This window comes from Stigmatopora argus, chromosome 12 (genome assembly GCF_051989625.1).
Source record: "Stigmatopora argus isolate UIUO_Sarg chromosome 12, RoL_Sarg_1.0, whole genome shotgun sequence".
NCBI classification, from domain to species: Eukaryota; Metazoa; Chordata; class Actinopteri; order Syngnathiformes; family Syngnathidae; genus Stigmatopora; species Stigmatopora argus.
The window spans coordinates 15,143,909-15,286,151 of NC_135398.1; the positions used below are offsets into that span (position 1 = coordinate 15,143,909).

At 40.2% G+C, this 142,243-nt stretch overlaps 11 protein-coding genes across 13 annotated transcripts in view; 6 read left to right on the forward strand and 5 right to left on the reverse strand.

Moving 5' to 3' along the window:
* Window positions 1–3,145: 3,145 nt before the first annotated feature.
* Window positions 3,146–14,768, reverse strand: LOC144086057 (proteasome subunit beta type-5-like). Its single transcript, XM_077615825.1, has 3 exons — window positions 14,497–14,768; window positions 13,421–13,727; window positions 3,146–3,561 (listed from the first exon to the last, which is right to left on the reverse strand). The coding sequence occupies exons 1-3, from the start codon at window positions 14,710–14,712 to the stop codon at window positions 3,278–3,280; spliced, it is 807 nt and encodes a 268-aa protein (XP_077471951.1). The 5' UTR covers window positions 14,713–14,768; the 3' UTR covers window positions 3,146–3,277.
* A 1,245-nt stretch (window positions 14,769–16,013) lies between these two features.
* prmt5 (protein arginine methyltransferase 5) lies at window positions 16,014–26,917 on the forward strand. Its single transcript, XM_077616097.1, has 16 exons — window positions 16,014–16,214; window positions 16,410–16,528; window positions 18,205–18,290; window positions 18,406–18,540; window positions 18,616–18,728; window positions 18,833–18,882; window positions 18,974–19,137; window positions 19,293–19,454; window positions 21,009–21,086; window positions 21,563–21,621; window positions 22,765–22,887; window positions 22,989–23,164; window positions 25,811–26,014; window positions 26,091–26,201; window positions 26,274–26,338; window positions 26,419–26,917. The coding sequence occupies exons 1-16, from the start codon at window positions 16,117–16,119 to the stop codon at window positions 26,569–26,571; spliced, it is 1,896 nt and encodes a 631-aa protein (XP_077472223.1). The 5' UTR covers window positions 16,014–16,116; the 3' UTR covers window positions 26,572–26,917.
* Window positions 26,918–31,095: 4,178 nt separating this feature from the next.
* ap1g2 (adaptor related protein complex 1 subunit gamma 2) lies at window positions 31,096–57,510 on the forward strand. 2 transcript variants are annotated; one of them, XM_077614764.1, is made up of 23 exons: window positions 31,096–31,224; window positions 31,301–31,431; window positions 31,726–31,928; window positions 34,955–35,079; window positions 35,209–35,350; window positions 37,051–37,147; window positions 37,230–37,306; window positions 38,109–38,204; window positions 41,585–41,665; window positions 42,639–42,737; window positions 42,834–42,889; window positions 46,015–46,128; window positions 46,220–46,360; window positions 47,325–47,379; window positions 48,173–48,295; window positions 49,302–49,391; window positions 49,478–49,605; window positions 49,967–50,071; window positions 50,167–50,314; window positions 52,434–52,581; window positions 52,746–52,897; window positions 55,348–55,446; window positions 55,570–57,510. In XM_077614764.1, exons 3-23 carry the CDS (start codon window positions 31,728–31,730, stop codon window positions 55,663–55,665), a joined length of 2,373 nt encoding a protein of 790 aa, XP_077470890.1. In that variant the 5' UTR covers window positions 31,096–31,224; window positions 31,301–31,431; window positions 31,726–31,727; the 3' UTR covers window positions 55,666–57,510. The 2 variants fall into 2 exon arrangements, with proteins under 2 accessions (XP_077470890.1, XP_077470891.1); XM_077614765.1 differs by lacking the exon at window positions 31,726–31,928.
* Window positions 57,511–58,789: 1,279 nt separating this feature from the next.
* On the reverse strand, window positions 58,790–64,728 carry nedd8l (NEDD8 ubiquitin like modifier, like). The gene is made up of 4 exons (XM_077614766.1): window positions 64,567–64,728; window positions 62,340–62,387; window positions 62,167–62,249; window positions 58,790–59,170 (listed from the first exon to the last, which is right to left on the reverse strand). The coding sequence occupies exons 1-4, from the start codon at window positions 64,582–64,584 to the stop codon at window positions 59,050–59,052; spliced, it is 270 nt and encodes an 89-aa protein (XP_077470892.1). The 5' UTR covers window positions 64,585–64,728; the 3' UTR covers window positions 58,790–59,049.
* A 5,135-nt stretch (window positions 64,729–69,863) lies between these two features.
* LOC144085935 (zona pellucida sperm-binding protein 3-like) lies at window positions 69,864–71,511 on the forward strand. Its single transcript, XM_077615630.1, has 9 exons — window positions 69,864–70,004; window positions 70,073–70,260; window positions 70,325–70,428; window positions 70,490–70,581; window positions 70,659–70,839; window positions 70,905–71,007; window positions 71,063–71,151; window positions 71,219–71,307; window positions 71,389–71,511. The coding sequence occupies exons 1-9, from the start codon at window positions 69,932–69,934 to the stop codon at window positions 71,472–71,474; spliced, it is 1,005 nt and encodes a 334-aa protein (XP_077471756.1). The 5' UTR covers window positions 69,864–69,931; the 3' UTR covers window positions 71,475–71,511.
* Window positions 71,512–75,146: 3,635 nt separating this feature from the next.
* Window positions 75,147–77,383, forward strand: LOC144085910 (zona pellucida sperm-binding protein 3-like). The gene is made up of 10 exons (XM_077615593.1): window positions 75,147–75,250; window positions 75,342–75,505; window positions 75,581–75,681; window positions 76,281–76,369; window positions 76,441–76,618; window positions 76,709–76,814; window positions 76,871–76,956; window positions 77,026–77,117; window positions 77,181–77,233; window positions 77,308–77,383. Exons 1-10 carry the CDS (start codon window positions 75,184–75,186, stop codon window positions 77,320–77,322), a joined length of 951 nt encoding a protein of 316 aa, XP_077471719.1. The 5' UTR covers window positions 75,147–75,183; the 3' UTR covers window positions 77,323–77,383.
* A 1,882-nt stretch (window positions 77,384–79,265) lies between these two features.
* LOC144086104 (E3 ubiquitin-protein ligase RNF212B-like) lies at window positions 79,266–89,821 on the forward strand. Its single transcript, XM_077615904.1, has 13 exons — window positions 79,266–79,388; window positions 83,366–83,483; window positions 83,593–83,645; window positions 84,598–84,672; window positions 85,537–85,643; window positions 85,727–85,829; window positions 86,842–86,870; window positions 86,950–86,990; window positions 88,968–88,992; window positions 89,104–89,155; window positions 89,293–89,341; window positions 89,433–89,460; window positions 89,536–89,821. Exons 2-13 carry the CDS (start codon window positions 83,381–83,383, stop codon window positions 89,597–89,599), a joined length of 729 nt encoding a protein of 242 aa, XP_077472030.1. The 5' UTR covers window positions 79,266–79,388; window positions 83,366–83,380; the 3' UTR covers window positions 89,600–89,821.
* Window positions 89,822–90,756: 935 nt separating this feature from the next.
* Window positions 90,757–95,127, reverse strand: homeza (homeobox and leucine zipper encoding a). Its single transcript, XM_077616108.1, has 3 exons — window positions 94,632–95,127; window positions 93,718–93,808; window positions 90,757–93,363 (listed from the first exon to the last, which is right to left on the reverse strand). The coding sequence occupies exon 3, from the start codon at window positions 93,334–93,336 to the stop codon at window positions 91,381–91,383; it is 1,956 nt and encodes a 651-aa protein (XP_077472234.1). The 5' UTR covers window positions 93,337–93,363; window positions 93,718–93,808; window positions 94,632–95,127; the 3' UTR covers window positions 90,757–91,380.
* Window positions 95,128–97,741: 2,614 nt separating this feature from the next.
* Window positions 97,742–113,357, reverse strand: dhrs1 (dehydrogenase/reductase (SDR family) member 1). Its single transcript, XM_077615871.1, has 9 exons — window positions 113,208–113,357; window positions 110,596–110,746; window positions 106,345–106,488; window positions 103,606–103,685; window positions 100,317–100,449; window positions 100,108–100,251; window positions 99,090–99,159; window positions 98,917–98,997; window positions 97,742–98,837 (listed from the first exon to the last, which is right to left on the reverse strand). Exons 2-9 carry the CDS (start codon window positions 110,737–110,739, stop codon window positions 98,701–98,703), a joined length of 933 nt encoding a protein of 310 aa, XP_077471997.1. The 5' UTR covers window positions 110,740–110,746; window positions 113,208–113,357; the 3' UTR covers window positions 97,742–98,700.
* A 3,695-nt stretch (window positions 113,358–117,052) lies between these two features.
* c12h14orf119 (chromosome 12 C14orf119 homolog) lies at window positions 117,053–120,244 on the reverse strand. Of its 2 annotated transcripts, none has more exons than XM_077616271.1 (3): window positions 120,150–120,244; window positions 119,588–120,090; window positions 117,053–117,910 (listed from the first exon to the last, which is right to left on the reverse strand). In XM_077616271.1, exons 2-3 carry the CDS (start codon window positions 120,008–120,010, stop codon window positions 117,737–117,739), a joined length of 597 nt encoding a protein of 198 aa, XP_077472397.1. In that variant the 5' UTR covers window positions 120,011–120,090; window positions 120,150–120,244; the 3' UTR covers window positions 117,053–117,736. The 2 variants fall into 2 exon arrangements, with proteins under 2 accessions (XP_077472397.1, XP_077472398.1); XM_077616272.1 differs by having other exon boundaries at window positions 119,588–120,021; window positions 120,150–120,239.
* Window positions 120,245–121,477: 1,233 nt separating this feature from the next.
* acin1a (apoptotic chromatin condensation inducer 1a) overlaps window positions 121,478–142,243 on the forward strand; it is a 32,523-nt gene continuing 11,757 nt past the window's right edge. Inside the window, exons 1-7 of the mRNA XM_077614608.1 lie at window positions 121,478–121,652; window positions 129,130–129,195; window positions 131,230–131,341; window positions 131,422–131,477; window positions 131,633–135,016; window positions 135,605–135,685; window positions 135,861–135,940. Of these exons, the coding sequence (XP_077470734.1) occupies window positions 121,515–121,652; window positions 129,130–129,195; window positions 131,230–131,341; window positions 131,422–131,477; window positions 131,633–135,016; window positions 135,605–135,685; window positions 135,861–135,940 (3,917 nt within the window). The 5' untranslated portion in view covers window positions 121,478–121,514. The remainder of the gene's footprint in view (window positions 121,653–129,129; window positions 129,196–131,229; window positions 131,342–131,421; window positions 131,478–131,632; window positions 135,017–135,604; window positions 135,686–135,860; window positions 135,941–142,243) is intronic.

Here is a 142,243-nt window from a genome sequence, read left to right on the forward strand (position 1 = left end):
GGCCCTTGGAGGATAAGCGATTCAGAAAATGAATGCATTTGTTCAATAGCTCCCAGGCCATTTGGCCTATTGAGCCCAAATCCACACAGTTGATAGGTAATTACTCCCTGTTTACCGTACACATTTTGTTTTATCAATGACAAACTCCATTTCTTAATTATTAATTTATTACTGTTATTAGTATATCATTTATTCAATAGCTCCCAGGGCAATTGACCTAGGTTAGCGCGTCAGCGTCACAGCTCTGGGGTCCTGGGTTCAAATCTAGGTGGCGTTTGCATGTTCTCCCCGGGCCTGCGTGCGTTTCCTCCGGTTTCCTCCCACATTCCAAAAACATGCATGGTAGGCTGATTGGGCACTCTAAAATTGCCCTTAGGTATGGGTGTGAGTGTGCATGGTTGTCCTTTGTCTCCTTGTGTCCTGCGATCGTCTGGCCACCGATTCAGGGTGTCCCCTGCCTCTGGCCCGGAGTCAGCTGGGATAGGCTCCAGCAGCCCCCGCGACCCTAATGAGGATAAAGCGGTTCATAAAATGAGATGAGAATTGACCTATATAAGTGAATGAAATCTTTCAAATCTAAGAGGAGCTGCCAATTGATTAATCGAATAATTGTGGCAGCCTAGTTTGTAGGCATAATGGCCCTCTGAATAAAATTTTAATGACAACGATGATTTTGACACTGCTGTCATAGACCCGTTTTCCTTAAAGTCCCACTGTCACTACTTCTCTGAATTCCATAGATTGGACTTCACAAAAGTTTTTGTTTTGAGATCATTTTGGTTGTTTTTATTTCCAACAAATTTTTAATTAAATTAATATATTGGGTGGATATAGCAACGTTACTTAATATTTGCAACATTACAATTATATCAGTATGAGGGTGTATTGTACTTTTAACTTTGTGTCATTACTTAGCGAAACTAACAGTCATATTATCTGACTTCACCTCTACACACAGTCAGTCATATTTATTAAAGGCCTCTCCACTTTCTGAAAGTCTTTTAACATATCGTACACGAGCCTCTCATTTCCCTTTATCGAGATCCTGTCCTCATTCCATCTGCTAACTAGTCACCTGTGAAACTAGTTTTTAACCACGGTGTGATAGGATTTGGTTTTGAATTTATCTCATCCAGTTTATTTCCCACCATAAAAACCACTGAAGGGGCAAGCACTGGCATCGCAGGTCGTTATATTGTAAAACAACTTGGCAGGGTAGATTGCAGTTGTGTATTCAATAGTGTGTAGTGGGTGTGGAATTTAAATATACATCTCCCTTCCAATTAAACCATGTATTTGCGCAACATCAGTGGAGTAGAAGAATATTATCTTTGACGTAGGGAGAGCTTTGTAACAACTGCAGGGGCACAATTACTGCTGCTAGTGGTGTACAATTAAATGGCACGATTTATACTATATAACTTTGGCTAAAAAATGAGAAACAAAGATGGGACGTAGATGGCCTTTTTGTTTAATGGTAATAGCCAAAGATTACCACAAAGACAGCAAACAAATGACATTAATGACACATACATTTCTCTAATGGCAGTGGGGCCAGTGGTTAGCGCGTCGGGCTCACAGCTCTGGGGTCCTGGGCCCAAATCCAAGTCGGTTCAACTGTGTGGAGTTTGCATGTTCACCCTGGGCCTGCGTGGGTTTACTCCAGGTACTCTGGTTTCCTCCCACATTCCAAAACCGTGCATTGGACACTCTAAATTGCCCCCAAGTATAGGTGAGTGTGCATGGTTGTCCGTCTCCTTGTGCCCTGCAATCGGCTGGCCACCAATTCAGGGTGTCCCCCACCTCTGGCCCCGAGACAGCTGGGATAGGCTCCAGCACCCCCCACGACCCTGAGGATAAAGCAGTTCAGAAAATGAGATAATCTCTAATAAACTTTCTCAGTGAGATGAAATATCAAGTAGTCAAGGGATAGCTAATTGTTGCACAGATATTTAGTTTCGTCATTAACCTCCTAGGATCTGGCATCCACGTGTGGACATCACATTTTTGGTTGTCACAAGACTACAATATAAATTTTGGACTACAAGGGCCTGGGGTCCACTTATGATGTGGACATCATGTAAAAAGATAATTCTTCATTTTTACTCATTAGGTCCCAATTAGCCTGAATATCAAAGAGAAAATAAAAATGCTAGCCTTGCAAGAGTCTGGGTGTTAGGAGGTTAAATGTGCAGGACTGTTTACACGACAACGATCTTGAGCAAAAACGGCGTAATGCTGTTATTTTAATTCCATGTTTCCGTGGCTAATTTGAGTGGGAAAATCTGCACGCACACAGAAACCCAAGTGCTTGAAATTTCCAATAGTTTAGTTGAACATCTCAGCTACACCATCTTCTTCCATGTCTCCAATGCAAAAAAAACTTCAAGGATGTGGTGAATTGTTCTTCCCTGCACTAATTAACTCCTTAATGAGCATTAACAGTTGACTCGACTCATGTATAGCTTTGATCACAGTAAGGTCATGCATGTAGAAGGGTCCTACCTGAAGAAATGTTTTTAAACACTGGCAGAGAGCACTGATAACAGAATGTTGGCCCTGTTCTCTGACAGACATTGTACCATTATCACCACCTACTGTTCTGGAGTACGGAAGTCAGATGTCACCAAAAAACGCAAATTATGAAGTCAACCGATTATACAGTGACGACAGGGTAGTGCGTTGTCAAATTCCAGTTTTATCCAACTTTACGTCTTTTTCTTGAGTCTGTATCCGTTTTTGCTACCGCAACCAAGATGGCGCCGTTCAAGTGGCAGCCGGTGGCGGTAGCGCCGTCCATTCTTGTTCGTTTTGTGTTTTTGCTGCTTTTCTGTCTTAATGATTTGATTTGGTGATTCTTAATGATCCCATTTACTTTGCTTTGTTGTTCTGCGGCCTTTGCGACTACTGTCTGACTTGTAACTGTGTTTTTTGTTTTGTTTTCTGCATTCCCCCCTTCTTGCTACTGTCACAATGAAATTTCCCAAATACGGGATGAATAAAGTTATCCAATCCAAACCAATTTCCACTCTGGAAGAAGCTTTCATTAGTTACCCCCCTTCCGCAATACACACAAAGACACACACACACACACACACACACAAAACCCAGCTTTATAAGAAAGAAAAAGCTTTGAACAAATAAGTCAGTTTATGATTTATTAAACATTGATCAGACAGTAAACAAGTTTTTTTTTAATCTAATCAGATCTGCTTCACTTAAGGAAGCCAGATGTAAGCGTTTCACAAACCCTTCACCCCACCCAGAGCATTTAAAATCATGCCTGATCCTTGTATTTCTGGTGTAGCTCAAGAACATTTTCCTGGGAGACCCTGGTCCAGCCCTCGCTGTGAACATGGTACAGGTTGACTTGGCCACCACTGTAGGCATCGCGATACGTTGCCTGGTAGATAGCGCGCCGGCCTAGCTCGCAGGCCTCCTCCACAGACATATCGTGCCGAAGGCCGCTGTCCACCACACCATAGGCATACGACATACCGGAGCCCACCGCAAACAGGTCACCACAAACTCTGCTCCCTTCCGAGTTAACGTAGTAGAGCCCTGAGGAGAGAACAGATTAGTCAAAATTGTAGAAGAGCTCAAATCAAGTGAAATGGGAGAAATGTTTCATCTAGTGCTAATATGAGCATCTGTAAACTTTCTAAGTGAGCCAGCAGATAGAAGAGCTGCATCCACTTGAAGTAAAATGAAGCCGACCGCGTAACCCGCTGACGATGCGCGAGTCACATCGTTTTCCGCCCAGGGGTTCTGCTCAGGGCTTCATCGATCCCCGCAAACCTGCCAAAAATTAACTATCGACCTGCAGCCGAAGCTGTACAGTTAGCTGCACCTCTGGGGAGGACATCCTCTGCGAGCAAATGCAGAAGACATGTCACTTGTGCAGCTTTTCTACTGATGCAATTTCTAGCAGTGGAGATGTAAAGACCTGCATGTGTAGAAAAATGAGCAGTGCAAAGATGCCATTACAGAGAAAAGGATTGTCTCGTGTACAGTCAAAGGTGGATTCATCTCTTCGATGATTTGACTTTGCATGCTCTTCTCGTTAGTGATCCAATACTCGGTATCTATATCAATCCCGATACAGCTACTTTTCGATTTGGTCAAAAGATCCGATTCTAAGCAGTAGTCACGTGATCACAATGCCATCGCGTTTTCGGGTGTGCAAATGAAACCACTAGGCGAAAATGTCTGGTGAACAATGAGTCGCTCGTGTTTAATTCATATCCTATGGCAGTACCGTGACATGGCAAAAATTGCCTCCTTTTTGCAGCGAAGAGACAAATAGTGTACGTGTACATGCACATGCGAGCCTGTGTCACGGATGAAGAGAATAGGAATAAGTTCTATTTCTTTTCCGTTGCCTATCACTACAACCAATCGGCAATGGGTTTTGTTGATTGACAAATTACCTGTGAGGACACTGGCATGTCGGTGTGACACACTGTCAACAAAGAAGAGCGCACCATTTTAGCGATGTGAGACCAGCACATACTTTAATACTTCACGTCATGTTTTCCGGGAGAAAAATAAAGCAATGGGATAATACAATCGTTGGAATTTCACATTGAGTATGACCATCCTAGTTTATAAAATGGGGTGCATTGAGGGTCGTAAAAAAAAAATTAAAAAAAAGCTTCGGTTCATTTAAAATTCATCGCAAATGAGACAAGCTACCACACAGGAAGAGCACGGTGCCTGTGGTTGTCGCTTGCCGTGCAGTCGCGTCACGCCCCGCGTGTTCCATTTCAGGTCAAGGGCAAGGACTTCCGCATTAGAGATAAGATCTGACCCGGGCCGAACCCGAGGAATTAACTTGATTTGCAGGCCCAAGCCCAAAGCAAACTCGAAATTTCATATTGTTTTTGTGAGGACTCGGGACTCCCGACCTGAGTCGGGAGGAGGAGGGGTGATTTATGATAACAGATTAAAGCCTGTCTTTTGTAACAAAATCCAAGTTAAACAAGACTGTACACACATTTACATCTTTTATATAGTAATATAGATGTTTGACGATTTCAACTGTTTAAATGCCTGCTCAGCGTCGAGGTGCCAGTCTTTTGCTCTCGTATGAGAGCAAAGCGCCACACTGACTACATTCAGTGAAGCCAACGCAAGTTTCTCTAGCATATTCAAAAAGCAATTTGAAGCTTTCCCAAAACTCACTGTTACCGGTACCGGTGCGTGTTTCTCTTTTCCGTACTCCCGGCTTTAGTTTAACCTTAACTTCTTGCGGCGTTCGTAACGTGCACAGCGCACACTTTGGCTCTGCAGCTCCGCCTCCAATTGCAATTACATTACATAGACTTCTGTTTCATCCAAAATTCCAAATTATTTATTATAGTATTCTTTAGTTTAGCATACACATCGTTTTAGTAAACATTTTTAAAAACATTTTTTTCGTTTTAGTATAGTACGTACTGTTTTTTTCAGCGAGAGAGAAGCCCGGCTCAACCCGAAGTAATGATTGACATTTCAGGCCGACCGGGTTCAGGGTTGGGCTCAAGATCTTACCTCTATTCTGCATTTCGCCATCGCACATCGCCTATCGTTTGTTTTGCTCCTAAGACTACTGTGCTTTAGAAACAAATGCTCGTAATAGAGCATCGTGTAATAGTTGTAAACATAGCATATTTTGAGCCAGGACTAGCAGGGCTCGGTGGTCTAAAAAACTGGTATTGGATCGCTATTGGCAAAACATACGTTGAAGGAAAAAAATATGATCGGAAGTTTAAAAAAATAAAATAAATCAGCATACTCACTTCCTGTGCTGTATGTGTTTTCTCACACTGCATAAATATGCCTGTTCAGTTATCTATAGACACTAAAAGGCCAATCTTAAAGACTTAAGAACGATTCACAACTGCCTAAATCAAATCAAATGTTGGATAGACGAACACCAGTGTCCCTATAATCCTTAACCAAGGTACTGACCCAACGGTCAAATAGTTGACCTTTTGTAACCTAATTCTCTAAAAACAACTGTTCAGTAAAGACCTCTAATACAATTCAAACATCATTGAGCCAATAGCACTCCACAAATGTTATTTATGGGAAATGGCAAGATAAATGCTTTTTTTTTTAATGTCCAGTTTGTAGTTTGACAAAAGCTAACATGGGAGGGGTGGGTGTGAGTGATACAGCAAACGTCTGGAGTAACCTGCCCTGATAAATGAGACCAACATTGAAGTTGTTGGCCTGAATGCTAATGGCGCTACGTATGGTGGAAGACGAACAGTGAACGTGATCCTGAACACAACTGTGGGAATGCTTCTTTTCCCCCAAAAGCAGAGTAAAGTTGTTCAAGCTAAAAATGGATGGAGCCTCGTATGGGCAATCTCAGACAAAAAACAGCTAGAATCTGCAAAGCACTTAAGAGTCTAACGTTAGCCTTCAAGACAAAGCTAAACATAAACAGCGCTATTACACAGGGTAAACATGAAATGATATTTAAGTATATGAATGGAAAGGTGAAACCCAGGATTCAATCTTATTGAGAATGTGTGGCATGTTAAAATTACCTCTTATCTACTCTGCATTCCAATCAGACTGAGCTTCAGATACAATCCTTAGCAAAAAAAAATATGGAATTACCAGTCTTGAAGGACATGCAGTCAGCCTGGCGACAACTACGACTGATAAAGGCATAAACGTTGAATTTTTTTACTCAATCCGACATGTCTGCTACACTAATCTACCTCTTCGAATTGTTTTCATATTTTCTCCCAATGAACATTTTCTGTCGCCATAGAATTCTTGTTTGTTACCTTTAACAATAAAACCTCTTCATTTTGCCACACAAAGAAATCATTTGTTCGCTACAGTCTTTGTTCAGTGATTTCTCTGAAGTGCAGTGACCTCAAAAATTCCCGCCAGCGAATAATAAGCTTACAGTTTAGAGGTAAATTCCGTTAATGACAAGATATGAGGCTGTTACCTATGGCGCATCCCTAGTCTGCTCAAAAGTAGCTGTACCTTGAAAAACAGGGAAATAAATGCTATTTTAAATGTAATGTGGACAGTAGGATGTCTATTGCCACATATCTGCCAATACGATTTATATCACGATTAACAAGTCATGATTCAATGCCGATAAATCCCTATAATAATTAAGACAATTAGTGCAATTTTTGTATATCAGTTGGGGCAGGGATGAATCAAAATGGGCATAAGTCCATTTATATCAATTTATTTCTGAAACTTCATACAGTGCCAAAGTTAACATATTTTAAGTTTGAACAATATATGTATGGCCTTCATTGTATAATTTTCAGCTTTTAGTGCAGACCTGCTTTACTCCCCACCTTCTTAAATGTAAGATTGTAAATATGGAAAAACATCTTAATGTGGGCCTGGGCGATATGCCAATAATTGTTACCACGATTTAAAAAAAGCGGATGTCGATAAACAATTCTCGTTCAAATTTGAAAATTTGAACTGCTGGGAATAAGTAAATAAATTAATTTCCTAGTTATTTATTAACTTACTTATTACCTATCTATTTATGTCTAAAATGCCTTTTCTATTCCTGCATCCTCACCCTCTTGCAACTGTGACAACGAAATTTCCCGAATACGGGATGAATAAAGTTATCCAATTCATTTATGAAAGTAACAGTTAGCTTTAAAAAAAGAGAATATAGAATATGATTATTTAAAAAGTGTTTTGTTGTTCTGTTGTGCAATCAAGATATGTAAACTCCCTCTTTATATTATGAAAAGTAATAATAAAACCTGCTGAAATTTTGACAGGCATCTTGATTTTTATACATTTGCCCCCCAACTCAAAACTTGCTGTCCAATATGAAATAAATAAAAGAATAAACTGAAGACATCAACATTGGCAAGACTATTTTCAGCCTCACAAAGAATCAATGTAAATTTACTTCACATGACGCCATTTTCAGAAAATTTAAAGTTGGATGAAATTAACCGATTTCAACCAAAGTTAGGAAGTTTTAGATTTTTGCAACGTTTTCAAAACATTTGTATAAAATGGAGAAAGTAATTGAAATCCAGTAAGAAACGAATTACAAGCTGGCCTCAAATGAGAAGGAGTTAAAATGGGTTGGGAAATTTTCAATAAGGCCGCCGTTTGTATTTAAGGGGCATTTATAAAAGTTTAAATAAAAAGAAATCCCTTCCGATCCCTAGCCCGTCAGAATTTCTTATTTCTCCCATGACATCTTGTCCAATGTTATCCAATCAATAACATCTTCTGGGACATGCTGGATTCACATTAGAGAATTAAAACCGTGGACTGAAGTTCACTGAATCGTGTTTGATCTCAGTGTGCCTCACATGCAGTCATGAGTACAGATAAAGTACACAACAGGGAGACTTTACTTGGATCTTTTAGTGGCAAGGCGAAGCGTTGTCCTGCATCTCATAATCGTTCGTTTGGGCTATGTTACAATAATCCCTCGAATATCGCGGTAAATGTAGACCAGACATGACCACGATAATCAAAAAATCACTAAGTAGGGTCACCCCTATTATAACTAACTTTTTTTTCTTCAGTGTTGAGTCCTAGTGGCTTCCACTTACAGATTCCAGCGTGGATTTTCACATTTTTATGAACTTAAAAAAAAAAGGTAATTGATAGTAGAAAAAAATCACAAAGTAAAGTGAAGTCATGATAATCGAGGGAAGACTGCATAGACCTTGTGCTTTAATGCTCCGTGTGCGCTGCTCTATTGCTAACCATACTGAATGATTATTTACTTGCATGTAAGCCGCTTTTGTCGGCCAAAAAAGGATGACTGAATCGAGGGTACGGCTTACATGCGCATAAAAACACGACTTGCAAAAAAATGCAATTTGATGGTGCCATGACACAATGACGTGACATGACGTCACGAAAAACACGACGCCTAAGCGTGCGCCGTGACATCACGACGCAAGCGAATGCCGATACGGTCATTTATTTCAAAATAGAGAAACGATACAGATAAACCGCTAAACAAAATTTATTTTGACGTTTATGAATTCATGGAAAAAACGTATCTTGCATAAAACGCAAAACTTTGCCGTCACTGCTCGCTCGGGGCACGGCCATCTTAGTAAGATCGGGCGCAGCCATCTTAGCGAGGTCGGGGCACGGCCATCTTAGGGAGGTCGGGGCGCAGCCATCTTAGTGAGGTCAGGGCGCTGCCGTCTACATTTTTTTTCGCCAGACGCGAGTAGCCTTGATTTGGAAATAAAGCAAAATTCCATCTGGATTTTTTTTTGTTTTATTTCTTGTTCGAAAATGACAACTATTGGAGTAATATGAGGCATCGAAAGAATTGAGATATTTTGACATCAGAAGCAATATGGCTGGCACAACATCTTAAACTTCTGGTAAGAAATCTGTAATTTCTGTAATTTAGAAAGCATCAGGTTCTCATCAAGATAGACTTGTTTCCTTTTAAAAATTGAATATTTTGATATTTTGCATTTACAAAGACATGCATATTAACTTCCTTATGATATTGACCCTAACAATGTGCTTTTGATTCATACAGTGTTTCAGAAACACCACTGGTGTTGATTTTCATTATGATGTTCCCCTCAAAGTAACATTTGTACTCCCTAGCATGAATTTTTATGGTGAAGTTTATATTTAAAGTTTTTAATTATTGTTGACAAAAACTGAGGATAATTATCTTTATCGTTTCATTGCCCAGGTCTCTTAACAGATTTGTAGCACTCAAAATGGAATTTGATATGGATATATACTCGAGCTAGGAAACAGCTCCCTATTGTATTCAAGCATGATTAGAGGTCTAAATAATAGATGTCAGGGCAAGGCAGCTGACTGCTGCAGACTACTGGACATAGTGGAAGTGCAGCGACCTATAGCTAATTTTCACCAAAAACACAACGGTAACGATCGATTCAGACAGATTTTGAATTAATACGAGAATCATGCAATGTAATATCGTAATATATCACCAAATGCATTTTTCTTTAAAACGCGATTAGTGGACAGATGGAAAAATGTATCTGCCCTAGCGTAGAGAGGGGATGGGACGATACACTTGAACTCACAATATGCATTTCTAGGTACCAGGATCAGAATACGATATGCACGATACAATATTAAAAAATGCTAAGGCAATTTTCCATTAAATCGTGCAGGAAGTATATAAGTCAAGGTAAATTTGCCACTTTAATGTGATTGAGGAAGATACTAAATTCCTGAAAAATATGCAATACACCCCATAAGTTAAGAAGAAAAGGTGGCAGATCATTAACATGACAAAACTAGTCATAAATGCTGACTTTCTGGCTTTCGGAAACGAAAAGAAAACATGAAAAAAATGTTTGTAGTGAGTAAAGATTTGTTTTTCCTGATCAAGCACTCAATTCTGAGGGGGAACAAAATGGAAAACTCGATTCATGAAAAAAAATTATATGGTCAAGCAAACACACAACCAACACTTTGGAACACCACCTCTGTTTTATATGACATCTTATGACCTCTGAAGCATGGACTTAATTAGTGTAAAACATCAATATCGCTCCAACTTCAGCTGATGGAATGACAAAAGTTTTGTGTAACATCTAGGATTAGGTTTTTTTCCTACACAATCATATAACAGAGTAAACATCCAACGGGACAGGCGATCCAATAGTTTCTGCAAGGAGTTTGAGATGTGTGTTTGATTATTGTTTCCCCTCTGCTTTTTCAGAAAAAGTAATTCCATAATTTTTGACAGGAGTTGTAGTAACTACGCACATTTTGATCAGGCATCCAATTTTATTTCATATACTTTTCTCAATGTAGATTAAAATCAACAACACCTCAGATGATTGAAGCCAATCATTGAACTCTGAACTGAATTTTACACCATCACTCAAATTTCAAAAGGCCTAATTCAAATCAACGTACAAGTTTCACTCTGACCAAATGCCCCCATTTGCATGTGGAAAAAAGTACTTAACAGTACAAAAAGGCACAAGTGTTTCATGACTTTCCAAAGCAAAAACGTGAACTTTCTAGTCTGCTAAATATTCACTGGTGTTGGTTAAAAAAAACACTGAACAAAACATCACCAGATTGCACATTCACTGCTAAACTTGTGACAGACTATTAGCAATAAGAAGTGCCACTTGCTGTGTCGGGAAGGGGGGCTTGCTATTCATTTCAGCTGACAAATTGCAGCTTCCTAAGCATTTCCTTAGAACTTGCCCTGATAATCATCCACTGCCTATAGATGGGCTAAAATTGCCAGCCAGACACCTGCTTGATCCAATTGAAAATAGTTAGGAACTTGTTACAAACAATGGTGCAGGTGGACATTTAGAATAGCAGCCTCTTGTGTTGAGCACCAAATGACAGCAAATCAGAATACCCAAGAATATAATCAGAGAAGCAATCAAAAATGCTTCCTATATTATTTCCCTTCCAAATACTCCAGTGGTCTTTATAATGGTAAATGCACCACATGTTACTTGAAACCCAAACTGCACATAGTTACATTTATATGTCCAGACGAGCAAAAAGAAAAAGTTACATTGCGCTTTTTTAACACATTGTACTGCTGGAGGTTTTGTTGACAAGCTGTGCGGGACTGGCAAGGGTTAAAAGATAACAGGTGGACATCTCTTCCCATTGATTAAATAGGACTGTAGGGGAGTGGACAAATGCAGATTTATGAGAATTGCTGTACACACTATCAAAATCAAAGGGCCGAGTCTTCCATGACCTATGTGGATTTATAGTTAGATCACAAGTGCCTCACTTAATCATGGGATTAAGTTTGACAAGCCATCTACCTGACCCTTCAATATCGGACATTGGTGCTCCCATGGCAACTGGAAATATACAAGGAGCATTATGCTCTGTCAGGTTTCTGGGATTTTAAACCACGTCATTTACCTCGTTGGGCATAGAAGAAAAAAGTATGTGTGCACGCAGTGAAGTCTGCTTTCCAAACGAAGCTGACATCAATCTCACTGAATGTTCAAGCGATAAACTCCACAAATGTTGCAGGACCCAGAGGCTAATCGGTTCCTCTCTCTGGCCAGCAGACACAGATTTATGGATTAGCCATCAATATAGTGAACTCGTTATTTATATCTTCAGTTATGTACAGCAGCCTTATTCAGGAATTAAAAGCGTAGCTATTTCAAGGGGTTGCTCTTGAATTGGAAACAACAGAGGTTGCAGTGACATCTCGTGGCAGCCCTAATATACAAATGCCTTTTCTATATTAATGACCCCTGTGATTTCAACTCACATTAACATTGAATTCATAATAATTTCATAGTTAAGCAATGGGTCATACTTACTTGAAGAAAATACATATGCTAAAAATAAAAGTTGGCGGGTTATTTTATTTTCTGAATAAGTAATACTTCGATTTCTTCTCTTACTGATGAATTAATACTACCTCCCATTAGAGCAGTGGTTCTCAACCTGGGTTCGATCGAACCATAGGAGATCGGCAAGTTGGTCTCAGGGGATCGGTGGAACCTCTGCTGTGGAGGTCAAGACACATCAACTCATCATGTCTATTCACGATAACATGCCCCACTTGACCATCACTGGCTGCAGATGATCATGTGACATTGCTTGGCCAAACAGTGCTGCGAGGAATTTATATCTTGAATTTGGAAAAAAAACAAAAATAATTTTATTTTACACTCAAGTAGGGTTCAGTGAATGCGCATACTGGTGGAGTTCGGTAGCTCTAACAAGGTTAAGAACCACTGTGTTAGAGGTAAGATCGGGTCCAAAGCAAGCTGGTGCAATGAAGGGTAGTGCGAAGAAAAGGCGTATGATGACAAGCGATATTAAGCACAAAATAATCGAAAAACATGAGTAGTGTACGAGTGAATGAGCTGGCTCGCCAATACGTATGGAGAAGCAGGAAGTTCACCCCGAAGGCCGCGGCGGAATACATTAACCTCTTTGCCTTGGTTATTGCACAAGAAGGTTTAAATTTAGTGTAACATAAGAATAAAACTTTTTTTAAGTGTGTGTATAGTTCATTTAAGTTAAATTTAAAGTTTGTTATGTTACGAGCGCAACCCTAGTCTTTCTCTTTTCAAAAAAGAAAAATACAAGGCTGTTTCTTTAGCCATTAACATTCCATTGTCAAAGTGAGCAAGATATTACCAAAACTTTGTACTGATCAACAATTTGTAATTACAAAAGAATACAGGAATACCTTGCCACAGGTCATAGCACCTATTAATCCCGATAAATGAAATATTACTGTACCGATGTTGCAAAGGAGTACGTTTTTAGCTCTATTTTAACGGTTCAAACATTACACAAAAATTTGACAGGGGTGATTCTGACTCATGCCAGTAAAATGCAAAAAAACGAGATGCTAACAAATCATGGTGAAAATAAGCAATGTGAGGAGCCACTGAAGGCTGAATGCTAATATACTGAAACACATATTTACCTGGCCCTCTCTTGTCCCAGCCACAGACCATTGTTCCCATGCTGAGGCCCATGCCCTTGTACTGGTAGACCATGTTGGCGAGTAACTTGGATGCGGCGGCAACCGAGATGCGCTCTTTGTTACGGAGCTCGTAAATGCGGCACTGGCGGGCCAGCATTCGTTCCCAGAAGCTACAGTCTGCTGCTCCTCCAGCCATGGTTCCCAACAGGTAGGGATTAATCTCAATTACCTTTTTCACTGTCTGTGAGGCTATGTAGGAGCCCGCTGTAGCCCGAGAGTCCACAGCAACAATGACACCATGCTCGAACTGAGCGGACAACAGAAGAACAAGAACATAATATCAGGAAAATCAAGAGGCAGGTAAGATCACAAATAAACTTTAATAGTTTTCCACTCTCGAGACAATATATGCCTGTGATTAGGCCTGAGCGATATCACAAAAATTACCACGAAAAAAAATATATATATTGGAGGCGGCCCTTTGGTGCAAGTGGTTAGCGCGTCGGCCTGACAGCTCTGGGGTCCTGGGTTCACATCCAGGTCACGTCCACCTGTGTGGAGTTTGCATGTTCTCCCCGGGCCTGCGTGGGTTTCCTCCGGGTACTCCGGTTTCCTCCCACATTCCAAAACATGCATGGTAGGCTGATTGGACACTTTAAATTGCTCCTAGTATGAATGTGAGTGTGTATGGTTGTCCGTCTCCTTGTGCCCTGCAATCGGCTGGCCCGGAGTCAGCTGGGATAGGCTCCAGCACCCCCCGCGACCCTAATGAGGATAAAGCGGTTCAGAAATTGAGATGAGATTATATTGGAGATAGGCTCCAGCACCCGCCGCGACCCTAATGAGGATCAAGCGGTTCAGAAAATGAGATGAGATGACAAGCCGTGATGAAGCACTTTATGAGCAAGCTAACATGCTAACAGTGCCACAGCGTTTGTTTAGATTAGAAACTTCTGCCTGATTCAGCAATGCAACAATAATACGGCTTCCAACCCAATAAGGCAAATCTTGTAATAAAATTGTCATCATACATTTATTTTATTATTCTGCCACTATTACTGGAGTGAATAACTTACTTTAAATGCTAACGTAGTAGTTCCATGCAGAAACTCGATTTTCCTCTCGACGTCATCGTCGTTCGCCGCACAGAGGGGATTTTTGATGGCAAATGTTATGTCGTCTCCCTTTGGAGCGTCAAACCCCAGACCGGTTCCACAATCGAAAGCAGCCTTTTGACGACCGCCAAAGGGAAAATCAGCATGATCCGCGGTCAACACACTAGCGAGAGCCATTTTTGAAAATGCTCCTTTGGATGAGCAAGCAACTTCCGTGGTTTCTTATTTGCCGATGTTTGTGACGTAATAAACTTATACAGCGCCCTCTACAGTTACGGGTGTCCAAAAGAAGTGGCCAAAATGTTCTGCTCGGAAAACTTTACGACGTGAAATGAAATTATGTAAAGGCGGGTTTAGGTTCATGAAAAAATATATAATAAACAAAATAGAAAGAGAAAACGTAATAAAAATCAGGTTAACATGTGACAGCAGCTAAAGAATTAGCACACTTGAAAATGTTAATTGAGATGCAAATAGGTTTCTTCTCGAAATATTGATATTCATTTTTTATGAAGAATCATTTGATAGTTTAAAATTCAAGAACATACTTAGTGTCAAAACAGTAGATAATGTCAAAGATCAATACCTGTGCTTCAAAGTGATGCAAACTCAAAATTTATCATATTCTTCTAAATACCTGAAATCTGTTTGTGTCTTAGGCACTTATTTTCAAACATATATAATGTACTTAGAAGAAAATAAAAATAAAAAGATCTTACAGTATCTTTAACTGATTCATTAACAAAGACATACAATGTTGTTAAGATTTTCAGCGGCTCATAACTAAGAAAGAAACAAAATAGTAGAAAAAACTATTCTTATATTCTTACGAAAGGTGGGAATCTAGTATTGTATCCATTCAGTTTACATGCAAAAACAAAAATAGTTAAATCCAGTAATTTTAGAAACTTGCATATACTTGACTACATTGTTCACTAAGCTTTCACAACCATTTGTTCGTCCGTCCATCTGTTCATCCATCCATCCATCCATCCATTCATCCATTCATCCATCCATGCACCAAAATCCACCAACGCACCCACCCAATTTCATTTAATCTCACTAGGGGATTTTTTTTTATCCCCAACACAACAAGTCAAAATGAAAAGAAGCCGGTGTATGACAAAGATGGAAATTACAGTGTGCGCTTTTCTTTCCCGTTGTCACAAATTAATAGTCAGTGACTGTTTAAAAAACTATATTGTTGTATAGTACTTTGCGGCATTACAGTCGGTTCTTATTACTGTTAGACTATTATTCATATCGCTTGTATTTAAGTTGTTCTTTCTTCCATTCCTTAGACTACTCTTTTTTACACAGGTATTTTGTTTCTAAATACTTACAGTGAGCAGAATGTAGAGTTTGTACTATGTTTGCCCCATCTGTGTGAGTTTGCATAGGGGGGAAATGAATTACATCGCGATAATGCGCGAGATATGAAACTAACAATACTGTCGAAGCCATTTTGGCTCTTTTCCTCAGCCGACATTTACGTTTAGTTGTTCTCGGATCCAAAATGGCGTCGATTTTCTTCAAACCGGGACGGATGTGGTGGTCCTAGTTCACCCTGCATGCCAAGTCATGGCGGCCGTCAGCACGGGGAGCAGGGTGTCCTGCGGGAGAGATTTAAACTGTGTGCCAGAAGTAGCCGAGACATTAACAGCGGTCGCCAAACTAGGGTAAGAAGAGTGTTACAAATTGTTGAAATCGGAGGAGACGCGAAAATGTCATGGGTTAAGTCAATGGTGGATATCTGCTAAGCTAGCCGGCGAATTTCGAGCACGTGCCCCGTCCCGATATTGTTTATGCAAGTGTACAATGTATAATTAAATATTATATTGACTAAACAGTTTATCCCTAACTTAACCTTTCAGGTTTGACTTCGTATGCATGCCCCTGTTCCACCCAAGGTTCAGCAGGGAATTTGAATTGGAACCCGCAAAATCACGACCTGGTGCCCATACGCGGTCTGACCTGCTGCTGTGTGGAAGAGGTACGCGAATTTCGTGCATTTCACCCATAAATGTGCACAACGGTGGTTTAAAGGAAAACTACTTGAAAACCTTAAGCCTTTGGTCCCCATCCTGCTTTTGGGCCACCGACAAGTTTTATTTCAGTAGTTACAAAGACCGGTATTTAAGGTGTACACTACACAGACATTCATTCATTTTCTATCTTCACGAAGGTCGCTGAGGGTGCTGTAGCCCAGTGTTTCCCAACCTTTTTTCAGTTGCAGCACACTTTGCATTGAAAAAATCTCAGGGGACACCACCATCTGAAAATCTTTTATTTTAAAACTATGTCACCTATATTAACAATAGTCATTCTCATCATTATTAGCAGAAATCACATAAACTTCCAGAATCCAGTTTTTCACACTAACCTAATGTGTGCGAACCCTGAACAACTTCCGGTTCGAGTGATAGAAAAATATTTAATGTAATGTTGTTAAACTCACAATTGTATGACTTTTCTTCAAATATTATTTAAATCTCCTGATATTACGCAAAAAAATGTTGTGCTCACACAGACTTTACGTCGCCAAAAGTTGCTGCAGAAACCAAACAACTTCCGGTCCATGTTGGAGGCAAAATAAGCAACAAAATGCCTTTCACAATTTGAATCTTGTAATAGTATAATCTATAATTTAACGTTCATCAGGTTTTGATTTTAACCTTGTTATATTCATTAATTGTTCTCTCTAAATATTATATTGTATGACTTCTTGCAATTTCCCGCGGCACACCTGACCATTGCTCACGGCACACCAGTGTGCCGCGGCACTGGTTGGGAAACCCTGCTGTATCCTGTCCCAGCCAACTAGAGCAGTAGGCAGGAGACAAAATAAAACTGGAATTTTGCAAACGTAATGATGATGTCCTGTCATCAACAAATATCATGCTCTCCGTGCACTTGTAATTTTAGATATGGAGCCCCTCATTGATGACTTCTGAGCTTTCCATTCATCATCCCTTGCATGTTTCTCGAATTTTTGGTACAAAATTGAAACACTGATAATTTTTAAAGTGACTAGTTTTCTAAGGACCGTGGGACGAATAAGAGAATTTACATATAAAGTACTGCTCTACCTATGAAAAGTCCAAGTTATGAAATAAGTTCTCATCTCATTTTTTGAACCGCTTTATTGTCATTAGGGTGCGGGGGGTGCTGGAGCCAATCCCAGCTGTCTCTGGGCCAGAGACGGGGGACACCCTGAATCGGGGGCCAGCCGATCGCAGGGCACAAGGGGACGGGCAACCATGCACACGCACACCCATACCTAGGGGCAATTTAGAGTGTACAATCAGCATGCATGTTTTTGGAATGTGGGAGGAAACCGGAGTATCCGGAGGAAAGCCACGCAGGCCCGGGAAGAACATGCAAACTACACACAGATGGACATGACCTGGATTTGAACCCAGGATCCCAGAGCTGTGAGGCCGACGCGCTAACCACTCATGCCACCGGGCTGCCCCGAAACAAGTTCTGTAACGATTAAATTTCCTAAGTAGAGGTACCGCTGTAGTTGTCCAAAAGGCTTCATTTTCTCAATGGAGAACCGGTCCCTGAATATTATGCTGAGCCGGGTTGTATGTCGTCATTGTGATAACCCTTTATTTTAAGTACACTTGCACAAACATTGTTTTTATTTTTTTCCCTTTCATCTAGATTGGAATACTCTCATTGTTGGAAAGCAGTCTCCATGGATAGACACAGATTCAAAAATTGAAACAGTACGCAGAAGCTCCGAAGCTGTAAGTTATACTGAACACATTGATGTTGGGAATCTTTTCGTTCATTCTGTGCCATTTTCCCCCTTTTAAGTATTTGCCTCTTCTTTCCACCTTATATCTCCATGATGATTTTTAGGCTCTGTCACAGGAGTTGCATTTTTCAGCCTACTTGGGCCTGCCTGTCTTCATGATTCCCTTGAATGGACCTGATAGAGCTAACCTTGCACGTGTAGTGCTTAACCATATCCAGTCTGGACACCACACCACAAATGTAAGTCCTTAGACGTCTTATAGAATGAAAGACAGACCAAGAACTTGATACAGTCTGTCCACTTTGCGCAAACAGTTCTGGATTCGAGTCCCACTGATGGCACCGGAAGATACACGGGAAGACCTAATTGAAAATGAGCCAATCACATGTATTGATGAGACAACAATGGATGAGAAAACCTGGAACTGGTTGGTATACAAGCGCAGGGGCTCAGTCAATCAACTGTTTTCGGTTTTAAGGTTTGAACTTAATTATTGGTTTCTCAAACAATCTTTTGTGGCTGTACATTTAGGTGGCATTCATTCAGGACCCTTTGTGATTACAACAAGAGGATCTGTCTAGGTAAGAACATTGTGCCTAGATGATCCATTCGTAGTTTTTTCCAGATTTAAAAATTAATAATTTGCAATGAATGCTTTTTGTTCACGTGAAGCCATTGAAATTGGAGCAGACATGCCTTCAGAAACAGTGATTGATAAATGGCTTGGGGAACCAATCAAAGCAGCAATACTTCCGACAAATATCTTTCTTACCAATAAGAAGGGCTTTCCAGTTTTATCCAAAGCACACCAGCGAATTATTGTACGACTTTTCAAGGTAGGAAAAAAACCTATATTTAATATTCCCTTTTTTTACTGCGGCTATATGCATAATGTTCAGTTTTGAACTGTGGTAACATAGTTAACAACAAAGTCTGGGTATGAGATTTAAAGGTATTCTGTTGTGTATTAATAGTGTATATTCTTTCACAGTTGGAGGCCCAGTTCATCTTTACAGGTACAAACCGCCACACTGAGAAGGACTTTCGTTCATACCTGCAGTATCTAGAATACCTCAGTCAGAACCGACCAACACCTAACTCCTATGAGCTCTTTGCTAAGGGTTATGAAGACTACTTACAGTCTCCCCTACAGGTACAGAAATACTTCCGACTAATTCTGAAAACCATTTTTTGTGTCTATAAAACAGGCTTTGCTTTTGAATTGAGTCCACATTTATGATGTTGTCATGTACATAAACTAATTTTTTTATAATCTTTTTCGTTGCTGTTGTGTAGACAGGCAAGTTTTAAAAAAATTGTCGCACATGATGTTGGCAGGGAATTTGTATAACAGGTGCCAGCCCAAAATAATTTCTGTTTGAGAATTGAATCTTTGGCTTGCCATCCACTGGTCACAGCAAAAAGATTACACTTCCCTTGGAGAAGCATTAATCAGACAATTGTATGGAGCTGCACATGCTGGTGGACACATTTTGGCATTCATGAATGAATGTGATTTACATGGATATACCCACATGCTCGATTTTAAACATGCCTCTTTCTATTTTAAGTCACGAACTATAGCACAGGGATTTCCAGAGAACATATTCATCCCCAAAAATATTTTATATAGAGTAAGACCTTGACAAACGAGTGTCCCAGCATATGAGAAGTAGGGGATTAGGGGAGAGAGCAAGAGAGACCTTTTGCACGGCAACACGCTCGTAACATAAACAAATTTAAATCAACTTGAATTACAATACAAGCACTCAAAAATAAGCAGTCTAAAATTCTAATTTTGTTTTACATTTTTATACTGGCTCAATTTGCCCCGCCTCCACCCTGACTTTTAGCTGCAGCTAAAAGGAACCTATCGAGGGTTGTTTGCTTTTGTCTTCCCTTCAAAATATTCCAAAAATGAGGCACACAAATGTCCTTACAATAGGATAAAGCACGACCACTTGCCACCTTGTCGTATTGGCAAGCAAGTTCCACCATTCTGCACTGACTAAGGAGGGGGAAAAAACTAAAAAATCCAACGCTCCTCCGACGGAGGGAGTTGTGACGGGAAAGACAGTGCCCATGTTGTTCTCAAAAGCAGACTCTCGCGTTGGCCACACCTGGCTGTATGCTCATATATCAAAATTTGTCTTGTATCTCAAGGTAAATATTTGCTCGAAATTTTACTCTTATCTCAAATTGCTCGTACGTCGAGACACTTATGTCAAGGTATTACTGTAATAGAAAAACATGAGACTGGTGTACGCGTGACTGAGCTGGCTCGCCAACGTAAGATTAAAACTTATTTTTAAGTGTGTATAGTAATCCACGTTCATTTAAGTTAAACTTAAGGTTTGTTACGCGCGTGTTGCCGTCATGTCTCTCCTGCCCTTTCCTTGCCGCTACCGTCTGTCTGTACAGAATAATGTCACATTTTAGTATTGAAGATCATAACCACTAGATTAGTATTTGTTACTTTGCAAGTAGGTGGTGAATTACAACAAATTAAAATGTTTTTCCATTGTAATATCCTGTGGGAACGGATTGATTTGAGATACAAGTGATTTGACACACGAGCTCAGGTCCCAGAACGCATTAAGCTCGTATGTTAAGATATTACTATATTTAGATGACAAAAACAGCAGATTTTATTTTAAGTGGTCAGATCTAAACTTTTCTTCGGTCACATATTTCCTCTCTTATTTAGCCACTCATGGACAACCTGGAATCCCAGACATATGAAGTCTTTGAGAAAGATCCTATTAAATATTCACAGTACCAACAGGTAAGACCCACAATGATGCCACTAAAATTGTATCCTTGATAGTTATATATAAATATATTATATATTACAAGCAGAGGTGCCTGGCTTTGTCAGTACCACCTGCTTGTTTAGAACCAAAAGACAGTTGTTGAATTATAAGAAATTCCCTTTTTGAAAAATGTGTTAGATGAAAAATAAAAATTCAAGTTACACGCATAGCACAGCCAACATTTGTATACAATTATGTACAGGTTTGATACAGAAGTTCAGCACTTCAAATCAATCAAGCAAAATGTACAGATAAGATATGAAAAGCAATTCAGCAGCTCAATTCAATCAAGCCAAAGCGTCAGTAGGAAACCAAAACAAAGTAGCACACTCAGTTTGACGAATATGTAGTATGTATATGTATATATATTTATAATTTTCTTTTCTTTGCACAGTGTAGCCTCAAAGCAAAAATCTCTCTCTTAATCTCTTTTGTCTTGTATCCACAGGCTGTTTATAAATGCCTTCTTGATCGGGTCCCAGAGGAAGAGAAAGACACAAATGTTCAGTGAGTAGTATCAGTAGCGTCAAGTACTTTATTCAGGGATTCCCAGTTGCTTGGGGCTATTAAATCAAACTTAATTTATTTATATATTAACTTATTTATTACCTATTTATTTATGTCTAAAATGTCTTTTCCTGTGTCTATTCTCAACCTCTTGCTACTGTGACAATGAAATTTCCCGAATACGGGATGATTAAAGTTATCTAATCAAATCTAATTCACAAGAAAGTGAACAAAACCTACACCATGCCTGACCGGTCAAGTGAATGAGCAAAAAAATATCTTAAGGGCACTTTTTAGTACAGTAGGCAACAGAGTGCCATGGCAAGATGTGACATTCGTCCTTTTAAAATACTAACCATCCATGGTTAACCTCAAATGATTTTCTCTTGATAACTGGTCATCATTTACTTTATAATAACTTCTTTTAAAAACACAGCCTAAGGAACTCTCACTAGTTTGAGGGTCAGTTAGTGTAGATGTTCTTGTTCTTTCCTCACCATTTTCATTTAGTAGAAAAAAACACTTCAATACCAGTTAAATTCACATAGTGAGATATCGAGCAATATTCTTATATTTTAGGTGTTTTCATGCATAATGACAGCTCAGCTGTCAAAACTGTATGAGGGCCCACGGTAGACCTGGGCGATATAACAATAATTATTATCAAATAATTTTTGTCAGCAATAATAATAAAACTTTCGATAAAATTCCATAATTTAAACTTTAATTATGCCACCCGAGCTGATGCGACATGAACACCAGTTCCAGACCAACGTTCAGTAGACAACGAAGGTGGCAAACACATGAGATGCAAGACAACACCGGGCCAACCCACTAAAAGATCCAAGTGAAGTCTCATTGTCTCTTTTTTAAATGCCTCTTAAAATACCTGTTCACAAACAGCAGCCTTATTGGAAAATTTCCTTAACCCATTTCATAATTGAATAACGAAGAAAGTAATTTAGTTACTTATTCACAGAAGTTTGAAGTTTCAAATTTGAAAGGAAAATTATCATTATCGACTGATTTTTTTTCGTGATATTTTTTGTCATATCACCCAGACCTAGCCCAAGGTGTTTTTCCTTAAAGCTTAGGTAGTATTTCAGAAAATTACTGTAAATTAATGGTAGCGTCTTTCCTCAGAGTGTTGATGGTCTTGGGAGCAGGCAGGGGTCCCCTGGTAAATGCATCTCTACGTGCTGCCAAACAAGCAGACCGCAAGCTGAAAGTGTACGCTGTTGAAAAAAACCCTAATGCCGTCATCACGTAAGTGGCTGCTTGCTCATTCCCAACTTGGCTCTAAACAACAATGAATGAATATATTTATGCTGATTGTATCCATTGCTGATTACTTGCATTTTCGGCAGGCTGGAAAACTGGCGCTTTGAGGAGTGGGGAGATCAGGTGACAGTGGTGTCTTCTGACATGCGAGACTGGACCTCGCCTGAGAAAGCTGACATCATTGTCAGCGAACTGCTTGGATCGTTTGGTGATAATGAACTTTCACCTGAGTGTTTGGATGGAGCGCAGCATTTTCTCAAAGGTGTGCTTTGGTTTTGTCTTGACATGTTATTTTAATGGAGTGCACACTCGCTCTCCTCTCTCGTTTGCTTCTACAATCTAAGATACAAATTTACTGGTTTATGAGAATCGCTCTTAATGGGAAATCAGGTACCGTATATTCTTGCATATAAGCCATATTTGTAACTGAAAAAAGACTTCAAGGGTACGGCTTATATGTGCACAAATTAGACTTGACATGCACGAAACACCAATGCGATTAAGACAAAATTCCATAACGCAAGACAATGTGGCCGATATGGTCCTTTATTTCAAAAAAGAGAAAATATAAACAGATAAAACGCTAAACAAGATTTATTTTGACATCTTTGAAATTTGCGAGAAAAAATAAACTGAATCTTTCAAAAACGTGAAAAAACTCACTTACTTGTGCCTGCCATTGCTTGCTTGGGGTGTCGCCATCTTACCTTTTACCAGTAGTTACAGTTGTGGTCAAAAGCTTACATACACTTGTGAAGAACATAATGTCATGGCTCTCTTGAGTTTCCAGTTATTTCTACAACTCGGATTTTCCTCTGATAGAGTGATTGGAACAGATACTTCTTTGTCACAAAAAACATTCATGAAGTTTGGTTCTTTTATGACTTTATTATGGGTGAACAGAAAAAAGTGATCAAATATGCTGGGTCAAAAATATACATACAGCAGCACTAATATTTGGTAACATGTCCCTTGGCCATTTTCACTTGAATCAGGCGCTTTTGGTAGCCATCCACAAGCTTCTGGCGAGCTTCTGGTTGAATCTTTGAAAATTCCTCTTGACAGAATTGGTGCAGTTCAGTTAAAATTTGATGGCTTTCTGACATGGACTTGTTTCTTCAGCATTGTCCACAAGTTCTCAATGGGGTTTAAGTCAGGACTTTGGAAAGGCAATTCGAAAACCTTAATTCTAGCCTGATTTAGCCATTCCATTACCACTTTTGATGTGTGTTTGGGGTCATTGTCCTGTTGGAACACCCAACTGCGCCCAAGACCCAATCTTCGGGCTGATGAGTTAAGGTTATCTTGAAAAATTTGAAGGTAATCCTCCTTCATTATCTCATTTACTCTCTGTAAAGCACCAGTTCCATTGGCAGCTAAACAGCCCCACAGCATAATACTACCACCACCGTGCTTGACGGTAGGCATGGTGTACTTGGGCTTAAAGGCCTCACCTTTTCTCCTCCAAACATATTGCTGGGCATTGTGGCCAAACAGCTCGATTTTTGTTTCGTCTGACCACAGAACTTTCCTCCAGAAGGTCTTATCTTTGTCCATGTGATCAGCAGCAAACTTCAGTCGAGCCTTAAGGTGCCGCTTTTGGAGCAAGGGCTTCCTTCTTGCACGGCAGCCTCTCAGTCAATGGAGATGCAAAACACGCTCGACTGTGGACACTGACACCTGTGTTCCATCAGCTTCTAATTCCTGGCAGATCTGCTTTTTGGTGATTCTTGGTTGAATCTTCACCCTCTTGACGAAAATTGGTCAGGAGGGTGAAGATTCAACCGAGAATCATCAAAAAGCAGATCAGCAGCAGGTGATAGCTTGCGTTTTCTTCCTGATTGTGGCAGTGACAAAACAGTGCCATGCATTTTATACTTACAAACAATTGTTTGCACTGTTGCTCTTGGGACCTGCAGCTGCTTTGAAATGGCTCCAAGTGACTTTCCTGACTTGTTCAAGTCAAGGATTCGCTTTTTCAGATCCATGCTGAGCTCCTTTGACTTTCCCATTGTAGCGTTTGTGGGCGTTTGCATGCAATTTAAATGGCCTCAGAGAATCACCAGCTGTAGTCACTCATAATCACTCACAAGAAGTTAAGAGGCCATGCTATGAAGCTCATTTCACTGACACAATTTTCTAAGTCACCAAAATTGCTAATTTGTGTTCCAGCAGATTTGATCACTTTTTCTGTTAACCCATAATAAAGTCATAAAAGAACCAAACTTCATGAATGTTTTTTTGTGACAAAGTATCTGTTCCAATCACTATCAGAGAAAAATCAGTTGTAGAAATAACTGGAAACTCAAGAGAGTCATGACATGTTCTTCACAAGTGTATGTAAACTTTTGACCACAACTGTATACGTGCTCTGACTGACCAAACGCAAGTAGCCTTTATCCATGTGTTCATAGCGTTTACCATGTCAGCACATCCCAATAGTTTACAATTTTTATACATTTGACGTACTTATATCGGTATCTGCCTTTTTTTAAATCCAACCGGTGGATATAAAGAAATCTATTTAAACTAGGTTATTTCAGCTCAGATGGAGACGCCCCTCGCTCCTACCGACTATCATGCTCTAACTCAGTTTCAATGCAATTAAGGTCAGAGTGAATATCAAACTGTTTTTGTTAATGACCCTTTCCAAAATATACCAATTATCTGCGATACCCTTTGTGGTTTTAGGTCAGTTCTAACGATCAAAATAAAACAAATAGACTTGAAAGCTTGCAATTATATTGACCTGTACTACAAGTGGTGTTAGAGGTTCAGTATTTTCTTCTTTAAATATGCCTTAATGATCTGTCTAGTGAATGCAGCTTGTTTCGGGGGGGGGGCTGTGTTTTCCTATGTCAATGCTTCTGTAATAAGGTCTGTTTCTTCTCCTGTCTAATGATGCCAGATGATGGCGTGAGCATTCCCAGCTCCTACACATCCTTTTTGGCACCGCTGTCCTCTTCAAAGTTGTATAATGAAGTCCGAGGTTGCCGAGAACGTGACAAAGATCCCGAGTGCCATTTCGAAATGCCATACGTAGTGCGCCTCCACAACTTCCATCAGCTGGCTGAACCAAAGCCCTGCTTCACTTTTGTACACCCGACAAAAGGTATGACACATTTGGCACAAATGTAGCATCATTTATTTTCAGGCACTGACCTTCTTTACTTGCCCCCCCTCTCCAGATATGAACAATAATCGTTACCAGTGCCTCAAATTCTCTGTGGGTTGTAACTCTGTGCTCCATGGCTTCGCTGGGTATTTTGAAACCACACTCTACAAAGATGTCACCCTCAGTAAGCATTCTTCATAAAGTAACATGACGTTATTCAAGACATATTTCAAATCATTGTCTCCGCGCCTTACAGGTATAAAGCCAGATACACATTCACCTGGAATGTTTTCTTGGTTTCCTATCCTCTTCCCACTTAAAGTAAGTTGTGTATTTTCATAGTTGAGAGTTTTAAAAGCAAGTTGTCAGAAAAAAATACTTATATCCGCTTCTCCGAACAGCATCCCATCTCCATATCCCGTGATGATGATGTCACGGTGCGATTCTGGCGCTGCAACAATGGGAAGAAAGTGTGGTACGAGTGGGCTGTGACCGAACCAGTGTGCTCTGCCATTCACAACCCTGCTGGACGCTCTTACACAATCGGCTTGTAAACGATGTTGCACACACGCCCCTACTTGTATTTTTAGGAAGAGGTCTGTCTATGGTTTGTGCCTCCTTGTTTATTTAGTCATACTCTGTCACATTATCCTAAAACAAGAAAATAAACATGTTCCACGCTTTTGTCTGTACAGCTATCAGAACCACATACAAACATTAAATACAGCACAAGCTATGCCTTATTGAAGACATTCCATGATAATATGGATGGAACAACTTTAACCTCAACTGAAAAAAAAATCTGACATCTGTGCCAGAGATGACATTGTATGTTCTCCCAATGTTTTCCTTCTTTTTTCTTTAAACCATGTTATTAAAGACGATGTTCTATTCTGTGAATTTTCTTTGTTTTGCCTTGTGAAAAACTGTGTTTTACTCATGACTTTTAATCACTTTTCTAAAAATTTACTGAAAATGGGCAGGGCTATGGTATTAAAAAGGGAAAAGCGACTCCTTTTGTCAAAATTCGTGTTTGATAAATGGAGAAAAAAAGACCATAGCATTTTCTGATGCGCAATAGTGCCAAAAGGGAAAAAAGGTTAAATTAAAACCAGTGTTGGGCAATGAGTGGCCATCTAACGTTGGGGCAGGAATTTAACCAAAGCTGGTACCATTTTAGCCGATCAAATGTATTCAAGAATGGCCACTTCCTTGTGACGTAATTATCACCTGTCTGTATTTGTATGGGTCTAAATGACATCACAAAATGACTTCTTTTTATTATTTTTTATTTTAAAATTTCATCAGACGTCTAAGAAATTTTCTATTTTTTTTCATACTAAAATAGTTCGAGGCAAGTTTTATGGAAGCCTTCCACACAACTTTAATGGCTCTGTGCTTTTGTGTTTTAATTTTGTTCTTATTGCCCTGGATGGAAGAAGTAAATAAGCCAGATCCTAATTATTTGCCACAAAATAAAAAAATTGCGATGAAGCGAGATATATATATACATATATATATATACACATATATGTATATATACACAAATATATACATATATATATACCAGTGGTGGGCCATCAGGGCCTTCAAGGCCTCTGCTGGCCTAAGAAATATCTGAATCATATTATATTTTGTCCATCAATACTTATTATTCCAAATGGTCTGTTAGCTTCCTTTCATTGCTTTTCCCCCTGTTTGCACTGCTTCCAGATGTGTGTTTTCATATTGAAGCATTTTACCAATCACATTTCAGCCATTATTTGTTGCAAGGATCAGAAATCTGCCTCAAAGCCTTCACAATCAGTTCTGCGGGCTCTCCTGCATTAAACAAGACTGTTGCTTTTAACCAATCAGATTTCGAGTTGGCAACCCCACAATGGTTTTTTGCAGCCATTGGCATTTTGCTGGCTGGGATACGTCATTGCTTTCACCACCTATGATTGGCTAGCTATAGAGAGTAGGCGGGCCAAAGCCATAGTGAGGCAGCCAGAGATCGCAAACTCCACCCACAATGGCCGACAGAAGCAAAAACAAATGGATTTGGTTGCAGATTTGCTCACAAAGCTATTTTCCAGATGGACTTTTCCAGAAAAAAATGGACATCATTAAGAAAGGGTGGTCAACTCCGAAGCTAGCAAGCCTGTTACAGCTGGGAAAAGGGTGTGCGCCACTTTCAGTGCGCTAACTTAGCTGCACAAGCAAATATAGTGTGTTGATTTAAAGCCATTTTCAAGACGGACTATGCCGGAAATATGACAGGACAGGCTCGACTTTTAACATTAGCTTTGATGGCGATAGAAAAGAAGGAAGAAAGAAAGGAGGATGGATATTGTGTACAATTAAAATGAATTTTTGGTGAGTATAATATGGCTATATTCCTAAATAATATTTCAATTGTGGGCCTGGTTCTGATATCTGAAAAGCTCCAGTGTTTGTATTTAAGCTCCAGAGTTTGTATTTAAGCTCCAGTGTTTGTATTTAATCACTAAATGCTGCTAGGAAGTGGATTTTACCCCAGTTTAATTTTTGCCGTTTTGCCATTGACGTCCATCGCTGTCTTTTCCCGGGAAAATTTCAATCAATAAATGCTGCTAGGAAGTGGATTTTACCTCATTTTAGTGCATTTTTTGCCGTTTCACGTATGGACGTATCGACGTTCATCGCAGTCTTTTTGCCGGGGAAATGATACTCCGGGCCCAGTTCTGATGTCTAAAAAGCTCCAGTATTTGTATTTAATCAATAAATGCTGTTTTCGGCTGGATTTTACCCCATTTTCGGGCAATGTTTGCCCGTACGCCATTGACGTTCATCGCTGTCTTTTCCCGGGAAAATCACCCCCCTGGCCTGGTTTTAATGTCTGAAAAGCTCCAGTATTTGTATTTAAGCATGAAATGCTGCTAGCAAGTGGATTTGAACCTATTTTTGTGCATTGATTTATTGATTGTTTTCTATGTGTCGCAGCTGTAGCTGCAGTAGAGGTTTTATACCCATAAAATAGTTTTTGAGGGTTGGATTGATACGTTGAAGGCGCTACCAGAAAATGCACGGACCGCCACTGATCTATATATATATATATATATATATATATATATATATATATATATATATATATATATATATAGTATATATAGTATATATAGTATGTATATAGTATATATAGTATATATATAGTATATATATATATATATATATCAGTGGCGGGCCGTCAGGGCCTTCAAGGCCTTCTCTGCTGGCCTAAGAAATATCTGAATCATATTAGATTTTGTCCATCAATACATACTTATTATTCCAAATGGTCTGTTAGCTTCCTTTCATTGCTTTTCCCCCTGGTTGCACTGCTTCCAGATATGTGTTTTCATATTGAAGCATCTAACCAATCACATTTCAGCCATTATTTGTTGCCAGATCAGATCTGCCTCAAAGCCTGCACAATCAGTTCTTGCGGGCTCTGCTGCATTAAACTAGACTGTTGCTTTTAACCAATCAGATTTCGAGTTGGCAACCCCACAATGATTTTTCATAGGCGTTAGCATTTTGCTGGCTGGGACATGTCATTGCTTTCACAAACTATGATTGGCTAGTAGGCGGGCCAAAGCAGTACCGAGGCAGCCGAGATCGCAAACTCCACCCACTATGGCCGACAGAAGCAAAAACAAATAGATTCTGTATGCTCACAAAGCTATTTTCTAGACGGACTTTTTCAGGAAAAAAATGGACATCATTAAGAAAGGGCGGTCAACTCCGAAGCTAGCAAGCCTGTTACAGCCGGGAAAATGGTGTGTGGGGCACTTTCAGCGCGCTAACTTAGCTCCACAAGCAAATAGTATATTGTTGTGTTGATTTAATGCCATTTTCAAAACGGACTATGCCGGAAATATGACAGGACAGGCTCGACTTTCATCATTAGCTTCGATGGCGATAGGAAAGAAGGAAGAAAGAAAGGAGGATGGATATTGTGTAAAAAGGATTTTTGGTGAGTAAAATTACAAATATGGCTATATTCCTAAATAATATTTCAATTGTGGGCCAAGTTCTGATATCTGAAAAGCTCCAGTGTTTGTATTTAAGCTCCAGTGTTTGTATTTAATCACAAAATGCTGCTAGGAAGTGGATTTTACCCCAGTTTAATTTTTGGTGTTTCACCATTGATGTCCATCGCTGTCTTTTCCCGGGAAAAATCACCCCCCTGGCCTGGTTGTAATGTCTCAAAAGCTCCAGTATTTGTATTCAATCAATAAATGATGCTAGGAAGTGGATTTTACCTAATTTTAGTATTTTAGTGCATTTTTTGTCATTTCACGTATGGACGTATCAACGTTCATCGCTGTCTTTTTACCGGGGAAATGATACTCCGGGCCCGGTTCTGATGTCTAAAAAGCTCCAGTATTTGTATTTAATCAATAAATGCTGTTTTTGGCTGGATTTTACCCCATTTTCGGGCAATGTTTGCCCGTACGCCATTGACGTTCATCGCTGTCTTTTCCCGGGAAAATCACCCCCTGGCCTGGTTTTAATGTCTGAAAAGCTCCAGTATTTGTATTTAATCATGAAATGCTGCTAGGAAGTGGATTTTACCCCATTTTTGTGCATTAATTTATTGATTATTTTTTATGTGTCGCAGCTGTAGCTGCAGTAGAGGTTTTATAGGAATAAAATAGTTTTTGAGGGTTGGATTGATATGTTGAAGGCGCTACCAGAAAATGCACCGCCCGCCACTGATTATATATATATATATATATATATATATATATATATATATATATATATATATATATATATATATATATATATATATATATATATATAGATATAGATATAGATATATATACACGATGTGATATTTATGTAAAACAGACTTAGAAGTCAGTTATTGCAGAAATCTTAGAAAACGTTTTCTATTGTAAATCCCAAAATGGAATACAGTTTAGTGAAAATAAGAGTTAAATCCATAAATATTTTAATAAATTATTTTCGATAGAATTTTGGTTCTGAACTAAATACATTTGTTTTACAGATTTTTATTCATTGCATTATATACCAAAATAATGTGTCGACCTTTCAAGGTCAAATAATTGAGACCTCTTTTAAAAGTAAGTTTATTTTGAAAATTTTTGGAGTGAAACGGCTAGTCAGTGGTATGAACTGATGAGCTCTTTACTATGAGAGAACCAACACTGGCGTCAGCAGGGAGACTACGGATATGAGTGAGTTTCTTTCTCTCCAAAAGGCTGTTAAATCTGAAGTTATCAACTTTTTGAGTATGGTGTTTTTGCCTTTCAGCTATAACGTCCCAGACAAGTAAATTGTCACACCTACCTATCTAGCGCTTTAGGTTGACACATCTTTCCCACGGTTAGCCTAAAGGTTAGCCACCGGCTACACTGCCTGGGTGACCTGTCTCGTCGGCACAGGTAGTGTCAAAATTACTGTTTGTCAAATCCTGGGTTAATGTCTATTTTTTGAGTGGTGAAAAGTAAAGTAATGAATGGTCTGAAACTCTAACCTAAATATGCAAACGTGTTGCGCTATATCGGCGTTAATGTACAAGTAAAATGTGTTTGTAATGGGCCGACATGCATTTGGATATACATATTAAGTTAGTGTCGATAGCAGAGTTCACATGTGTTATGCTCTTTTTCAGAACCAGAAGTATCTTTTGTAAGATGTTTCTTTTACTCTTTCTTTCTACTCACCCGCACGCATAGACATGTCTCCATCAATACCACTTCAGGAGATGATTCGGGCCATTAGGTCAGCCAGGACTCAGTGTGAGGAGCGAGGTGTCATCCAAAGAGAATGCGCTGCCATCCGGGCACAATTCAGACATTCCGACAACGATGGCCGATCTCACAACCTGGCCAAACTTCTCTATGTACACATGCTTGGCTACCCCGCACATTTTGGTCAAGTAAGATGATTTGGGGTTTATCTTGATATGGTTGATTTAGTGTGATAAGAAATCACTATGGTAGATGCTGCATCTGAGTCTCCTCACTATAGGTGAGATCTTAAGCCCGAGTCCGAGCCCGACCCAACCCGGATTTTGGGTCGGGTCGGACCTAACATGTCAATCATTACTTCGGACTTGGGTTGGATCGGGCCGGGCTTCTCTGTCGCTGAAAAAAAAAGTACACTAAAACGGTGTGGTCTCTCTCGCAGACTTATATATAATAAATATGTTTGTAACAATGTATACTAAAATGATGTGTGGATACTAAACTAAGGAATACTTGTTATAAAATAAATAATTTGGAAAAAACTGAGAAGGCGCTGTAATATACAGTGGTACCTCGACATACGATCTTAATCCGTTCCGTGACTGAGCTCGTATGTCGAGCTTCTCGTAACTCGAGCGAACGTTTCCCATTGAAATGAACTAAAAACAAATTAATTTGTTCCAACCCTCTGAAAAAACACCAAAAACAGGATATTTGATTGGAAAAAATGTTTTATTTCTTCTAATTCGCCATCTATTAACAAAGTAACACATAACTAGTGGTTTAATAGTAATAAAATGTGTTTAATAGTATATTAAAATTGGGCAGATTTCGCGAAGGGTACAGAGAGGGACAGAAAGAGAGGGGGTGGGGGTGGGGGCATCTTTCCACAATAATGCACTCGTAACGGAACAAACAAATTTAAATTAACTTGGATTAATATATACAGACACACTCAAACATACGTTTAATGTAACTTAACACAAAACTGAATTCTAATTTTGTTTTAATTTTTTTTACCTTCATTTTCCAGGTTAGCTGTTTGCCACGCCTCCACCCTCACGTTCGCTATCGATGGGCTGTTTGCTGTTGTATTCCCTTCAAAATATTCCGAAAATGATGCACACAAATGTCCTCACAATAAGATAACGCACAACCACTTGCCAACGAGAAGTAGTCTTGAATGAGAGATCGCGGGAGCTAACAGGCTAAGGAAGGAATAACAGCCTACCCACGTATTGATTGTGGATAATGAAGTTTTATTCTGAGAAAGGGTGCCATTGCCTATCGGTGTTGTGTGCACAAGTATACTTCATTACCCAGAAAGCCCTCATTTTGCCCGCGCATGTGCGTTGTGCGTTTTCTGGTCCATGCGTTGGAGAAACTCGTCTGAATAAATCGTTCAGTGCTCGTAGATATCTGTTATACACGAAAGAGATGCGGCAAAAAAGACAGTGCGCTACAATGATAAACAGCCTCTCATGTCATGGCCACCTGGCTTTCTCGCATCTCGAATTTTTTCTCATAACTAGGGCGAATTATTTGATCAAAATTTTTATCGTATCTCGAGCATCTTGTAGGTAGAGCTGCTCGTAGGTCGAGGTACCACTGTAATTGCAAATGGAGCCGCAGAGCCATAGCATGCTCTGTGCACGTCATGTGAACGCCGCCCTCATAATAATCTTCGCCTCTGCAAGTCCACATCTATTTTGACCTGGTATCCCCAATATGGAGGAGGAACAAGTTAAGGATAAACTAAAGACAGGAGAACTAAAAAGACAAACACGTACTGGTAAGGGTGAGGTGTGGTAAAGCTTCAAAGCTTCAGAAACTTCGCTGAATGTAGTCAATGTGGCGCTTTGCTTTCATACGCAAGCAAAAAGACTGGCACCTCGACACTGAGCAGACATTTAAACAGCTGTACTGGCAAAAGTGATGATCGTTAAACATCTATATTATCATGTAAAATATGTAAATGTTTATACAATCTTGTTTAACTTGGATTTTGTTACAAAAGACAGACTTAAATTTGTTATCATAAATCACCCCACCTCCTCCTGACTTGGGAGTCCCAAGTCCTAACAAATAAAATATGAAATTACGGGTTAGCTTCGGGCTCGGGCCTGCAAATGAAGTTAATTGCTCAGGCCGGGCCGGTTTGGGCTCTAATACCCGCGGGTCGGGTTGGGCTGGATTTTTTTCGGCCTGATCTTACCTCTACTGCAGGGGTGGCTAACTCCGGTCCTTGAGATCCCCTTTCCGGTCTGTTTTCCATATCACCCTCCACCAACACACCTGAATCAAATAATCGGGATCAGTATCAAGCTTCTTGACAGCTTGCTGATGAGTTGATCATTTAATTCAGGTGTGGTAGAGGAGGGAGATATGGAAAACAGACTGGATCGGGGCTCTCGAGCACCGGAGTTGGCCACCCCTGCTCTAGTGTGATAAGAAAACACAATGGCAGATGGTGCATCTGAGTCTCCTCACTATGGGAATTCTCTGTGTATAAGTGGGGTGAGGGATCCAGATATAGGCTAATCACATAGATTAAAGTTTTCCGTCGTAGAGATGGAAAACTGTCAACAGGGGGTGGTAGAGTTCAGGATATACACCTGCTGCTGGAAACCCCTCAGTTACCTTTCCTTTCACCCCATTGTACTTTTCTGCTTAGTTTTAAAGCACTGTTCCAATTGATTTGCACCAGCATTTTTTGTTTATCATGACAAGTTATTACATTTTATTTTATTTTAAATACATTTACAATGAAAACTTTTGGTGGTCCAATTAATGAAAAGAGGTGGATTTACATTAACTGAATTAAGCCCCTCAAATACCACCTTTATAATATATAATATTCTCTCCCCAATGTTTAGTTTCGGCAATGTTTAAAATAAAAAAGTTTTAGTCCGATAATTTTTCCCCAGTTGAATCTGTGTGATCAAAATAAACTGGATAACATGTCAGTAAATATAAATTGCCATTTCCTCCAAGGCAGCCATCAACAAATGATTAAGAGTTTATCTGCCACACAACGAATGCCCAAGGTGTTATAGAAGAGGTCTACTAACAGGGCCAATGAGTCGCATGATTCTGCCTTGGGTGTTTTGGCATTATGCCTGATTTTCACTGCGATTGTGCATAGTAAAGAGAAATTGCCTTGAAACTTTTCCTTTTTCATATACTTGATTGATTGAGTTGTTATTCTACCTATTAGATGGAATGTGTTCGAATGATAGCCAGCCCTCGCTACAGTGAAAAGCGTGTCGGATACCTGGGAGCCATGATGCTTCTTGATGAGAAGCAGGATGCCAGTTTGCTTATCACCAATTCCATAAAGAAGTAAGTATCCCATACAAATTTAACCACTTGTTCATTTATTCTGGGAAGCAAAGTTCGACAGCAATCACAAATACAATCTTTAGTTAAATTCATTCATATAATCCAGCAATCCATTTTCTCGGATTTCAGTGACCTGTCTCACAGTAGCCAGTTTGTTCAGTCTCTGGCGCTATGCACACTCGCTTGCATCGGCTCAGCTGAGATGTGCAAAGATCTTGCCCCAGAGATCGACAAGCTGCTTCGAGCCTCAAATTCTTACATTAAGAAGAAGGTGATGATCTTTTCCTTATATACATACTGAAAATATTTTCCTTTCCATTATTAAAACTGTTGGCACCAGTTTTTATGAAAGGAAAAACAATGGTTATGAAATCATGAAAATAGAGGAACTATAAATGTTCTTTTAAAAATCGAATTCGGCCATTACATTAAAATTTTACTTCAACATTTTAAAAATTGCTGACATTGACGATACAGTAATACCTTAACATACGAGTTCCCCAACACACAAGGAATTTGAGATACGAGTAAAATTCCGAGCAAATATTTACCTTGAGATACGAGACGAATTTTGAAATACGATCTTCTTTCTCGCTGCATCTCCATTGTGCAAAGATCTCTATGAGCACTGGGCGGATCATTGTATTTTTTATTTTTTTTGCTTTAGTCAGTGCAGAATTAAGGGAAAAACAATGGATCCAAAGCAAGCCGGTGCAATGAAGGGTAGTGTGAAGAAAAGGCTTATGATAACAATAGATATTAAGAACGAAATAATCGAAAAACATGAGTAGTGTATGAGTGACTGAGTTGGCCCGTCAATACGTATGGAGAGGCAGGAAGTTGGCCTCGAAAAGCCGCGGTGGAATACATCAACCTCTTTGCCTTGTTTATTGGACAAGGAGGTTTAAATTTAGTAACGTAAGATTAAAACTTTTTTAAGTGTGTGTATAGGAATTTAAGTTCATCATCTCATTTTTTGAACTGCTTTATCCTCATGAAGGTCGCGGGGGGTGCTGGAGCCTATCCCAGCTGTCTCCGGGCCACACCCATACATAGGGACAACTTAGTGTCCAATGAGCCTACCATGCATGTTTTTGGAATGTGGGAGGAAACCGGAGTGCCCGGAGAAAACCCACGCAAGCCCGGGGAGAACATGCAAACTCCACACAGATGGACATGACCTGGATTTGAACCCAGGACCCCAGAACTGTGAGGCCGACGAGCTAACCACTCACTCCACCGGGCCGCCCAATCTAAGTTCATTTAAGTTAAATTTAAAGTTCGTTACGTTACGAGCGCCTCCATCAAGTCTCTCTCTCTCTCTCCCATCCGCGAACTCCCCGATGTATTGAATAATGCCTAATTTTATTATTAAACATCAAAACCACTAGTTGTTTGTTACTCTGTTAGTAGATGGTGAATTACAACCATTAAAAATATGTTTTTCCATTGTAATATCTTGTTTTTTGGTGTGTTTTTTTCAGAGGGTGGGAACGAATTCATTTGTATTTGGTTCATTTCTATGGGAAACGTTGATTTGAGATACGAGTAAACCGACATACGAGCTCAGTCCCGGAACGTATTTAGCTCGTATCTCAAGGTATTACTGAATAATGTTCAAGCTTTTTACCTATTCATTTTCATGTGGTTTTGTCCATTTTTCTTTCATAAACAGAGGGGTACCAACAATTTTGTCCGTGTTGTAAAATCAAGAAGGTAAAATCAGTCAATGAGAAAGTATTCATATACGTAGAATGAACCTTTTCATTTTATGTTTTATTTTATTGCATCATAAAACTTTATGAATGTTTTCTGTCTTTTGTAATGCATAGAGAAGGAATACCAGAATAACACAATTTAAGATACATGACATGCACAAATAGCAAACCAGCAGCTTTCCAACAGATTGAAACTTTGTAAGTGCAAAAAATTGATTCTTTTATTGTTTCTGATGCATTTATGTTTACCCAGGCTGCGCTGTGTGCCATCCACATTGTCAAAAAAGTCCCAGATCTAGAGGAGGTCTTTTCCCTTACAGCTCGCTCGCTCTTATCTGAAAAGCACCATGGTCAGTTAACTTCTACAATTGTTTGACACTAATATTTTTTGGGTTGGGTTTTATTCAAGATTTTGCTTCTGCTTGTCTAAAGGTGTACTCCACGGTGCTGTGGTTCTCATCACTGTACTCTGTGAGTGTAATCCAGAGACATTGGAGCGTTTTAGAAAGGTACAAAGGACACACATTTAAAATACTAACCAAAAACCATTACTCATTCATAAGAAACCTGCAGTATTTGCTGACGTTTCTGCACAACTTCCCATTTCCTTGTTTATACAGTAAAATGCTCTCACAACATCACAACATCTAGAGCAGCGCTCTCAAACCGGTCCTCAAAGGGCCGCAGGGGGTGCAGGTTTTCATTCAAACCGAACAAGTGTACAGTAATCCCTCGTGTTATGGCGGTTAATGTAGACCAGACATGGCCGCGATAAATGAAAAACCGCTAAGTAGGGTCACCCCTATTTTAAATATATATATATATATATATATATATATATATATATGTGTATATATATATATATATATATATATATATATATATATATATATAAAATTGCGGAAGATATGGCAGTGGCTTCCGCTTGCGAGTTTCAGCGTGGATTTTCACATTTTTATGAACTTACAAAAAAATGTAATTAAAAATAATAATAAAAAATTTCCCACAGAAAAAAATCTGCAATGTAGTGAAGCTGCGATATTCGAGGGATTACTGTACTTGCAAATATAATCGGTTAATTGCAGCCAGGTGCTACTTATTTTAGAAGACCCCTCATTGGTTAAACTGTCGACACTTGATCAGTTGAAACAAAGACCAGGACCCACTCCGGCCCTTTGCGGAATCGGTTTGAGACCCCTGATCTAGATGGACTAACTGAACATTCCACTCCTTATATTGTAGCTGATAGTCCAGGAAACGGACTGCCTCAGTTCAGAAAATATACTTTGACATTGTTTATGTTTATTGCAGACAGTCCCAGATCTGGTTCGCATTATGAAAGGCTTGGTCACTTCCGGTTATTCTCCAGAGCATGATGTGGCAGGGATCAGTGACCCTTTCCTACAGGTTATGTACTCTCTAATACAGCGAATTGCATCAAAGCAAAAGACAATTCAGTGGAGAAATGCAAATAGATCACATTCAGCTGTACCTCGCCACACACTGCCATTCAGTTTTGCGCACATAATAATTAGCTGCAACAGAAAAACTACAACGCCTTGTCTTATCTAACAACAATGTTTTGAGGCGCAATACAAACTTAGTGGACAATACAGAGTTCATTCCTTCAAATAACAATCTCCTTTTTTACTTCCTATATCCATTTTAGGTAAACACAAGGGTAAAGCTCCACTTTTGCGCTTTCAAATGAGGGATACTCCAAGTATACGGGTGATGTAATTACGAAGTTATGGCGTTTTGAATAATCACAACCTCACAGGACGCAAAAGGGTTAATATGTCTCGTAATATCACCCACCATTAACAGAAGTACGGTTGAACCATGATTTAGCGTACGCATAGTAGAAGACTGTCATTTTAGGATTACCACATATTCTCATTGAAAGAGAATGGGGTATAAGGTAAAATATGTTTTGAAGATATATTTTGCAAAAAGAAACAAATATTGGAGTTGCTTCAGCTGCTGTGACAAATAAATATTCCTTCAATGGGATTAGTTAATTGCAGTCTAATATAATCTAAGAACAATATAAAAGGTCCAGTCTGAAAGAGATTTTTTATTTTGCTTCTCTTGCATGTGACTCTTCTCACCTCGAAAATTACCCTTATTGTTCCTGCTAATCACCAGCAATTTAAATTCAGAGTTGTAGCAAAACTAGTAGTTCTAGTTGGATCTTCACTTAAGAATACTAGTTGTAGAACCTGCCATAATCATATAATCAGATAATTCTTTTTCATCAGGATATTCATTCCGATCTAAAATTCCTTATAAGATGCTTTCATCGGATCTATATTTTCTTTCAACTCAGTGGTGGGCCGCCTGAATCAACCCAACCCTTAATAACTGTTTTATGGCTATAAAACTTTTACTGCAGCTACAGCTGCAACATATAAAAAACATCAATAATAACCTCATAAAATTGCTATATTATTTAGGAATATAGCAACATACTCACCAAAAATGCTTTATTTGTATTGAAAATCCATCCTCCTTTCTTTTCTCAAGAAAATTTCCAACTACTCTGTCGCACAGATTATGCGTGCGGTTGGTTCATTCATTCAGTCACTCTCTCGAGCTGAAAGTTCCTGCTTCCGCCCGCAATAAAATTGACGCTGTTTATTAGTCTTATTAAGATTTCCTTGTTTTTTTTACCTTTTGGTTAAGGAGCTCTATTTCCCTGCAAACCTGCTCGCTCAGCTGTAGATCCACTACGGTTTCCTCAAAAGTTTTGGAGATCAACGTTGCTTTGAAAGTGTCAAGCAGTGCTTTGGTTTTGCGTTGCTACCTTGGTTAGGCAAGTCGTGTACAAATCCAGTATTTTTCCAAACATGTCGATCTGTGGCAATTAAAGTGGCGGACAAATCCTTTTAGGGGTTGTGACAGACTTGCTAGCTTGAGAGCTTTCTTTAGCTTCTCTTGAAAATGGCTTTGACAGTAAATCTGCAACCAAATCGATTTCTTCTCCACCTTCAGCCATTTAGGGTTGACAAAACTGCTATTAAATCAAGACAACAATATATTAGCTTGTGCAGCTCGCTACACATGAAGCTCGCTACACATGCACTTTGCTAGCGCTGGCGGGTACACCCTCTCACTATCAAATTATAGGTTGGGAAAACTGATGTTTCTGCACGCCTTCTAGAACAGTGTTTTCCAACCTTTTTGGAGCTGTGGCACACTTTTTGCATTAGAAAAACCTAAAGGGACACCACCATCTGAAAATCTTTAATTTAAAACTATGTCGCCTATATTAGCAATAGTCAATCTGGTCAAAGTTTTATCAGTAGGAATCACGTGAACCTCCCAAATTATTACAAAATCAAATTTTTCACACTCACCTAATGTCACCAAAAGTTGATGTCTGCGGACCCTGAACAACTTTTGGTTCGAGTGGTGCAAAAATAAATAATGTAATGTTTTTAATCGCATAATTGTATGACTTTTCTCCAAATATTACTTAAATCTCCTAATATCACGCAAAAAATATGCGCACACAGACTTTACGTCGCCAAAAGTTGATGCCCTACAAATCAAACAACTTCCAGTTCATGTTACAAGGAAAAAAAGCAACAAAATGACTGTTTCACAATTTGAATCTCGTAACAGTCTCATCTCATTTTATGAACCGCTTTATCCTCACTAGGGTCACTTGGGGTGCTGGAGCCTATCCCAGCTGACTCCAGGCTAAAGGCAGGGGACACCCTGAATCGATGGCCAGCCGATCCCAGGGCACAAGGAAACGGACAACCATGAACACTCACACCCATACTAGGGGCAATCAGCCTACTTTGGAATGTGGGAGGAAACCGGGGTACCCGGAGGAAAACCCACGCAGGCCCGGAGAGAACATGCAAACTCCACACAGATGGACATGACCTGTATTTTAACCCAGGACCACAGAGCTGTGAGGCCAACGTGCTAACCACTCGCGCCACCGGACCGCCCTCTTGTAATAGTATAATCTATAATTTAACGTTCATCATATTTTGATTTTAACTTTGTAATAGTTCAATTATAATCCAGTTATATCCATATTAATTTTTCTCTCTGAATATTACATTATATGAATTTCCCGCGGCACACCTGACCCTTCCTCGGCACAGTGGTTGAGAAACACTGTTCTGGAAGGCCTTGATTTCCCCAACTCCAATTCTGATTAGATAAAGCAGCTCTGTGACTGACACTTTTTTTTGATGGGACAGGGCCCTCTGAACTGATTATGAAGGCCTCCGGATAGATTTCTGAACCTCTGAAAAAATAATGTCTCAAATGTGATTGGATAAATGCTTAAATATGAAGACACAATCTGGAAACAGCGGAACCAGGTGAAAACCAATGAAAGAAAGCTGACAGATATTTCGGAATTATTTAATAGTTATTAATTGACATGATATAATAACATCAGTCTATGATTCAGATATTTTTTAGACCAGCAGAAAAAGCCTTGCAGTCCCTGATGGCCCACAAATGTTTGAACTATTATGAGAATACATCCTGATAGGAAATTTAACATTTTCTAGTTTTTCGTCAGTGGCATTTTGTGTCACATCCGATTTGCAGACTTTACATACATTATGTGAGTTCAATACAATACAAACTTTCTTTGATCTTGAAACTTGTTTGCTCCATGATTGGGAAATGTTCATATTTGTATTTAATCATCCTTAACTGGCCTAACATGAACCAAAAATATAGCAAATTTAGGATAGAGAATGATACACACATAAACCCCATCCTGTTTATAAACACATGTCCTCCATTCATAGGTTCGCATCTTGAGACTGCTTAGAATTCTTGGTCGCAACAATGAGACAGCAAGTGACACCATGAATGATCTACTGGCTCAGGTTTGATTCATATTCAACTACAGTGGTACCTCGAGATACGAGCTTAATTTGTTCTGGGACTGAGCTCGTATGTTGATTTACTCGTAACTCAAATGAACGTTTCCCATAGAAATGAACTAAAAACGAATTAATTCGTTCCAACCCTCTGAAAAAAAACAGGATATTGGATTGGAAAAACATTTTTATTTGTTCTAATTCGCCATGTATTAACAGAGTAACAAATAACTAGTTGTTTAATAGTACTAAAATTAGACGGATTTCGCGGAGGGGAGAGAGAGGGCCAGAGAGAGAGGGGAGGGAGAGATAGAGACTTTTTGCACGGCAACGTGCATGTAACATAACATAAACAAATTTAAATGAACTTGGATTACGATACAGACACTCAAAAATAAATGTACTCTAACCTTACACTAAACTTAATTCTAATTTTGTTTTACATTTTTATACCTTTCTTCTCCTGGGTTGGCTCTATTTCCCCCGCCTCCACCCTGACTTTCAGATGCAACCTATTGAGGGTTGTTTGCTTTTGTCTTTCCTTCAAAATATTCCGAAAACGATGTACACAAATGTCCTCACAACAGGAAAACGCACGACCACTTGCCAACTTGCCTGGGAAGTAGAACTCCTCTCGTATTAGCGAGCAAGCTCCGCCATTTGCACTGACTAACGGGGGAAAAACACTGGGAAAAAATGCAACGCTCCGCCCAGTGCTCGTAGAGACTACACAAGGGAGTTGCGACAGGAAAGACAGTTACCATGATGTTCTTATGAGCAGCCTCTCGCGTCCGCTGTATACTCGCATATCAAAACTTGTCTCGTATCTCCAGATAAATATTTGCTCGAAATTTTACCCGTATCTCAAATTGCTCATATGTCGGGCACTCGTATGTCGAGGTATTACTGTATATAACTTTGTTCACACCAGGGAATGTCATCAATGATTTTGTGTACACTGCATTGTGTTGTTGTATAGGTAGCTACCAACACAGATAGCACTAAGACTGTTGGCAACGCTGTACTCTATGAGACTGTTTTAACTGTGCTGGACATCAAGTCAGAGAGTGGTCTCAGGGTAAGTGCCTTTTTAATGAAATATTATTGATTGTCAGTACTTATCATTTTAATATTATTTCAAACAATTGAATGACTAATTTTATTATTTCCACAGATCCTGGCAGTGAATATCCTGGGACGCTTCCTCCTGAATAACGACAGGAACATTCGGTCAGTAGATTTTATAGGGTCTCGACGCCAAATTTCTATTCCTGATCCTCAACTCTTCTTCTAGCCTCTCTTTCATTTTCTGTGTGTTTTCACTCCTCAAGGCCAATAGAAACTTTGACAGGTTGTCATCAGTCTAAAATATCTCTGCTCGGGTACATTTTCTCTGGAGCCACACTAGAAGGTCACTCTGTCTGCTGGGCAGGGTGAAGGCTCATCAATTGTTCTTCCGGGGTTTGTTAGAGTAATATTTTCCCTTATTCGTATCTGTAAGGGACATGAGTCACTACAAAGGCTCGTCTAGTTTTTACCTCGAGGGGCTTTGATGATGATGGAACATATTTTTTGTCGTTTTTTTTTAATGACATGAGCGACAGGATGACAGGTGTCATGTTTGGCAGTCAGTAGCAAAATGAAAACGATAGATGGATAGCTACATGTTTAATCAATTCACACGAGAGATTGATTCAATTGTTACTGGTGCAAAGTTGCGGTATGTAGTTTTTATTTCCCCCTGGAATTTTGCAATTAACAATAGAGCTGTTACTTTGGTATGACGTGGTCCCAAGCCAATGCTTAATGGACTTTATCTACAGTACACTATTACAGGGGTCTAACTCCTTTACAGGCTCACATTCCCCCACTAAATTAGGTTTTAGTATCTTGCCCAAGGATACTTTGACAGTGGTTGGAATCGAAATGCTGAACCTTGGTCCACTGCACGACCCCCTCTCTTCTATACTCAATAAAGGTGTGTTAAAAAATCTGTGATATATCGCAATATTACGTTGCATAATTCTCGTATACATTTGAAATAAGCAATTGGTGGCTGCAGTTTCACTTCTGTCCACTAGTTGGCATCATGCAGCCACCATGCCCACCGTGTTTAAAGCTGGTTGGAGGGACAAGGATGTTATTTTCCAGCTCAAAGACAATCTCAAATTTTACTACATACAACTAGGCCCAGGCGGCCCGATGGCGCGAGAGGTTAGCGCGTAGGCCTCACAGCTCTGGGGTCCTGGGTTCAAATCCAGGTCGGTCCACCTGTGTGGAGTTTGCATGTTCTCCCCGGGCCTGCGTGGGTTTCCTCCGGGTACTCCGGTTCCCTCCCACATTCCAAAAACATGCATGGTAGGCTGATTGGACACTCTAAATTGCTCCTAGGTATGGGTGTGAGTGTGCGTGGTTGTCCATCTCCTTGTGCCCTGCGATTGGCTGGCCACCAATTCAGTGTCCCCCGTGTGTTTGCCGAAGTCAGCTGGGATAGGCTCTAGTAACCCTTGTGAGGTACAGAAAATGAGGGTTGGCATTGAATGATCATGCTTCAGTGCCATGGACGGAGATACAGTTGTGGTCAAAAGTTTACATACACTTGTGAAGAACATGTCATGGCTCTCTTGAGTTTCCAGTTATTTCTACAACTCTTGATTTTTCTCTGGTAGAGTGATTGAAACAGATACTTCTTTGTCACAAAAAACATTCATGAAGTGTGGTTCTTTTATGACTTTATTATGGGTTAACAGAAAAAGTGATCAAATCTGCTGGGTCAAAAATATACATACAGCAACACGTATTAGCAATTTTGGTGACTTAGAAAGTTGTGTCAGTGAAATGAGCTTCATAACATGGCCTCTTAACTTCTTGTGAGTGATTATGAGTGACTACAGCTGGTGACTTCTCTGAGGCCATTTAAATTGCATGCGCCCACAAACGCTACAATGGGAAAGTCAAAGGTGCTCAGCATGGATCTGAAAAAGCGAATCCTTGACTTGAACAAGTCAGGAAAGTCACTTGGAGCCATTTCAAAGCAGCTGCAGGTCCCAAGAGCAACAGTGCAAACAATTGTTTGTAAGTATAAAATGCATGGCACTGTTTTGTCACTGCCACGATCAGGAAGAAAACGCAAGCTATCACCTGCTGCTGATCTGCTTTTTGATGATTCTCAGTTGAATCTTCACCCTCCTGACCAATTTTCGTCAAGAGGGTGAAGATTCAACCGAGAATCACCAAAAAGCAGATCTGCCAAGAATTAGAAGCTGCTGGAACACAGGTGTCAGTGTCCACAGTCAAGCGTGTTTTGCATCTCCATGGACTGAGAGGCTGCCGTGCAAGAAGGAAGCCCTTGCTCCAAAAGCGGCACCTTAAGGCTCGACTGAAGTTTGCTGCTGATCACATGGACAAAGATAAGACCTTCTGGAGGAAAGTTCTGTGGTCAGACGAAACAAAAATTGAGCTGTTTGGCCACAATGCCCAGCAATATGTTTGGAGGAGAAAAGGTGAGGCCTTTAACCCCAAGTACACCATGCCTACCGTCAAGCACGGACGATGGTGGTAGTATTTTGTTGTGGGGCTGTTTGCTGCCAATGGAACTGGTGTTTTACAGAGAGTAAATGGGATAATGAAGAAGGAGGATTACCTTAAAATTCGTCAAGATAACCTAAACTCATCAGCCCGAAGATTGGGTCTTGGGCGCAGTTGGGTGTTCCAACAGGACAATGACCCCAAACACACATCAAAAGTGGTAATGGAATGGCTAAATCAGGCTAGAATTAAGGTTTTCGAATGGCCTTCCCAAAGTCCTGACTTAAACCCCATTGAGAACTTGTGGACAATGCTGAAGAAACAAGTCCATGTCAGAAAGCCATCAAATTTAACTGAACTGTACCAATTCTGTCAAGAGGAGTGGTCAAAGATTCAACCAGAAGCTTGCCAGAGCTTGTGGATGGCTACCAAAAGCGCCTAATTGAAGTGAAAATGGCCAAGGGACATGTTACCAAATATTAGCGCTGCTGTATGTATATTTTTGACCCACCAGATTTGATCACTTTTTTCTGTTCACCCATAATAAAGTCATAAAAGAACCAAACTTCACGAATGTTTTTATGACAAAGAAGTATCTGTTCCAATCACTCTATCAGAGGAAAATCAGAGTTGTAGAAATAACTGGAAACTCAAGAGAGCCATGATATTATGTTCTTCACAAGTGTATGTAAATTTTTGACCACAACTGTAAATGATTAATGTCAGGCCTCCCAATTCAAATGGATTGGACAGCCTAGGCTGATTGGCAGAAAAATTCCTGATTGTCCTTTGGCAGGTGTGATGGTTTTTGTTGTGTGTTTGACCAGATACATTGCCATGACCTCTCTGCAAAAGATTGTAAATTCAGACAACATTGCAGTGCAACGTCATAGAGGAACCATTGTGGACTGCCTAAAAGACCCAGATGCATCTGTTAAACGGTAACTTCTTACTTTTTTGTCTCTACCTTATTTTCTTTTAAATTGTTAAAAATCCAAACTGACATCCAGGACAATTTCCATTTTTTTCCAGCCGTGCATTAGATCTCTCTTTAGCATTAGTGTCTGCTAGCAACATCCGCTCCATGATGAAGGAGTTGCTGGTGTTTCTCTGCTCTTGCCCCCCTGACCTCAGAGCCGAGGCTGCTAGCGGCATCTTCCATGCTGCAGAAAAGTGAGTCAATCATACATGCGTTATGTAAGGCAGTGTTTCCCAACCTTTTTTGAGCCGCAGCACACTTTGTGCATTAAAATAATCTCAAGGGACACCACCATCTGAAAATCTTTTAATTTAAAACTATGTCTCCTATTATAACAATAGTCATTTTGATCAAGGTTTTATCAGCAGGAATCACATAAACCTCCAAAATTATTCCAAAATCTAATTTTTCACACTGACCAAATGTCATCAAAAGTTGATGTCTGCGGACCCTGAACAACTTCCGGTTCAAGTGATGCAAAAATAAGTAATGTAATGTCTTTAATTGGATAATTTTATGACTTTTCTCCAAATATTACTTAAATCTCCTAATATTATGCATACAGACTTTACATCGCCAAAAGTTGATGCCCTGGAAACCAAAGAACATCTGGTTCATGTTGGAGAAAAATAAGCAACAAAATGACTGTTTTACAATTTGAATCTTGTAATAGTATAGTCTGTAATTTAACTTTCATCATATTTTGATTTTAACATTGTAATAGTTCGATTTTAATCTCGTTTAATTCATAATAATTTTTCTCTCTGAATATTACATTGTATGACTTTTTTTCTATTTCTCGCTTCACACCTGACCATTGCTCACGTCACAGTGGTTGGAAAACACTGATGTAAGGAGGCATGCAAACATTCACAATTGCTCGTGATCACATTCGTCTATCTTTATCACAAGTAGGGATTGCTTCATTGACGTCCCGTGGCACACGTGTCACTGTGTGGCTGTCTACTCTCAAAGACATTACTGTATACACTGGCAGAGTGACGATGTCGCCGCGGTTTCACTCTGTCACTTTTGTGTGTGTGTATTTATGGACATGGGAAGATATAAACTGATTTTGTTATATGGCCATAAAAGTACAGATGGATTTCTATGTGTTATTTACCTTGTCTAAAGCACCATTGTGTGTGTGTCCGTCAGGTATGCACCCTCTCAACGGTGGCACATTGACACCATTCTGCATGTCCTCACCACGGTAAATACTGATGTAATGTTGCCTTTACATGGTAACTTTGTGTCATGACTTTAGGTTAATCAATAGGTAAAATAACCTCTTAAACAAACTAAATAATGCAGTATTAGTTTTTTTAAATAATCCTAGAGTGGCTATTGCATTAATTTTGATTAATTTAAGAAAAAGCTTGAATTAATTAAAGACTTAAAAAAATAATTGTTGGCTGAATTGCTACCAAGGAACCTACATCAGTGTATCCTTTTCAAGTACAGTCGTACCTGTACTTATGAAATTAATTGGTTCTAGAACTTTTTTCGTAACTTGAAAATTTCGTTAGTAGAGGTTTACTTTATATGTAAATTCTCTAATTTGGGCCACGGTCCTCACACAACTACCAACTAAACACTATAAAATTGGTCAAAGTGTCCCAATTTTTTATGAAAAATGTGAGAAACACACAAAAATGAGAGAAAATTATAAGAAAATTATTTATTAAGGTCTTAAAATCAAAATAATGGCAAAAAATCCCTGTGAAAATGTGCCCTACGCCGCTGAAATAGTTCAATCCGCGGCCGTTACATTGGGGAACGTAATACTCGTGTTTGTCCGCCAGATGGCAAGGTGCGTGTGAAAATATGTGCCGCGTTGCATTCGAACAGTTTTTAATAGCTTAATAAGGGGAACATTTAGCCGAGGTGGACACGTATGTAAGAGAGAATCTTGAAACATGGATAATGGTTGTTGTGAGACAGTCAAGTAAAAATGATATAAGTGAATATTGACAGTGTCTGAGAGTGTGTTTCTATACGGCCAGGCTGGAGGGGATGTAAGAGATGAAACTGTTCCTAACCTGATCCTGCTCATCACCAATGCTTCTGATCTTCACTGTTACACCGTCCACAAGCTTTATCGTGCCCTCATCACTGACATCTCTCAGGTTTGTGTATTTCTCTGGATTTCTGTTATCCTCCAAAGTACAGGTCAAATACAGGGGACAACCTAGCCCAAATTTGTACAGAATCCACATGCACAATCTACGGAAAAGCAAGAGTTATGATTACAGGAAATAATTGTTTGGAAAAAAATTAAGCTGTATGTGTAAGAAATACTAAAATGAAAGAGTACGCATTTTTTTAATAAAAACAATTTTAATAAAATGCATGAAGCATTAAACACTTTAAATAGAAAAAAATGCAGTTTTATCTTTCTTTAAGCTATGTTTTTAAGTTAAATGAGTAATTAATAGCATATTGACCATTTTTTATGAAAAAAAACTTTAAAAAGGGAAACTCATTGAAAACAAAAGACGATAAATTCATTTGAACTGGGAGGACTGACTGAATACCAATGTTTAATCATAATTGATACAGTATACGGGAGGGAGGGAGAAGTCGAGGGAGAGAGGGGGGAGTGACTTGACGGACGCGGTCATAACCTAACATAAACTTTAAATTTAACTTAAATAAACTTTGATTCCTATACACATACTACACAATTTTTTATTATTTCATGCTTAATATCGATTGTCATCATACGCCTTTTCTTCGCACTATCCTTCATTGCACCGGCTTGCTTTGGATTCATTGTGTTTGCCTTAATTCTGCACTGACTAACGCAACAACAACAAAACACGGAAAAAATGCAACGCTTTGCCCAGTGCTCCTAGAGATTTTTGCACAAGGGAGATGCAGCGAGAGAGACTGTGCGGTGAAATCATAAAGCAGCCTCTCGCGGCCTGACCAACTAGCTGACTCAAATGCTCGTATCTCAAAATTTGTCTCGGATCTCAAGGTAAATATTTGCTCGGAATTTTAATCCTATCTCAAATTGCTCGTAGGTTGGGGCACTCGTATGTCAAGGTATGATTGTATCCCCATGTTTCATACAGACACATTATAACTTTGTTGAAATACAGTCGTATACGTCTTTATGGTTGTCTGCAGCAACCCCTGGTTCAGGTGGCATCCTGGTGCATTGGAGAGTATGGGGACCTCCTACTTAGAGAAGAATGTCAGGAGATGGAGCCCACTGAGGTAAAGGAGGCACATTGTGTATTAGGTGTTTTTAATGTGGGAAACCACTTTTTAAAATTCATTATTGCTGATTTTTTTTTAAATAGGTGACGGCAGACACCGTGTTGGATGCTTTGGAAACAGTTCTACAGTCTCACATGTCCACCCCAACAACAAGAGGCTTCGCCCTCACTGCAACCATGAAACTGAGCACCCGCATTAACGAAAATGTCGAGTATGACACACATTTTATTCCAAACTTTGATAGTAGTTTACTGGTGTCCTGAATATTTAAGTAATTGATTAATCTATTGAGAAATTGACAAATCAAGTAATCTGGTAACAAACACTTCATGCGTTGCAGAATAACGTTGACATTTTTGTTTGGCTGGTCTGCTGTAATATTTGTAAAATATTTACTTTGGTTCAGTAAATATTAGGAAACCGTGGCTTACAACGTTACAGCATTCCTAGATGTGAGAATGACACCCAGTTGTTAAATGAGGTCTGCTTGTGTTATTGTTTAAAATGATTAAACACACACACTAAAAGCCATTTAATTTATGTTCATATTTCCACTTCTCTTTGTTTCTTAGTCGAATAAGAAGCATTGTAAGCATTTATGGCAGCTGTATTGATGTGGAGCTCCAGCAGAGGGCAGTGGAATACAACGCACTTTTCAAAAAATATGACCACATGAGGTTTGTGAGGTTTTTAATTTTGAAGGGGTGGAAAATAAACATGCCTGAAGCTATCTATACTCATGGGTGTTCTGATATGTTTACATTGTTTGCAGGGCAGCAGTGCTGGAAAGAATGCCCGTGATTGAGAGGAACTCGCCAATTCATACAAATGGGGACTCGATGGGGGACGTTATCAAAGAGGTGGAGGTGGACAAATTGAAGCTGAAAGCTGATTTGCTGCCCCAGCAACCTGCTAACCAGGTAAAATTCTGATAGTCTTACAGCGTACTAATCAGACATAGGCTTTGTCATTATCATTGACTCGTCAAAAGACTAATGGTCATCATACCCAGCTGCGTATGACGAAATTGGTACGACACCAATGATCATACACCTTTGTGGTAAAACTGAAATGGTTCTTTTCTGTAATATTTTGAGTGAGGTTGCACTATTTTCATCATTTTTCGTTGCCCTGGGTAAGATGGATGGCTTTTATTTCTACCATAAAGGAGCTTTTCTCACTGAGCATATACGTATACATTATTTAATTATAATATACTCAATTAATACTAATGTTCTCCCTGAAGTCTAAACTTGTGAATTTGGTTTTAATTTGTATTTCTATAACCGATTTCTTGTACGACTTACCGTATTTTCTCGCATATAAGCCGTATTTGTAACAAAAAAAATGATGACTGAATCAAGGGTACAGCTTATATGCGCACAAGACTTACAGCATTGCTATACTCTTTACACCAGTAGATGTCGGCAAATTAAAATTTACTATTTGTTGGTTATTTTCTGTTTTGCAGTAAGAAAACAACCATTATTGGATAATTACTAACTTCCTTATGGTATTGACCCTAATAATGTGCTTTTGATTCATTCATACAGTATCTCAGAAATACCAAGTGCGATGATTTTTCTTAAGATTTTCCCTTCAAAGTAACACATTTGCACTCCCTATTAACTCCATGAATATGGAGGTAAAAATGTGAATCGGGGCGGCTCATACGCAAGAAATGGTAAAATTCAATGATTTTAAGGGTGCGGCTTATACACAGGAGTGGCTTATATGAGAGAAAATACAGTACTTGCCAATCTTAACAGTTTGTCCCCCCAAAAAAGAAATTTCGAAGGCCATTTTGGAAAATCTTGTTGAAATAACATATTGTTACAAAATGTTGCTAGTAAATGTACTCAACATTCATATTTATGATTCTGTAGCACTCTTTTTTTTAAGTTGAGAAATGCTTTTCAGTTGGAACAAAGTTATTTTTGCCATGTAATATGCTAGAATGTAGCCATCAAAATGTTTGTATTCATCGCCACTTATTCATCTTATTTGAAGTTGGAGCATCAACAATTAGCAAACAGATTTGCTCATGGTGCCAAAAAATATAAAATAGGGCTATGTGTTTGGCAAAGAACTTGACTAACTTGATGAGTGCCCTGTCTTAGCCAACCCACATGTTCACCACTTAAAAAATAGGTCACAGATCTTTGACTTTCTCTTTCAAATTTAAAAGAAAACTTGGGTCCGACACCTACTACCGTTCAATTTTCCTAAGCTACCTTCAGTAGAGAATGAGATATTTACTTTTAAAATACTTATGGCATTTTTTGGCGTGGCTTCGTCACTTTAATGTGGGATTGGGTTATGCAGGCGACCCAGTGCTTAGTGCGTCGCTCTCCGTAGCGTACCGGCCGAAAGATGGTCAAGTCTGCACTGCTGGTTTTCAGTTCGTTTAATTATATTCCGTCCGTTTATAAAAAACATCCAACCACTGTGAGAAATTGTGCCGCTTTGGCCGGTGCTGAGATGTATAAAAGACTAACAAAACTCCTCCGACATTCACGCGTCAGCTGTTTCTTTTAAGTTTGTGACCTTCACAATAAAAGTCACACACGGAATATGGACATATACTTATATACAGTTATAGAAATCTTAATGACATCAAAACACTGTTTAAAAGAGTAACTAAATAAATATGAATTAAAACAAAAATAAATCTTGAATTAGGTCCTTTACACTCTCACAATTCAGGGTTGTGGGTTCGATCCCAGGTGGGTCTCTTTTGTGGAAAGTTTGCATGTTCTCCCCGGGCTTGCGTCGGTTTTCTCCAGGTTATTTGGTTTTCTCTCACATCCCAAAAACATGCATGGTAGGCTTGTTGAAAACTCTAAATTGCCACTATGAGTATGAGTATGGTTGTCCGTCTCCTTGTGCCCTGCGATTTACTGGCCACTGATTCAGGGTGTCCCCTGCCTCTGGCCTGAAGTCAGCTGGGATAGGCTCCAGCACCCCCCGCCACCCTGGTGAAAATAAAGCAGTTCCGAAAATTAATGATTATGCATGGACTTGTTTGGTTTTCTAAAGGTGTGTGATCTTTTGGACCTGCTTGGAGACTCAGAGAAGTCCGTGTATGGCGGGACAACATCCATCCAGCCTATAAACGCAGCAAAGCTTGCCGGAGGGGACCTTCTGGATCTTTTGGGAGGCTTTGAGCCCACCCCACTGACGCCAGGTCTGACTCTTGCACACACACACACTTCCGTCATCATTTGGTTTGGAAGAACAGGTGCCTCTTGAAAGAGCAAGTAAAATTAAGCAGCGATATATGCAATTATTGTAGCAATGCGATATATATTTGCTGCCCATTACCTTATTTTATTTTTATTTTTTAAACAGCCCCGGCAATGACCCTATATGAGAAGAACGGTGTGACATTAACACTTAGCTGTGAAAAACAGTCTGAATGCAGCCTCGCAGTGACACTGAGAGGCAGTAACTCCTCCAACTTGGACGTCAGTAGTTTTTCTCTACAGGCTGCCGTGCCCAAGGTTTGTCGCCTTTGTCATATTTGTGCGGAGTACATTACAGCTCTACATACGAGCACCCCTACATACGAGCATTTCGAGATACGAGTAAAATTTCGAGCAAATGATTATCTCTAGATACGAGAAAAATTTCGAGATGCGAGAAAGCCAGGTGGCCAAGGCATGACATTTTTTGTCGCATCTCTTTCGTGTATAACAGATATCTACGAGCACTGGGCGGAGCGTTGCATTTTTTTCAGTGTTTTTTTTTTTTTTCAGCGCGAATGCTGGAGCGATCGCTAGTGTGCGGTCGATTGGTCGCCGGTCTTTTGGTCGCCGTCTTTTGCTCGCCGTCTTTTGCTCGCCGGTCTTTTGGTCGCCCCGACCGCGACAACGGGCGACCAAAAGACCGGCGACAAAACAAGGTAAAACAACACGGTCTACGCATCAATAAAAGCCAACAAAGGCCATGAGCAGTTTCACTGAGCCGACGTGTGAGTGTATAAGAGTTTGTATGTACATGCGTTGTCCCTTTAAGAAGCTACGTCAGTCAGGGTCTTAACAAGTTCTCCAACAAAACACAATAAAAGTACAGGAAATTTGGAGCTTTTCTTTAGCCTAATAATTAATAGAGCATTAAGTATGACTAAATAGTAATTCACAGTTTGTATTTAGGGAATTTGAGCAACGATTTAAATGGTAATTATCACTTACCTTCCGGGCGACCAAAAGACCGGCGACCAAAAGATCAGCGACCAAAAGATCAGCGACCAAAAGACCGGCGACTAATCGACCGTGTACCGCGATTGCTAGTAAGAGCAGTATATATTACTTCCCGTTGCCTGCTCATAGAACATCAGGGGCACTGGCTCTCTCCCCCGCAACTCCTCGTGTAATATCTCTGGTCGCAACTACCTCTTTGTAACGTCTCTGCGAGCACTGAGCAGAGCGTTGCATTTTTTCAGTGCCCCCCTCCCCCCTTAGCCTGTTAGCTCCCGTTAGCGGAGCGGTCGCTAATTCAAGACTACTTCTTATTGGCAAGTGGTCGTGCGTTATCCTATTGTGAGGACATTTGTGTGCATCATTTTCGGAATATTTTGAAGGGAATACAACAGCAAACAGCCCATCGATAGCGAACGTGAGGGTGGAGGCGGGGCAAACAGCTAACCTGGCCTGGAGAAGGTATAAAAATGTAAAACAAAATTAGAATTAAGTTTAGTGTAAGGTTAGATTAAACTTATTTTTGAGTGTGTCTGCATCGTAATCCAAGTTCATTTAAATTTGGTTATGTTATATTACGATTCACCGGTGCAAAAAGTCTCGGGTTGTTCTAAAATTCCTAATTGTTATGCCAAACCCATGTCCTTTTAATTCACCATGTTTCGCGTTTCTATTGCCAAAGTTGCTGAACGGCTCTTGTTCTTGATACGCCTCTGCAAAACCGCGTGGACATTGGGTACTGTGCCTCTGGATTGGCAGACTGGGGTGGTGGTTCTGCTTTTTACAAAGGGAGACCACTGGGTAAGAATAAAGCTAAATCCAGTGGCTAACTAGAGAGCCATGGCTTAATAGCGACGAGAACATTCATAAAACTGAATAGATATTGTTATCTTGAAAGATTTACTGACGAGGACGAAAAAGCTCTTTCATTAGCTAAAGTTAGTTAACTTGGTGTTTTTGTTCACGGTTGCTCTCATTTCAGTTCAGTGCGTGTAACATTTAAAGCTGTCTCATCTCATTTTCTGAACCGCTTTATCCTCATTAGGGGGTGCATTTTTTTCAAGTAAACCCTACATAACATAATTTTCTGTGTATTAGTGAGGCAAAACATTTTATGCTATATTACCAATTGGGCGACTACAGTATTTTCCGGACCATAAGTCACACTTCTTTTCCCCCAGAGCTTGGCTGCAACTAATACCCAAGTGTGACTTATGTTTTTTTTCCCCTTGGCCAATTACCGAAAGCTTATGTTGTTCTTTTTAGACTGCAGTTATCTGAAAAACGGTTGTTAACAGATGTTTAATTAGCCTGTTGTTTTCCATTTTACTATGGTTGCTTTAACGTATGTTCGTTCTTGATTTCTGATCAAACAAAAAAATTGCCCTCCCACAATACCACTTATACTCCAGTGCGACTTTTGTGTGTGTTTATATACATGTGTGTATGTATATATATGCCTATATATATATACCTATATATACACCTATATATATATACACACATATATACCTATACATATATATATACATACATATACCTATATATATATATATATATACATATATATATATATATATATATATATATATATATATATATATATATATATATATATACATATACATACATACACACACACACAGTGGTACGTTGTGTATTTTTGGGCTGGTGCGAACTAATAGTCCAAAAAATACAGTATTTAAGATAAGATGGATTTTTGGTGTTGTCATCTGTGTGTTTAACGGTTTCAGAGTATCGATTTACACATGAAGGCCCCGAGTGGAGACACTCTTCCTGCACGGGGCACATCTCAGGTGACTCAGTTGGTACTTCTAAACAACCCAAATAAGGTGAGAAACATCTGAATAACCTATTATCTTCCCGAATCTTACGGTAGATTTCACCACCACAACTGACTGTGACAAAAATACGTCACTGATGTTTAATTATTCTTACTCATTCCTTTCATACAGGTCAACCTCAAAATGAGGATACGGATATCGTACTCAAGTCAAGGATCTTCCATTCAGGAAACAGTCCAGGTTGATTCTTTCCCTGGATTTTCTTGATTGGCACCAAGTCAACCATCAGACCTCCACGCTACCATTTCACGAATATCTGATTTGGTTGTTTACACTAATATTGAACTTTGCTAGGATCCACAACCTCAAGGTCAATTTGATTTTGCGCTACATCAAATTTCGATGTTTTCCTGTGTCAGCGATCTATAAAATGTCATCTTAATTATATTCAGGGTTTTCAATACTGTACGTAATTTTACCTTTTTCACCCCCCATTCTTTCGCTTTGAGCTATCAGATCTCTACTAGCACTCCCGAAATATATTTTTTATGAATATGTGAATCAGCAGTCCTTACAATTACAAATGATATCATATCGTCGTACATTTCCAACTATCTTTGGTGCCTTTTATCCTTTTGTGTTTAGATGTTTTCGTCTTACATTTACAAAGTAGCAATCATTTGAAATACTTTATAAATAATGCAATCCTCTTGAACAATAGCCATTTGTTGATTATTCACAGTCACTTTAAACATATTTTAAAAGGAAAGACAATACCAAATATAAATGACCCTCATGTCAAAGATGGTTGCTCAAAGTAAATATGCAATGGTGGATTTTTTTTATACCTCTAATAATCGACACCCCTAACAAATGCAGCCATTTTTTGATTTGTTATACCCACACATATCCAGAGATCTGAGAAAATGGCTATCTCAGTTAATCATAAGGAAAAGCGGGCAATCTAGAACACTCATTTGATTGGCTAAAATAGTAACGGTATATTATATGTAGGTACACGATCTGCTCGGGGGTCTGCGCCTTCTGATGACATCACAACAACGCACTATCAAACCACGTGTTGGGAAAAATTACTATGGATGGTTTACAGGGACAAAATGGTAAAATATACCGTATTTTCTCGCATAAGCCGTATTTGTAACCAAAAAATGGCTGAATCAAGGGTACGGCTTATATGCGCACAAGACTTACTCTACTCTTTCACCAGCGAATGTCGGCAAAGTAACATTTACTATTTGTTGGTTATTTTTTGTTTTGCAGTAAGAAAACAACCATTACTGGATGAATTAATTCCTTATATTGACACTAATCATGTGCTTTTGATACATACAGAATCTCAGAAATACCACGTGCAATGATTTTAAGATTTTCCCTTCAAAGTAACATTCGTACTCCCTATTAAAACCATGAATACGGGAGTGAAAATTGTGAATCGGGGCGGCTTACGTGAGAAATTGTAAAATTCAACGATTTTAAGGCAATTTTAAGGGTGTGGCTGATACGCGGGTAAATACGGTAATAGATTAAATTAGCAAAAACAAATCAGATAAGACATTTTAAATGGTTGAGTCTGACGTGGGGTTAAAAGCAAGGGGAAAAAATATTTTTAGGTTAAGAGATGGACACTAATAATGTTAATAATCATCTCTGTGATGTTGTTACTTGCTGTAATATAAGAATTTTAAAAAGGGCCCGTTAGTGAACGCATTACGGCTCTCAAAATAAATCGCAGGCACCGAACAGATCGTCTACCTACACTGACGTGAAAAAAATGTCAGCCCCCAGGTTTTATACTCTGTGAAAATACTGTTGTTAGACAAAAGATTTTTACAATTAAACGTGATTCATTCTGCTAGGATGGCCACATTAAAGACATCTGTCCCCTAAAAACTACTGTATAGTACATATTGTTTTCCCATATTGTATTTTAAAGACCCATGTACGTACATGTTTTTTTTTTAAGAAGAGTGCTGTAATACATTTTAATGTCAAAAAAAGAAATCTAATACCTAGCGTTTGGGAGGGTTTTCAAAATGGATGTACAATCTGTTTTACCTCATTTTCTAATAAAGGAGGTGCTTCAGCAACAAAGTCACTACAGTAATCGCTTGAACATGGTAATGATAATCGAAAAAATTGCAAAGTAGGGTCACCCCTATTATAACTACCCATTTTTTTCCTTCAGAAGACAGGGGAGTGGCTTCTGCTTACGAGTTTCAGCGTGGATTTTCCCATTTTATGAACTTAAAAAAATGTATATAATAGCAGAAAAATCGCAAAGAAGTGAATTCGTGATAATCGAGGGAAGACTATATTACTACAGTGGTACCTCGCCCTACGATCAGCTTGTGATACGACATGCTCGTGGTACGACGAAAATTTCGATCGAATAATTCGCCCGCGATATCAAAATTTCGAGATCCGACCAAGCCAGGTGGCCATGACATGAGAGGCTGTTTATCATTGTAGCGCACTTTTTTGGCCGCATGTCTTTCGTGTATAACAGATATCTACGAGCACTGAACGGTTTCTTTCGCCTACACATGGACCAGGAAACGCACAACGCGGGCAAAAAGAGAGCTTTCTGGTTAATGAAGTATACTCGTGCACACAACACCAATTGCCAATGGCACCCTTTCTCAGAATAAAACTTCATTACCCACAATCAATACGTGGGTAGGAGGTTGCATTTCCTGTTTACCCCCTTAGCATGTTAGCGATCGATAATTCAAGACTACTTCTCGTTGGCAAGTGGACGTGTGTTATCCTTTTGTGAGGACATCTGTGTGCATCATTTTCGGAAGATTTTGAAGGGAATACAACAGCAAACAGCCCATCGATAGCGAACGTGAGGGTGGAGGCGTGGCAAACAACCTGGCCAGAACGAAGGTAAAAAAAAAGATTAAAACAAAATTAGAATTCAGTTTTGTGTTAAGTTACATTAAACGTATGTTTGAGTGTCTGTATATATTAATCCAAGTTCATATAAATTTGTTTGTTCCGTTTACAAGTGCGCTGTCGTGGAAAAAAACGAACCCCCTGCCCCCTCTGTGCGTCTCTCCCATCGGCGAAATCCGCCCAATTTTAGTTAGATTAAACACATTTTATTACTATTAAACCACTAGTTATGTGTTACTTTGTTAATAAATGGCGAATTAGAAGAAATAAAACATTTTTTCCAATCCAATATCCTGTTTTTGGTGTTTTTTTCAGAGGGTTGGAACGAATAAATTTGTTTTTAATTCATTTCAATGGGAAACATTCGCTCGAGTTACACAAAAGCTCGACATACGATCTCAGTCCCGGAACGGATTAAGATCGTATGTCGAGGTACCACTGTACTCTTATTTGATAAATGCCGTCGAGAAAGTTGCAAAACTCGCCTTGAGCATTTATTCACAAACAATAATTACCACATCATTGTTAAAACTGCAGAAGTACCTGCCTGAACAGAAACTCAAAAAAGCCAATGTGGGTTAACAAAAACATTGAGAAAGCAAACACAAAATCCTTTTTTTTTTTTTGGGAGGGGTGATTTAGTTTGGTTGGTTTGTTTTTACTGTTACATAGTTAAATGATGTGGGGACACCAAACGTATTGGCACACAGCTGACATTGCGTCGATCGCCATTCACGATAAGGTGGGGCGTACGACAGTCGTACGGTATGCTGTTCCTCCCCTTAGCGCCAACACCAGATGGAGCACCGAACCGCCTTGGATTTTGTAGTCTGCTGCCGTCTTCTCATCATTCCTGAAGAGAGGAATTTGTATCACAATGTCAGGATGAAAATAGCGTTAGAGGTTAATGGTGAGTTAGGTAGAAAGTTTGAATTTCGCATACCATGTACTGAACATGGAGGAAGGATTCCCTTTGAATCCTAATGGGGAACTGAATTTCACAATGCTGAAACTTGAAGGCTACTCCTTTCATCCTTTGAAGTATGGTTTATTTTACCCTTACAGGATGCTCATGCCATTGACGGCACTCGACGTCCAAAACGGATGGAAGTCGAGCACCGTCAAGGCTATTATAGGTAAAATAGTAGCAAAGAAAAAACTTTAGAGCGATACTTGGGCCTGTAAGCAGCTTATTTCTGCTTTTAGTCATTCCAATTACTATACAATGTTAAATAAATCTAAATCATTTTATAAGTGTATTTATAAAGACAAATAAAATATTACTATAATGATTATATTAGGGTAGCCCGGCGTATGAGTGGTTAGCACGTCGGCCTCGCATTGGGGGAACTCGGTTAAAATCCAGGTCGGTCCACCTGTGTGGAGTTTGCATGTTCTCCCCGGGCCTGCGTGGGTTTTCTCTGGGTCCTTCGGTTTCCTCCCACATTCCAAAGACATGCATGGTAGGCTGATTGGACACTCTAAATTGCCCCTAGGTATGAGTGGGAGCGTGAATGATTGTTTGTCTCCTTGTGCCCTGCGATTGGCCGGCCACCAATTCACGGTGTCGCCCAACTCTGGCCCGAAGTCAGCTGGGATAGGCTCCAGCACCCCCGCAACTCTACTGAGGATAAAGCGGTTCAGGAGATGAGATGATTCTATTAATTAAAAATTATATATTTAAAAAAAAAAAGGCCAAAAAGTCACTTGCCCTAGAAAGCATGAAAAGTTTAAGAGTCAACTTCTGAATAAATGCCCACTGTAGTGGCCACTTTCCCATGCTAACTAAAAAGGTAAGAATATATCATAAGTGAAATCTCTTACCGTACCTTCAACCATATCTCAACCATTTTATTCTAAATCTATTGTGGTGGTGTTTAAAGGCAGTAATATATACCGTATTTTCACGACTATAAGGCGCACATAAAAGTCTAAAATGTTCTCCAAAATAGACAGGGCGCCTTATAATCCAGTGCGCTTTATATATGGACCAATACTAAAATTGTTATCACGATAAAATAAAATAAATCAGTCGATAGGACAACTACGGCAAGCAGCCCCCGACTCTACTATTTTCCCGTAGATAAAGTACTACGCAGTGACTGCTGGGATATAGAGTTCTTAATACACCCAGTATGACGGCGAGCACACTAATTTGGTGCTCGCCGTCATTTCGGCTGTATTTACAAAATAAATCCTGCCGCTAGATGTTGGCGTCAACGGCGCATTCAAAGCTAGACTGCGAACTATATATATATTAACTCGGAGCTTGCCGTCATTCCCGGAGGCTTGAGAACTACAACCGCTGGACCCAGCGTTTTGGAAGACTCATTTGGGCAATTGTTTAATTCGGACACAGAAAATGAAGACTTTGATGGATTTGTGGGTGATGATGACGCGAGTAAGTTGTAAAATGTCTAAATAAAGTACAAACGAACTCAGTTTTGCTTCCGTTGCCTTTTTAAAAACGTGTTTTTAGCGTGTGGGTGTAGCGTGCAAGAACTATATTTCCCAGCAGTCACTGCGCACCGGAACCCGGAAATAGGCTGCTTCCGGTAGCCAGCGCTATTGCGTTTCGATGTTCATCCATATATAATATATAATATATATGCGTCTAAAAAAACGGTGCGTCCTTTGTGTGTTTAAAATACAGAAATAGCACTCGTTACTGACACTGCGCCCAAAAAAACGATGCGCCATATAGTCGTGAAAATATGGTACTTATTAAATCTTTCTACATCAGTGGTTCTTAACCTTGTTGGAGCTACCGAACCCCACCAGTTTCATATGCGCATTGACCGAACCCTACCTTAGTGTAAAAAAAAAAGTGATTTTTTTAAATTTAAATTCAAGATGTATAAATTCATCACAGCACTGTTTGGCCAAGCAATGCCACGTGATCATCTGCTGCCAGTGATGCTCAAGCGGAGCATGTTATTGTGTATATACATGATGAATCAATATATCTTTACCTCCGCAGCAGAGGCTCCATCGAACCCCTGAGACCGACTCAGCGAACGCCCAGGGCAGTGTTTCCCCACCTTTTTTGAGCTGCGGCACACTTTTTGCATTGAAAAAATCTCAAGGCACACCACTAGCTGAAAATCTTCATTTAAAACTATGTCGCCTATATTATAATCGTTCTCATCAAAGTTATATTAACAGGAATTAAATCATCCCCCCAAATTATTCCAAAATCCAATTTTTCAGACCGACCTGACGTCATCAGAGTTGATGTCCGCAGACCGCGAACAGCTTTCAGGTCGACTGATGTTAAAATAATTAATGCAACGTTTTTTTTAACCTTTTTTTAACTTTTGACTTTTTCTCCCAATAATACGCAAAAAATAATGTCCTCACAGACTTTACGTCGCCAAAAGTTGATGCCCCTGAAACCAAACAACTTCCACTTCACGTACCGTAAAAACTGATTTAAATCTCTTAATATTACGACTTTTTTTCCTCCCAATATTACTTCAACCACCTAACATTACGAGAAGAGCCATTTTGTGCTCACGAAGATTTAACGTCGACAAAAGTAAAAGCCTGGAAAACCAAAGACCTTCCAGTTTACATTACAAAAAAATATGCGACAAAATGACTTGAATCTCATAATATTATGATTTGAATCTTATTAGAGTACAATCTATGATTTCATATTTCAATTTTTACCTCGTAATAGTTCGATTTTAATATTGAGATTTCTCTCTTGGATTATTACGATGTATGACTTCTTGGAATTTCCCGCGGCGTACTGGTTGGGGAAACACTGGCCTAGGGTTCGATAGAACCCAGGTTAAGAACCACTGTTATAGATGCAAGTGTAGCTAATAGGCTGAAGAAGCTCACATCTGTTTTCCACTGTAGATAAGTCTTTGTTGTTGAGGCGGTATCCCTTCCTTTTCTTCCACTCTTTCTTTAATTCGCTCCACCTAGAAAGCCCAACAGAATTCTGAGACATGTTGCTGCATTTTTTGACTTTTCTTCATGAAAACAAGAGCTTATCATTCGCATGCACTTACCTTGTCTGTGGGCTCAATGTCGATTTCTATCTCTTTTCCAGTCAGAGTCTGAAACAGAATGAGCACATGAAGCCTGCTAGGTTGCTGATCAGGTGGCTCAAACTAAACCATTTTGATGGGTGCTGAATATATATATAAATATAAATACAGTGGTACCTCTACATACGAGCAGCTCTACCTACGAGATGCTCGAGATACGAGGAAAATTTCGAGCAAATGATTCGCTCTAGATACGAGAAAAATGTCGAGATTCGAGAAAGCCAGGTGGCCATGACATGAGAGACCATTTATCATTGTAGCGCATTGTCTTTTTTTGCCGCATCTCTTTCGTGTATAACAGATATCTACGAGCACTGAACGATTTCTTCAAACGAGTTTCTCCCACACATGGACCAGAAAACGCACAACGCGCGGGCAAAAAGAGGGCTTTCTGGGTAATGAAGTATACTCGTGCACACAACACCCAGAGGCAATGGCACCCTTTCTCAGAATAAAACTTCATTACCCACAATCAATACGTGGGTAAGCTCAGCTATTGCATTTCCTGTTATTCCTTAGCCTGTTAACTCCCACGATCGCTCATTCAAGACTACTTCTCGTTGGCAAGTGGTCATGCGTTATCCTATTGTGTGCATCATTTTCGGAATATTTTGAAGGAAATACAACAGCAAACAGCCCATCGATAGCGAACGTAAGGGTGGCGTGGCAAACCGCTAACCCGGCCAGAACGAAGGTAAAAAATAAATAAAACAAAATTAGAATTCAGTTTTGTGTAAAGTTACATTAAACGTATGTTTGAGTGTGTCTGTATATATTAATCCAAGTTCATTTAAATTTGTTTGTTCGGTTACGAGTGCGTTGCTGTGGATGAAGTCCCCCCAGACACGCGCCTGCTTCTATGTCCGTCTGTGTATCCTCCGCGAAATGAGTCTAATTTTAGTTATATTAAACACATTTTAGTAATATTAAACCACTAGTTATGCGTTACTTTGTTAATAGATGGCAAATTAGAAGAAATAAAAAAAAATTTCCAATCCAATATCCTGTTTTTGGTGTTTTTTCAGAGGGTTGGAACGAATTAATTAAACACAAATGTCCTCACAATAGGATAACGCACGACCACTTGCCAACGAGAAATAGGCTTAAATGAGCGATCGCGGGAGCTCCTTTCCTTATAAAGAATAACAGGAAATGCAATAGCTGAGCTTACCCACGTATTGATTGTGGGTAATGAAGTTTTATTCTGAGAAAGGGTGCCATTGCCTATGGGTGTTGTGTGCATGAGTATACTTCATTACCCAGAAAGCCCTCTTTTTGCCCGCGCATGCGCGTTGTGAGTTTCCTGGTCGAAACTCGTCTGAATAAATTGTTCAGTCCTCGTAGATATAGTAGTTATACATGAAAGAGATGCGGCAAAAAAGACAGTGCGCTACAATGATAAACAGCCTCTCATGTCATGGCCACCTGGCTTGGTCGCATCTCGAAATTTTAATCATATCGCGAGCGAATTATTCGATCGAAATTTTCCTCGTACCACGAGGTACCACTGTACTTCAATTTTTTTCAGCTATTAATTGTTTTTAGAAAAAAAAAATCAGTGCCGAGTCCCACTAGCAAGAGTAGCTTCCGCTCATGACTTTCTGCGTTGATTTTCACATTTTTATGAACTCAATTTTTTTTCTTCCAAAGTTCATAAAAATGTGAAATTACACGCTGAAACTCGTAAGAGGAAGCCACTCTTGCTACTAGGACTCAGCACTGAAGTAATTATTTGGGTTTATTTTTTTAATAGGGGTGACCCTACTTCGCGATTTTTCGATTGTCGTGGCCATGTCTGGTCTACATTAACCGCGATATTGGAGAGATTACTGCTTGAATAGTATTTCTAAATATTACAGCATGCGTTTATTTTCGTCCTTTGGCAGCCGAAAAGCAGTTAACGTCGGTTGAATTTGAGTAGTAGGGTTTTTTTTGTTGAGATTTTTCCCCCAACCGTTTTCGGGTTTAGCTTACATTTAGAATGCCACACGACGCCGATATTTAAGGTGATAAATACACGTTTGTTTCTGAGTTTAACACGAACCCACCAAACAGGCGAATTGTTTATAGTAAAGCAGCAAAGGACAAGCTACAGTATAGCTACGAAATCAAAACGGTTATTTGAATACATGCAACCAACACATTTTCGTGTGACACTTGGAATACATTTGAAAGAAAAACGTCTCACCTTCACTTTAATCAGCATTTTGAACGAGGACTTTGACACAAGTTAAATTATGTAAACATGTAATGATAGAAGGGACTGAGTAGTGTGGATACTCCTGTTCGCCGGGATGATTCAGGAATACTTCCTGTGTAACACGCTAAATCTCCCGGAAGTGACGATCAAACAAAACGCTCAACCGTTCCACTTTGCCTGGACATACTAATTTACTTTATTTCCCCGTGTGACGATTCAACGCATGCACATTTGGAAACGGAAAAAAATACATTTCGAACGGACTGTTTTTTTTTGCATTCAGTTTAAAAATTAAAAATATTTATTATTATTAATTTTTTAAAGTTTTTTTTTACTAATTTATTTCCTGTTTTTTTTCCATTATTTTTTCAAAACTCAATTTTTCTGATTCATTTATTTTGAGGGTTGTTTTTAATTCTTTTTTTCTTACTTTCTTTTCTGAGTAATTTGTTTTCAGGGTTCTTCGCTTTATTCAGTACGTACAATCAAGTTTTATTTAGATATGGGGGTAAAACAGTGGGGATTAACCCAGTCATTAAGTCATATTATAGCCCAGCGCTGAGTGATTAGCACGTTAGCCTCAGTTTTGGGGTTGGGGGTTCCATCCTAGGTCTGTCCTCATGGAGTTTGCATGTCCTCCGGGCTTGCGTGGGTTTTCTCCAGATAGCACGGTTTCTCCCACATTCCAAAAACATGCATAGTAGGCTGATTGGACACTCTAAATTGTCCCTAGGTATGAGTGTGTGCGTGAATGGTTGACCGTCTCCTTGCCCTGCGATTGGCTGGCCCCCAATTCAGAGTGTCCCCTTCCTGGTGCCTGGAGTTAGCTGGGATAGGCTCCAGCACCCCCTTGGCCCTTGTGAGATTAATCGGTTCAGAAAATGAATGAATGATGACATTCCGAATTTAATTGAAGTGTTTTTTCATCCGCGTACATACTTGCACTACATTATGAAGTTACCATTAAATCAAAACAGTTGTATAACGTTGCTTCAATAGAACATACAATTTTCAGATTATTGTGTATAATCATGAACTCATTGCACACAAAAACTCTATTTTGCACAAATTGAGTCCAGACCAACATTTTCTCTGTTAGCTGTTCAGAATAAAATACAGTGCTTGTGCTTAAAGACACAAATTCCACACCCTCCCTGACATTTTATTTATTTATTTATTTATTTTTTCGTCCAATTTGGCTCTTTCAACATTTTGGGTTGCCAACCCCTGCCCTACACCATTAGGTGGCTTTTGTTATACATCGTCTCAAAACATGTCCAAAAGATCAGACACCTTCCACTCATTTCATTCATTCATTTTCTGAGCTGGGACCGCCTCGTGGTGTAGAGGTTCACTCGCCTGACTTTGGTGCAAGCAGGCGCAGGCTCGATTCCCGCTAGTGGTAGTATGATTGGGAGTGTGAATGGTCGTTTGTCTCTCTGTGTGCCCTACGACTGACTGGTGACCAGTCTAACGTGTAGTCTGTCTTTTGCCTGAAGACAGCTGGGTTAGGCTCCAGAGCCCCCCCGCAACTCTTTCGAGGATGGGTGGCATGGAAGATGAATGAAAACAAGGTTCACTGGGGGAACTGGAGCCCAACCTAGCTGACTTCTGGTACCAGGCGGGGACACTCTGAATTGGTGACCAATCACAGTGCACAAGGAAATGGACAGCCATTCACACTCACACTCTGACGGAGGGACAATTTAGAGCAGGGGTCTCAAACTTGCGGCCCGCGGGCCAACTGCGGCCCGCGGGACGATAATTTGCGGCCCCCGTCTTAATATGAAAGATCGATTTTTTTTTTTTTTTTTTTTTTTAAATTTTTTTTTTTTTTTTTACCCCTTTCCCCATGATGGCGCCGTTTAAGTGGCAGCCAGTGGCAGTAGCTCTGTCCACTCATGTTTTTCTTGTTTTACAGCATGTTTTACATGAAAAATTAGAGGGAACATTGACATGCACCTGCTTGTGGCAGGTGTGATACTGGTGTGCCGATAGCGAGCAATGATGATGTCGTGACCGGATGATTCGCCTAAAGACGTTTCGCCGACGGACGTTTGACAGACGGACAGGTCGTACTAGTATTTGTTAGTTTAATGATTAAATACAAATACTAGTATTTGTATTTAATCATTAAACGCTGTTTTCAGCTGGATTTGACCGAATTCGAGAGCATTTTGAGCCGTTTGGCGAATGGACGTCTATAGACGTTTTTTTGCCTCCATCGCGATATCATCCAGTATTTGTATTTAATCATTAAATGCTGTTTTAGGATGGATTTGACCCGATTGCTGTCATTTTACGGCTCGGTTCTGCTACATCTGCCTGCCCAAGAGTGCTTATTCCCGGACTGCCATTGATGGTAGACGAACATTGATTTTTACTATAATTTGGACAACACTGGCGGCGGGCCGGATTAAAAATCCTAACGGGCCGTATATGGCCCGCGGGCCGAGGTTGAAAAACTTGTACACACACGATCCGGCGGGGCGAGCGTTCGAATCCCGTTTCGGCGAAACCTCCGTTCGGCCGAATGAACGTTCGGCGAAACCTCCGTTCGGCCGAATGAACGTTCGGTGGAACGTCCATTCGGCGACCTGCCCGTCTGTCAAACGTCCGTCGGCGAAACGTCTTTAGGCGAATCATCCGAGTACCGATGATGTCGCTCACACTGGTACTCAGTGCGCTCAGGGAGGTTGTCTTTCTGCTCAGACCAACAAAAAATTAGAGGGAACTTTGGTTCGGAGCTGAATGAACCAATCACGGTGAGGTATACGGCTCTGGAGGGCGGGACATCGGCCTGGCTGTCCAGTGCCTCGCTCACTCACTCATTCATTCCTCCAATCAGCTGGGCGGAGGAGAAGCCGTGAGGCCGATCACTCCGCTCGGCGCGCACACTCCTCCGCTGCTCTCAGCATAGAACTGAATGAGGCGCTATGATCCGTGATCCAGCCTGTGTCAGTGTCTGTAGCCATCTCCGCGATTGAAACGGAGAGCGAAAGTGCACATGCGCCACAAACCCGCGCGACTGAATGTGAAAGATCAACCCGAGACTCATTCCAAGTGGAAAAACATATTACAGAGCCCCAGAGATGTCTCTTTCAAAGCCTGCCGTGAAGAGAAAGGTCGGTGATGAGCACAGACAGTTTCAAGAAAAGTGGGGAGTGCAATATTTCTTTGTTGAACACAGGGGCACCCCGACGTGTCTCATTTACACTGAAAAAGTTGCGGTGCACAAGGAATACAATTTGAAACGTAATTGTACTATGAGACATGCTGAGGAGTACGAAAAATACCAGGGAGATGAGAGAGCCAACCAGGTTGCCAGTCTTAAAACACGTCTTCTGAGGCAACAGGATCTCTTCAAGAAGGCTACCAAAGACAGTAATGCAGCAGTCAAAGCTAGCTACGCCGTTTGTGAGTTGATTGATCCTGTGCTAAGTGATCCCAAATGGCTCATGGACTTGGCTTTTCTTGTTGATATCACACATGAGCTTAATGTACTGAACAAGAAGCTACAAGGCCAGGGGCAACTTGTCAGTGCTGCCTATGACAACGTGAGAGCATTCTGCACTAAACTTGTGTTATGGAAAGCCCAGCTCTCTCAGACAAACCTTTGCCATTTCCCAGCATGCAAGGCTCTCGTGGATGCAGGCACACCATTCAGTGGTGAGAAGTATGTTGAGGCCATTTCGAAGCTACAGGAGGAATTTGATCACAGATTTGCAGACTTCAAGACACACAAAGCCACATTTCAAATTTTTGCGGACCCCTTCTCCTTTGATGTGCAAGATGCCCCTCCTGAGCTTCAAATGGAGCTCATTGACCTGCAGTGCAACTCTGCACTCAAAGCCAAGTTCAGGGAGGTGAGTGGAGAAGCAGACAAGCTTGGGCAATTTTTGAGAGAGTTGACCCCCAGCTTCCCTGAACTTTCCCGAAGGTTCAAGCGGACCATGTGCCTTTTTGGGAGCACATACTTGTGTGAGAAGCTCTTCTCCACCTTGAACTTCAATAAGTCCAAGTACAGGTCCAGACTTACTGATGAGCATCTTCAAGCTCTACTGAGGGTCTCCACTGCTTCCTCCCTCAAGCCAAATGTGACTATGTGAGAAGAAGCGCTGCCAGGTCTCTAGCAGCAAGGAGTAGGCAAAAGAAGCCGTGTTCAGAATATTTCATGTTCAATGTTCCATTCAAGTTCAGAAAGTTAAAGGTTAAAGAGCTGTTAATACAGACATTTGAAACGGAATAAAAATAATTCATTTTCTCTACTTAGCCAGCCAGTGTATCTCTACTGTATGCTCATTAGTATTATTTGGTTTTATATTACTGATTGATTTATTTTTTATTCATCTTTAAGTTAATTTATTTAATTCATTATTTTTTGTTAAAAAATAAAGATATTTGATAACGTTGGAAAGTTTTATCAGTGCTTTTCTTGTGGAAATCCTGATGCGGCCCAGTCTCACCCAGACTCGGCCTCTAGCGGCCCCCAGGTAAATTGAGTTCGAGACCCCTGATTTAGAGTGTTTAACCATACCTATACTAGTATATACATTTATTATTATTATTATAATTATTATTATTATGAGTATGATTATTATTATGATTGTGATTATGATTATTATTATTGTTGTTGTTGTTGTTGTTATTGTTTTTTTATTATTAAACTAATATTTATTTTCTTAATATTACGCAGGAACATTTTTTGTATCCAATTTAGAGTCTTTAACCATACCTATACTATTATATACATTTATTATTGTTATTATTATTATTATTATTAAACTAGTATTTTAATTTTCTTAATATTACTCAGGAACATTTTTGCATCCAATTTCCATACCTATACACATGTATTATTATTATTATTAAACTAGTATTTTAATTTTCTTAATATTACTCAGGAACATTTTTCGTATCCAATTTATAGTCTTTAACCATACCTATACATAGTATATACAGTTATTATTATTATTATTACTATTATTATTATTACTATTATTATTATTATTATTATATCATCATCATTATTTTTATTATTATTGTTGTCTCATCATCATCGTCATCATCATCATTATTATTATTAGTAGTATTAAACTGGTATTTGCATTTTATTAAAATTACTCCAGAACATTTTTTTCCACTCAGGAGTATTTTGGATTCGAGCACCAAAGTTTTCCTCATTCACTGAAGAATTTTTTTTTTTCTAGTTGGGGGTGTGGCTGGTAATCCTTACGTGTTACCAATAGGATGCCTGTTCCTACTCCTGCACAGATGTTGGTCATTGATTTGATTACACAGGAAATGTATATATATAGAGTTCCACTTCCATAATGCATTAGCTCATTTAGTCATGTTTCTTCATTTTAGCCTTGGGTTGATGCTGATGCTTGCTTTTGCAGCGGCTGAAGACGATGATGATGACGGTATAGTTCACAACTCCTTACTTTGTCATTTAGGTTTCCTGATTTTCACATAATACCTGTCTTTACAGCTATCACAATATATTGTCAAAAAGACTTCGTGAACATAACATGGACGATCAGTCCGGAGCTGGCACCATACGCTGCCCGTCTTTTCCTTGGAAATGTTTGCATCCGGTCAAGTATGAATAGTTTACCAAATGGAGATTGGGAACTACATTTTGACTACAGTTTTAGAGACTGTAAATTTAAGAAGAAGGTAGGCATGGTGGATGTAAATCTGAATTCTCAAGGTCTTTTGATAACCAGTCTGTCTTCCACAGATTAAAGGAAAACATATTGTCCATTTAAATGTATTGACCTACAAACCAGGGAGAAAGTCAGAACCTCCACTTTATGAGTACTTTTTTGAATGCGTCCAGAGAAGGTATGTATATTACATGCACTGTTTTAGAGATTGCAGTAAAATTATGGTTTGTATGTTTCAGGCCGGAAGGGTGGATTCCTCCATTCTTGAACCCCGGTGCCAGTGTTTCCAAAGGACAGGGTGGGCTTGTTTTCCACATGGCACTCCTCAATGGTGAGTGCTTACCAGTCCTTAAAATATTTTTCAAAATCTGTCTAGACTTGGGGCTGATTTTATTTTTATTTATATAGAACAAATGTCAGGTACGGCAAAATCAAACATAATTCGGCTGGGCTCGTTCATGCCGATCTGGGCAGCTGTGGAGCAGAAAGCCCATCAGCCATTGCGTTTGTTCATGGAGGAATGTGTCGCAGCCCCGACTGCAACACTGCAGCCGGATCAGCAGCATTACCCCATCATTCAGAACAAAGGGTAGTTTGGAATTGCCTTCAGTTAGAAATATATATGCTGTTTGTAATGCACTCAACTTTTTACAGGTGTCTTGTAGACAGCGTTAAAGGAAATTCAATGTTTCTTCCTCGATACCATTCGTCCGCACTCGTGCTTTCCCTGCAGTCAACCGTGTTTGGTGTCGGAAAGGTGAGACCGCAGAGATAAACACAGTGAAGTGTTTAATGAGTGCTTTTCACGGCAGGTCTACATCCACTGTAAACTTGTTGCCTGGGATCCTGATGTTCTTGATAAAAGCAAGAAAGCTTGTCAATATTCAAAGCAGACTCTTGGGCAAGTGTTAAGATCTTATGATCTTGTTGTACTGTAAATGTATGCATGATATTGACCTAATTTTTAGATGGGAGTTGTTGGATAACCCATCCCAGAATGACCTGTGTAGCTGCTGTGAGGAGTCCTGCAACTCTCGGACCAAAAGGGGAGCTGAAGGTATTTCCTACCCTGACTACCTTGCTTTATGGTACTGACCCATGTGGCTTATATTTTTTATTTTTTTAATCCTTTCCACAGATTCCCAGGGGCTGAGTCACATTTCAGTGTTGGGGCCTTTGGTCATCGTGGATATGTCTGGCCAGGGAGGGATCTGGATGCCTTAAGATGTTGGTTGTGGAGAAAATAAAATGTTGGAACTAATGTGAACATTTCAATGATTGGTATACAAGTCAACAGTGCTGCTGGGACATTCACCCTTAACGTTGCATGCTGTAGCAGATATATGTACAGTGATCCCTTGAGTATCTCGGTTAATGTAGACCAGACATGACTGCGATAAACGAAAATTGTGAAGTAGGGTTGCTCCAATTTAAATATATATATTTTTTCAACTTCAGTGTGGAGGACAGGGGAGTGGCTTCCGCTTGCGAGTTTCAGCATGGATTTTCACATTTCAGTGTAGGAACAATAATACATGAAAAACAAAAGATCTGTGGATTGACTAACTGTATGTATACAGGAGTACTTCTATTTTCAAAAGTAATTAGTTCATTACTTTCGTAAGTTGAATTTTTAGAGTGGTATATTATATGAAAATTCTTTTTCGTTCTAGAGTCCTCAAAACTACTAACTAAACCCTACACTGATTCCTTGCTTTTTGCCGATAATGTAGACCAGACATGGCCGTGATAATTTAAATATGCAACGTACGATCACCCCTATTACTACATGCGTATTTTCGCACCCATACGCAAATATTACACAAGTACAATTATCAAAAAGTTAAGTATCACAGTTGCATGTATATGAAAATACTACAATGTATTACTGTAAATATAATCTATAATTTAAAAAATGTAAATACTTTAAGTATTGTACTCGGTGAGAATAGTTCCCCTCCGCTTGATTTAAATAAGTGTTATTGGAGCTTTAGTCCAAGTCCTCTTTATCAGATGTGAGAGGACTTTTTCTTTTACAAATATTGCTGTTGTCTTGACATCAAGAGTTTTGCCAAATACATTGGCTCTGTCATCCATCAATGTTGTCATCAGTCTCCTGAGTGGCCCCATGCAGTGTGTTGACGTCCTATCGTCATGCAAGCTGTACGGCCGTATCTACAGCGTAAATCCATCATAATGCTGGTTCATTTTTTTTTTATTCCTCGGAGTCTGAGGCTTAATCCACACGACAATTTGCAGTTCTGCACCTCGGAAGACGCAAGCTTCGGACGGTGAAGGAAAGCGGCAGCGTTCCGGGAGAAGAACGGTCGGTGTGCAGCATGGCAACCTGGGTGGAGAGACCAGCCGCTACACCTTGGACCTCTTCACCTTACGAGAATTTATTTTTATTTATTTGCAGCATACACCGCCACAACACGTTTGCATCTCTAGAGAAGTGTGTTCACTTTCTTTACCTCCATTTTAAATGCATGGTGGAGCCCATTAACATTAAAATCATTACTACTAGCTAAATTATGTCCAAAAGAACGCCACAGTGTAGATTCATTTATGCCGCAATTCCGTGCTACTCATTTAGCATATCAAGGAACGTTAAAAATAGGCAAAAAATTCCCTCGCAACAAAAGGGGATGGATGACAAGACACAATGCATCTATGCAATGTAATATATATTTGATGCGCCCGTTCTCCCTCTATTATAGATGCCTTCTTTGGTGCTGAGAGAAGTGCTGCCCTGACCTATGCCATTTTACCGCCATATTTCATCAGTCTTCCGGTTGCGAATTTCAGTGTAGATGTAGACATTTTTATGAACTTTTTTAATATCCTTCTGAAAAAAATCTATGATGTAGTGAAGCCGTGAAAGTTGAAGCCGCGAAGTGAAGAAGGATCACAGTAAAAATGATCAAAGTGACCCAATCTGGTATGAAAGATGTAAGAAACACAAAATTGACCGAAAAGTATTAATGTATTAAAATGAATAACAAGCATGCAAAAACATTTTCTATTCATGCAGGGGCATGAGTGTAAGGAGGAACCTAATGTTATCCAACATAAAAACCACCAGAACATGCAATTAAGTTAAATAAAATTATTTTTAGGTGTATCATTAAAACTTATCAGTTATCCAATTCAATCCAATCCAATAAACACATTTAAACAACATAAATGTAAAACAACTTAGCATTAAATACAAGTTGCAATATAAGTCATGCATGGATAACATGGCCCGCTTCTTCATTTCATTCACACCAGAAATTTTAAAGAAGAAACAACTTTTGCTTCATCCACACTCGAAAAACTAATGAGCGGTCAGCAAAATATGGGTAGTTTGTCAAGCAGTACGCTATGCTACTGTGTTAATTTCAAAATGCTACCAAGGATAAAGGAAATATATTTAAGTTTTGGGTGATTTCGTAACTTGGATTTTGTTTTCGTATATTGGAACAGTAATTTGGCATATCAAAGGGTTTCATAAACTGAAAATTTCGTATGTAGAAGCATTAGTAAGTAGAGGTACTACCACTATATGTTATATGGGACTTAAGATGTGAAACAGCGCCATCATGGGTGCAAGCACGATTACTACCTTCCCACACTTTGTTGGCTCATATTGGCATCAGGTATACCAGCATATATGTACATAAATGTTGAGCTTTGTCAATGGCCCGGTAAAAAAAATGTAGATTGCGTGATTGGCTCCTTGAAAACTAGATCTTGGAGAAAAAAGCTTTGAGCACCCCTGGTCTTGAGAATTGCAAAACTGTTCTTAATTGCCATATGTTCAATAAATACTGTAAAACTATAAAGGGCCTCTGATATGGTTAGTGTGTCGGCCTCACAATGGGGGACCTGGGTTCAAATCCAGGTTGGTCCACCTGTGTGGAGTTTGCATGCTCGCCTGCGTGGGTTTTCTCCGGGTACTCCCGTTTTCTCCCACATTCCAAAAACATGCATTGTAGGCTGATTGGACACTCTAAATTGCCCCTAGGTATGAGTGTGAATGGTTGTTTGTCTTCTTGTGCCCTGCGATTGCCAGGCCACCAATTCAGGGTGTCCCCCGCCTCTGCCCCAAGGTCAGCTGGGATGGGCTCCAGAACCCCCCGCGACCCTAGTGAGGATAAAGCGGTTCAGAAAATTAGATGAGATGAGCAGCAGATAAGTCTTTACCACTGAGTTATGGTAAAGTCTTATCTGTTGGTCCAAAAACTTTTAGGAGCACAAATCAACATTTACACCCAAGTCCTGGTCAATCTAATTCACCATATTTGCAATGGGGATTGGGAATTGAAATCTATTCGTTCATTTTCTGAACCGCTTTATCCTCACAACGGTCACGGTGGAGTTGAAATTTTCTAGCTATTTACTGTATTGTTTTTTTTATTTTATATCACACTGATTTGTAATGTACCATACCTGTCAACCTCTGCCGATAACTACCCTTATAAATGATTTTTGATTCCCCTTACAAACCCCCCAAAAAACGTACAAACACCGTACGACTCGTACGGTGTTTGTAAGGTTTTTTGGGGGTTTGTAAGGGGAATCAAAAATCATTTATAAGGGCAGTTATCGGCAGAGGTTGACGATTGTGTGCTGTTATTTTGCATGTTGATTTTTGGTGGTTTCCATAATTGTGAAGTGATCACAGTGATATAAAAAATAGTCTATACATTTGAGTAAGTAAATTTATAAATAAATTAAAAGGAATTCAAATAATATGATGAGACTTAATTTCTCAACATGAAAGTAGATTAAATGCTGCCATTCACGAATGGAACGTGGAGAGAATTCATCGTCGTCAGGTGCACCTGTACTGATTGACACACACCAGGTGCAACAGTTTAACCTAATTTTTACCTTGCAGTCAGACTGCATAAAAACAGCCTCAGCGCATGGCAGGCTATGTCCAGTCATGATGGCTTTCATTTGGCATAGTGCATTGCTTTTGAGCTTAGTTGCTGCTTTTTCAGTGTATGCAGGTAAGTATTCAAGTATTATTTTAGTTTATTCCCCCCAATTTGACTTTGTGCTGTAAATATTTCCTGGTGTTGTGTCTTTCTCTCCCTCAAGATGTCAAGCTGGACTGCAGGCCTGATTTTGTGTCACTAGAGTGGACAGAAAGACACCATGCTGATACATCGCTTTTACGTTTGGGAAACTGTGTTCCCACCAGTTCATCTGCCCGTGAGGCAACTTTCAGAGTGGCGTATACAAATTGCAATTTCAGGACAATGGTGAGTATGGATTTTTGACACACTCTTTGTGGCTTTGTGGTATTTGTTGTTTTACATTTACACTCTATCTCACAGGTCACTGGGAACCAGGTAGTGCACACCAATGACCTGATCTATTTGTCACCTGAGACTCAAGGGGAAACATATGTCCACCATGTTGTTTGTGTATTTGGGAGGTTTGTATAAAAAAACTAATTTGCATTAGCTGCAAATACATATTGGGTGACCCAATGCTTGTCCAAATATGGGAATAAGTCTACTTAGTCAAATGAGTTTATGTATGACAAAGGGGGTAGCCATATTGGGCACCCAAAGTTTTACTAATATTATTTATTAGATTTAGCAGTTATGTAAATTCTTCAGGAAAAAAAGTTGGGTGACACCCAGTTTGCTGCCAAAATCACAGGTTTTCATGATTTGAACATGTGGATCTGACTTCAAATCAATCTTAAATAGCACAGCAGCCAGTTGGTCAACAAAGCAGCTCCCTTAAATTAGTTAAATTATTTAGTTACTCCATAAATGCAATATAACAGTGATTCTAGACTGAGTACTCCATTAACTTATTGCTGTCCCCATCCCATTAATGGGGATATAAGTTCAGTTTGTCTGAACTGGGAGTGAGCAAGGATCAGACTATTCATTTGCAGCATGGCCTGGACATTGACTAGTATCACTAATTTAAATTCATGAAAGAGGGTAACGTGATTGTCTAGCATAGTAAACGATTAAATGATTGTTCATTTGAAGATATTTGCCATTTAATGTGTTTCAGGCCAAAAGACTGGTCCCCAGTCAGCTATGAACCTGTGTTTTCAACCTATGGCCAGTCAGCTCTAGTGTTCCATATGGCACTCATGAATGGTGGGTTCATGTCTAAAATGTAGTTGTGTGGACAACATAATTCCTTCCCACCCCTTCTCTTTTTAATATAGAGGACTTCTCTGGCCCAGCTGAATCAACTCGTTTTGCTCTCGGTTCGTTCATCCCAATCTTGGCTCGTGTGGAAGACAATACGCATCAGCCATTGCTCCTGTTGATGGAAGAGTGCATAGCTTCAACTACACCAGAAAAACAGCCTGACCAGTTTTACAACATTATTGGCAATAAGGGGTACTTTTTTCTCTTTCTTTTAAAAGCATGCATAATGGATAATCTACTCGTATAATCTTTTTTTTTTTTCCCCCCTCCCTCCTATACTAGATGTCTTTTGGACAGCAAGATTTCTCATTCCAAATTTGAGCAAAGAGAAATATCATCTGAAATGAGACTATCACTTCAAGCATTTAGATTTGCTCTTGAAGAGGAGGTAAAATTAAGACTTCTTAGTTTTATATCATTTATTTACTTTCTAATTCTTCACAGGTATATATTCACTGCAAACTTGTTGCTTGGGATCCATCTGGTATTGACACCACCAAAAAGGCTTGCCACTTTATCAAAGGGCATGGGTAAAACTAGAGCTTATTTGTATATTTTCTTTCTACAAACATGAAATCCTCTGTCTGTATTCGATTCAGGTGGGAGTTGGTGGACAACCCAGCACACAACAACCTATGTGACTGCTGTGAAACTAGTTGCAAATCCAGGTGGTCAAGGAGTGTCACTTCAGGTATTGTTTCATTATTGACACATTCACTGAAATCCTATTTTGCTAAGCCTACTTTGTGTTCAGGGAAACGTGGAATCTCCCAAAATGCAGTCCTTGGACCGCTGACAATAACTGAGGTTGGAGCCTGATGCAAGTTTGCAGCCTTGCCAGTTTGTGTAGTTTTTTCTGCATAATTTGTTCTTTCTGACAGAAATGGACAAGATAATGCTGCATAACTGTCAACTGATGTTGTCTCATTGTGTCACAAATAAAAAATCTGGAACACATGGCAGAATCTATTTTTTTCAATTAGTAACTGACTCCAGTAGTCAAACCACAAATGCTCACAATAGCAACTCTACATTGGCTTGCTTGAACTGGTGTGTATATATATGCTACTTTCATGCCTGATGGTTGAAAAAATTGGTTTTCCTTGTTAAAGGTTTGATGCAACAAGTCTTTTTGCAATTTAAAAGGACACTAACATTGGTGTTTAGTTTTTTTAATTATTTTTTTTAATTGGACCCTTTTTGAAAGAGCTATTTGGTCTGTTACCAATGTTCCCCAATTTATTCAATTTTTAAAGTTCCATTACCTGCACTTTCTAAAAAACAAATGCCTTCAAGTTGAACCTTAGTTTTTTTTGTCTGCTTTAGCATCTTGTAAGAGTAAAATACCCCTGATGAGTCAAACCTTACTTTTGTGGTGGGTTTTAGTGATCCTTGAAGTCTGATGTCTGGGGCCTTGTAGCCCTGGTAAGTATCACCAATGGCAAACTGGCCGGGGTTGAGAGACTAGACAAAAATGGCTAAAAAAAAACCCTGAGTAAAACCATTGAACTCCATATTCCCTTGCCTGGATGCAGAACACCAGGACCCTATTCTGGAGATAGGCCTGGAGGGGGGAATAATGGTGAGCACCTGATGGCTGGGCCTACACCCATGGGGCCCAGCCAGGCACATCACAAAGATGTGAGTTCCCCTTCACATGGGCTGGGCTCACCACCTGTGAGAGGAGCCAGAAGGGTCACGTGTATCGACAGTTGGGTGGTGGTCAAAGGAGGGGTCCCTTTATGACCGGTGTCAGTCTGGTCCACAGTAGGTTGGATTCTGCCAGGGCTGCCCTATGTCGCTGATTCTGTTCATCACTTTTATGGACAGAATATCTAGGTGCAGTCGTGGTGTTGAGGGGGTCCAGTTTGATGGCCTCAGTATTGTATCCCTGCATTTTGCAGATGGTGTGGTTCTGTTGGCTTCAAGCCGTGATCTCCAACTCGCTGGAATGATTCGCAACTGAGTGTGAAGTGGTCAGGATGAGAATCATCTCCAAATCTGAGACCATTGTGGTGAAGAAGGAGCTGAGCCTAAAGGCGAGGTTTTCAATTTCCCGGCCAATCTACGTTTCCACCCCCATCTATGGTCACGAGATGTGGGTCGTGACCAAAAGAACAAGATCCCGGATACAAGTGGCAGAAATGAGTTTCCACCACAGGCTGTCCAGATTCTCTCTTAGACTTAAGGTGAGAAGCCCAGTCATCCGGGAGGGGCTCAGAGTAGAGCTGCTGCTCCTCCGGACCGATACGAGGCAGGTGAGTTGGCTCGGGCATCTGATCAGGATGCCCCTGGACGCCACCTTCGGAGGGGTTGCGGACATGTCCGACCAGGAGGAGGCCACGGGGCCGACCTCGGACACGCTGGGGAGTCTATGTTTCCCGGAAACGCCTTGAGATTCTCCCGGAAGAGTTGGATGAAGTGGCTGGGGAGAGAGAAGTCCGGGCCTCCCTGTTGAAGCTGCTGCCCCCGCAACCGACTTCGGATAAAGCGGGAGAAGATGAGAAGAGAGAGCCTTAATTTCAAGTATCGGCCTTATATCAATCTATGAAAATGTCACTTTTTGAGTGGATTATGGAAATCTTTTCCATGATTCATTGATTTTGTTTTTTTTTCCTGCACCACTAATCCTCACCAGGGTCGTGGTGGTTGCTGGAGCATATCCCAGCCAACTACGGGTAGAATAACCCTGAATTGCTGGCCAGCCACTCCTTTTTCATGATTATTCAAAAAAAAATTGTTCCAATTTTAAATTAAATTATAAATTTTAATTTGTGGTTGAATTTCATTTACAAGTACAAAAAAATATTGAAGTGTTTTTTCCCCCGTGTTAACCAAAGAGTGAAACCAGGAAGATTTGTAATCCCCTCCTCACTAATGTCTTGTCCTTCCTCAAAATTGTCCTAATAGTAGTTTAAAATGTTTGCGGTTACTATACTAAATTGTGGTTGAGCATTTGCCAGTAAGTATGTTTTTCTACGTGCACGCGCATTTGCACACGATTACATTGTAGTATTTATTTCGAAACTAAGAGTGGTCATGTTCATGAGCTAATGCTAGCACGCTAACAGCTGCCAACTTTTAGTCATGTTTTCTGCCACTAGTTAGATTTGCGAGTAGGATAAAACTCGAAAATGCGTTGTAGGTCTATATATTCAATTTAACAGCATGTAAGGGGTCATTTGCAACACGTGCAATTTGATTTGAAAGTTCATAGTTCCAATCATTTCAATTATGAAAAAAATCGACAGCCAGATATGTAAATATTATACAACACATATTTATGCATAATATTGGCATTTGGCTTCATTTATATATACATCTCTATATCTATCGGTATATTTACATCTCTATATCTTTCTGTATATTTACATCTCTATATCTGTATATTTACATCTCTATATCTATCTGTATATTTACATCTCTATATCTGTATATTTTCATCTCTATATCTATCTGTATATTTACATCTCTATATCTATCTGTATATTTACATCTCTATATCTATCTGTATATTTACATCTCTATATCTATCTGTATATTTACATCTCTATATCTATCTGTATATTTACATCTCTATATCTATCTGTATATTTACATCTCTATATCTATCTGTATATTTACATCTCTATATCTATCTGTATATTTACATCTCTATATCTATCTGTATATTTACATCTCTATATCTATCTGTATATTTACTAAATATACAGATAGATATAGAGATGTAAATATACGGATAGAAATAACGATGTAAATATACAGATAGATATAGAGATGTAAATATACAGATAGATATAGAGATGTAAATATACAGATAGATATAGAGATGTAAATATACAGATAGATATAGAGATGTAAATATACAGATAGATATAGATATAGAGATGTAAATATACAGATAGATATAGAGATGTAAATATACAGATAGATATAGAGATGTAAATATACAGATACATATAGAGATGTAAATATACAGATAGATATAGAGATGTATATATAAATGAAGCCAAATGCCAAAATTATGCATAAATATGTGCTGTATAATATTTACATATCTGGCTGTCGATTTTTTTTACTAAATATACAGATAGATATAGAGATGTAAATATACAGATAGAAATAACGATGTAAATATACAGACAGATATAGAGATGTAAATATACAGATAGATATAGAGATGTAAATATACAGATAGATATAGAGATGTAAATATACGGATAGAAATAACGATGTAAATATACAGATAGATATAGAGATGTAAATATACAGATAGATATAGAGATGTAAATATACAGATAGATATAGAGATGTAAATATACAGATAGATATAGAGATGTAAATATACAGATAGATATAGATATAGAGATGTAAATATACAGATAGATATAGAGATGTAAATATACAGATAGATATAGAGATGTAAATATACAGATACATATAGAGATGTAAATATACAGATAGATATAGAGATGTATATATAAATGAAGCCAAATGCCAAAATTATGCATAAATATGTGCTGTATAATATTTACATATCTGGCTGTCGATTTTTTTTACTAAATATACAGATAGATATAGAGATGTAAATATACAGATAGAAATAACGATGTAAATATACAGACAGATATAGAGATGTAAATATACAGATAGATATAGAGATGTAAATATACAGATAGATATAGAGATGTAAATATACAGATAGATATAGAGATGTAAATATACAGATAGATATAGAGATGTAAATATAAAGATACAGTGGTACCTCGACATACGATCGTAAACCGTTCCGAGACTGAGATCGTATGACGAGGTTCTCGTAACTCGAGCAGACGTTTCCCATTGAAATGAATGGGAAAAAAATTAATTCGTTCCAGCCCTCTGAAAAAACACCAAAAACAGGATATTGGATTGGAAAAAATGTTTTATTTCTTCTAATTCCCCATCTATTAACAAAGTAACACATAACTAGTGGTTTAATAGAAATAAAATGTGTTTAATCTAACTAAAATTGGGCGGATTTCGCCGAGGGGAGAGGGGCACAAAAGGGGCGGGGGGCTTCGTTTTTTTTTTTTTCACACAACGAACTCGTAAACGGAACAAACACTCCACCCTCACGTTCGCTATCGATGGGCTGTTTGCTGTTGTACTATTCCCTTCAAAATATTCCGAAAATGATGCACACAAATGTCCTCACAATCGGATAACGCACGACCACTTGCCCGAGCAGCAGTCTTTTATCAGGGATTGCTCCGCTGCTCATGGGAGCTTTGGGGGCGCTGGCTAGCGGCTCCCTTTTAGCTTGTAGCATCTGTGTTCACATCCGCTTTGAACGGCGCCTATGATAGAGTTGCTACCGGGGATGCTATTGCGGGGAGTTGCGAGCCAGTGCCCCCGATGTTCTGCTCATGGGAGCTTCGGGTGCGCTGGCTAGCGGCTCCCTTTTAGCTTGTAGCATCTGTGTTCACATCCGCTTTGAACGGCGCCTATGATAGAGTTGCTACCGGGGATGCTATTGCGGGGAGTTGCGAGCCAGTGCCCCTGATGTCCTTATGAGCAGCGAACGAGAAGTAATATAATACTCCTCGTATTAGATAAAAATAACAGGAAATGCAGCAGCTGAGCTTACCCACGTATTGATTGTGGGTAAAGTTTTATTCTGAGAAAGAGTGCCATTGCCTGTCGGCGTTGTGTGCACGAGTATACTTCATTACCCAGAAAGCCCTCTTTTCCCCGCGCATGCGCGTTGTGCGTTTCCTGGTCTGAATAACTAATTCGGTGCTCGTAAATATTGTTATACACGAAAGATATGCAAAAAAGACAGTGGCATGGCCACCTGGCTTGGTCGCATCACGAAATTTTGATCGCATGACGGGCGAATTATTCGATCGAAATTTCCGTCGTAAGACGAGAATATTGTATGACGAGCGGTCGTGTGACGAGGTACCACTGTATAGAGATGCAAATATACAGATAGATATAGAGATGTAAATAAACAGATAGATATAGAGATGTAAATATACAGCTAGATATAGAGATGTAAATATACAGATAGATATAGAGATGTAAATATACAGATAGATATAGAGATGTAAATATACAGATCACTCTTTCTTGTAAATATACAGATAGATATAGAGATGTAAATATACAGATAGATATAGAGATGTAAATATACAGATCACTCTTTCTTGTAAATATACAGATAGATATAGAGATGTAAATATTATTTACATCTCTATATCTATCTATATATAGATATAGAGATGTAAATATTATTTACATCTCTATATCTATCTGTATATTTACATCTCTATATCTATCTGTATATTTACATCTCTATATCTATCTGTATATTTACATCTCTATATCTATCTGTATATTTACATCTCTATATCTATCTGTATATTTACATCTCTATATCTATCTGTATATTTACATCTCTATATCTATCTGTATATTTACAAATCTATATCTATCTGTATATTTACATCTCTATGTCTATCTGTATATTTACATCTCTATATCTATCTATATTTACATCTCTATATCTATCTCTATACTTACATCTGTATATCTATCTCTATATTTACATCTGTATATCTATCTCTATATTTACATCTCTATATCTATCTCTATATTTATATCTATATCTATCTCTATATTTATATCTCTATATCTATCTCTATATTTTTATCTCTATATTTCTATATCTCTATATTTATATCTCTATATTTATATATATATATATATATATATATATATATATATATATATATATATATATATATATATATATATATATATATATATATATCCTTGTCAGATAAAAAGTATCGTGGTTCGTAATATATCACAATTTTTATATATTGTCACAACCGTATTCCACATGATGTCTGACTACAGCCTTATTTGTTTGTTTGTTTGATGATACACTAGATAACAGGGGCACCAATGGAGTGGTTTCACTGCAACAAGTGCATGGTAACAAGAGGATCAAAGTTTGCAGTGTCCTCTTGTGGACATGTCATCTGCGAAGCCTGCATTGTCACACCTGGCAAGGCTTACCTTTATTTGAAAATTTTCTGCTGACTTTTAATAATTAGCTGATCGACAAAATAACTTGAGTCCCTTATATCTCTTCTTGTAATCTTGCTTCCCCTTAGAGCAATGTGGCGCATGTGGAAGCAGCTGCCGCTATATTGCCATCACAGATCAGGTTGGTGATGTTTACTTTTTGAAACGTGGTGGAGTGATACCCAGAGTTTAGAAAAGAAGGAATTCTACATTTTTGTTATATTACAATATTAAGGTATTCCAGTAGAGTCATACCTCTACTTAACAATGCCTCTAGGTACGAAATTTTCAGGTTCCGAATTTTTTTATATGCAAATGAGTGAGTCGAGATAGGAAAACGACCCAAGTTACGAAATCCGATGCATTTCTCATCTCATCTTCTGAACCGCTTTATCCTCATTAGGGTCGCGGGAGATGCTGGAGCCTATCCCAGCTGTCTCCGGGCCAGAAGGGGTGGGGGGACACCCTGAATCGGTGGCCAGCCGATTGCAGGGCACAAGGAGATGGACAACCATGCACATTCACACCCATACCTAGGGGCAATTTAGAGTGTCCAATCAGCCTACCATGCATGTCTTTGGAATGTGGGAGGAAACTGGAGTACCCGGAGGAAACCCACGCAGGCCCAGGGAGAACATGCAAACTCCACACAGATGGACATGAGCTGGATTTGAATCCAGGACCCCAGAGCTGTGAGGCCGACGCGCTAACCACTTACCCCACCGGGCCGCCCCATGCATTTCTTTATCTGTTATTTTATTTTGAAAATATTGTCACGGATGCATTGATTCTCACTTTAGAGACCTGCTACCCTCTACTGGGCTCTCATTTCATCGCTCTCATTCTATCTCATATAATGACAATAAAAACATTCAATTAGATTCAATTGGCTGTCTCACAACAACCACTATCCATGTTTCAAGATTCTCTCTAACATACCTAACATGCATTCCCAGAATTCCAGAATATTAAGTTTACATTTTGCAGTTTCAAAAGAAAAAAATGCAAATGATTGCATCAAGACAGAATCTTGGATGGTAAATTGAATGTACATAAACTGTGGGATAGGTCTTAAAAATGGCTTTCTGTTATAGATGAAACCACAGGAAATTGTGCTTTTCAAGGATCCTGTGATGCTTGTCCAGTCACGCCTAGAACATATTTCAAAGGTTTGCCCACTCCAAGCCCTTTAATCTTAACCTTTTTAGTAGATATCATTTTGAGATGTATTTAACCTTATTAATGATCTAATAAAGTCAGTGGCATAACTTAAGTATTTATGGCGGAGGATGATGCTTTTTTGTGTGAGGCTTTTCTTTCAATTCAAAATGAGCCAACCTGGTTGGTAAATTTTAAATATAACATGAAGAACAATTATGGATATAAAACAACAGCTAAGAGCAGCAATTCTGTTGGTCAATGCTGGTCGTTAGAGGGTCAACTATTATTTGATTAAACCACTTACATTATTATAGCTTTTTTTTTCTTTTTGGGGGGTAAATCCACCCTTGGAAAACATTTTAAATCCCACCCTTCATGTTTTAAATATTCCACATACAAAATACTAAAAGTTTTGGAGTAATTGTGGTTGTTCTGGAACCAAATGTAGAGAAAATAATAAATCATTTTAAATAGCTCAAATAAGCCTGGATTACCCCATTTTTCTCTTGTACCACCCTATAAGGAATCTTAAATAAAAGTTGGACTGTCCCCCACAATGACATGCACACTCTCCGTTATCATAACTTTTTTACCATGGTGGAAGAAGAAATCAGTGGTTCATTGGATTTGACTTTCCATGTGTCCATCCACAGAGTGGCCCAGTTTTTGAATTTGAGCCCCTTTTCAAAGACCCCAGACCCTGCAGGTGCAGCTATCCACCCAGATAAATAAATGAATCGGGCTAGGTGCAGAATATATGACATTTTACCAGTGGTTTCTAATCAGGTCGATTGATGTTGTAGAATATCACCCACCATGTACCCTGCTGTTGCCTAGGTGAATAAAATAACACAAGGACAATATTCCCGCAGATTGCAACTTTTCAGCAGGCCCAGATGAGAAGAGCAACGGAATACTTCAAGCACAAATCAGTTACACTGGAAAAGAATCTTCAAGAAGTCACTGACAAGAGTTACAGGTAACTATAGAATATATTCATTGATCATTAATAAATGAGGTAAATATTTTCTTGACTTCTATTGCTGTTTCTTTTGCCTTAAGACAAATAGCTGAATTGAAAAGAGAGAATGCTGATTTAAAAAAGCTAAATATGGATCTTAAAAGCGAGATGGCAGAGCTGAAAAAGCCTCTTTCACAAAGAAGGGTATGTATTCTTAGTATTTCGAAGTAAAATAATACGTTGAGATACGAGACAAATTTTGAGATACGAGCATACGAGACAGGCAGGTGGCCGAGATGCGAGAGGCTGCGTTTGATTTCAGCGCATTGTCTTTCTCGCCGGATCTCCCTTGTTCAAAGATATCTACGAGCACTAGGCGGAGCGTTGCATATTTTTCTGTGTTTTTTTCCATTACTCAATGCAGAAGAATTAAGTGAAAAACAATGGGTCCAAAGCAAGCCGGTGCAATGAAGAGTAGTGCGAAGAAAAGGCGTATGATGACAATCGATATTAAGCACGAAATAATCGAAAAACATGAGTAGTGTACGTGTGAATGAGGTGGCTCGCAAATACGTATGGAGAAGCAAGGAGTTCGCCTCGAAAGCCGCGGTGGAATACATTAACCTCTTTGCCTTGGTTATTGCACAAGAAGGTTAAAATTTAGTGTCACGTAAGATTAAAACTTTTTGTGTATAGGAATCTAAGTTCATTTAAGGTAAATTTAAAGTTTATGTTACGTTACGAGCGCATCGGTCAAGTGACTCTCTCTCTCTCTCCGCGTTGTACTGAATAATGTCTCAATTTAGTATTAAACATCATAACCGCCATTTGTTAATCTGTTAGTAGATGGTGAATTACAACCAATAAAAATATGTTTTTCAATTGTAATTTCCTGTTTTTGGGGTGTTTTTTTCAGAGGGTGGGAACGATTTAATTTGTATTTAGTTCATTTCTATGGTAAATGTTGATTTATGATACGAGTAAATCGACATACGAGCTCGGTCCCGGAACGCAATAAGGTCGTATTTCAAGGTACCACTGTACTTTGTGTTGTATTGGTGGAAATTGAATTATGTTTCAAATGGAGAATTTTTAACTGATTTTGTAACGCATTAAGCTCGTATCCCAAGGTATGACTGTATGTTTTTAATATGAATGTATAAAAGTGTGAAAGTATTTAGGAGATTGTTTTCTAAACGAAATCTGCTCTCCACAGGTTTCTCCTGGACAATTTCAGAAAAATGGGTAAATGTATTTGAAAAAAAAAAAAATACTAATTACATAATTACTTGTTGAGGCTGTCTGTTACATTTGTCTCATGCAGCGTACAAAGGATCTCTCTCCCAGTGGGTGTCACTTCTCCAGGTAGTCTGAGTTATTCAATTAGCTTTACATACTTTATTTTCATATAGACATTTTTTGGTCATGTAGGCAACACAAGGTTAATATTATGTCTGACGTTACCCTGAATTAGATATGGATGCCGAATCTTAGGAGGAAATAATGTTTGCACTTTTATATAGTGTATTGTAAGTATATTCTTATTGGATTGTTTGCGACAAGGGAGAAATGTGTAAAACCTAAACAGGAAATTTCCCATTGAACACGTTAGAACAGGGGTCGGGAACCATTTTGACAGCGAGAGCCATAAACAATTCATATTTTTAAATGTTATTCCTTGTGAGCCAAACTCAGAATTAAAAAGGAAAAATACATAAAAACGTGCATTTTTTTAGTCATTTCACAACTTTTCAAGTAGTAAAGGTCTGATTTTTTTTGACAATATTGTTACGTTGCGGCCCGGTGGCGCGAGTGTTTGTGCGTCGGCCTCACAGCTCTGGGGTCCTGGGTTTAAATCCATGTCACGTCCACCTATGTGGAGTTTGCATGCGTGGGTTTCCTTTGAGTATTCCGGTTTCCTCCCACATTCCAAAAATGTGCATGGCAGGCTGATTGGACAACTCTAAATTGCCCCTAGGAATGGGTGTGAGTGTGCATTGTTGTCCGTCTCCTTGTGCCCTGCAATCGGCTGGCCACCGATTCAGGGTGTCCCCTGCCTGTGGCTCGGAGACAGCTGGGATTGGCTCCAGCACCCCCCGCGACCCTAATGAGGATAAAGCGCTTCATAAAATGAGATGAGAATATTGTTACGCAGTTGCTAAACAATGAGTATCAATGAGAGTATGCATGCAGAAGAGTCTAATGAAAAAAGATATTAAAGGGGCGCAAGAGGTAAGTGTCAACATCACAGTGCCAACACGCCGCTCCTGCTGTTGCATTCGGGACTCAGCTTTCTCACCATCGGTTTCCATATTTTACCTCACAGGTGAGTGGAGAGCCATATGCACCCATCAAAAGAGCCACAAATGGTTCACGAGCCAGAGGTTCCCTACCCCTGCATCAGAAGAATAGATGTGTTATTTTACTGTGTTGATTTAAATGAAGTCTCATCTCATTTTATGAACCCCTTGATCCTCATTAGGGTCGCGGGGGGTGCTGAAGCCAATCCCAGCTGTCTCCAGGCCAGAGGTGGGGGACACCCTGAATCGGTGGGCAGCCGATTGCAGGGCACAAGGAGACAAAGGACAACCATGCACACTCACACCCATACCTAGGGGCAATTTAGAGTCTCCAATCAGCCTACAATGCATGTTTTTGCAATGTGGGAGGAAACCGGGGTACCTGGAGGAAACCCACGCATGCCTGGGTGGAACATGCAAACTCCACACAGGTGACCGACCTGGACTTGAACCCAGCACCCCAGAGCTGTGAGGCCGACGTGCTAACCACTCGCTCCACTGGGCCGCCCTTAAGTGAAATTCGGTTGGTAAAATGTTGCTATAGATCTGCATGAATCGTAATGATGTAATTCCATAATTTGTTTTAGCACTTGGAGACGATTGTTCCCAAGTAGAATGCCATTCAATCATTCATTTTCATGACGCGCTTATCCTCACAAGGATAGCAAGGGGTGCTGGAGTCTATCCCAGCTAACTATGGGTACTAGGTGGTGGACACCCTAAATCGGTGGCCAGTCAATCGCAGGGCACAAGGAGACGGACAACCATTCACGCTCACAGTCATACATAGTGGCAATTTAGAATGATTCAACCAGCTTACAATACATGTTTCTGGGATGTGAGAGGAAACCGGAGTACCCGGAGAAAACCCACGCCAACCCAGGAAGCACGTGCTTCACACAGTGAGGACCGACGGCCCCGGAACTGTGATGCCGACGCTCTCTAACCACTCAGCCGACGGGCCGCCTTAGAATGCCATTCTATTTCAGATATTGTGAAGCTCACCATTTAATTTCATGTTAATCTTATTTTCTATCTCCAGTTACACCTCCCTTTGGAACTATCAGGTGAGTGTGGCACTGTAACGATACTTTATATTTTGATTTGGGGTCAGACTAACAAAAGAAAAGACTTTGCACTTGGTATCAATATTTTTATGTTGTTTACCGTCACCTAAGATTATCGCATTTGCCAGTGTGGCCCAGAGACCGAGATCTTGCATCCCGTACAGTTAAGTACAATAATTCTTTTCGATTTCATACAATAGTTAAAAAAAATTTTTTAATGATTGTGCTTTGGAGATTTGCCATAAAGTTCTGTGAAGTAAATGTTGCTAGATTTGAAAAATGTCCAACTGTTTTGCACAGACTCCTGGATCAACCACTTCGTTTTCTAGCCACAGTTCTCATAGTCACAGTAAGTGTTATAAAGTCCTCTTTCAATAATTTATAGACTCGATTTGATGTTTTCAAAATATTGACTGCCTTGAAATTACTTCCTTACAAAGGGACACCCATTAACAGCCCAGCTACGAGGTGAGAAATGCAATCCTTAACAAGGCTCATCACATTGTCTCATTTACGTTGTTCTTTAATTTCTGTTCCCCACAGAACGTCAAACATCTTCCAGTTTCCGCTGATGAATAGTTTATCCATACATACTCCTAGGCATTAATAGCACAAGCTAGAGAAGCATTATCTTAATGTAATATTTTCTGTTGAGTAATTAATTCAAAGTAATTAAACCGTAATATGATATCAATGCACTAGTTTCTTCATGGGAAGTAGGGATAGATGCTATATATCGACAGAGTAAACTGTAAAGCACGCTATTAATATTAATTTCACAATCCCTTGCCGGACTTGCAATCCAATTATATAAAGCACCCTTCTTGTATGTTATAATTGATTCATTTTTTTCTTTTACAACTGCAAATTAGTTAAGAGTTCCAAGATTTTTCTACAAAACATAACCACATTAGATAATATGGTAAATATATGCATTAATAAATTAAAAGCACTTGAAGAGTAGAAATATTCTGCTGTATATTAATATAATTTCTGATAACCAGCTAAATATAACTACTACCCTTTTACATTCCTAAATGGCACACTTTTTATGCACTCTCCCTATTCAGTTCAGGATAATAAAAAAGTAGGAATTACCAGCTTCAATGAGGTATGGAATCAGAATAGTAGTTTAGTAAATTACCATATTGACTCGCATATAAGCCACACCCTTAAAATTGTTGAATTTTACAATTACAATCACGTGTTTCTTCGAAAGGAAAATCTTAAGAAAAATCATCACGTGGTATTTCTGTGATGCTGTATGAATCAAAAGCACATTATTAGGGTCAATATCATAAGGAAGTTAATTTGCCTGTGTAATGTTGTTTTATTACAAAATCAAGGGTACTCACATCTGGCCAGTCAGAGCACGTTTAACTAGATAAGACGGCGAGGCCCTAGGTAAGATGGCGACGCCCTGAGCGAGCAGTGACAGGCACAAGTGAGTTTTTCACGTTTGATGCATTTTTTTCTTTAATTTCATTCATAGATGTCAAAATAAATTTTGTTTAGTGTTTTATCTGTTTATCTTTTCTCTATTTTGAAATAAATGACCGTATTGGCCGCATTGTCTTGCGTCATGACGTTATGGTGTTATGGCGTTGTCACCTTGCAGTTAAGCGCATGTCGCCTTTTAATGCGCATATAAGCCGTACACTTGATTCAGTCATCATTTTTTTGTCCAACAAATGTGGCTTCTATGCGAGTAAATGCTGTATTTCATTAATGTATTTCAACAGATTGACCAAATGAATCACAGAATGTGTTGTGGTACATTTTTTTAATCTAAACCTGTATAATTTAAACAACAGCAGGTTAAAAAGGAGGACAGTGTTTAGTACATGAAATAATTGGACTTATCATACATAACGGCAGCAGGCTCCAAATCCAAAGTGCAAGATGTCAAATTTAAGGGGAAATGTCCAGTGTGCATTCCTTATAAGGAAAATGGGCTACAAAGGAATGATAACACATAATGATATCAGTGGCAAAGTCAACAGAAATCTTGTCTTGTCCACTGTACTTGGGTACCAAAGAACCATCAGTTTAAATTACTGCTACAATGAGCTATTCTGCAGTTCATATCTAAACAAATAGAGAACAAAATATAGCAAACCAGTGTACAGGTTTCTTTCCTATTTACAGTAACGCAGGCAGAAAAGTTCTTCAGTTTCAAATATATTATGATAGGCAGAAAATGAAGTCAATTGACATGCCTCAAACCTTGATTTGGGCTTGTACTCGGAAGACTAAATGTTACAATCGTGCTTTGGGTAAAGCAAACATGTTTATAGGCTACCACGTGGCAAATAAGATTGCTGGTAGGGACGAGAATTAAGAGTACTTCGTCGTCACCTTGAACCATTCAGGGTGGTTCTTTTACTTTTAATCTGGAACGACAGGTTCTTGATCAGTCTCTCCTACGACGACCTGAGCTGAAAACCAATCTCGCACTTGTTGGTAACTCATTTTTGACTTCTTGCATAATATGTCAAGGTCTTTTTCATTGAGGCAGCCCGTTGAGAAAAAATAGTTAATTAATGGCTGGACGTTGGGCGAACCCGCACAAGTTCCGTTCATTTGAGATTTACGTTTGCGGCTGCCTCCAACCTGCGGAGATGTTCCTGAGCCGTTAGGTAAACCGGCATTACTCTGCTGGGCGGCAAGCTCTGCCAGGAATTTGTCACGGACCCCCTTAACCCATCGCAGCTGGCCGTTCTTAACAGCGTAACGCGTGTCCCCAAACCACTGAATAACATCAGCTCGAGGTAAACCTGTAATTTTCACAAGTTCTGTGTAATCTTCGCTCTTGGGCCACTGGCAGCGTAAGAAGTGCTGCTTTAATAAAGCCAATTGCTCCTTGGTTTTCCTCGGTCTGCCACCAGATGCTCGGGATGTAGATGCCGTCGAGAGGTGTAGATTATTGCCCCTGGCCGAGTGGACTGACCTCTTTGATGTGCTGATGCTGTTTGGGGGCTGTTTAGAAGGCGATGTTGCAAGTGGTGGAGTTCCAGGGGGGGAGGAACAGGGAGAGGATTTGAATGTGTCGGGGGCTTCCTGCGGTGGAGCCTGTTGGTCAAGCTTGCAGGGCTTAATTAACTGGAGAGGTTCTTCTTCGCTCTGGTCGCCATCTTTCAGGCTGTCCCCGTCGCCAGACAGGTCTTCCATTGCTTCATATCCCTCGGCCTCCATGTCTCGTTCCCCAAATGCCTCGAGGCTGTGAGACAAAAATGTCTGAAAGAAATGGGAATTTCTTATCACATTGCTTCGGGCTCCCTCCTGGCCCTTCCCGGCAGGGTTGAAAAGACGACTCCTTTGAGTCGTAAGTGAAAGAGGTTCGTTTTGTTGTTCATGTTTGGCTCCTACAGTTGTGAGGGTAGAAAAGCCTTGGGCTGCTGCCAGGCTTCCTCGCCCGACTCTAAGCTGGTAACGGCTGTCACTGAACCATTTACGGATGTCGTTGCGTGTCAAACTGGTCTCTTCCTGTAAGCGCCTCAGCTCTACCTCTGCAGGCCAGTTCTCTCGCAAAAAACTCTTACGAAGTGCAGCGAGCTGAGCTTTCGACTTTTTATAGCGCCCATGGCGGTGTCGTTGCGAAGAGGACCCTGAAAGGTCTAAGGACACTTCGGCAGCATCGGGGGCCACAGTGGCACTTGACGGCGTGTCGCTCGGCGAGCGGTAGAAGTAGGAATCCTGAGGCGGCGGTAACGTGGAGCTGAAACACGGGGAGGTGGATTTGGTTGGTTTATAAGAATCTGGGGATTCACATTTTGGTGTCTTCTTCTGGGGGGTCACGCTGGGAACAGGCTCTGGTTCAGAATCTCTATCCTCAAGGGCTTTGGCTTCTTCGCTCGTTTCCGCAGAGTCATCAAAAGAGTAAGGCACGGATAGTTTCCGGCGTGTCTCCTCTATCTCCTCTGATGACCAACTGATCCCATACTTAATTCTCTGTACCATAAACCAAACCTTAACTTTGTCCAAGGGCAGGGAACACACTCGAGCTAGGGTGTTGACCTCGAGTGACGACGGGTATGGAAACAAGTTAAAGGCTTGAACTAGCTCTGGGATGGAGTCCAGTTCACGGGTTTGATCAGAATGTGTCCAAACCAATTTGAGTTCTTCTGACACAAGGGGCAAACACACCACAGAGTTGTGGTTGGTGGTAAAACTGGATGCAGAGCTGGGGTTGCTTTCTTGTGACCTGGCAGGAAGATGCAAATCTTTAACAGTGGGTTTGTCTTCTTGCTTTGCTTTACAAGCGGTCTTGGTCATTTTGCCCTCCAAGAACTTCTTGGCCGCATGTAGTCGAACTCTGCCATTTTGTTCCTCGTGGGTTGCCATTTGGGCTTTGTAACAAGGGTCTTTCACCTGGAAGGAAATAACATTATTTTAGATGTTGAATATCCATAAGAAATGCTTGACCATAATAGTTGTTATGCTAATGTTTGAAGAACTTTTGTTTTGCTATTATTGTCCAAGTCGGTTATTGGACAGCTGTTTCCCCTCCCCCCTTTCTACTTTGAACTCCTTATTCTGAACTCCCACTGAAACGAGTCGTATACCCGGTCCAGACTGGGATCCCCTCCCCCAAAGTGTGGTGGGTGACTTTTGTTTTGTGTGCGCAGGGGGGGTGGTTGGGTGTACTGGTCGCAAAGGGTGGGAGCGTGGAGAACGGACATCCATGAGAAAAAAAAAAAAACCCTTCACGGTTTACGTTCTCACCCTTTTCTCTTTGGGCTTTGTTCCACTTCAAGTCCCCAAAGACAAGTAGAGCCCCTTCACCAAGGCAAACAGCACAGCAGAAGTCTGTGAACTTGTAAATGGAGAAAAATGTCAGTAATTGTCAGTCTTGAGTTATCATTTTATTGTCCAGAAACACCAAATACAAAAATTACTTTGAAAAAAAATGGATTAAATGGTAAGCAACAGGTAAAACAGACCACATTTCCAATGAGTTTTATGTGAGCTATATATATATGTATTTTTTTTTAACTAACTGAGCAGTGAATTAGTAGTTTTAAGTTTAATTACCACATTATGTAAACATTTAATGGATGAATGAGTGACTGGTAGATAGCAATTAAACACCCCCATTAAAAAGACCTCATGTTAATTATTTAGTCAGCCATTAACGCGGAACATTTTAAAGACAAAAATAAGAGCACTCGTGCGCATCTTGTATTGAGAACGGCGGACGATTTTGAGTCGCTTTCTGAACACGAGGAATTATTTTGTATTTTTTTTTTCATTTATTTATTTTTTTAACCAAACCACGAGCCAACTCCAACGCCACATCGTTCGTCATTCGTGACCTATTGGAACAAATGGGCTGGTAATTTAGTAGCCGCCACATCGTTCGTCATTCGTGACCTATTGGAACAAATGGGCTGGTAATTTAGTAGCCGCCCCCCCTCCCTCATGTCGTCTATTTAGTTGAATGGAAAGCCCTAAAAATGTGTAAAAGAACCGTAGTACTCAAAACGAAGAGGGTGTATCGGGAGAAAAGTTACTCGGTTGTACCACTAACAATGGTAGTCTTGCCTGCCCCGCTTATGGCGTACTAAGTAAAACGCTTGACTGAGCTGGCGCACTTCGCCGCCAGACACACCGAGTGTTCTTGTCCAAAATAAACTTACCACAAAAGAATCCGTCTCCCCGTGCTCCGCGTGAGCGACTAGACCACCAGAAAAATCCTCGAGTTTCCCTTTAGTGAGAGGCGACTCTAAATGGCCGAAGTTTGAAAGAAACAGTATGGACACAATGCCCGTCCGTCTGGCGGCTTGACCCTCGGTTTATTTAACCGAGCACCTCGTCGGATTATCGGCCAAAGAAGGCGAGAGCCGACGGCGGCTAAGTTTGTCCCCCTTTTTCCTTGTACTTGGTCTCGCTCTCTCTCTCTTCCCCCCGTTCAGGCGTTTTTAAAGTCCAAACGGAGAGGTCGTGCTCGGTCGGTCTCGAACGCTGCTTGGTCCGCAGCCGCTTTTGTTCTGTTGAGAAGTGTTTCCACTGTCCGGTCAGATCGAGGCGAGGCGGAGCTGCGGACCAGGAAGCCCAACAAGGCCCAACTGACTGTCACGGCTTCGGCGGGGTGGGTGTGTCAATCCGCCGGGGAAGGCTTCGCATTGGTGGGCTAAAGCGTCTGTACAACGAATCCCGGCCAGTGGGCTCCACGCTGTTTTATACGTAACCACGTTGCGCGCCCCCATCAGATCTGGGCCACATTCTATTTACGACAAGGTTTATTTGCGTGGTCAACTCACTGCCAATAGAAGAAATACCGAATATCGCGGCTTCAACTATCGCGGCTTCATTACATCGCGGTTTTTTTCTGGGGGATTTCTTTTTTTGTTATTTATTTTTTGGGAAGTTCATAAAAATAGGAAAATTCACGCTGGAATTCGTAAGCGACAGCCACTCCACTGTACTCTGCTTGCTACTAGAACTCAGCACTGAAGTTAAAAATAAATAAATATATATATTTTTTTAAGTTCATAAAAATGTGAAAATCCACGCTGAAATTCGCTAGCAGAAGCCACTCCCCTGTCCTCCGATGGCTACTAGGACTCAGCACTGAAGTAAAAAAGTGTTTTTTAAAATTCATTTATTTCAATTTTATTTTTAAATAGGGTTGACCCTACTTCGCAGACACTCCAGCGAACCTAGTGATGATAAAGCGGCTCAGAAAATGAGATTATAGATGGGGAATATTTCCTGATTTTGTCTTTTTCAAAAGCAATAATTGCATTTTTTAAATCAATTTTTTTTTCGTTTTTAGTTCAAAACGCATTTCGTCAAATCTAAATGAATGTATAAAAATATTTTATGTTTACCACTTTATTATTGGACATAATTAAAAAAATATTTTGTTTCCTTTTGAAATATAAAACAAACGATTAAAAGACATGTTCCCTTACTAAGAAAAAAAGCTCAAATAAACATTGTTTTAGATTTATAAAAAAACTGAATATTTAGGGCTTTTGATACAGTTCTTTTAATCCATTTAAAAAAAAATCAAAATATATCTAAAATGGTCTGGCCCACATGAAATCAAGTTGTTTTATGATCAAATTCAAATGAAGATTATAGATGTATAGGGAATATTTCCTCGTTTTTCCCTTTTTAAATCAATAATTGCATTTTTTTAATCCATAACTACTTCTTTTCTTTTTGTGTTGTTTTTAATTTGAAAAGCAGTTTTAAAAATCTGTGACAAACCAGATATTTAGGGCTTAAAAAAAAAAAATCGAAATATTATTTCTGAAATTTTTCTTTTCCCCCCTCTTTATTTTCGACTGTAAATAAGCACATTTTTAAACAGACAATATTTCCTGATTTTCCTTTTTAATTTAAAAACTACGACGTGGCCCACGAGAAAAAATGAGTTTGATAGGGCGCACCATTTGATAGGGCGGTCTCATTTGCTGGTATATTTTCAGTTTTTTGTCAATAGATTGGACGCCTCGTCTGATTAGGCGCTAGCATGACACTAGGGTAGCATATGTTATGGTAGCCGCTAGCGTACCTATGTTATGGTAGCTGGTAGCATACCTATGTTATGGTAGCTGGTAGCATACCTATGTTATGCTGGCCGCTAGCGTATGTTATGCTAGCTGCTAGCGTATGTTAGGCTTGGCACTAGCATGTTTTTTTTTAAAGACAACACGAGCAAAACTAATGATAATGCTTTATCAAAAATTATGAGGTCAAAGGTACACTGATATAAAGAGTTTACGTTTAACATGCATCTGTCAGTCAGAGTTGTGTATTCTGGGAACTTGATTCCAGCTTTGGCGAAAGCTCAAACAGCATTGCCCGACACTTGAGCCCAGTCCTCCACAATCCATTGTAACTCGCGACATGCATCACTCCCAAGCCTTTGATTCTCCTCGCTGTTATATCGGCATCGACGATTCATTCCAAATCGTCACGTAACCCGTGCGACGCTGCCTGCCGGATCTACTATGTTGGCCATCCGTTAGCAATCTGTTAGCAAAGCTGTTAAATTGTGTTCGATCCATGGCTTCAGTCCATTTTCCAAGCGTTCACTCCAGGCATTTCCTCTTTATAGCTCGAATATGCTGTTTCTTTGTGTATTGAGAGTGTTTTTGAGGGTTAAAAGCGCTGCAAGCACAAGTCAAATGCCTTGCCACTCCCCTGGGATGTTTTGAATGGATTTACCGTAATGCTTGGAATGCGCGGGAAGGCTATTTTTAGGAAGAACGTCCGCTGGGTTGATCGCATTAAGTAGCATGCCGTCAAGAAATAAAACCAGTCACTCAAGCAGTCAGGGCCATACAAAAATTGAATTTAGTGCAAAGACAAGGCGCACCGACCATTTTAGAGAAAATTTTAGACTTTTAAGTGCGCCCTATAGGTGTGAAAATACGGTAGTTATAACCCTACTGTACATTCAAATACAGCCAATAATTATTTAATACAAAACAATGCTTTACACAACCAATGAAGTGAACCCCATAAAGAAATGAACCATTTCATGCAAGTACATGATTTTATTTTCTTAAATGTTTTAATTCGATTTTATGTAGGACAGGGGTCTCAAACTTGAAGCCCATGGCAAGATATTTTTCTGCTCCCATTTGACTTTCTAACACGCTAAATTATAAGTGTGAGCGTGAATGGCTGTACAGTAATGCCTCGAATATCACGGATGATGTAGACCAGACATTAGCTTTTTTATATTTAAGATATATATTTTTTAAAAACACAATGTACTGAAACCCCAAAGTGGTGATGTATCACATTAATTGCATTAAGTGTTTATTTTAATAACACACAAACATCTGCATTTGAACTCATTTCATGAAGGTAGTTTTCTTTGCTATTGCATAGTCATTACACATGTAAATTGGTATTATAAATATATAGTATATAATCACCATAGTATTGCATTAAACATTTCTTTAAAAATACTGCAAAACATTTTGATTTGTGTCAAATACAAAACAGCTTCATATTTACCGCACACAATTTTTCATTCTTCAAATAAGATAATTATAGCTTTCATAATCATGGAATTGCAATCAAATTAACAAATCCTGGAGGTTAACATAAATATTCAGGAAAACAAGTCTAAAGTTCCCCAAAAACACAAACTTTCATTTATTTTTTTAGTGCTACAATAGGTAACTGATGGCAAAGAGACGAATGTCATTTGCCTAGCCTGCTTCATTTGACTATACTACCATATTAACTGCAGTTATTCATTTCAAATAATTAACTAGTGGTATGTATATATACGTATGACACACAAATTCACATAGACAGTATCAACACACTTCTTTGTCAGATGCAGTGGCTTGAAAACGTTTAGGCAAACCCAAATGTACACCAGCCATTACATGCCAGTCTAACCAATTGGAACAGATGTGAACGTTAACACACCTAGGGGAGACCCAAACCTTTTCATGTCACTGCAATTATTGATTTTTTACTATTTCATAGGCTGCACGTGGGATTGTTGTGTGCTTTTGCTTCATTGTATTAGGCTGGTAACGGGGTCAATCCCAAACTTTCAGAGGCCGCAAATGTATTTAACAACTGTTTTCCAGCATTCTTGACCAGGATGGAATTCAATTTTTTGGCATAGCAGTGTTTCCTTAATACAATCATCTTTCATTCAAGGAAACACATGGTGATTGGCCCAAAAACCAGTCAAAAAGTTTTCAACACCGCATCATTTTTTGGTTAGAAATGGTTGTTTAGGAAGGGAAATAGAAAACGTGGCATTCTTATAAAAGAAGGGACAAAAGATGAGAGCCAGGAGACATATGGCATTTGGGTCAGCAAGAATTTAAGAGTGGTAAAGTCTTCGATACCCCGCCCTGAAAAAGCAAACATACCTGCATTAAACAAAAGCATTGTAACAGACTCATCCAATTTTCACCCCCCAAAGTGATTCACCATCAACATCTTGGATCCCGTAACGTCGTGCCAAGTCACAAGTCATGAGGATTTTCCCACTCAGTGACATCAGGTTTTTATCTACCAAGAAGAGATTTCATGAAAATTCAAAAGGATGCCTTCATGATCAATCTTAAGATGTTAAAACTTGAATCAAACCAGAAGGGGCCTACCTTTAGCCAGGTTGACAATGCACAAGCCACTAAATTCAGGGGTTTCTCCATTGGCAAATGCATCCTTCATCTGAGAGAGAATCGATGAAAATATTTGCAGTACAGACGCTCCCCTACTTACAAACGAGTTACGTTCCGAGCGATTGTTCGTAAGGTTGATTTGTTCGTAAGTTGCTTCAGTGCTATATTTTGTATTATAATTTATGTTTAAGGCCTGTACAAGTATATTTAAGGTTTATATAAGTGCATTTGTATGTTTAAGGCTTGTATAAGTAACCTGCATTGGTTTGTACTGAAAAAAACATTTAATAAAATGGAGAATACGTACAGTACTGTATACATACTACGTATGTTAGAGAGACAGAGAGATTTACTAGAAACTGGCCGAAAGAAGCGATCTAACGACGATTGCACAGTTTTCCTCTTTTTTTCATCATAAATGATGCGGTAGCACTGTATGGCATCATTCAATTGATTTGCAACCTTTGTGCAACGTTGAATACACAGACGGTCAAACGATTCAAGTTGTATACCCGTGCAACGCTCACCATTTTCTCAGCCGCATCAAGCTTCTTTATTATTGCCACTTTCGTTTCAAATGAAATGGCTTGCCTCTTCCATGCACTACCACCCTCACTAGAAGCCTTTCGCTTTTCACCAACCATATTGAATAATGGATGCACGAGATATTTAATGATAAAAATGAAAAAAGTTCTTTGCGCACCGGAGATACGTTCACGCACTTCTGCACTGCAACGAACTGGGCAGAGGAAGGTGGATGCTGGGTGAGCTGAGCTCTCACAGCGCCAGGCGTCGGTATTAGCGGCGGAAAGAAGCACTACTCGGAAAAAGGTGCGCAATACAAAATCGAATTTACAGCATTTCTTTCCGAACATTTTTCGACATATGCCATATGCGCAGACATGTTCGTATGTACCGTTGTTCGTAACTCGAATGTTCGCAAGTAGGGGAGCGTCTGTATAAAAGTGACTTCTAAAGACTAAACACGTGAGCCTACCTTAGAATCCGTGTCTTTTGGCGCATCATGTGCGAGCACAAACTGAGTTATTAGCTCCGTTTTCACTGGTCCAGGCCACAGACTGACAGCTGCCACTCCCCTTTTTCGCAGTTCCACCGCCATATCTATTGCCATGCGGTCACACTGTAAACAAATTCAAAGTTGAAGCACTCTGCTTAAATCAGAGATCAAACAAAACACTAACTTACTGCCGCTTTCCCAACGCCGTATGGCACATTGAAGAGATACTGCAGCCCTCCCATCGATGAGATATTCACGATCAAACCCTGACCGCGAGCCACCATCATACGGGCCGCGTACACAGAGCAGATATAATGGCTTCTACAGAATTGAAGGGAGACAACAAAAGAAAAAAAAACTCTTGTTCCATTTAAAGAGCCACCATTAAAGCCCTGAATAACAAACAAGCTGACTGGTAAAGCAGTTATATCTGTGCTAAAATCTTGTGCCACAAGTGCCACTTTCTTGGAGCGATCTTAGAGGATTTTGACTGATATATAAAGACAAAGAAAATTGTGCTGTATTATTATCTATAGGCAGCACACCTAATCTGATTCCAGCCGCAACAATTCCTTTACTCACTTTCCTTTAGTAAATGTTCTTCGCCCGACAATATAACCCGGATTTCCGTGTAAATCCTAAATAAAAAGTAAAATACCTAAAAAACAAAAACAAACGCCGTACAGACCTCGACATACGAGTGCCCCGACATACGAGCAATTTGAGATACGAGTAAAATTTCGGGCAAATATTTATCTTGAGATAAGAGACAAATTTTGATATACGAGCACACAGTGGACGCGAGAGGGTGCTGATAAGAACATCATGGGCATTGTCTTTCTGGTCGCAACTCCCTCGTGTAATGTCTCTACGAGCACTGGGCAGGGCGTTGCATTTTTTTCAGTGTTTTCCCGCCCGTTAGACTGGGAATGGTGGATCGATCGCTAATACGAGAGGAGTACCGTATTTTCACGACTATACAGCGCATCGTATTTTTAGCCGCAGTGTCAGTAACGAGTGCTATTTCTGTATTTTAAACACACAAAGGACCCACCGTTTTTATAGACGCAGCCAGGCATGGCAAAACATACACCAGCTTAAACATCCCCGCTACACCCACACGCTAAAAACACGTTTTTAAAAAGGCAACGGAAGCAAAACTGAGTTTGGTTGTACTTTATTTAGTCATTTTACAATGTACTCACGTCATCATTTCAATTTTGTGACTTGGTCGCAAATCAAAAGTCACGGCGAGCCGTGAAAAAAGCCATCCGGTCGCTTGACATACGCCTCACGTAGCCATAATCTCATGTTGCGTTTCGATATTCATCCATATATAATATATATATATAAATATATATATATATAGTTGGCAGTCTAGCTTTGAATGCTCTGTTGACGCCAACATCTAGCGGCAGGATTTCTTTTGTAAATACAGCCGAAATGACGGTGAGCACCAAATTAGTGTGTTCGCCGTCATCCTGGGTGTATTGACAAAATAACTATATATCCCAGCAGTCACTGCGCACCGGAAATAGTCTGGGGCTGCTTGCCGTAGTTGCCAGCGCTATTGCGGTTCGATATTCATCTATATATAATATATATATATATACATACCTGTCAACCTCTGCCGATAACTGCCCTTATAAATGATTGATTCCCCTTACAACCCCCCCAAAAACCTTACAAACACCGTACGAGTCGTACGGTGTTTGTAAGGTTTTTGGGGGGTTTGTAAGGGGAATCATAATCATTTATAAGGGCAGTTATCGGCAGAGGTTGACAGGTATTTATATAGTTCGAAGTCTAGCTTTGAATACTCTGTTGACGCCAACATCTAGCGGGGAGATTTCTTTTGTAAATGCAGCCGAAATGACGGCGAGCACCAAATTAGTGTGCTCGCCGTCATACTGGGTGTATTTACAGAGTGTAAATGGGATAATGAAGAAGGTGGATTACCTTCAAATTCTTCAAGATGACCTAAAGTCATCAGCCCGAAGATTGGATCTTGGGTGCAGTTGGCTGTTCCAACAGGACAATGACCCCAAACACATCAAAAGTGGCAATGGAATGGCCAAATCAGGCTAGAATTAAGGTTTTCGAATGGCCTTCCCAAAGTCCTGACTTAAACCCCATTGAGAACTTGTGGACAATGCTTTAGAAACAAGTCCATGTCAGAAAGCCATCAAATTTAACTGAACTGCACCAATTCTGTCAAGAGGAGTGGTCAAAGATTCAACCAGAAGCTTGTGGACAGCTACCAAAAGCGCCTAATTGAAGTGAAAATGGCCAAGGGACATGTTACCAAATATTAGCACTGCTGTATGTATATTTTTGACCCAGCAGATTTGATCACTTTTTTCTGTTCACCCATAATAAAGTCATAAAAGAACCAAACTTCATGAATGTTTTTGTGACAAAGAAGTCTCTGTTCCAATCACTCTATCAGAGAAAAATCAGAGTTGTACAAATAACTGGAAACTCAAGAGAGCCATGACATTATGTTCTTCACAAGCGTCTGTAAACTTTTGACCACAACTGTATCTAGTGGTTATGATCTTCAATACTAAAATGTGACATTATTGTGTACAGTACTGTATGGAGTTCTTACCTTTGAGACAGACGGTAGTGGCTGGAGTGAGACATGACGGTAATGCGTTCAGTTGGCTACACTTTTGTGACACTACATAACATAAACATTCAAATTTAACTTAAATAAACTAAAATTACTATACACACAATTAAAAATAAGTTTTAATCTTACGTTGGCAAGCCAGCTCAGTCACGCATACCACACTTATGTTTTTCTATTATTTCATGCTATATATTGATTGTCATCATACGCTTTTTCTTTTCACTAGCCTTTTTTGCACCGGCTTGCTTTGGACTCATTGTTTTTTCACCTAATTCACTTAACGCATAAAAACCCGTAAAAAAATGCAAACTTTATGGCCGATGCTTAGAGATGTCTTTACACGAGGAGATGCAGCAAGAAAGACTGTTGCTGTATGCAGTTCTCATAAGCAGGCTCTTGCATACTGAGCTACCTGGCGACCGCATCGGGAATCGTCTCGTGTGCTTGTATCTCAAATTTGTCTCGTGTCACAGGGCTTTCAAAAATTTGCTCAGAATTTGCCTCGGATCTCAAATTTCTCGTATGTTGGGACACTCGTATGTCAAGGAATTATTGTACGGATTTGCTCTGGTTCGTCTCTCTTTTCCCCCATTCTTTTTCTGATGGTCAGCATCATTTACATGGTAATTGCTATCCTTTTGGCTCAACTTAAAAGAGCCAGCTTTCCTCTTTTGGCCATAAACAGAAAAAAAGGGGGGGAAAAGGCTTGGGCATCGTAAAGTCAAAATGTTGTAGGTGAAGAAGATTGTAACCCGAGGACTCCCTGTATAGTTTAGTTTTGTGTGTGGTGATTACAGCATTTTGAGACCAAGCCATCACATTTTGCCTGAAGACCTACATACCTTAAACCTGTGTTGTTGATTGTATCCCAAAGTGATGGATCAGTCTCCCAGAACTTTTTCCCGTCATTCTCAAAGATAGTCTGCAATCACATGTTTCTTGTGAAATATCCATCACTCATTAAAATACAATTAAATTATACTGAACATCAGATGTTTTTTCCTCTGTATTTGTCTTCCTTAAATTACGAGAAAGCAAAAATACAATCTCATAATAAAATATTTATATGGGGTGTTGGGGCTCTAAAACATATCTCATTTTCTGAACCGCTTTATCCTCATTAGGGTTGCAGGGGGTGCTGGAGCCTATCCCAGCTGACTCCGAGCCAGATGTGGTGGACACCCTGAATCAGTGGCCAGCCCATTGCAGGGCACAAGGAGATGGACAACCATGCACACTCACACCCATACCTAGGGGCAATTTAGAATGTCCAATCAGCCTAGCGTGCAAGCTTTTGGAATGTGGGAGGAAACCAGAGTGTTCTAAAACATATTAAACCAATATCTGATGTTACATTATTTGGCCGTTTTCATGTAAAAATACATTGAAAATCCAGCTGGATGTAGTCGGGCTCACCTCTACCCACAGCTCAGGCTCTGGTACCACTCATCTCGAGAGACTCTTCCACTCTGGAGTCGCCCACGGTGAGAGGCGACGGGTAGGCGTGGGCATACTCATTGCCCCTCCGGCTTGGTCCCTGTACATTAGGGTTCACGCCGATCGACGAGAGGGGAGCATCCCTCCGCTTTCGGGTAGGGGACCTGACTGTTGTTTGTACTTACGCATCAAACAGCAGCTCAGTGTACCCACTTTTCGTGGAGTGCTTGGAAGGGGTGCTTGAGAGTGCCGCTCGTGGGCACTCCCTCGTTCTGCCGGGGGACTTCAATGCACGTGGGCAATGACCGTGAGACCTGAAAGGACGTGATTGGGAAGAACCGGAGCGGTGTTCTATTGTTTGATTTCTGCAGTTGCCGTGGTCATCAATAATGAACACCATGTTCATCGCATATAAAGGCACCAGGACACCCTAGGCTGCAATTTGATTATCTACTTTGTAGTCGTGTCATCGGACTTGCGGCCACATGTCTTGGACACTTGGGTGAAGAGAGGGGCGGAGTTGTCAACCTATTACTACCTGGTGGTGAGTTGTCTCCCATTGTGGGGGAAGATTCTGGTCTGCTGAGAACACCTGGCAGAAATCCTCATCAGAGGAGACTTTCAAGTCCCACCTCCGACAGAGCTTCTCTCATGCTCGGGAAGAGGCGGGAGACATTGAGCGGACCATGTTCCGCACCTCTATTCCCGAGGCAGTCGACAGGAGCTGCGGTAGCAAGGTAGTCGGTGCCTGTTGTGGCCGCAATCCCAGAAACTGCTGGAGGACAACGGCAATAAGGGATGAAGGAATCAGCTGCCGGGTACTGGCTGGCCAAGCGGCATGGGGCTTTGGTGGTCTCTGAAGCAAAAACCCAGATGTGGGAGGAGTTCAGTGAGGCCATGGAGAACAACATCCATGTGACTTCAAGGAACCACCTGATGTCTCAGGAGAGGAAAGCGATGCACCTACAACGCTGTGAATTGTGGGAATGGAACGCTGCTGACTTGAGTCGGGATGTTGAGAACCGGTGGGCGGAATACTTTGAAGATTTCAACTCAAACGACATGCCTTCCCATGAGGAAGCAGAGCCTGGGGAATCTGGGGATCACCGAGGTGATTAAAAAGCTCGTGGGTGGCAAGGCAAGGGGTGGACGAGACCCGTCCAGAGATTCCAAAGGCTTTTCTTGGTTGGCCTGCCACAGCAACATTGCCCATGGATTGCCAGACCAGGGCGGTGGTTCCCCTTTTTTTAAATGGGTACTGGTGGGTGTGTTCCAATTATAGGGGAATAACACTTCTCAACCTCCCTGGGCAGGTCTATTCGGAGGTATTGGAGAGGCAGGTTCGCTGGGAAGTCGAATCTTAGATTCAGGAGGAGCAGTGTCCCTTTTGTCTTGATGATGGAAGAGTGTATCAGCTCAATACCTTCAGCAGGGTTCTCAGGGGGTTATGAGAGTTCACCCAACCAGTCTCAGGGAAGGCGGACTCTCCCTTAGAGATAAGGCGTGAAGCTCGGTCATCTGGGAGGGGCTCCGAGTAGAGATGCTGCTCCTCCGCATTACGAGGAGACAGATGAGTTGGCTTGGGCATCTGATTAAGATGCCTCCTGGACGCCTCCCTGGTGAGATGTTACAGGCATGTTTCACCAGCAGGAGGTCACAGGGCCACCCCAGAACACGCTGGGGAGACTACGACTCCCGGCTGGAGCGTAGACGGCTTGGGATCCTCCCAGAAGAGCTGGATGAAATGGCTGGGCAGAGGGAAGTCTGGGCCTCCTGCTAAAGCTGCTGCCCCTACGGCCTGACGTCGAATAAGCGGAAGATGATGAGATGGAACTACCATAGTGAAGTAAATTATAATGTTAAAACCTTGGATTTCACAACTTGGGAGTGTAGTGTGGAGCTCAACCAAAATGTTTCATCATCACGCCCAACCATTGCTTTTTTATTCATTTCAATGTGCAGTGAAATCAATGGGAGGACCTTATATTTTCTATGGTTTTGCCATAGGAAATGTACCTCCTCCTTAACATCTACTATGCACCTTCAAAGATGACAAATTTTGCATTGTTTTGAAGAATTAGAATCACATCCAAGTCAACCATTCACACAACGCTAACGGTGTTCCACTTTGAAATTTCACCAACCTGTACTCCAGCATATGCATTGTTTACCAAGAGGTCCAGTCTACCGTCCTGTTCCTGTTTAATGCGTTCAAACAGGTTCTCGATGTCGTCATCTCTGGTTGAATCACATGTAACTGGGATACATTTTCCACCCCTCTCGTCTACCTGAAAACATTCAAGAAGATCATAACGATGGACCAACATTTCGGTGCAAGTATATTTTTCATCTACTTCAAGCAATGTGCTCATATTTATTGGTTTGTCGCTCTCAATTGACTTTGTGTTCCTAAATTTTCAGGTCATGGGCTACTCCTGGTAAAAATTAGTTACTTTGGACCACTGTGGTATATGCATAGTAACTAACGGTGGAAAGCCAATTGAGCATTTATTCGATTTGCAGCTTAACATTTAGGCAGTAGTATTACTTTTTGTCTCACTAGTAAAACATGTTTGAGCACTAAAAAGAATGATAATCTACTTGGTAGCATTTTCTTCTTTGACCATCATTTTTTTTTCCCATACTGAACGAATCATTCTGTACTAATCAACATTACTACTTACATTAAAGTAGTTACCATTAGTTGCTTACTTTTATTGTCTCAAATTAGTGAGAATTTATGCCCTTAACCTAAGTTAAACAGTCTGTTTTCCATTACCCTTTGATAATGTTTAAACAGTTTTTTCTCTTTTTTAATGTGTCATATGGGCCAACAACAAGATGACTAGATAAAAGTTAAAACATAAAATTGCAATGAATATATGAGTAAGGAACCACCTAGCCGCATGGATCATCGACTTCCTCACTGACAGACCACAATATGTGAGACTCCAGGACTGTATGTCTGATGTGGTAGCTTGCAGCACGGGGGCCCCACAAGGCACAGTGCTCTCCCCACTCCTCTTCTCCCTCTACACATCGGATTTCCAACATAATACAGACACCTGCCACCTCCAGAAGTTCTCTGACGACACCGCTATTATTGGACGAGTGACGGACGGGAACGACCTGGAGTACAGGGGAGTCATCACAGCCTTTGTTGACTGGTGTAGGCAAAACCACCTCTACATCAACACCAGTAAGACAAAGGAAATGGTCATCGATTTTCGGAGGAATCCTCAACAGACCACTCAGGTGAACATCCAGGGTACAGACATTGAAATCGTGGAGAATTTTAAGTACCTGGGTGTTCACCTCAACAACAAACTAGATTGGTCCACAAACATAGATGCCCTGTACAAAAGGGGCCAGAGCCGCCTCTACCTACTGAGGAGTCTACGTTCCTTTGGAGTGTGCAGGACACTGCTGAGGACTTTCTACGACACTGTGGTGGCATCTACAGTGTTTTATGCAGTGCTCTGTTGGGGATGCGGGAGCACGGAGAGGGACAGGAACAGGCTGAATAAGCTGGTCAGGAGGGCCAGCTCTGTTCTGGGCTGTCCTCTGGACTCTGTGGAAGAAGTGGGAGAGCGGAGAATGCTGACCAGGATGATGTCCATCATGGACAGCACCTCCCACCCCCTGCATGAGTCTGTGGAGTCCCTCCGAAGCTCCTTTAGCAATAGACTGCGGCACCCTCATTGCAGGAAGGAGCGCTTCCGCAGATCCTTCCTCCCATCAGCTGTCAGGCTCTTTAACAAAAAAATGGCTGAGTGTTGAGACCTACCGTATGCATGCATGTATATTTATGTGTATGTATGTATACATGTGCTTAGCAACACGCTTATTTATTTATATATTTATTCATGTATTTATTTATTAACTTACTTTTACCTATCTATTTATGTCTAAAATGCCTTTCCTATTCCTGCATCCTCACCCTCTTGCTACTGTGACAACAAAATTTCCCGAATACGGGATGAATAAAGTTATCCAATCCAATCCAATCCAATATTAAAATAATGAATTCTCATGTTTAAACTGTTCTTCAAAATGAATGCAACTATAATTAAGCAACCACTAAATAAAACATATTTTTTTAAGTTTTTATAAAGAACCAAATAATATGTAGGTTTATCAATTAAAGATTGTCATGAGATGATTCATACTATAAATTAGACATTATCGGCAGTTAGTTGGGGAAAGATCCACCAGATGGTGCTGTGGTAATTTTATTTCTTAATCAACTGTAAAATAATGATTTCATACCGAAAACCTTGCTCATATTGTATATTGCTGCTCTGTACACTCCTGATACTTTCTTTACTTGCAGGCTAAACAAAGTGTAGCAGCTGCTATAAACAGCTATAATCAATAATAAATAAACAACAAGCTATAATCAGGCTCTTTAACAAAAAAATGGCTGTGTGTTAAGACCTACCGTATGCATGCATGTACATTTATGTGTATGTATGTATGTATATATGTGCTAAGCAACACGCTTATTTAATTATATATTTATTCATGTATTTATTTCTTGACCTACTTATTACCTATCTATTTATGTCTAAAATGCCTTTCCTATTCCTGCATCCTCACCCTCTTGCCACTGGAACAACGCAATTTCCCGAATACGGGATGAATAAAGTTATCCAATCCAATCCAAACCCCAGATGTTTAATTGTATTTGAGAGTGTGTGTGGTTAAAGTAAATACAATAATACCTTGACATACGATGCCCCGACATACGAGCAATTTGAGATGCGAGTAAAATTTTGAGCAAATATTTAGCTTGAGCTACAAGTAAAATTTTGATATATGAGCATACAGCAGACACGAGAGGCTGCTCATAAGAACATCATGGGCACTGTCTCTCTCCCCACAACTCCCTCGTGTAATGTCACTACGAGCACTGGGCGGACCATTTTTTTTCAGTGTTTTTTCCCCCCGTTAGTCAGTGCGAATGGCAGAGCTTGTTACCTAATCAAATCAAAAGCCTTTATTGTCATCATACACAGCTGTGTATAACGAAATTGGTGGTGCTACTCCATAAAGTGCATTTTCCCAATAAAATAAACAATATACAAATATAAAAAGTCACATCCTGGCAAGGTAAATTCTAAAATATTGCACAATCTAAGATATTGCACATTGTTATTGCACACCCCGAAGTTATTGCACAGAAGGGATTGTGTGTCATGCTAACGCAAGTTCAGAGTCCTGATGGCTGTGGGAAAAAAACTGTCCCTAAGTCTATTTGTCCGTGCTTTGTGCGAGGAGTACTACTTCCCGGGCAAGTTGGCAAGTGGTCGTGCGTTATCCTATTGTGAGGACATTTCTGTGCATCATTTTGGGAATATTTTGAAGGGAAGACAAAAGCAAACAACCCTCGATAGGTTGCATCTGAAAGTCAGGGTGGAGGCGGGGCAAATAGAGCCAACGGTATAAAAATTTAAAACATAAATACAAATATTCATCTTGAGATACGAGACAAATTTTGATATACGAGCACACAGCGGACGCGAGAGGCTGCTCATAAGAACATCATGGGCACTGTCTTTCTGGTCGCAACTCCCTTGTGTAATGTCTCTACGAGCACTGGGCGGAGCGTTGCATTTTTTTTCATTGTTTTTCCCCCCCGTTAGACAGTGCGAATGGCAGATCGATCGCTAATACGAGAGGAGTATATACTACTTCTCGTTGGCAAGTGGTCGTGTGTTATCCTATTGTGAGGACCTTTGTGTGCATCATTTTGGGAATATTTTGAAGGGAATACAAAAGCAAACAACCCTCGATAGGTTGCATCTGAAAGTCAGGGTGGAGGCAGGGCATATAGAGCCAAGAAAGGTATCAAAATTTAAAACAAAATTAGAATTAAGTTTAGTGTAAGATTAGATTGAATTTATTTTTGAGTGTCTGCATTGTAATCCAAGTTCATTTAAATTTGTTTGTTATGTTACGAGCGCATTGCCGTGCAAAAAGTCTCTCTACCCCCTTCTCTGTCTCTGTCCCGCTCTCCCCTCCGCGAAATCCAACTAATTTTAATACTATTAAACACCTTTTAGTACTATTAAACCACTAGTTATTTGTTACTTGGTTAATAGATGGCGAATTAGAATAAATAAAAATGTTTTTCCAATCCAATATAATGTTTTTGGTGTTTTTTCAGAGGGTTGTAACAAATTAATTAGTTTTTAGTTCATTTCTATGGGAACCGTTTATTTGAGATACGAGTAAATTGACATACGAGCTCAGTCACGGAACGCATTAAGCTCGTATCTCGAGGTACCACTGTATAGTGAATACGAAAAAAAAAATGTCAGATGTCAAGAATGAAACTTTGTAGTATTTAATTTGTTTTGGTCGATGTTGCCCCAGCCAATTCATAATTTCACCTGCGTTGCGGTTTCTTTAAGGGTCTTCTCCTGACGTCCAGTGATGTAGACAATGGCGCCTGCTTCAGAAAGCTGCAGTGCTATTCCTTTCCCAATGCCTCTGGAAGCACCTGTGACCACACATATCCATCCAGATAGGGACATGTTCTCTCTAAATAGGGATATGACGGGAAAAAAACAGATCAGTCAAAAAACGATTATTATATCCCTCAACGTTCTTCCACTTGCAGGACAATAGCTTCAGCATAGAAGCTCAAAGTTAGCTTCTTCGCAGCAACTTTGTCTTGGTCAGGGGTGGCCAAGTTCAGTCCTCGAGAGCCCCTATCCAGTCTGTTTTCCATATCTCCCTCCTCTACCACCCCTGAATCAAATGATCAACTCATCAGCAAGCTGTCCAGAAGCTTGATACCGATCCAGATTATTTGATTCAAGTGGATTGGTGGAGGGAGATATGGAAAACAGACCGGATTGGTGCTCTCGAGGGCCGGACTTGGTCACCCCTGGTCTTGGTCCTCTTTAGAAGTTCCCAGCCATCTCTTGGGTCGACAAGATTTCAGTCAGTCAGAATGGCAGCTTATTGCTCAAGAAAATGTAACTCAACATAAAGACATGACATAGCTATAGCGTCGGCAATTATTTTTAACCCAGTAACTTAACTAGATGGTTGTATCTGGGATCTTGTTCTTTTGATGACGACACACAGTTTGTGACCATAGAGAGCTTTGCCTTTCAGCTCAGCTCCATCATGATAGAGTTATACAGAGACTGCATCACTGCAGCCAACAACAATCTTCGTATTGACCTCTTGTTCTAATCTACCCTCACACGTGAACAATATCGCACAAAATTTAAACTCCTCCACTACGTGAGGGTGCTCATTGCTGACTTGGAGAGGGCATTCCACCTGCTGACTCTCTTCCCCACCGGTTCACAACCGGTTGCGAACCTCTCCAGTCAGGGTTGAAGGTTGTGGTTTAATGAAGTCAATACATAAACATCCTCTGCAAATGCACAGATGAAATGCTGAGGATGCCAGTTTAATTGTTGGGCACCGAAAGAAATGGCTCAGTTGTAACACTAGGCTTAAGGGTCTGTTCGAGTTCTTGAAAAACATCAGCTAAGTCTTGAAAAGCTAAGACGAGGAATAACCGGTATGTCTACTTTATCTAAAAATGTTGGCAGTGGACAACATGACATCAAATAAATTGTGTCATTTGGCACTGTGTGCTCATGTAGCCAATAACTTCTGAGTCAACGTTGTAGATCATTTTTAATGCAGGGCTGTCAACTACTCCGGAAATTCAGGAGTTTCTCTGGAAATGCAATGCAAATTCCCGGACCGAATTCTTCCGGTTTACAGTGCAGTTGAATCAGGATAGATAACATTTTTGTGAAAATATTTGGGGAGGAAACAAACTCTCTAAACTCTGTAAATCCCCCAAAAATTTCATTTTTTTTTTAAGCAACCATTTCAGAAAAGTACCAAATTTTCAATTTAAATGCCTCGAAATTCGCACCATCGCTACGGCTTACGCTATCTTGATTCAACTGTACTGTACTGTATACCGGAAGAATTCGGTAACACGAGTGCATTGTGGATCATCCCTGTTACAAGTTCTGACGAATGATTCGTCTTGTGCGACTTCAGCGTGGCAATCGGACAAAATTAGAATTAAGTTTAGTGCAAGGTTAGATTAAATTTATTTTTGAGTGTCTGCATCGTAATCCAAGTTCATTTAAATTTGTTTATGTTATGTTACGAGCACGTTGCCATGCAAAAAGTGTGGCGTTTGCATGTTCTCCCCGGGCCTGCGTGGGTTTTCCCCAGGTATTCCGTTTTCCTCCCACATTCTAAAGACATGCGTGGTAGGCTGATTGGACACGCTAAATCACGTGTCAAACCGATTCCGCCGAGGGCCGCAGTGAGTCCGGTCTTTGTTCCAACCGATTATTATTTTCCCTGACATATTTTTCTATTTAACTTTTTTATACATGTTTTCAGCTGATTATTTTTCTGATGTAGCCTTAACTTATTAATGAGGGAAAAAAACTAATTTTGTGGTGTGCCTTGGTGGAATGGGGCCCCCAGAGATTTTTTTACTGGGAGCCCCAAGAGACTCAATAAATAAAAACTGAATAATAATTCGACATCAAAACGTGAAAAAAATGCAACAACCAGTGGCAAAAATTAATACTCTTGGGCACCCAGTGTGGAAAAGTGGATTTGTTATACTGGAAAATTCTTCTAACAACAACAAAAAGTCTTAAATACGCTTCCATTTCCCACGAGAAGTTGGAAAAATAATCCACTGGTATACAGCATTTACCTGATAGCGTCGACTGGCCTATAGGACAAGGGTCATAGGAGTGGTCCGTGTAGATAATTGCAATAAAATACTACGTTTGATTAGTTATTTAACATGGCAAATTAAGAGAACAAAGTCAGGCAGTTCAATGTTCCGGAAAGAAGTGGGCAAAATTTGATACGTAAAATTCAGTTTTCCTGGGAATTACATCACAGATAAAGTTGTTTCTCAGTTCAAACAAAAACGTAATAAAATCAATCGGTACAATAAAACAAATAAAGAGGACGGTGCAAAACAGTAACTTACATTAAGTGACGTCGGATATTTTTTTAGCGGAGTCCTTGTAATTATCTCCCAAACAATCTGCAAATCATCTGCTGCTTCGGATACAAATGCAACGCCTTCGTTCTTCTTCTTCTTCGATCGACGCCCAAATCACCGGCATCCATGACTTTACTTTGCTGCCCTCCTGTGGTTATTTTATACAACAACCCAGATATACTGTGCCCGACGAGTAGTGAACATTGCAACTGGAAAAAAAGCTATCTTTTTAAGTCATTTTTATTTGCGTTCGACAAGGATCATATAAATATCGGTGACTTTTTTGTCATTTTATTGAAGAATTACAACTAAAAATATAGTTATAGGGGAATATGAAAAGTGAATAGTTTTTCCCAATTATTTTCCAAACCGCTTAACTGCAGAAAAATCGTGGTGCTCTGAATTGGTGGCCAACCAATTGCAGCAATTATTATTTTTGTCACCAATTTGGAACCATTACAGTGGATTGTAAATGCTTTAGGCCACATCTCAGTCCATTTTTATTTATTTTTGAAAATAAAATGTTTAATACATGTTCTTGTTTGACCTGACAAATTGACCTTTAATATAATTATGCACAGTCTTTGTACTCTCCAATTTGGCTAGGCATGGCAATTTATGGCCATCGTCATAGCAACTTCACATTTCACATGCATGTAATATAATAGGTAAACAATCTACTGAAAATAAACTATTTTTTAATCATCCATCAACACAAATCCCCATTATGAATATCGGCAACAAGTGACCTAAACTAACCACATTGAGTTTAGTTTATGCGTTTATAAATTATATTTCTGTGACCACGCTAAAAAACAAATTTACCCGCTTGTATAAATTTCAAAGTTGCTATGGAAACAAAATATCCACATCTCGTTCGTTTCTTTCTAAAATCTGTTCAATCTTACACTTGCTTCAGATAAACACTTTTTCAAATAAATGGAAAAATAGTCAAACATATTGTTTTCTCTGTTATAGTATCTTGCAGTGGCGGGCCGTCAGGGCATTAAAGGCCTTCTCTGCTGGCCTAAGAAATATCTGAATCATATATTATATTTTTGTCCATCAATACTTATTAAATAATTCCAAATTGTCTGTTAGCTTCCTTTCCCCCTGGTTGCACTGCTTCCAGATGTGTGTTTTCATATTTTATGCATTTAACCAATCACATTTCAGCCATTATTTGTTGCCAGGGTCAGAAATCTGCCTCAAAGTCTTCACAATCAGTTTTGCGGGCTCTGCCGCTTTAAACAAGCGTCGATAAGACTGTTGCTTTAACCAATCAGATTTCGAGTTGGCAACACTACAATGTATTGTCACGGGCGTAGGGATACGTCATTGCCTTGTCGCAACCTGGCTTGGTTCTGATGTCTAAGAAGCTCCAGTATTTGTATTTAATTCATAAATGTTTTCGGCGGGATTTTACCCCATTTTCGGGCAATGTTTGCCGGTACGCCATTGACGTTCATTGCTGTCTTTTCCCAGGAAAATCACCCCCCTGGCCCGGTTGTAATGTCTGAAAAGCTCCAGTATTTGTATTTAATCATTAAATGCTGCTGGGAAGTGGATTTTACCCCATTTGTGTGCATTGATTTATTGATTATTTTTTATGTGTCGCAGCTGTAGCTGGAGTCGAGGTTTTATAGCCATAAAATAATTTTTGAGGGTTGGATTGATTCGTTGAAGGCGCTACGAGAAAATGCACGGACCGGCACTGGTATCTCGTATTAGAGCCCGACCTGCCCCGAGCCCGGTGGATTAGTAACTTGATTTGCAGGCCCTGACCCGAAGAAAACCCGAAATTTCATATCTAATTTGTGAGGACTCGGGAACCCCCGATTTGGGAGGGGTGATTTATGATAACAAATTAAAGCCTGTCTTTTGTAACGAAATCCAAGTTAAACGAGATTGTATAAACATTTACATCTTTTATATGGCGCAGACCGGTGGACTGAGTGGTTAGCTCGTCGGCCTCACAGCTTTGGGGTCCCGGGTTCAAATTAAAGGTCGGTCCATCTGTGTGGAGTTTGCATGTTCTCCCCAGGCCTGCGTGGGTTTCCTCCGGGTACTCCGGTTTCCTCCCACATTCCAAAAAAAGCATGCTTGCTAGGCTGATTGGACACTCTAAATTGCCCCTAGGTATGAGTGTGAGTGTGCGTGGTTGTCCATCTCCTCGTGCCCTGCGATCGGCTGGCCACCTCTGGCCCGAAGTCAGCTGGGATAGGCTCCAGCACCCCCCGCGACCCTAATGAGGATAAAGCAGTTCAGAAAATGAGATGAGATATGATTACATAGATGTTTGATGATTTCAACTGTTGAAATCATCAAACATCTATATAATCATATCTCATCTCATTTTCTGAACTGCTTTATCCTCATTAGGGTCGCGGGGGGTGCTGGAGCCTAATGAGGATAAAATCCTAATGAGGATTTAAACTTTAAATGCTGGCTCAGCATCGAGGTGCCAGTCTTTTTCCTATCGTATGAAAGCAAAGCGCCACATTGACCACATTCAGCGAAGCCAACGCAAGTTTCTCTAGCTTATTCAATAATCAATTTAAAGCTTTTCCACACCTCACTCTTACCGATGCATGTTTGTGTTTTCAGTTCTCCTGTCTTTAGTTTATCCTTAACTTCATGCTCCAAGTCAAAATAGATGCAGAATTGCAGAGGGGAAGATTATTAAGAGGGCGGCGTTCACGTGACGTGCGCAGAGAATGCTCTGGCTCTGCAGCTCCAATTGCAATTACATTACAGCGCCTAAGTATTCTGTAGTTTAGTATCCACACATCGATTTAGTATACATTTTTATAAACATATTTATTTTTTAAAAAAGTCTGAGAGACCACACATCATTTTAGTATACATTTTTTTTCAGGGACCCAAAGTAATGATTGACATATTAGTCCCGAACCGAATTTGTGTGCTTTGAAGCTTTGAAGCCCCCCATCAGGTGAGGACAGGTTAGGAGGATCTAGGCAAGGAAGATGATTTTTAAAACCTCCAGGCTACTGAGGGACTGTGCAGATCAGCTTGAAAGAGTGATTCTGCATATTTAACCTCAGTCTCAGTCTGCAGAAAGGTCCCCACCTTGTGGACTTCCTGTGTGTCTCCAGTTTTTTTTTTACCTAGGTCTACAATGTCTTGTGTGTCTTGTGTCTGTCTTGCTGCTGCAACCAAGGAAATTTCCCGAATACGGGATGAAATAAAATTCTAATCTAATCTAGTATCTCGTAATGTGTGAAAATTAAGAGTTCGACAGTGCTTACGCATTCTAATTGCGCAAGATCACAGTTGGCAGCTGAATGGTTAGCGCCTTGACCTCACATTTCAGGGGTAGAGGGTTCGATCCCAGGATCCCCCTACGCTCCACCACAGCGGCCTACGGCGTCCGCCCTTCATATCATTAATGGCATTCTTCTCTTTCAGGCTGGCGCCCATTCTTCTTCGCTGTTCTTCCTCGTCGTTCTTCATGTGGACGTCTTTTCCTCGCCGTTTATTACGCTTTTTTGCCATTTTCTTAGAGGATATAAGTGTCACTCACGCGTCCAAGATACTTTCCGCTTATGAGTTCCAGTGCAAATTTTGAATTTTCTATTAAGATTTTTTAAATTTTGGATACTTGTGAAATATACATCAATAGACCGAAGCCGCAAAGTAACGAGGGATGACAGTAATCACTTCCTGAATAAGACTGAATTCAAACGTAGTAAACAGAACCTTTATATTTAGAATTTACTGACCTACTAATGAAATGATAATCATTCTTAACTCATGGGCTGCAATTGACAGCAATAGATGTCTAATCCATCTAAAACAAAACTCAGAAGTACAAAGATGCATACTATTTATTTCTCCTGGTTTATTATTATTTTTTTTTTTTAAATCACCCCATATCAGGTATATAAATCTGGGTAATCCAAGCATAACATACAGTATTAAACAAAATGGCTAATTTAAATTCAAAAAAAGGGGTGGGTTTACAATAAATACATTGTTGTGATGCTTCCCTGAGGAAACTGTTTATAAAACAGACTTAGAAATGTGGTCACAATACTCAGGAGCAATGTTCCCTCAAAGCTGCGTGCGTGCGCAATTGCGCACTACTCTCGTCTTCTCTGCGCACAGCAAATCATATGGAGCGCACAAAATAAAATTCCATTTTTTTAGCTGTGAGGCCGACGCGCGAACTACTCATCTGCCAGGCCGCCCATTCATAGATATTAATCATTACATTTTATTATTACTAAATCATTTATGTGTAGTAGACATACACCTGCTTATGGCAGGTGTGATACTGGTGTGTGCCCATAGCGAGCAATGATGATGTTGCTCACACCGGTACTCATTGTGCTCAGGGAGGTTGTCTTTCTGCCCAGACAAACAAAAAAATAGAGGGAACATTGCTCAGGAGCTCACTCTATATTGATTTCTCTTGTGGGAGAAGTACTATCTTGCACTGATTCACATTATTCTTACTGTCCTAAAACAGGGTTTCAAGATGGAACCAAGACTCAGGCTCTGCCTGCTGTACCTGCGACACAGTTGTAAAAATGGGCAATAAATGTGGGATCCCGCTCTTCCAAAAGGTGTAAGAAATGGTTGCGCTCATCTTCTCCCCAGGACTCAAACCACTGTGACCACAGGCGTATCTGGCATTCGAATATGTTTGGCAGACTGTCCTTAACCTTGACATCAGGCAAAAAACAACAACATGTTACACAATAGTTGTGGGTCATTGCACAATTGGAAGACATTATCTGTACACCTCCAGGAAATCCAAACACCAAATAGAGAAACATGTTATGTAAATTATAGAAGTCTTAAGACTAAATACTGGTACATTAATAAAACATAAATAGCAAATCACTCCACCACTCTGGCTTTCTCCCCTTATCCTCTTGATGATTAGTTTACATTTCAAATATAACAAATAAAATGAGACTCTTTCTCGTTCAGTTTATTTGGTAAACTTGTTGTCTTGTATTTGTTAAAAAAATGGTTCAATCTGACATGTTTTAAAAAGTAATTCCTCTCTGTAACTAAAACACGTCTAGAAATCGAAATACCGAGTTTAAGGCGCAAAATTTTGTACCCAAAAAATGGAAGTAAAGTTCGGGGGCGCGTTATACATGGGGTCTTCGCTTTTATGACTAAATCCCGGTGAAAAAGTCCCTACCGCAGCTGTGATGAGACGTAAAAGCCGTCTTTGTCCGCCAGATGGCGCCCGAGAGCCCATTCTACCAAAATCCAGCCCTCTCCAAATAGTTTTCAGCAAGTTTATAGGGAGATTTTTTTTAAAAAGTTGCTCCAGAAAAACGTTAGCGGGGCAGCCGCTCACTCGAGTCTGCCCATGGAGCGCTATCCTCAGATAGGCATTAGCCGGTGCTCACACTTAAAAAAAATTCAAGTATAATAGAATCAATTGTTTGGTGAATCTGATAATGATGAATCAGACTTTGAAAAATGTTAAATATTATGATGATGAATTACACTAAGGATTTAAAATTGTAAATTCTATTTGAGAATTGTGTTTATACTCGTAGGCTTCCGTACCACATGTTGTGAATAAATGTTTTGTCATGGCGACATGTGTTCAGCATGTGCCAGTTTCAAGTACTGGTGCAATCCTTGATGTGAGCGGAGTAGTCACAAATTATGGGTGCGCGTTATACTCGAATAAATATGGTAGTCATGTTCATGTTTTCTGAAAATACTCATACTTTGTACATTTTTTGTAAAACCTGTTAACTTAAGGTGTACATTTTAAGTCATCTGAAAAAAATCAATATGGTTCCCAGAGCAATATTAGTACAGTTGGATCTATATCTAGTGTTGTACTATTATTTCGGTCTATTCTTGTATACTGACGAGTTTCTCCCATTCAGTTTAATGTATTTTTTCGCATATAAGCCATTTGTAACAAAAAAAATATGACTGAATCAAGGGTACAGCTTATATACGCAGACTTACAGCATTGCTACACTCTTTTTCACCAGTAGATATCAGCAAATTAACATTTACTATTTGTTGGTTATTTTCTGTTTTGCAGTAAGAAAACAACCATTACTGGATGAATTAATTCCTTATGATATTGACTCTAATCATGTGCTTTTGATTCATACAGTACCCCAGAAATACCACATGCGATGATTTTTCTTAAAACTTCCCTTCAAAGTACCACATTTGTACTCCCTATTAAAACCATGAATATGAAGGTGAAAATTGGGAAGGGCAGCTTTTGAGCGAGAAATGGTAACATTCTAGAATTTTAAGCGAATTTTAAGGGTGCAGCTTGTAAGCGGGGGCGGCTCATATGCGAGAAAATAAGGTACTGTGTGTGCATACTGCGGCAGTGCAATTACCTGAAGTGTACTGAGAGAGTCGAGAAGCGTGCACACCTTTCCAGGCACAACTTTGCCCACCAAGTCCTGCAAAAATCTCTCCCGCTGGGAACAAGACCATCCCTGGAACCAGCTGAGGACGCATCTCTGCTCCTGGAGGCTCACATAAGAGATGGGCTCAAACTCCGCAACGTGCCCTGCGCTCGGGTACCCGCATGTCAGATTCTCCAAGCTGGGAGGGCAGGCGACCCCCTGGACTGTCGAGGGAAAGCCCGCCTGGTCTTGCGTTGCTGTGGTCGGTGTCGCCGCAGTCGTCGGCGACCCCCAGAGCCCGGTACGGTAAGGACCACGTAAGCCATCAGTGCCTGACATTCGGCGGCTGTCGGTGGGAAACTGCTGGTGACGGTGGTCCGAAGTTTGACTGACCAAGTTAAACCATGACATCTTTGGAGAGGCTATATGGTTTAAACATGAGAAGGGCCAACACCGATTTATCTTAAACCTAATCGACAGCACCACCCCACCTGTAGAACATGAAATTATTAACCGGCAACGATGAATGCCGATTAGGAAGAAAGTCTACCTTCACACGGAGGCGTCTACAGGAGCCACTTGTGTATCGTATTAAAAGGAAGCCATTTTTTGTGCTCCTCTTCCGTCATTCTTCTTCTTGATTCAAGGTGGTTTGAAGGCTGTAATGGTGCATTACCGCCATCTATCGATTAATGCTTTGGTGCACAATCTAACCTAAATTTCTACTTTCATTGTACTCCCACCCTTCAGATTTTAAACAATTTACAAAATACTGAAAAGGGGCAGTTTCTGAGTCAATTTATTTGTACTCTGAGCAGATCTAAAAATATATATAAAATTATGGGCGGCTCGGCGGCGCGAATGGTCAGCGCGTCGGCCTCACGGCCTTGGGGTCCTGGGTTCAAGTCCAGGTCGGTCCACCTGTGTGGAGGTTGCATGTTCTCCCTGGGCCTGCGTGGATTCCCTCGGGTACTCCGGTTTCCTCCCACATTCCAAAAACATGCATGGTAGCCTGATTGGACACTCTAAATTGCCCCTAGGTATGAGTGTGAGCGTGAATGGTTGTTTGTCTCCTTGTGCCCTGCAATTGGCTGGCCACCAATTCAGGGTGTCGCCCGCTTCTGGCCTGAAGTCAGCTGGGATAGACTCCAGCACCCCCCGCGACCCTAGTGAGGATAAAGCGGTTCTCAAAATGAGAGATGAGATGAGACAGTACAGAGACAGTTCCCGAATACGGGATGAATAAAGTTACCTAATCTAATCTAATAGTATGATAATAAACAAAAAGAAAGGAGTTCCTCCTTGATCCACATGTCAGAAATACTGTGACATATCACATAAGGAAATTACACCTCATCTCATTTTCTGAACCGCTTTATCCTCATTAGAGTCGCAGGGGGTGCTGGAGACAATGCCAGCTATCTCCGGGCCAGAGCCGTGGGGACGCTCCAAATCGGTGGCCAGCCAATTGCAGGGCACAAGGAGACGGACAACCATGCACGCTCACACCCACACCTAGGGGCAATTTAGAGTGTCCAATCAGCCTACCATGCATGTTTTTGGAATGTGGGGGGAAACTGGAGTACCCAGAGGAAACCGGAGCACCCGAAGGAAACCCACGCAGGCCCAGGGAGAACATGCAAACTCCACAGAGGTGGACCGACCTGGACTTGAACCCAGGACCCCAAGGCCGTGAGGCCGACGCGCTGACCACTCGCTCCACCGGGCCACCAGAAAATTACACATTAAAAAAAACTTTAGGTGAAGTGAAGAAAGCTCGCTGAGATAATGCAACGCAGAAATACTTTTTTTGTTCCTTTCTAGTCATTCGGCAGAGGAAGTTGTCGGCGATGACGTCGTTTGTCGGAGGGCGTCGCTCGACTCTCTCGCTGGAAGCCGTCCAGAGAAACGGAAAATGGCGGACCTCGAAGACGTAACCCTGGACGGGAGACCGCTCCAGTCTCTTCGCGTAGCAGATTTAAAAGCTGCTCTCGAGGAGAGGGGACTGTCGAAAAGCGGGCAAAAGAATGCTCTTGTCAAAAGACTCAAAGGGGTGAGTTCCACTGCCGAGTTGCGCGGCCACCATTGCAGCGAGTTGGGGATAACGCTGAGACGGGCTGATGCTTTCTCGAGGGCCGACATCCGAGTATCGTTACTGTCGGGCGGCGTAGTTGCTGGAGTTTGGGGTTTCCAGTCGACTGCATTTTGCCCGCTTTCGTTTACCTGTGCATGGTTAAAAGCGCATTCCGTGGAGCATTCGAGGCTGTAGACGGAATTGTTAAGTGAACTTTGGTGCTCGTTCATTTCGAAATGTGTTCTGGGGGTGATGTTTCCCTGTTAGCTCGTTTGGCTAACGCCGTGAGCTTAGCAGTGGCCTGTGTGGATTTCTGCTGTTTACACTGTCTGCCCGAAACATAAGAGAAAGCGTAATGGTTTACAGCTGTGTTGTTTTACTAGACTACTCTGTTTTGACACGTAAATCCCACCTGGTATGAACGAAGCGGTCTTTTTTTAGTTGGTTAATTTTGCCCACATATTAACGACTCGGACCTTAAATTGGGTTTGATGATTTTGAGCGGCTGTAGTATTGACGTGCCGGTTTGTTTACTTTTCTATTGCTCATCAAACAAAGCTTGGTTTATGAGGAGAGCTTTTTTTCTTCTTTTCCATAAAACCGTTTGCCATTGTAACGGACGTGAGAAATCAGCAAACGTGCGTACCAATTGGATTTACGTTTCGCTCAAGTATGTTTTAGGATTTTAACCAGTGGTGGACCGTCAGGGCCTGCAAGGCCTTCTCAGCTGGCCTAAAAAATTCTGAATCACAGTGATGTTAATTATATTTTGTCCCTGAATACTAAATAATTCCAAATTGTCTGTCAGCTTCCTTTCATTGCTTTGCCCCTGGTTGTGGTGCTTCCAGATGTGTTTTTTCATATTTAAGCATTTAACCAATCACATTTCAGCCATTATTTGTTGCCAGGGTCAGAAATCTACCCAGAGGCCTTCACAATCAGTTCTGCAGGCCCTGCAGCATGAAATAAGCGTCGATAAAACTGTTGCTTTAACCGGTCCTCCATGGCCGCTGTCGGTGCAGGTTTTTGCTACAATCCATCCGGCACAGACACTTTGACCAATGAGATTTCTGCAGAAAACAAGAAGCACCTGACTGCAATCCACTGATTGCACTTGTAGGACACCAGATTGGTGAAAAGGTGTCCCCTTTCTGGGTTGGAATGAAAACCTGCACCCACTGTGGCCCTTTGTGGAATAGTTAGGAGACCACTGCTTTAACCAATCAGATTTCAAGTTGGCAACACCAAGGTCTTCTTGCCGGCGTGGGGATACGTCATCGCTTTCACAAACTGTGAATAGAGTGGACTAGCCAGAGCTACCAAACTGTATCTGTAGCGAGCTGCACAAGCAAATATATTGTTGTGTTGATTTAATAGTGGTTTTGTCAACCCACAATGGCTGAAGGAGAAGAATAAATGGATATGGTTGCAGATTTACTGTCAAAGCCTTTTTCAAGGCTGACTTTTCAAGAAAAGCTGGACATCATTAAGAAAAGTCGTACAACTCCAAATCAAGCAAGCCTGTCACAACCGGGAACAAACATTTTCAGCCCTAAATCGAATACAAACGTACAATGCCAGAAATACGACAGGACAGGCTCGACTTTCAGCATTAGCTTTGATGGCGATAGAAAATAAGGAGGAAGGAAAGGAGGATGGATTTTGTGTTCAGATAAAAATGATTTTTGGTGAGTAAAATGTGGCAATATTCTTAAATATTATTTCAATTGTATGAGGTTATTATTGATGCTTTTTATGTGTCGTAGCTGCAGTAAAGGTTTTATAGCCATAAAATAGTTATTGAGGGTTGGATTGATTCAGACGTAGCAATACTGAAGGCGTAGATGTGAAATGCACAGCCCGCCACTGATTGTAACAATACCTTAACATCGTTGATGGCTAGATGGAATCTTGTTGAGAAGTTGATTTGTAGTAGCAAATTTCATGTCTCTAAATCCTCACGTCTTGTCTTTGAACTAGATATAGAAAATTTCCTTGATATAAATATGAATACAATAATGCTCTCTTAAATGGTCGTTATAGTGTGGGTAAGTCACTAGTTGATGGTGCAAATTGCAATTATGCACATCACGTCATTGCACAATACTAACCCGCCACAAAACCCATCTCTCTTGAGACTAGTAAGCCCTGAATAATAGTTATTAATATAATTAGTTACTCGTAATGACTTATAATTTTAGTCTTTGTGAAGCTTTTTTCTTTGTTAACTCATTGGCAACCATTCACAACAATAGATGTCTAATCCACTTGAACTGTGTGGCTTTGCAACAATTTCAAATCTGATCTACTAGTGACCAAGCACCATATTTTCTCTGATATAAGCCGTCCTCGCATATAAGCCGCAACCCTAAAATTGTTGAATTTTACAATTTCTCACATATAAGCCACCCCTGATTTAAAATTTTCACCTCCAGACTCGTGGTTTTAATAGGGAGTACAGATGTGTTACTTTGAAGGGAAAATCTTAAGAAAAATCATCACGTGGTATTTCTGAGATACTGTATGAATGAATCAAAAGCACATTATTAGGATCAATATAAGAAAGTCAGTAATTCATCCAGTAATTGGATTGGATAACTTTATTCATCCCGTATTCGGGAAATTTCATTGTGGCAGTAGCAAGAGGGTGATTAGACAAAATTCTCTTACTGCAAAACATAAAATAACCACCAATACAGTGGTACCTCGAGATACGAGCTTAATGCGTTCCGGGACTGAGATCGTATGTCGATATTCCCGTAACTCAAACGAACGTTTCCCATAGAAATGAACTAAAAACAAATTAATTCGTTCCAACCCTCTGAAAAAACACCCAAAACAGGATATTGGATTGGAAAAACATTTTTATTTGTTCTAATTCGCCATCTATTAACAAAGTGACAAATAATAAGTGCAAAAACCATGATGGGGTCTTTGAGTTGGTTGTAAAGCGGTTCTTTTAGGTATGTTAGTTTCCCAAGTTTTGTCTGAAATAGACCAAATTATTAAAATTAATTAATTATATTTAGGGATGTCCCGATCACACCCGAATTCGGGTCCGTGTCACCTGATTTTGAGAATCTGCCGATAGCGAATCCCAATTCGAGACCCGGGAAACGTATTATATATCCAAATGTGTGTTGCCCACCCAATTTGAATATCACTTTTGCAACATTATAATAATAAAGGGTGATTTCAACAACGCATAAAAAGTTTCAGTTGTGTAGCACCAAAATAAGGTTGCCCACAAATTGCATTTTTTTCATTTTTTTTGCGATAGTCAGTGGAGAATTAAGGGAAACACAATCCCGGTGCAATCAATGGTAGTGTGAAGAAAAGGCATATGATGACAATCGATATTAAGCACGATATAATCGAAAAACATGAGTAGTGTACGCGTGACTGAGCTGGCTCGCCAATACGAATGGAGAAGCAGGAAGTTCGCCTCGAAAGCCGCTGTGGAATACATTAAACTCTTTGCCTTGGTTATTGGACAAGAAGGTTTACAATTAGCATAACATAAGATTACATTTTTTTAAGTGTCTGTGTATAGGAACCTAAGTTCATTTAAGTTAAATTTAAAGTTTATGTAACTTTACGAGCGCATCCGTCAAGTCTCTCTCTTTCTCTCTCCCATCCGCAAACTCCCCGCTGTATTGAATAATGCCTCATTTTATTATTAAACATCATAACCACTAGTTATTTGTTACTCTGTTAGTAGATGGTGAATTCCAACTAATAAAAATGTTTTTTTCATTGTAACATCCTCTTTTTGGGTGTTTTTTTTTTCAGAGCTTGGGAACGAATTAATTTGTATTTAGTTCATTTCTATGGGAAACGTTGATTTGAGATACGAATAAATCAACATACGAGCTCAGTCACCATTGTAACAAAATCAAACCTGACGCGAAGGGCGTGGGGAAACGAGGATCACAGGACATGGACATGAGCGTAACAAACGCAAATGATCTGACAAGGACCGACAAACACAGGGTTTAAATCAGGGGTCACCAAACTACGGCCCGCGGGCCGTATACGGCCCGCCGGCACATTTGGACCGGCCCTCTGAACAATACCAGAGACACTATCGGATTTTTTTGGGGGGGGGGGGATGCGGCCCGCCGGCACATTTGGACCGGCCCTCTGAACAATACCAGAGACGCTATCGGATTTTTTTTTCCTATTTGGCCTTGAAGACTGGGACGTTTTAATCTTGTGTTTGGTTCATTGCACCCCTGCTGAGCCCACAAATCATCCCAGTGAAGCGGGGCTTCGCATTGCTTCTTTGGTGACAGGCGGGGGGAGAGTATTTCCCTTTGATGCATGCGGGCACGTCCACCGTTGCATGCACGAGCAGTGTTACCGAGACATCTGGACGATCGCAGGTGAGGGCGGAGCCCTGGGACCATCGCGGACTATTCAAGCATATTAAAACTGCAACCTGTTTGAGAACGGAATAATGGCGAAAAAGTTAGGTGAGAGAAAAATTGATTCAGAATGCAGGGTATTTAACCTGGAGTGGACAAACGATTATTTTTTTGTTCAATGCAAAGAAAAGGCTGTTTGTCTCATTTGTCAAGAGACGGTGGCGGTATTCAAAGAATACAATCTTTGCCGACACTATGAATCCCGTCACAAAGACAAGTACGATAGATTGCAAGGCCAAATACCAGCAGACAAACTCTCAAAGCGAAAAAGTGGACTACTATCTCAGCAGAACCAGGCATCCGTTCGGGCCAGCTTTTGGGTTGCTAAATTGATAGCAAGCAGCGGTAAGCCTTTCACTGACGGAGAGTTTGTTAAGAAATGTATGGATACTGTCGCGGAGGAGGTGTGTCCCGAGAAGAAAGATGCATTTAATGCCGTAAGTCTGTCGGTGAGTACAATGACCAGACGCGTTGAAGAAATCGGGAGTAATGTATATGCCCAGCTGCAGCAGAAGACGAAATAATTTGACTTTTTTTCATTAGCACTGGATGAAAGCACGGACGTGCAAGACACAGCGCAACTGCTCATTTTTATTCGTGGAGTTAGCGCAAACTTTGAGATTTGCGAGGATCTGGCAGCCCTCCAAAGTCTCAAAGGGACTACAATGGGAGAGGATATTTTTGACAAAGTGTGCCAAACCATGGAGAAGTTGGACCTGGACTGGTCAAAGCTAGCTAGCATCACGACTGACGGGGCTCCTAGCATGGTGGCCGAAACTCGCGGTCTAATAATGGGACGCATGAACCGGGAGTTGGAAGAAAGGGGTCTCACCGCCCCGCTACGAGTCCACTGCCAAATTCACCAAGCACTGTGCTGCAAAATGTTGACGTGGGATTCTGTAATGACGGTTGTGGTGTCGTGCATAAACTTCAGAGCAAAGGGAGAAGATTGTGCATGGCACAACAGAAAGTTAATGTTCCATGGCTTTTTTTTCTATGAAGAACCCAGAGAGAGTTATTTAGTTATTATTTATTTCATGAATAGTGTTATTTATTTCCTGTTTTTTCTGTGAAGAACTAAGAGAGGGTTATTTAGTTATTATTTATTTCATTAATAGTGTTATTATATGTTTCCTGACTTTTTTTCTGTAAAGAACCTGGAAAGGGTTATTTGGTTATGTGTGGCTTTCTGGAAAACAATAAAAAAAAATTAAGCTCCCCTACGATCGTCACACTTTTTCTGTTACAAACTGACACCGGCCCCCCATCAGAGAAGGGAAAAGTTATGTGGCCCTCACAAGAAAAAGTTTGGGGACCCCTGGTTTAAATAGACAGACATAAGTTGACGAGACAATTAGAAACACCTGGGTCACACGAGGTAGCAAGCAGTAGATACACCAGCAGTGGGTAAACAACAAGTGAACTCAATGGGCAATCACAGGGACAGGTGACATGGGAAAACATGACAAAACCTATCCCAAAAAATAATAGGGCTGCGGGGGGTGCTGGAGCCTATCCTAGCTGACTTCGAGCGAGAGGGGAGGGACACCCGGAATCGCTGGGCAGCACAAGGAAACTGACAACTATTCACCGTCGCACCCATTCTTAGGGGCAATTTAGAGTGACCAATCAGCATGGATGTTTTTGTTTAGAATGGATGAGGAACCTGGAGAAAACCCACGCAGGAGAACATGCAAACTCCACACAGGTGGACCTAGCTGGATTTGAACCCAGGACCCCAGAGCTGTGAGGCTGACGCGCTAACCACTCATCCGCCGTGCGCGCTTGCACAAGCTGCATTCCGAAAATTTGAGACATGAGGACACTTGCTCGCATACACGCTTGTTTCCATCCAGTCAATTCAGAGCAATCAAGTTTTATTTATGTTTGTCCAAGAATAGTTGAACAGATCTAGCTTTGTCCATGGATGCAAGATGATGCATTTTAAATGCATTCAGGCTGGCTATTTTGTGACTCAACCGACCAGGAGACTGTTGAAAATTCTGAGCCCACAAGTCGTGCAACTGAGAAGCTGGACTCGCGTACGTATCCTGTCCTCCAGTCCAGATTTTGCCGAACCCAGCTCGCACTAGACTTCCAAGTATCTCGATAACTGCTGCTTGCATGTTTTTTAAATATATTTTTTCCTGTTGGTAGCCAGGCTCAGGAAGAAAAAAGAAAAGAAAAACGAGGAAGAAAAAAAATTAAATAAACCTTCAAAATAAATTAATCAGATAAACAAAAGTAAAAAACAAATATTGAGAAAACAAACCTCAAAATAAATTAATTAGAAAAACAGCGTTGATTTTCAGAGTTTAAATAAAAAAATAAATTAATTTGAAAACCGGCTTGGGCATTTTTTATTTTTTTAAAGTGAATGCAATACACTTCCGTACAATACATCGCAAACGCCCAAAAAAATCCCAATGTCATTTTTCCCCAATACCATTCAGCCCTAATTCACGATAACCGATGTAATTTTGACTATGACGGACGGTCATTTCGTCTCTTTAAAGAAAAGTGAACATTAAAGTCTTTCCAGCCCGCTTTGACTGTGTTTTTAGGCCATGGTCAATCCCCTTTAAAACGTGTTGCTGCTCGACATCCACCCAGCTCAGTTGGTTCTCCTCTAGGTTCAAATTGTTGCTGGAGCTCCTTTCGGTCGCGATCGAGTCAAAGGCAACTTGACTGAGCGCAAGTTTACTAAGCTGCAGCGGCACCACATAGATCTTGATGAATCAGGTCAGGGTATCGCGGTCACTGTTTACCAGGTGGTGCCTCTAGGGCGCGGCCGAGACCCATGATTTCCATACCTGAGTGTCATTGCTGGCTCGTTTGTGTGAAGTTCAAAACGTTAATATTTATTGAACTGGTGGCACCAAGTGGTTGGGCACTACTGGTATTTGCTATTGAATGTTTTCATCTGCTTATCAGTGTATTCAGTTTATATTTTTTGCTTAACATCTTGCTCTATACTTTGCAATTTTTCTCAGCTTACCTAATGTTTTTTTTTAATATATATATAACAGGCCCTCATGCTGGAAAATCTGCAGAAGACATCCACATCACATGTTGGTCTCCAACCAAACTCTCAGGTAAGTGTGACATATATGAAATTTATTTCTGGGTTTTTTTGAATTATTTTTGAAAACTCAGTTTTTCAAACGAATGTAATTTTCGGGTGTTTTTTAAATTATTTTTGAAAATTCAGTTTTTCACATTAATTTATTTTCTTGGATGGAATGCTTTTATTGTCATTATACAGGTATAATGTGATTTAAAGCTTCACCATGAAGTGCACAAATAATAAGTACAGTTGTACCTCTACTTATGAAATTAATTGGTTCCAGAACTTTATTCATAACTTGAAAATATCGTAAGTAGAGGTGTACTTTATATGTAAATTCTCTAATTTGTTCCACGGTCCTCAAACAACTACCAACTAAACCCTTTAAAATTGGTCAGTGTCCCAATTTTGTATGAAAGATGTGAGGAAACACACAAAAATGAGAGAAAATTATAAGGAAATTATGTCTTAAAATAAATAAAGCATTTGAAAATGTGCCCTGCGCTGCTAAAATAATTCCCTCCGCGGCGTTATACTGGGAGACCTAATATTGCCCGCCAGATAGCGGCAAGAGCCCGTTCTACCAGGCCCAAGAGCTATCCACTTTGTAGTACATTTTCGACTTTTACATGTGCCCTATGTGTGTGAGTGAAAATATGTGGTATGTTGCATTTGTACGGTTTTTAATCGGTTCATAAGGGGAATTGCAATCATTAATAAGGGGAGCATTTAGCCGAGGTGGACAGGTATGTAAGAGAGAATCTTGAAACATGGATAGTTGTTGTTGTGAGACAGCCGATTGAATTGATTGAAGGATTTTATTGTCATTAAATGAGATAGAATGAGCGCGATGAAATGAGAGCCAAGTAGAGGGTAGCGATGTTCTAAAGTGAGAATCAATGCATCCGCGACAATTTTTTCAAAATAAAATAGCGGATAAGGAAATGCATTTACTTTTGGGGGGATTTCGTAACTTGGACCTTTTTCGTATCTTGAGTCACTCATTTGCATATAAAAAAATCATAACCTGAAAATTTCGTAACTAGAGGCATTCGTAAGTAGTGGTATGACTATTATAAACATGGATAAGTTGTCAACACACAAGACGCCAACACAGATAAGCCGCCAACATGAATAAGTGTTTCCATAAATTAGTTGTCAGGTACAAAAAGTGATTAAAGTGGTTAATAGCCTCTTGAGATTTAGTGCAAGTACAAGATAAGACATTAGTCTTGATTAGGTCCTCCGAGGTGCAGAACTCGTGTTAAGTATGTTGATTGCTCTTGGAAAGAAACTGTTCTTGAGTCTGTTTGTTTTGGCTGTTATGGTCCTGTCGCGTCTGCCAAGGGCAGCAGGTTGACCGGGATGTGTATTGTCTTTTATGATGCTCTTTGTCCTTCCTAAGCACTGGGATTTTTTCTGTCTGCTTCTGTGCAGCTTGAGTGCCACACTGACACAGCATAGGTCAACATGCCCTCAATGGCTGACCAGTAGAAGGTCACCATCAGGGCGGTGTTTAGTTGCTCCTTCCCGAGTACGCCCAGGAAATTTAGCCTCTGGTCTGGCTTCTTCACAAGTTCTGTAGTGATTGCTGCCCAAGTGAGATCAGCAGGGATAGGACCCCCAGGAATTATAAAGTCTCCACTTTTTCCTAGGGTTCTTAAGCTACCTGCCCATAGGGCAGCAGATTTTTTTCTTTTCTACAAAAGACCTGATCGACTAACACAATGCACTTCGGATAAAGTGCAACAAAGAGATACTTGTTATACCACTCAGTATTTTTGGGGATCATGTAACCATTCAAAATAATTGGAACATCATTTGGTTTTTCCAACGCTATTTGAAATTTAGGTTACAAGTCCGAGTTCATGTAATTCCAGGAGTCTGGATTTTGTTACCAATTTGTGTACAACTCTAAAATGAATTTATAAATTTATGCAGTCATATTTTAACTCCTCTTCATTTTAACTTTTATTAAATTAACTATTAACTACTGTAGTCAAAATATTGTGTTAATCACCCAAGGCCTGCACAACATTTTCATGAGCTTTTCTGCATTTAGATCGGTGAGGAAATGAGTCAGAATAGCTTTATCCAGCAGTATCTCGCTAAGCAGCAGGAGCTCTTGCGGCAACGTCTAGAAAGAGAGGCCCGGGAAGCATATGACACTAACGGTGAGTCAAGTTAAAAGTTTGCCCGTGCAAATATGCTAAATGTAATGCCAGTTATTTATCAATTAAAATTTTGTTGACAGAGCAAGAGGATCACGTAGATGTTAATAACAGCACTGCATGTCCTGCTCCAACCAAGGTAAGACATTTTTTGCCATGTTATCGATAAATCAAGTCATACAAAGATCTTTACGGTAATTGATCCCTAAAGTATGATTAAGAAAATGCCAGTGCATATACATGGGTTTATAATTGTAGTGCTGCTACTGCAAAACAATTGATGTTTCTTACCAGGAACTGACCCCAGCTTCTATGGACCTGCACAAGCCACCTGGACCCTCTGATGGCGAGCTCATGTTTGTTGCAGCTAATGAAGGAGCGGCTAATATCAATCAAGAAGCTCATATGTCTGCTCCCCCTGCTTCTGGATCCGTTACCATGCACGTTTCTGGCAGTGAGCACCAACGGGAGAAGAGTGCTCCTCCGGCTAGCGATTTCTTAGCCGACAGTGACGATGATGAAAGTGAGGAGGGTGAGGAGGATGGCGATGATGATGATGACTGGGGCAGTAACATTCGCAGGAGGACCCCAAGACAGCCAGCCAGAGCACCGTCAACCCGAGAGAGTTGTGGAGCGTCTCGCCAGCCTCAGCAGCAGCCACAACACATCCCTTCCCTTTTGTCTCCTCAACTTCGCCAGCCAACCCCTCCTCCCTCCCCACCCCCTGAGTTATCATTTCCTTTGCCCGACACCCCTAAACAGAGCCCTCCTAGTCCAGATGTAGCCCCAGCCAGGCACTCTCCATGTACCTCTAGCTCTGGTTCCTCAAGCAGTGATAGCCGAAGTAGCAGCCCAGAGCCCCAAAAGAGTGGACTTGTGGAGCGTAAACCTGGCCCGTTAACTCTCCTGGCTCGTAAAATGGAATCCGAAGGTGCTTTTTCAGGTGCTGGTTGGCAAGGTGGCGCTGGGAAAGGTGGAAAGAAAGACAGCAGTTCACCTGTCGCTGCCTCATTTGATGGCATAAAACATGTTGAGGGTCTCTCAACAGCTTCCACTGCAAGCCATATGCCAGTTTCCATGATGCTCGGCGTCAACCAGGGCATCAGCGGAACACGTTCAGCTCACAGTCATGTTCCTGTGAGTGTGCTTAAAACTTCCACATTGGCCGATAAGGAATCTGAAGTAGAGTTAGTTGAAACCCCTGAGCTGCAAAGACAAAGGATAAGAAGCTTTAATCACGACTCTGCATTAGAAGAGCAGAAAGGGGCTTTTCAGTTGGAACAAGAAGAAATGGGAAGATTTAGGCATCAGCATGCCTTGGAAAGAAAAGAACAAGAAGCTTTGCAGTTGAAAAATAAACTTACTTCGGAAAGAGAGAGGCTGGAGAGGGAGCAAGCTTTGGCCACAAAGCAGGAAGCGCAAGAGCAAACCTTTGCAAGAGAAAGAGCTCTAGAGCTGGAGAGGCAAACGGAACTTGAAAGCCTACGGGCCATAATGCAAAAACATCTCCAGCAGGAACCAGAGGAGAGGGAAAAGAGGGTGAGAGAAATTGATTTCGAAAGACTCCAGGCCCGAGAGGAAAAAGAAAAGGCACTTCAAAAGGAAAGGTTAGAACGAGAAAAGGCTTTAGAAGCAGAGCGAAAAGAAAAAGAACTGATTGAAAGAGAAAATATTTTGGAACAGGAGCGGTTGGAAAGAGAAAGATTAAAGCAAGAGCAGCTAGCAAGGGAAAAAGCTTTGGAGGCAGAGAGAAAAGAAAAGGAACTTGTTGAAAGAGAGAGGGCTTTGGAGCAGGAACGTTTAGAAATGGAAAAATTGGAGCAAGAGCGACTTGAAAGAGAAAAGGCATTGGAAGCTGAGAGAAAAAAGATTGAAAGAGAAAAAATAGCACAAGAGAAGGAAAAAGCTTTGGCCGCAGAGAGAAGAGAAAATGAACAAATTGAAAGGGAAAGGGCTTTGGAACAGGAACGATTAAAAAGGGAGAAATTAGAGCAAGAACGGCTTGAGAAAGAAAAAGCTTTGGAGCTAGAGCGATTGAAGAGGGAGAAAGAACGGCAAGAGAGGGAAGAAGCCCTGAAGAAAGAACGAGAAAAAGCCTTAGAACTAGAGCGAATAGAGAGAGAGAAGGTCTTAGAATTAGAACGACTAGAAAGGGAAAGAGTTTTGGAACTAAAGAGGCAAGAGAGAGAAAAGGCCTTAGAGCAAGAGCGACTTGAAAAAGAAAAAGCCTTGGAGAAGGAGCGACTTGAAAAAGAAAAGGCCTTAGAGCAAGAGCGACTAGAAAGAGAAAAGGCATTAGAGCAAAAGCGACTAGAAAGAGAAAAGGCCTTAGAGCAAGAGCGACTAGAAAGAGAAAAGGCCATAGAGCAAGAGCGACTAGAAAGAGAAAAGGCCATAGAGCAAGAGCGACTAGAAAGAGAAAAGGCCTTAGAGCAAGAGCGACTAGAAAGAGAAAAAGCCTTAGAGCAGGAGCGACGAGAAAGAGAAAAAGCCTTAGAGCAAGAGCGACGTGAAAAAGAAAAAGCCCTAGAGCAAGAGCGACTAGAAAGGGAAAAGGCAGCAGAGCTTGAGCGAATGGCAAAAGTAAAAGCCCTAGAGCAAGAGCAACTAGAACGGGAGAAAGCCTTACAACAGCAGAAAGCCTTAGAACTTGAACAAATACAAAAACAGAGATCCGTAGAGCAAGAGCGTGTAGAGAGAGCACGTGTAGCCCAAGAACGCCAAGAGAAAGATCATCTTGAGCAGGAATGCCTGGCAAAAGAGCGTCTAGAAAAAGAACAACTTGGGAGAGCCCATATAGTGCAAAGGTTGGAACGCGGTGGAGCTGAGGGACATGAGAGATTAAAACTCGAGAGTAAGGGACATGGAAAGGAAGTTTCAGATATAGCTCTTGAAAACAAAATTGAGGAGGAGAAAATAGAAACGAAAAGGGCTAATGAGCAGGAATTGTTAGAGAAGAAAATACCCAAGGAGTTAGACACCGAAGTTCCTCCATCCAAATTTAGTCGTGGGCTTGGTCTTACTCCTCCTACTCCTCCCTTTTCTACAGGACCAGATAGAAAAACAGAGGCAGGAATCCAGGAAGATGGCAAAGCTCCGCTGCTTCTGAGTGAATCCCAAGAAGCAGAATCAAGGTCAACACTGGCATCGCCACCGTCATCGTTGAAGAAATTCCGGTTCTTAAGGGACAACCCAATTCAGGCCCAGTCTACCACATCCATGGCCACCAAGTGGCCTCATAACTTCACCGATACACCTCAACACCAAATATCACATTCCAACTCTACAGTCAGTTTTGGAGAACAGCAGAAAGGTGAAACCTCTGCTAAACAGGAATGTAATTCTGAGGAAGAGTTCACTCTCCCAAAAAAAACAAGTGCCAAATTTTCTGCAAATCAAGTATTGGAGGAAAAATTGAAAGGTGAAATGGTGAGGCAGGATGAGCCTGCCAAGGCAAACACCAAGAAATTACATGATGTGGATAAAGACAATGTTTCTTCAAACCCAATTAATGCTGTACAGTTGCAGGGAAAAGATGGAAAGAGGGAGGATAAAAAAACAAGTGAACATTCCTCTAATGACACCTCTTCCTCCGAATCTGATTCTGGGTCATCGTCATCCAGTTCTTCTTCATCCTCTTCTTCTCTTGAGAATATCACCATTTCCAAGAGTAAAATGGTAAGCCAAACAAATTTCCTCATTTAGAAGTTGTTGCTAGATCTTGATGACCAAAATCGTGTTTGTTGAAGTCACGTTGATTGCTTCAGAAACTAGTAAAGCAGAACTAATTTAGATTTTTCTTTCATAGGCAATGGGTTGCACAAAAGGTGTACCCGTAACATGCCCCAATCACTAATTCTTTGCACTGCCTTTAGTCTGGGAAAACGTGATTTGCTGTTGTGATTTTGAGTTTAGGTCCATCATGTATCATAAAACTAGTCTTAATTTGTACATGACCCCCTGTTTACAGGTAAGAAATGTAAATGTTGCTAGATCTTGATGACCGAAATGGTCCTGTTCAAGTGACATTGATTGCTTCAGGAATTAGCATTATAAATTGTCTTATAGGCACTGAGCTGTACAAAAAGTGTACTCATAGCTTGTCCCTACCAAATAATTATTGTGTCACCATTCCACTGGATTTAGCCTTAGAAAACAACTTAATGTTATGACATGGTGTGTAGGTCCAGTTCTAATTCCATGTACATAACCAAATCCAGGTAGGATATGTGTATTCAAAGTCATTTATTTGTTGCTTGCTTTTAGGTAAGAAAATCGGACAGAACCACTTCGGCACTGTGTAGAGTTGCTCAAGATGACTGTACACAAGAAGCTCAAAAGGCTAAGGTTAGTGGCTGTAATTCATCCTAAATTCACTTATATTACACAGAGTACTTTTAATTACATTTTTATTCCAAATATTAAGGAATAAATATCTCATTTACAATCCCCTTTGATTTTTTATTGTGATCGTTTCATTTCTATCATGTCTTAAATATTTTGGTACTCCCTAACATCATAGAAACCATTCCTTGAAATACCAACAGACGAGGACATGAAAAGGAAAAACGACAAAGCATGGGAAGAAAAGGATGAAAAAAGGTCTGCAATTAAATAATTCCCTATATCTGTCTTTCAGTCGCTCGCTCTGTTTCTTTCTACCTCTTTCCGTCTCTCTCTGCCCATCATAGAAATCCACTGGGCTTAAAATGATAATACATGATTTTAAGAGAAAACCTTTTATACCATTAATGTGACCAATATGTGCTGTAATTTTAACCATCGCAGACTGAAAATGAATTGCTAAATTTGAATGGTTGAATTGCAAACTGAATTTAAATTGTCTATTGTAGTTAATTTCAAAGAGCAGTGGGAAGTTACATGGAAAAACGAAATCTAAGCAGTCATCGAATTACAACACATGCTAGTTACGTCTGTTTGACTTTGCGACCGCAAAAGTCATGAAGCATAATTCATGACAATGCGTTGAGAGTGTTGCGTACGATAGTTGTTTGCGTTGCCAGCAGCCACAGCGTCTTAATAGGCCAATCAAGAGATTATGCAGCTTCACTATCTAATTGCTCAGAGCAGCGTTAACAGTACTACAGTACATACATGCTACTTACCCAGAATACACCAGATGCAACCACGTTGCATCTGCATCATCACTATGAAAAAACATCATAAGCCAAAATTTACTAGTTCTCTGCTGCGATCAGAGAGGCAGTCACGAAGGCTCTCGAACCCGCGAATTGAGGCGCAATTTCTCAATTACGCGAATTCCACAGAAACATGTAAAACTTTATGACAGAATATAGTATCCACAACATAGAATGACATACGAACAGATCACTTTTCAACCAATCTGTCGGTGCTGAATATGGTCGGAAGTGGGCGACTACCTGTAATCTTAAATTTATTAGTCCAACCCAATATACATTCTCACAATTCAGATTGCTCGATTTTATTTCATTTTTGCAGTACCACACCTGTGGGTAGTTAAGGAAAAGCCGTTGATCATCGCAGTTTCACTTGTTTATTGAGTGGGAGCAAAGCTGTGATGTCAAAGATAAATCTACAAAAGAAAAACATGATTTGACTTTAATTGCCTCAAAATCTGTTATATGACGCAACGTATGTGTTACCAGACATTTTCCAATTTCCATTTTTCCAATCCAAGAGTTTCCATATTCTCCGCATCAAACATTTCCAAAAAAAAGTTACCTGAATTAGTGACACACAGAAATTTAAAAAATCAGCAATGAGAATGTGAATGGTGAGACCTGAATATGAAATATATTAAGTTGATTTTGTATCAAATATATGTATTTAATTTCAAATTACCAGACAATTGCATGATTTTTTTTCTGATCTGAAGCACAAGCGAGTTGCAAGGTATTAAGTCCTAGACTCAGGCAAGTCCCAAGTCTTCCCTGTTACAGACAGTTATGAAGTAGTTCTGTCGAGACACAAGATTGTATGTCTATTTGATCCTAACCGAATTGCAAGTTTGGCGAGCTTAGAGGGATCAAGTCACAAGGTTGTTGAGTCAAGGCGAGTCACATGTATGTCCAGACGATGTTGATTAAGTCACAACTTTTTCAAGTCAAACTGTGTTTAAAGGTTGTCAAAATGAATTCCAGATCAAGTCCTTCATCATAGACAAGGGGTGGGCAAACCGGTCCTCGAGGGCCGCTGTGGGTGCAGGTTTTTGTTGCAACCAATCCAGCAAAGGCACTTTAACCAATGAGATTTCTGCAGAAAACAAAAGCACCTGACTGCAATCCACTGATTGCACTTGCAGGACACCAGATTGGTGAAAAGGTGGCCTTTTTATGGGTTGGAATGAAAACCTGCACCCACTGCGACCCTTTGTGTAGTAGTTTGCCCACCCCTGCCATAGACCCAAGAAGCATTTGTGTGTAGATTTTGATGCACTAAACCTTATTTCCAAAAGTGAGTTACAAAAAGGAGCATGCCCTGCATGAAATATACCACCATAAAGCTGTTCATATCTTTTCCTCTCAATCTTTATTTAAAACAATGGCTCGGCATGCATATTCTTTAGAGCAGGTGTCCCCAACCACCGGTCCCTAGACCGGTACAGGTCAGCAAGCCACTTGGTGGCGATCCCGCAGAGAAATAAATAATACAGTAATACCTTGACATAGTGTCCCAAAATACGAGAAATTTGAGGTACGAGGCAAATTTTTGTCCTGAGATACGAGACAAATTTGCCATACGAGCATACAATGCGGCCGCTAGGTAGTCCTTTTCATGATGTGCAGTGATATTCACGATAGGTAGGGGCTTCTTTTAATATGGATATAGGAGAAACAGTTAGCGCAATCTGCCAGGGCTTGAAAGTAAAGCAAGCAACTGAGAAAGGGGATACAGACACTCCTCAACTTACGAACGCAATTGGTTCCGAGCGATTGTTCATAAGTTGAATTTGTTTGTAAGTTGATTTAGTGCTATATTTTGTATTATAATTTATGTTTAAGGCCTATATAAGTATATTGAAGGTTTATATAAGTGCATTTGTATGTTTAAGGCTTGTATAAGTAACACGCATTGGTTTGTACTGAAAAAAAAAACATTTAATAAAATGGAGAGAATATGTACAGTACTGTAGAGAGAGATAGATTTATGTATTAGAAACTGGCCAAAAGAAGCGACCTAATGACGATTGCACAGTTTTCTTCTTTTTTTCATCATAAATGATGCAGTAGCACTGTATGGCATCATTCAATTGATTTGCAAACTTTGTGCAACGTTCAATATTTGGGTCCTGCTGCTCGATCTTTCTGTTTATAAATGGTACTGAATGTGCAACGCTCACCACTCTCACGCGCATCAAGCTTCGTTATTATTGCCACTCGTTTCAAATGAAATGGCTTGCCTCTTCCTTGCAACTCCCTCAATAGAAGCCTTTAGCTTTTTACCAACCATATTCAATATTGGATGCATGAGATATTTAATGATACAAATGAAAAAGGTTCTTTGCACACTGGAGATACATTCACGCACTTCCGCATTGCAACGAAGAAGAAGGTAGATGCTGGGTGAGCTGAGCTCTCACAGCGCCAGGCGTCGGTATTAGCGGCGGAAAGAAGTACTACTCCGAAAAAGACGCGAAATACAAAATTGGACTTGCGAACATTTTTGGACTTAAACGCAATTTGCAGACATGTTCGTATGTACCGTTGTTCGTAAGTTGAATGTTCGTAAGTAGGGGAGCGTCTGTACTTCCACACCAGCCGAAAACTTCAACGCTGGTTCGATAACTTTAAAAACGAACTGGAGATACACTAGTTTGTGAGGCACAGGGAACGAGCTAGTTCCTACTCGAAAGGCGTGGCGGAATACATTAACACCTTTGCCTCGAAAGCCGCGGCGCAATACATTAACATGTTTGCCTCGGTTATAGCACAATTTACATCCATTTTAAGTGTGTGTATAGCAAGCAAAGTTCATTTAAGTTAAAGTTTATGTTATGTAGTGTCACAAGTGTAGCGAACCGAACGAAAGTCTCTGCCGTTAGTCGCTAACGTCTGTCTCAAAGAACTCCGTACAATACTGTACACAATAATGTCACATTTTATTGCAGATCATAACCACTAGATCGGTATTTGTTACTTTTTGAGTGTAGGTGATGAATTTGAACAATTAAAAAGCAATGATGATGTTGCTCACACTGGTACTCAGTGTGCTCAGGGAGGTTGTCTTTCTGCCCAGACAAACAAAAAAATAGAGGGAACATTGCCTATGAGATGGTGCAACACCACTTGAGCTGCTCTCAGTCGCAACCGAGTCGAAAGTTTTCTCGGCTGACCACAACCCCTGAGCTCCAGCAGGAACAAGCTACCCTGAATGAAGCGGGGCATGGCATCGGGATCATTGTACCCCTGGTCGCGAGGCCCACCGCTTCTAGCAGCCCTCGGCCAATTGCCGGCTCATGGCTGAGCCTGGGCAGCCACCCAAGTCTAAGTAGCTGCCCAGCTAATGCTAGATATGGTGTTCCACTTTTGGGTCACCAATCCAGCTAGACTTTAGGTTGTGTGTGCTTTCCTTGTGTCTGACGGTCGTTTTCTTGAGGTTTCCCGAGTTTTGGGATGCTGGTAGTCTCTCACCACATTTTCACTGAAATGAGTAATGCCATTTCATATAAGGATTTTTCTACGGCCAGCTAGTCTGTTAATTGACAAGAAAGAAGCGAATATTCGGAAGACGGACATTACATCCCTTTTCAAGGACACTAAGCGAGTGGCAACCACGATGAATAAAAAAAAAGAAGAACCAGCATTACGGGGGGGGTTAGCCCGTGATACACCCGTGAAGCTGGTATGACAAGACATCTACAGGAGATTTTCAATATGGCACGCAGTTTGCAAGAGATTGATGACAACATGGTCAAAGACATTGAATTCGCCTATCGTCTTGACGACAGTGTCATGTCCTTGTACAACAGCATATTTGTACAAGAAAAGAAACGGCGGTCATCATGTTCGTTGTGGGCTGAAACCTCTCGGAGAAAGAAGCTCCTCCTGTTGCCCCTATGGCGCCCCCTGAAGATTCCACTGATGGAACCAATGCCCCTCAAATCTGACTAAGAGGACTTGGACTAAAACTCCCAATCACCTGTTTTTTTTATTTTTTTGATCAAGCTGATAACTATTTTCACTGTGAGTACAGTACTTAAAGTATTTGCATTTTTTATTAATAGATTATATTTAGATATTAATACATTAGTCTTTTCATATGTGTAACTAATATTTAATAAATACATCTCTTGATAATTTTACTTGTGTAATTGTATTTTTGTATAGGTGCGAAAACGTAATATGGTATGTAGTAATAATAGGGGTGATCCTACTTTGCAGTTTTTCGATTATCGCGGCCATGTCTGGTCTACATTATCCGCGATATTCGAGGGATCACTGTATGTACTTTTTGAAAACATTTTTGTTCACTGGTGTACCGTATTATCCCCCTCTCTCTAACTCGCTCTCTCCTGTATTCTCTCGTGAAGGGCACAAAACAACCATATAAATGATGATTGACTGAGTTAAAATAGAATTGCAATGACAAATGGGCGTGAAGTTGGGCACGCATTGAGACAATCAGATTAAATCTTGGCCAAGAATATTCCACAAAGGGCTGCATCAGTGGGTGGTGGTTTTCATTCTAACCAATTAAATGGACACCTTTTTACCACTTTGGTTTTGTTCTAGTGCAAAATTTCATTGCATTCGGGTGCTGCTTGTCTCTGCAGAAACTTCATTGATTAAATTGTGTGCACTGGATTGGTTGCAACAAAAACCTGCAACAAAATCTGACCCGGAAGACTGATTTGGATACCCTTGATTCACAATACAGTGGTACCTCGAGATACGAGCTTAATTCGTTCCGGGACTGAGCTTGTATGTCAATTTACTCGTAACTCAAATGAACGTTTCCCATAAAAATGAACTAAAAACAAATTAATTTGTTCCAAACGTCTGAAAAAACACCAAAAATAGGATATTGGATTGGAAAAACATTTTCTGTTTGTTCTAATTTGCCATCTATTAACAAAGTAACAAATAACTAGTGGTTTAATAGTAATAAAATTAGATGGATTTCGCGGAGGGGAGAGAGGCTCAGAGAGAGAGGAGGGAGGGGGGGGCAGACTTTTTGCACGGCAACGCGCTCGTAACATAACATAAACAAATTTCAATGAACTTGTATTACGATGCAGACACACTCAAAAATAAATTTAATCTAACCTTACACTAAACTTAATTCTAATTTTGTTTTACATTTTTATACCTTTCTTCCCCCGGGTTGGCTCTATTTGCCCTGTCTCCACCCTTACTTTCAGATGCAACCTATCAAGGGTTGTTTGCTTTTGTCTTCCCTTCAAAATATTCAGAAAATGATGCACACAAATGTCCTCACAATAGGATAATGCACGACCACTTGCCAACTTGCCCAGGAAGTCGTACTCCTCTCGTATTAGCGAACAAGCTCCGCCATTTGCACTGACTAACGGGGGAAAAAACACTGAAAAAATGCAACGTTCCGCCCAGTGCTTGTAGAGATATTACACGAGGGAGTTGCAACCAGAAAGACAGTGCCCATGATGTTTTTATGAGCAAGCAGCCTCTCGCGTCCGCTGTATGCTCGTATATCAAAATTTGTCTCGTACCTCAAGATTAATATTTGCCCGAAATTTTACTTACTCAAATTGCTCGTATGTCGGGGCATTCGTATGTCCAGGTATTACTGTATACGGCATTTGACTCGCCCCATCCGACAGCAACATTATCTCTTTCAATGCCATTGACAATGATGGATGCCCAATCGTGTGGCTATTTTTATGCATTTGCTGTCATCCAATTCATTTGAACTGGGAAATATTGC

Bases quoted from the DNA above. Each gene is read 5' to 3' on its own strand.
- LOC144085935 (XM_077615630.1), top strand. From the start codon at position 69,932: ATGTTTCTTCATTTTAGCCTTGGGTTGATGCTGATGCTTGCTTTTGCA. The intron at 70,261-70,324 runs GTAGGCATGGTG...TGTCTTCCACAG, and splicing joins ACTGTAAATTTAAGAAGAAG to ATTAAAGGAAAACATATTGT. The intron at 71,152-71,218 runs GCAAGTGTTAAG...CCTAATTTTTAG, and splicing joins TATTCAAAGCAGACTCTTGG to ATGGGAGTTGTTGGATAACC.
- prmt5 (XM_077616097.1), top strand. From the start codon at position 16,117: ATGGCGGCCGTCAGCACGGGGAGCAGGGTGTCCTGCGGGAGAGATTTA. The intron at 18,291-18,405 runs GTAAGTTATACT...GATGATTTTTAG, and splicing joins TACGCAGAAGCTCCGAAGCT to GCTCTGTCACAGGAGTTGCA. The intron at 18,883-18,973 runs GTAAGAACATTG...GTTCACGTGAAG, and splicing joins CAACAAGAGGATCTGTCTAG to CCATTGAAATTGGAGCAGAC.
- LOC144086057 (XM_077615825.1), bottom strand. From the start codon at position 14,712: ATGGCTCTCGCTAGTGTGTTGACCGCGGATCATGCTGATTTTCCCTTT. The intron at 13,728-14,496 runs GTAAGTTATTCA...TTGTCCGCTCAG, and splicing joins CTACTACGTTAGCATTTAAA to TTCGAGCATGGTGTCATTGT. The intron at 3,562-13,420 runs GTAAATATGTGT...TTCTCTCCTCAG, and splicing joins CTGGGACAAGAGAGGGCCAG to GGCTCTACTACGTTAACTCG.
- homeza (XM_077616108.1), bottom strand. From the start codon at position 93,336: ATGGCAACCCACGAGGAACAAAATGGCAGAGTTCGACTACATGCGGCC.
- ap1g2 (XM_077614764.1), top strand. From the start codon at position 31,728: ATGTCTCCATCAATACCACTTCAGGAGATGATTCGGGCCATTAGGTCA. The intron at 49,392-49,477 runs GTAAAGGAGGCA...TTTTTTAAATAG, and splicing joins AGGAGATGGAGCCCACTGAG to GTGACGGCAGACACCGTGTT. The intron at 49,606-49,966 runs GTATGACACACA...TTTGTTTCTTAG, and splicing joins CGCATTAACGAAAATGTCGA to TCGAATAAGAAGCATTGTAA.
- LOC144085910 (XM_077615593.1), top strand. From the start codon at position 75,184: ATGATGGCTTTCATTTGGCATAGTGCATTGCTTTTGAGCTTAGTTGCT. The intron at 75,682-76,280 runs GTTTGTATAAAA...AATGTGTTTCAG, and splicing joins GTTGTTTGTGTATTTGGGAG to GCCAAAAGACTGGTCCCCAG. The intron at 76,370-76,440 runs GTGGGTTCATGT...TTTTTAATATAG, and splicing joins CCATATGGCACTCATGAATG to AGGACTTCTCTGGCCCAGCT.
- nedd8l (XM_077614766.1), bottom strand. The intron at 62,250-62,339 runs GTAAGTGCATGC...TGGGCTTTCTAG, and splicing joins ACATTGAGCCCACAGACAAG to GTGGAGCGAATTAAAGAAAG. The intron at 59,171-62,166 runs GTGAGCTTCTTC...TCCTCTCTTCAG, and splicing joins ATCTACAGTGGAAAACAGAT to GAATGATGAGAAGACGGCAG.
- dhrs1 (XM_077615871.1), bottom strand. From the start codon at position 110,739: ATGTCCCTATCTGGATGGATATGTGTGGTCACAGGTGCTTCCAGAGGC. The intron at 99,160-100,107 runs GTAGGCTCACGT...ATTCTCTCTCAG, and splicing joins CAAAAGACACGGATTCTAAG to ATGAAGGATGCATTTGCCAA. The intron at 98,838-98,916 runs GTGAATCACTTT...TTGCTTTTTCAG, and splicing joins CGGGATCCAAGATGTTGATG to GGCGGGGTATCGAAGACTTT.
- LOC144086104 (XM_077615904.1), top strand. From the start codon at position 83,381: ATGGAGTGGTTTCACTGCAACAAGTGCATGGTAACAAGAGGATCAAAG. The intron at 84,673-85,536 runs GTTTGCCCACTC...ATATTCCCGCAG, and splicing joins GCCTAGAACATATTTCAAAG to ATTGCAACTTTTCAGCAGGC. The intron at 86,871-86,949 runs GTAAATGTATTT...TGTCTCATGCAG, and splicing joins GGACAATTTCAGAAAAATGG to CGTACAAAGGATCTCTCTCC.
- c12h14orf119 (XM_077616271.1), bottom strand. From the start codon at position 120,010: ATGTCATGGTTTAACTTGGTCAGTCAAACTTCGGACCACCGTCACCAG. The intron at 117,911-119,587 runs GTAATTGCACTG...CCTGATGTCAAG, and splicing joins ACTCTCTCAGTACACTTCAG to GTTAAGGACAGTCTGCCAAA.